The following is a 105,986-nucleotide window of genomic DNA, read 5'->3' on the forward strand; positions in this document are numbered from 1 at the left end:
GTCCCATGCTCTTCTGACTGTGCCAGCCAGGACCCCTTACGTTGTACGCTTTGGTACACGTGCTGCCGAAGCGAGCACTGTACACTTTAAATATGTTACTTTGTCAATGCACTCCAAAAGTTGAAAAATGAAATAAAATACGGTGAAATATCTAAAAAAGAAAGAAACCACCCCAGAATCATTCTCTTCCCTTACACTACTCACCGCTCCTTTCCCAGGAAGAAATCATGGTAGAAGCCACATTCTGTACTTGGACCTCGGCAGAGGACAGCACCAAGGAGTTGTTCAGCTGCTGCCCCCAGGACATGGGTGCTGGAGTGCCAGAATACCTGGGTTCACAAGAAAGGAGTTCATAACCTTTTCCTTTACCTGCTCACTCTCTGATCTTCTCCTCAGAGAAGCTGCTGTGAAACCGGTATGGCTCTTCTACAAATAACTACCACAAAATGGGGAACCTGACCTTGGGCGTGAACACTAAATAGTAAAAGAAAAAAAAAAAAACCAAAACAGAATAGAAAAGAAAACAAAAGGCTAGTACAAGCAATGCACGGATGACAGCAGCCCCCAGCCTCCCTCCTTGGTGCTTCCCAGTCCTACAGCATAGACGTAGGAGCCCAGTCTTCTTTTGTTACTCTTACAACATCCCTTTTTAGGGCTTCAGAGTGAACTACCTACTTAAGATGGTAGTTCCTAAAGGCTCTGTATGGTCTTTTAGTTCTATTTTTCTTCTATCCCAGGAATCTAGTGTGATGCAACCCCTCCTCTAGGATTTGGTCACATCTATACGTAAGTGACAAAATTCCATTTTTCTGCATCCTAACAGATAAGCTCCGTATTACCTAAGCTGACGTGGAGAAGATAAAGTGGGAAAGAGGCCAGTTGTGTGCTCAGTTGTGGTAATCAAGTTAGAATTAAAAAATATAGGGGCGCCTGGGTGGCTCAGCCGGATAAGCATATGTCTTCGGCTCAGGTCACGATCCCGGGGTCCTGGGATCGAGCCCCATGTCTGGTTCCCAGCTCGGCAGGGAGCCTGCTTCTCTCTCTCTCTCCGCTGCTCGTGCTCTCGCTCACTCACTGTCTCTCTCTCAAATAAATAATTTTAAAAAAAAAGAATTAAAAAATACACGCTACAGATGACTTATAATGTATGTCTGTAGAGTTGAGGGGACTGAACTGGCATATTATCTTTCTATTTTCAGCTTATGATCTCTCCTTTTGGCTAGCACAAATGATGTCTACTTGATAGATCTAGGCTGAAAACTTCCATCCTAAATTTCTAGCTTAGCCAGGGCTAGTCAAGACAAGCAATCTGTGGTATCTCTCTCTCCCAACTGCAAATGGAGAAACTGAGGCAAAAGAAACTAAACTAAAAATATGCCCACTTAAATATCCCATAGTTTAGGGGGGCCTGGGTGATGCAGTTGGTTAAGCGTCCGATTCTTTTTGCTCAGGTTGTGATCTCAAGGTCCTGAGATGGAGCCCTGTGTTGGGCTCTGCGCGCTGCACAAGACACTGTTGGGTTTCTCTCTCTCTCCCACTCTGGCCCTCCACACACCCCACCCCTGCACTCTTTCTCTCTCTAAAATAAATACATAAATCTTAAAAAAAAAAAAAAAAGTATATATATATATATATATATATATACACACACACACACACACATAAATAAATAAAAGGGCGCCTGGGTGGCTCAGTCAGTTAAGCACCTGCCTTCGGCTCAGGTCATGATCCCAGGGTGCTGGGATCGAGCTGGCACAGGGCTCCCTGCTCAGCGGGGAGGCTGCTTCTCCTTCTGCCCCTCCCCCTGCTCCTTTTCTCTCTCTCTCACTGTCTCTCAAATAAATAAAAATCTTAAAAATTAAAAAAATATATATATCCCTTAGTTTAGTTGCCACAGTATTCCCCAAAAGGAAGAAACTTACTGCTTTGCCCTCTGCAGAACTGAATGTCAGAAACCTGAGGTCAGAATCTGTCTCCAAGGGCCGCTCCAGATCATAAAGTTCTCCATTCACTTGTGCAGCCACTGCCGTATCTGCCAGTGTTGAACTTGGCGAGGCGAGGCGAGGGGTGAGGATAAAGAAAAAGACATGGTTACAACCCACAGGGGAAGAAACAACTCCAAACTTGAGAATGGGGAAAGGTGTCATCAGAGCAATAAAACCTATCATTTCTTTCCCAGTGGATAATAAGTGAAGGATAGACACTTTGAAACTAATGCAGATAAAAATGAATCCCCAGGAAAAGGCAATCTTGATAGGGATGGAAGAGAAGCAAGCAGAATTTTCATTCCCTGCTCAAGTCCTGCGAAGTACAGAGGAAGAAGGATAATCCTGGCAGGTAAAACGGGTCTGGTACCTGATGCGCTGGGCTAGTTGGTAAGGGGTTGTGTTCCACGCCACAGCATCCACTTTCTGGCCTCCAGGGAGTGATATCTTAATAGTCCGGTGTTCCTCCTGTGCCATACTTGCTAACCTCTTTACTTGAGCAGTCCATAGCTCCTCAAAAAGGCCAAGCCGCTCTGCCAACCAGTGTGGAGGGGTCGGCACAGCTGCCTGGAGGGAGAGAAAGAGGTTAGAAGGTAACAGGGGTCTCATCATTCCTTTCTGGGATTGGGGCTAGTGGGAGGTGAGAATATTGAAGTGATCTTGGTCGTAATCTCTAGTCTGTAAGAGGACGGGGTGGTAACAGGGCTGGAAATCCTATGCTCCCCAGTCTGTGGACCCTAGGGAAAAAATGGCTGCAACGAAGGGCTTACGGTAGCCGGGGCCAGGGACTCACGGCAGGGGTAGGGGGTGTCAGGCTGGGTTGAGAGCCTACATCTTGGACCTCAGCTGGGCTGGGTCCAACGCGGTTCATAACTTTTGGGTACCTCACGCACCGTGTGTAGCCCGCAGGTTTGCAAGCCTGGGAGCAGGAGCCGCAGGCACCTCCGATAAAACCCCATGTTCCTTCAGACCCGTGCCTACATCCTTAAACAAATTACGGTCTTTTCTCCTTCACCGAATTCCTCATTGGCTTCCGCCCCAACAACACCCATGCTTATTGGTTCCTATAGCTGCCACTCTAGTCTGAGACCACCTCCAGGAACTCCGAAGAGGTACGCCCCACACAGCACCAGCAGCGGTGTAGGTGGTTCCGGATGAGCGGAAGACCTAAACTGTTACACACACCCGCAATCCCGAAACCTGAAGTTTCAGCCCGAAGTAGCAATAACATATCCTGAACTGTGAGGACTGGGGCAGGAAAACTCTTGAGTAACGAAAGTGGGAGAAAAACAGACGGGAAGAGTAGCTAGTCGTTTCCTTTTAAACATAGGTTTTCTCTTACATAGTCTTTACTGGCAGGTAGAAAACAGGTATGAACCACGTCTTTGGAACCAGATAGCGTAAATCCTGGATTTCTCTCTCATTCACTCTGTAATTTTAGGTAGATTACTTAATTTCTTCTAAGCTTCAATTTCCTCATCTATAAAATGGGAATAATACTAGTAACACTCCCAATTGTTGAAGTTAATTTCATGTAAATCGTGCGTGGTCCACAGTAACGGGCTACAATAGCGACAAGCTGTTAGAATAAATGAATTTAACAGCGTTGGGACTGGAGCAAAGAATCTGCACAGCGCACTTCATGGAATCTCTTCATAGTCATAGTGCTTAAGGGGGACCTTAGAGGCCTCTTAATCCTACACATGGAAGAATTTAAGGTCAGAGACGGTAAGTGACTTAAGGTCAAACAGTAAGTGCTGATGCTAGATTTTGAATCCAAGTCTTACACTCTCCTATCACACCATGCTTTCTCTAGCAATAGAGTTTACTTCCAATATACTCTCCCATCACTTCAGAAAGAGGTGCCTGACCCTAGAATCTTAGCTGTCTGCTTCCTACACAAGACCTTGCCTCTCATTCCCATCCTAGCACTCCACTTTCTTTATCTCTTCCCTTCCCACTCCCTGCATTATCGAGGACGGAGGACTAGGTATATTTATTTTGCACAGTAAAAACTGAAACATGGTGGGGCGCCTGGGTGGCACAGCGGTTAAGCGTCTGCCTTCGGCTCAGGGCGTGATCCCGGCGTTGTGGGATCGGGCCCCACATCAGGCTCCTCCGCTATGAGCCTGCTTCTTCCTCTCCCACTCCCCCTGCTTGTGTTCCCTCTCTCACTTGCTGTCTCTATCTCTGTCAAATAAATAAAATCTTAAAAAAAATTGAAACATGGTCACATTTGTGATCAAATATGAGGGGAAATGGACTTTGGGGCAACTGTAAGTTTCTCAGTAATTCCCCTTCGTCCCCTCACCTGGGGGTGGGGATGGTTAGAGATGGTTCTCAAGTTTCCAGTGGTAGTGGAATCAAGGGTTGTGGAGGAAGAACTGTCAGGGAGAGCTGTTTAATCTAGGCTTCCAGAGGCCAGAGGTTCTTTCTGGGGCAGGCAGCAGTTGACTTGAGTCACCGGCACCACTCTGGATCTTGGTTCCATCTCCTGACATCCTGAAATACAAAAAGAAATAGACAAGACTGTGGAAGAGGAAAATTACTTGTGTGTGGGAGGGGTGGTCTGGAGCACTGGAAAAAGGCAGACAGGATTTAAAAATGACACTCAGAAAGTGGGACAACAGGCAGAATTTTCCCCATGGCTTTGCACCAAAAGGGATGGGAAGGTTATATTGCAGGTAACAAAATGATAGATTCTCTATAATCATTGAATTAAGAACGTATCAATCACTGTATTGACTTAAAACTTCAAGGGATACATTTACTGACACATACATTCTTTAATCATTCTACCTTGTCCTCTTTTAGGATAGTAAAGGGTTGGTAGAATAAATAGGCTACACTTACGGCAGTTCCCTGCACTCATCCCTCAAACATGTACTGACTTACTGTGTGCAATGCACTGAACTGAGGGCTCATGGGATGCCCATCAGTCAACGACTACATCATCACCTAACTTGTGTTGCAGTGGAGGGAGGAAGGAATGTCAGGAGTTATTCCATTCTTCTTGTAGGAAACAAGCCAGCCAGCAAACAAGGAATAGCAAGCTAGCTAGGGCCAACTGATTTATCACCGGTTCTTTTACAATATCTGATTTGTAACTACCATGTCTCAGCCTCAGGGAATTTTAACCCATTACTCTGTCTGGGAAACCTGTATCCCTAAAACTGCTCTTACCTTCCATTCAGAGTATCACCAAACACCTACTATGTGCCAAGTGCCTCGCCTTCACTATCTTACTTAATTCAAAGAACAACCCTGACAAGTAATAGCTCTTTTTATGCTCCCTTTAAAACATGGAAAACAATACTCAGAAAAGTCAAGCCTTAGCCCATCTGAATCCAAAGCCTGTGTTATGCCATGCCATGCTGCCTTTCAGCAACCAGAATAGTCCTGATGCATCATGTTTCGTAGCAGAGCTCCTTTTTCTCTGCAGGGTACATCACTTGGAGGGCCAAACAGGCCTTTAATATAGAGTGAAAAGAGGGGTCCAATAAAAAGCCAAGAAAGGAAGTGTCTTACCAGATTTTCTCTAACCAAAGTTAAGGAAAAATAAGTGTTCAGGAAATAATGCCACCAGATTTCAGAGACGTCCAAGGAAAAGGCAATCTTCAGTTAAGGGTATCCTAGACCACTGGTCACATTTTAGGAAATTCTCAGCTTTACTCCGCTTTTAGAATAAACATCACAAGTTAGCTAAAACTTTGGTTGAACAGGTATTATTTTTATATTCCTAAACTATATGTAAGAATGCTCTCCACTGAAGGTAACGTACATTTCCACTTGTCATCAGGATCAACATATACCTCCAAATCTCTTAGCTCTTCACAAAAATTTCCCTGCACCAAAGTAAGAAAGATACCAGAGGTAAAAAAGAGAAATTTAAGAGGATAAAATATATAAAGAAAGGTTTATGTCATTGTCACCAAATGCTTTCGAAGCCCAGAGAACTAGCCAAGTGGCTAAAAGTGCAAGTGTGGGGAGGTTAGGTTTATTTAAAAACAAAAAACAAAACAAAACAAACAAAAAAACCCCACAACTCCTTAGTGATGAAGATGTGGGATGGGGCCAAGCTTTAAGATGCCAAGAAACTTTGCTTTAAGTGTAGCCACATTTGATTAAAAAAAAAAAAAAAAGAGGGGTAAGCTTCCTACCAGGGCATAGGGATGAGTTGAAATGTTTTGAAAACAAAGGCTTCGGCTTACCTAGAATCTCTACTATGACTTCCCTTACTCCAAGACACAACTAGTCCAAGTCCGTAGAATAGAAACAGAAACAGCCATCTCCATCCTCTCCCCTCCCCCCGCCCTTTAAATGACCCTGATTTGTCAGGTGAGGCCAAACACAGGAGCCAGTGCAGGAATGTGTCAGCTTAGGTTGATGTTGAAGTAAAAAACAAAGGCAAGAGCAAAGTACTGTGAAAGTCCTAGATACATCTCTTGAAGGCAATGTATGACTAAGGCCCACTACACGATAATCAAGATTTCAAATTAATCCCTCACTAAGCTCTACTGCCCATGGCAATGATCTGGTTATCTAGAAGATACAGGATCTGAAGTGTTGTTTCACCTAAGTGTAAAGGATTCCTGGCCAGGGAAGGAAGAAACAAGGAACTGGACGCTGCTCCTTTCTTTCTACCCATTCCAGCTGAAATATGGCAAGGAAGATATAGAAAGTTTCAAGTTCTCTTAGCTCCTCTTTCCCACAAATTATGCAGCAAAGGATTTGAGTAATTCGCATAAAGGGGACAGTACGGGGATGAGGAAGGAAGTAAAGTTGTTGGAACATCTAACTTGCTATGAACCCAGCTGACCCAGGGCAGACTGGTTTAGCCAGCACCCCTGTGAATCAAAAACCTGTAGCCTGTACTTGTTTTCTCTGTTGGCACTGGTCACTAGCCCCTCCACCCACATCTGTATTTTCAACTTTTGACTCTTGGTACAGTGTGAACAAAGGGAAAGGAGAGAAAGCAAAATAAAATGATCGGGCCATAAGGTAACTGCAGTATCAATTCCTAAATAGGTATCAGCCTTCTTACACCCTTTTCTGTGGACTTGCAACCAAGCATAAAATGCTCCCCCGCCGTTAGTCAGAAGCAATTTGATACTTAATTTTACATTGCACTTGCTCCTTTCCTTTAAAGCATGTGTATTTCTCCTTACTTCTAAAGAGGGAGAACAGATTGTTTTAATACTTAAGAGCTGCTAGCTCACTTGCAGGTGAATCTCTTGGAGCTGTCTATGCAGTCTCAATGAGTTATTACTTGGCAATTGTGAACTGCAGCTGACCAGACTTGTCTATACAGTTACTCATAAGCAAGTATGAGAAACGCCCCAATTCCCCAAAACCCATTTGGATGGTGTTCGTGTTACTGTCTACATACATGAGGAGGGTAACTCATCCCTCTTATACAAGATTGGCTTAAATAAAAACAATTTTAGGGGATGAAGTTATGCATTTTCAACATGCGCAGAAAGACCACTGTGTGAGTCTAAAAGCTGTTGCTTCCTTGGAGATGGAGAAAATCAGTTGGCCAAGTCAAGGTTCCAGGAGGGGACAAGGAAAAGGGTGAGCAAGATTCCAGAAGCAGCCAGTACAATTTTAACACCCTACATAGTGGGTGTGTTCCTAGGCTATTTCTGAAGTGTCCGGTGACACATGCGTGTAGCTTCATGTAATGACAGCTATTTAGAGCCTTCTACCCTGCCAGTGACCCAGGCGGGGGCTAGATCCAGTGACTCTCTCTTTACCCCTTAAAGCCAACATTCCATTTATTAAGCTTCACTGGGGTATGAAAAAGGGATGGGGCAAGAGAAGGGGGTTAAGTGTGGCTTATGTATGACAGGCTGCCAACATGCAGCAAGAAGGGTAGATGGGGTAAAGAACTGACCAGAAGGAACCCTACCAACACCGCCCCTGCCAACTCTATGCTTGCTTAAAATTTTTTTGAGGGGCGGGCAGAAAATCTTAAGTAGGCTCCACGCCCAAAGTGGAGCATAACATCGGGTTTAATCTCACAACCCTGAGATCATGAGACCTGAGCCAAAATCAAGAGTTGGACACTTAACTGAGTCATCCAGGCGGCCGCTCTACGCTTGCTTTAAAAATGCTTCTTCACTTACAATTGTACAACTTTTTGCATACACAAATTATTATCCATACAATATATCTCACTTCATTACCAACCACTCCTTGAGTATCTTCTCTGCACCCCACCCATCATCCCTTTTCAAAACTGAATCACACAAAGGATCAAACAGAAAACCCACAAGGTCATGGAGATCTGAGAGGCTCAGATTGCCTTCAGTGACACTGAATGCTGAAGTCAAAGGGGACACCTGGATCAGATCAGTGTGAGGGGGAAAGTCAACCACACAACAAAGGAAACCATACTTTATTAAACTGGAAAACAAAAACATAATACTGGGGACAAAGATAAAAAAAAAAAAAGGAATGTTTGGAAGAGAGGCAAGTGTAAGTGGTCACAAGGAAGGGACACGACGGGTGGTGTGGTATCTGTGCCTCAGAAATGGGAAGGCGCACACAGTCCCCTCGCTCCCCCTCGCACTTAAACCAAAAGCCAATACAATCAGATCTTCAGAGATCGACCCAGGATTCCTTTCTGCATCCTGTCGTTGGTTTCACCTTCAGCCCTGGACAGTCACGTAGAAGGGTCTCTGCTGGAGAAAATTTACATTTTCCAACCATAGGCCTGTTCCACAAAGCAGCAGTTTCAGCTCCTGGAGAAGTTCCCTCCTAGTTGCGCTCACCACAGAAGTCAGGAGCCCTTGGTCAAAGCCCCAAATCTCAAAGAAAAATGTCAAACCTTCAGAACTAGTTATTTTATTAAATGATATTAATACACATTCAAAAGGATTTCATTGTTGTTGCCTCTAAAGCATGTACTTGTTTGGTTTTCCACACTGAACACGTGAGAATATCATCCAACATATCTAATTTTAATCTTAACAGGCACCCCCGCCCATTCAAAAAAAAGGGGTGGGGAGGAAAAAAAGGGGGAAAAGCAGTAATTTACAGCGGCTTCAAAACAATTAACAGCTGAAGCTTAATTCTGCATGAACCGGTAACTTCAGGACTGATAGTGAATATTTTGCGATTAGGAAGTCAGCAAGTTCACATTATCTAGATAGGTCAGCTGTACCATATATATGACAAACACTGTATTCCCGGGATCGGAAAGGATAAAACTCCCACTCTGATCATTTTACTTTCCCTGGCATCAAGCCAAATTCTATTTATGCTCACCTTTTAAGGAGGGCAGAGGGGAGCAGGGAGAGGGCTCTCATCTAAGCTGACTGAACAGTAAACTCTTATACAATACTTAAGGACTTGATTTCTGATACTATCACTGAGTTTTAAGTGGTACCAGTGTATTCACGACCCCCCCCACACCAATTCTCTGTCTGTGATTTTACAGTGAGCACCAAGGACCTTAGTAACAACTTTGCATATTCTGCTTACATATAAATCATGTCCTTGCAAAGACACACTATATTATGCTTTCTTTAAAAAAATTTTTGTTTATTATATTTTTAAACTCAGGTTGAAATACAAAAGTCAGAGCATGGGCACGGAGTTTTAAATCACAGACACAGAAAGGATAAAACCCCTTTGTTTCATGTTATGAATACCAGAGTTGTCTTCTTTTGTTTCACTATATCACATATATACATTGTCGTCTTCATTTACTGCTGTAGACAGATTTCCTTAAAGTTAACAGCTGACAGTCACATACAAATCCTCACTTCCATCCCAAAACAAACCCAATGAGGATTTTGTAGCTTAAAAAGCAAAACACCCTGCAAAAAAACCCAACCCTTAAAAGTCCATCTTTTAAACTGTACAACAAGGTCTTCCTTTCATGTATTAGTCATCATGCTTTTGAGGACAATTACCCTGCCCCAACATTCAGGAAGCCACTTTCCTGACATCCCCACATTTTCTGATAAAATCAAATGGTCCGAGAGCCTTTTCAAGTAAACACTACTTTTAGCTTAAACAAGAGCAGCAGAAAGAATTCACATTCTTTTATTCTAGAATGAAAAACATCCCACTTAATTTCTGCAAAAAAATGTTTCAGTTTTGAATCAGTTAGAACTCTCCCTCCCCCTCCCCCCACCCCACCCTTCCTCTTGATCACACTTTTCCCTAAACAAATGTCTCAGGACTCAAGGTAACTATATTGTTTCTTTGCTTTGCTACACTATATACCCCATCCCACACACAAGGTCATGGTATCATGCATTTTTGTGGGGAGAGCTACAGGGCAGAGAGGCTGGAGAGGGTCAAAGACAGAAAGAACAGTTGACTTAAGATGAGAAATGCATGAGGAAGATGAAGGGCTTTCAGCCTCCTAACCACAGAACACATGGCGCGCCCAAATAAATAACATGGAATAAATTACACAAAAACTCCCGAACTACGACGCACAACTGGTTTAAGCTGCTCTTTATCTGAAAAGCAAGTTTATTCTGACACAAAGAATCATCTTCTGTCACTATGATGTCCACTCTCCTCCATCTTTAATATTTCACTAGAGGAATCCAAAACAATCCTCATACTTCCTACAGTTAGTTCTGTGCTCACTTGGAAGAAAATATGAAACTTGCTAGAATTCCCTTTAAAAAAAAAAAATTGTTTTACTTATCTAGGTGGAGATTACCAGTGTGTATGCCTTGGGGTAAGACACTAAATAATACAAAATAATAGTAAAGCAATCTTTGCTTTTCAGTGTTCTTAGAAAAAAGTTATAAACACTCAAAGCGTACTGATTGTCTTTTTTCCCAGTACTAGTTGTAGAAATACAAAGAAGCCTTTCAGTTTGGGGAGAAGGAAAGCACACACTTCTCATGTAAAATGACTAAGGGCAGAAACATTCTTTATTTCCTATTGGGAGTGGAAGGTGAGGATAAGGCTTGAGCCTTGAAATGTGACGGGCTGTTAGCTGTAGAATGGGGTAAATTTGGATTTCTCAGGTCCTCTGTGAAGATATGTATAGTGATACCCACTTATCATTAAGACACACCCAAAGACGTGTAAAGCTTTGAAAGATACTACTGAACCTCCTCTTCTGAAATACCAAGAACAGGGGTAAATACAGGACTAGGGCAAGGAGGAAAGAAAGATACAGGCCCATAGTTCCCTTTCCCTAGTAGTTAACCTTTGTTAAAAACCACCAACAAATATCACTTACATTAGGGAGGCACCATGGTAAAAATGTCTACCTTTTACATTAAAAAATTCAGGGATAAAATTTTAGTTTCGCCTTTATACCAGTTGTCAACTGTCATGACTTTCTTTCCAGCCAAAGCAGAAGTGAAAACTGAGGGAGAAAAAGTCAAGAAAGAAAAGCAGGAAGCAAGAGCTTGGTGCAAGACATATCAAACTACCTCCAAGTCTCCCATTCTCATTGATGAGGGAAGGGTAGGTCACATCGCACTGTTAATGGTTCCTTTCTCTAACTCTGTATTGGAGTTACACCTTGTCTTAATCTACAGATTATATCCAGTCCCCTTTCTTTCCTTCCAAGGATAAAGAGGAATAATTTTTACTAGTACAGAAGGAGATCTGTATCTCCTAAAGTTAATGATGGATAGTCCTTAGAAGAGGATTTTATTTTTTTAATTAAGATTTCAGGAGAAAGGTGAAGAACCCAACTTCAATACGTCTTTAAAAACAAAACAAACTTGACAGGTCCACGGTCTCCCACCTATCTTCCCTTGCAACATCTTTTGGCTTGTCAGCAGGGCACAGAGCATACAGGAAAGGGAGCCACGCTGGTCACAGTAGTTACTTAATGGGAGAGAGAAGGGGACAAGAATCCTTCTATTGACTACGTGATAAGCCAAACCCAAAATAACATCCCAACATTGCACATGTCATTCTCTGTACTGATGGAAGTTTTATTTCAAATGTAATAATACTCTTCAATAAATGGGGTAAAATAAAATCTGTTTTCCTCCCCACACCTCAAACCCCCAGCCAAGTGAAGTGGCTTTGGTTGTGTTTCTTTGCCCCCCGCCCCCTTTAAAATACAAGTAGCTTGGGGAAGGTCGGTAAGTGCAGTGGGAGGGAGGACTGGATGGAATAGTGAAATGTAAGCATGTATGACTTTTTAATTTGGAAGGGAGGCCCTTTGTCATTAAAAAAAATAAGTCAAAGGAAGGAAAACAAATAAAAACAACAATAAACCAAACTCCTACTTCCAATGCTCTCTAGACTGTTCAAAATGCTTTTCCCTTGGTTTCCATCAGTACCTGGGAGGGAAGAATGGGCGTTTTGGTGCAAAGAACGGAGGGCCCCTAGCAAAAGGTGGCCTGGGTCTCTTTAGACTGTGGAACGGGTCTCTGCTGAGAAAAGGTTCCCTAGGCCGAAAGTCTGGCCGGGGATTCCGCAAAATCATACCACTCCGGTTGATGGCGTCTCTGTGTGAGGGACCCAAGTGGGGGCCACTGCTGCTGTTGTTGCCTCCCCCACCTCCTCCTCCATGGGCTGGGCCCAGGTGCTCCAGAGAATGGGAGGGTAGGCTGAGGCTCTCTCGTACACGGCTAAGGCCAGGGCCGTTGAGGTCCCGTTGGGTGGGGCCTCCATGGTCCCTGGGTCCTGGGAGCACCCCAAAATGCTCAGCCAGGGTCCCTTGAAGGAGGGAACTATGGTCCTTGGGAAATACTGCCACAGCTCCCGCCACTCCGTGCTCTGCCAGTGGTGGGGCTGGGAAGGGTACAACCCCAGAGTGGTCAACGGGGGGTGGAGGAGGAGGTGGAGTAGAAAAGGGAACACCACTCCCCCCACTGCTGCTATGTTCCCCAGGGGGTGGAGGAGGGGGTGGGGTGGGGAAAGGAACTCCGCTGTGCTCTCCAGGAGGAGGGGGTGGGGCGGCATGGGCCAGGGCCGCCTCCTTTGTGAAGGGGTTCGAAAGATCCACAGAGGGTAGATGAGTGGGTGCATCTCGAGAGAAGATACCACCATGATCCTTAGGAGGGGCAGGTGGGGCAGATGATGGCCCCACTGGCTCTCTCTGGAAAGGTGTCCCATGTTCCAAGGGGGACGGGGGGAGATGATGCTCAAATGTTGAGTTGAAACTGTTGGAACGGAAGCTGCCGACACTTTCCTGAAATTGGGGTGCCCGTTCCTTGTATGGTGCCGCTTTAAAGCCAGTGAGGCCTCCGCTGCCCCCACCCCCAAGGGATGCCAACTCAGAGGCACTTGAGGGGCCATTGTCAAAGGAGCTGCCTGAGGTGCTCAGATCAAACCAACCCACCCTTGAAGCCTCACGCCCGTGTCCTCTATTTCCCTTCCCAGGAACTCGGACGGACTCTACGGTCTGTATTGGCTCCCCTGACATCCTCCTATTGGATGCATTATGATAACCCAAGGTTTCTATAGGGGCCCCCTTCTCTTCGGTGCTATCAGGCAAGTCTAAGCAGGAGGAGGAGACTCGGGTTTCTATGCGGTAGTGCTCTTCTTGCTGCTGCTGGTCAGTGGCTGTCAAGCTGGGCTGGGCGAGGTTTGAGAGACCAACACCATCACTTGAAGTGCCCTTGCTGGGTGCCTGGCCAAAATGCTTATCATCTGAGGGCTTTCGGGAGGCGTTTTTAAGCATATTCTTAAACTCAATCGTCGACGTGGTGGAAATGGTGGGGGCCAGGACTTTCTCCACGCCTGGTGTGGGTGGGTGGCCCGTGGGAGCGGCAAGGGTATTCTGCGGAGAGAAAAGGGAACGATGTGGGACTGGGTGAGGAGGGTCTGGGTACTGCTTCTGTGGCAAACCGAGATGCCCAGTGGTAGACTGAGACAAGCTATTGTGGTTGGAGTCAGGGGTGAAAAATGAATCATTCTTACTCGGTGATGGTGACCGGTCAGACCCCGGTTCATTCCCTCTTATGCTGAAGGCACCAAATAGCCCAGGGGAAGAGGAGAGACGGTCACAATTCTCACTAGAGTCCAGGAGGGCCCTTACAGATGGAGGGAAGGCAGACTTTACCCCAAATTCTTGGGCCCTGTGGCTATAACTGGAGAGGATTGGCTGGTACTCGGCGGTATCAGAAAGCTTGCTTGACTTCAGGATAGACTTGGCTGGCTTCTTCTCTAGGTTCATCATGGCCGAGGGCGGAGGCCCTGAATACTCAAAATCTCGGTAATCCTCATCTTCCTGGAAAGAAGTATCTGGATAGAATTTTTCCTGTGAAGAGTCCATCAGGGAAGATGGTCTCTCCATTCCATCAGAAGGCTGCTTATAGGGTGATTCACTGCCCAGGCCAAAAGGTCGATATGTAGGTACAGAATTGGAGAGTTCCCGGGGGTAGCTTTCCTCTCTCCCAGGGGGTGGTGATCTTGTACTGCTGGGTGTTGAGGAACCAGGGCTAATGATCTTAGAAAGCAGGGACATGGTGTCTACACTGCTGGATGTGGGCTTGTCCATCATCTCATCCTGGGTGGGCGTCCCACTCCTTTCATCCCGCACAGGGGTTCCGTCAATGTTGTCGATTGACGTGCTAGTAGGGCCACGCTGGAAGTCTGAGGGGTGGCTTTCTGCTGGGGCACTGGACCCCAAGCTGCTCAGGATTGGGATGTTTAAGTTTAAGCCACTGAAACCAGGATTACCTTTTAAGAAGTTGTGGATCTTCATTTCCAGGCTTGGAGACGTGGACTCGGACTCCAGCTTTGGCTTGGAGATCTCTGAAGATTGGCACATGGCAACTTCAGTAGGTGGGGCAGCAGGGTTAGTAGTGTGGGTTCCTGTAAACCCAAGAGAGTTGGATGGTAGCTTAAAAGTAGTGCTTGGGAGCCCTGGGCTTTGCCCAATTGAGGCCTTGCTGGCTGATGTTGAAGAGACTTCAGAAGTTGATGAATTAGGAGAATAGCTGAAGCTTTTGGGAATAAAGGACTGCGTATTGGAGGGCAGATTTCTTCCTTTTATGCTAGAGACTGTGGTGTTGGCAGGGGAAGCTGAAGTGCTCTGGGATACAGCTTCACTGGCTGGGACTGGGTTCCCAGTAACACTTTGAAGTAAAGATGACAGGCCTGTAGAAACAGAGATTAGAGGAATTAAAAAGAACAACTGCCTACCTTACAATAAAAACAATGTAGGCTAATCGGATATTCTCATTCATGCCAGTGGGAACCAGATAGACATTAAAATATGAGGCCAAAGGGAACTCAGACCAAACAAGCAATGGCTAAATGTCATAGAAAATATTGGACCTATTTCTCAGTATAAAGAGAGCAAATTACTGAAATGTTTCTAGTACAGTCATCAAACATGTCCAACATGGCATAATAAAAGACAACAGGAAAGGCAAGATTTTAGTGTCAGAATCATTCATAGTTTAAACAAGACAAAGCAGGAAAAGAAAGGAGGCAAAATTATCCTTAAAATAACACTTTGAGCCAGTATTTCTTAACGTTTGATCTGTGGAACTGTTTCTCTAAACGCAAATAGATATTCTGTCCAACCCTTCCTTTCCAGCCTCCACAATTGTTTCTAGTAAGTTAACGTACACTGCTATTCTCAGGAAAGAGAGTGTATGCACATCACTGAAATTTATTTCAACAGGGTCACTTTTTTCAAACGTCTCTTGCTAGGCTTTGGGGAAACAATGCTTTTAGTTATCATTTTTGGTTGTAAAACGTAGCAGTAGGAAACATACAAACACACACCACAAAGAATTACAAAACTAGACCACCTTATAGCTTGGAAAATCCAAGAATTATTCATCTACCCAGGCTGACACTGATGAGATTCAAACCTACTCACTGATAGACAAAACCTCAGAAGCTCTGAGAAAGAATTCTTTGGGGTAAAGGCTGAAGTCCACCAAAGCAAACTGCTCCTGCAGAAAATTTTTTAGAAAAATACTTGACCAAGAGATAAATAGGAAGTTCTATAAATTCAATCATCTTTTAGAAAATTTAACCAATTTCTGGTTATAAATGAAAACTTTTTGTGCATACTTCACCCAAGTTTATAGCTTTTAGTCATACACTAAACCTGTTCTTTCATAATGATATGGGGAAAGAAAACATTATTTCAGAGGATACTTTAATGTTTCTTCAAAATTTCAATTTTAATCCAATATTTACTAAGAGATTTAAGCTCTAAAGAATTCTGAGATCACTCCATCCTTGGAACATTTTTAACTGCCAACTACTTCTATAAAATAAGTGCATGATTTTTGTTACCCACTGTTCACTGAATAATTGAAATATCTTTTATTTCAATTATTCTCCTGAAAAATATACTCGTTTCATTTCCAAAAAGTTCTCTGGCTATGTAACTTACCCACACTAACAGTTTGATTTAATTCTTAGTAGCCACGTTATACCAAAACAAGAAGTCCTCAAGCAGTAGAATGTGATATATGATGTCATATGATTTTTAAAAGATACTTCAGCATATCTTTCAGACATTGTGGGATAAAATCTTGTTAAGATAGACACTACTCAGATTTCTGGTAATAGGTGAGATGGTCTCTTCCCACTAAACCACCAAATATTACTTTTCTTCAATCTTCACAGGTTATACTCTATCGCCCTTTTGCCCACTGAAGTCGTTCTTTTGTACTGAAAACCTGTCACTAATAGTTGTGGGTGACACAATCAGAGATTCTAAGAGATTCCTTCTACAGTCTTTTACAAGTCAAGAATTCGATTTCCCACAAGGAAATGAAAAGTGATGAACTACCCTGTTACTCTACAAAGGTGGTTTTTTGGGGTTTTCAGAAAAACATTGTCAGAACACACTTAGTTCTGCTCAAATTCTGCCTGACAAGAAAGTCCACAAGACACTGGTACAGTAATCTACTGAAAGGAAAAGCTGTAAATATTATTATACCTATCTAAGAGGCCAATAAAAACAAGTGAGTTCAACACTTTTACCGTAACTGTAGGATGGTGACATTAGAGGGCCTAGAAAGGAAAAATCATAACCATGCTGATCCCTCAAGCTAATTATCTCTAAAATTCATACTATTAGATGTGCTGTAGTATATCATGAATCCTTTATTGCTGGTGCCAACATATGGTAGCTGTGGATTACTATTTAATAGCATTTAATTCTGTGTAACAAAACTCTCCTATATCTTATCTAAAGGCAAAGTTCACTATAATCCAGTCCTTGGCTAATCCATTTACAGAATAGTTTAGGAAATAAGAAAATTAATAGATACCTGTTCTGCTCTCTATTCATATAAAGCAGGGCTTCTCAACCTTAGCACACTGACATTCTGGCCTGGACTATTCTTTGTTGTGGCGGCTGTCCTCTGTACTGTAGGATGTTTCACAGCTCTGGCTTCTACCCACTAGATGCAGTAGCACTTGAACCCCCACCCCAGTTGGGACAAACAAAAACGTGTTCAGACATTGCCAAATGTCCCCTTGAAGCTCCCGGCTGAGAACCTCTATAGAGAGTTAAACTGCTATATTGAAGATACTGCTCTAGCCTTCGTAATTCATTGCATAATTATACTTAGGTGCTAAATAAAGATTGTGTTGGTATCTGGAGGGTCTGAGAAGAGAGAGCAGGTAAGCTTTATGAAAAAATGTTAGAAGCAGACAGTTTTAGACACCGAACAGATAATTAGCAAAGCTGAATAGATACGTTCAAATAAGGTAGAGATTATAGGTAGGCGAACACAAAAAATATGTGGTATACCTATAAATAGAGGCCTGTATAAAATATTAGGACATAAAAAAAGAAAATCATGTCTCATAAAGATTTTTTTTTAAAGATTTAATTTATTTGAGAGAGACTGACAGAGAGAAAGAGAGGAAGAGAGAGAGAGAGAGAGAGCATGAGCAGGGGGAGCAGCAGGCAGAGGGAGAGGGAGAAGCAGACTCCCCACTGAGCAGGAAGCCTGATGCGGAACTTGATCCCAGGACCCTGGGATCACAACCTGAGCCAAAGGCAGATGCTTAACTGACTGAGCCACCCAGGCACCCTCAGAAGATTTTTTTTTTAAAGATATATTTATTTGAGAAAGAAAGAGAGAAAAGGGGAGGGGGCAGAGGGAGAGAGAGTCTTAAGCAGACTTTGTGCTAAGTGCAGAGTTCGATGTGGGGCTTGATCTCACAGCCCTGAGATCACGACCTGAGCTGAAACCAAGAGTTGGACGCTTAACAGATTGCACTACCCAGGCGCCCCATCTCATAAGATTTTTGATAGTAGACTGACCTTTCTTACTGTCTTTAGCTTTGGTTAACACTAAAAATGTAAACCTCAATATATACTGTTAAGAGCTGGAATAAATGCAGCCCCCAGGGGCTGGGGGTCATTGTGTAGGTGAAAGAACACTGGACTCCAGTCAAAAAAACTGGCTTTTAGTCTTATTTCATCACTGAATAGATAAATGCGTGACCTTAAGCAGATCACATCACCTCACTAGCCTTAATCTCACCTGAAAAGGAGGGGATTAGACTAGACGGTATTAAGTCTCTTTCAGCTTTGACATTTCGCAATTCTATCAATACCAGCTTGTAGATGATACATATAAAGATGATAAACTGTACTATACATTCCATGACTTTGGATTCCTCAGAAATGGAATCCAGGATTAAGCCAGAGGCAAACACTCACAATTCAGATCCCTCTGGCATGTGTCGGTTTACCTTGCAGTGCTGGGGCTGACTGCGTCTGGGTTTTAGAAAGAGCAGAGAGAATGCTCTCTGGGGTGATCTCCACCTTCGAGAGGATATTTGCCAGAGGATTGTGAGATGTTGTCGGGGCAGGTGCAGGTGTTTTTAGGCCACTGCTGAGGTTGCTGGGACTTGTAGGAGTTCCTGGAGAAGGTCTTGATGCAGGACTGACCCCTGGTGGCAGAAAGATTAACTCAAGAAAATGCGATTCAAAATGACCATTAAATTCATATTTTTCCACTCAAACAGGAATGCTTCTGTGACAGATCCATAAATAAGGCATTTCATGACTTGTACAAAGAAAAATTGAAAATTAGATTAAAATCTGCTCCTGTCGACTTGGAACACCCCTAAAAAGTAAACAAGTATTAAGTTTTTTTCATATGTATTTGTTAGTTTTAAGAGCCGGTAGAGATTTAGGGACCCTATTTCTTTTTTCTCTACCAAATGAAACCTACACCTCAGAGTCCTAGAGGGGCTCAATAAGTATTAATGGCTGATTATGATCAGAGCCATTACAAACGTATAACTCGGCCACTACATAATTCTATGTGATTAATAAGTTATTTGCTTTTGAAATGGCCTTAAAAATGGAGACTGTATAAGCAACTTCCTTTGCATGTTTACATTTAAATTTTTTTTTAAAGTAGGCTTCATACCCAAGATGGGGCTCAAACTCACGACCCCGAGATCAAGCACCCTCCAGGGACTGAGACAGCCAGGCGCCCCTACATCTTTATATTTTAAAACATTGGGTTAATTTTTAATATAGAAAAAAAAGGTATATAAAAAGAAGAGGAAATAATTTTTGAGTGACCAAAAATATGAACAGGCATTTCACAAGGAAAACTAAATGATAAACAAATGAAAAAGTTTTTACCATATCTTAATCAAACAGATGTAAATTAGAACAAATGACTTTTTTTTTTTTTTTTTTTTTTGGAGAGAGAGAGTTGGGGGGCAAAAGGGACAGAGGGAGGTGGGGAGAGAGAATTTTAAGCAGGCTCCACGCCCAGCGGGAAGCCCGACATGGGGCTTGATCTCACAACCCTGAGATCATGGCCTGATCCAAAATCAAGAGTCGGATGCTCAACCGACTGAGCCACCCAGGCGCCTGACTTTTTTTTTTTTTTTTTAAGTAATCTCTACACCCAACATGGGGCTTGAACTCACAACCCTGAGATCAAGAATTGCATGCTGGGATGCCTGGGTGGCTCAGTTGGTTAAGCGTCTGCCTTCAGCTCAGGTCAAGATCCCAGGGTCCTGGGATAATGTCCTGCATCAGAATCCCTGCCCAGTGCGGAACCTGCTTCTTCCTCTGCCTGCCGCTCCCCATTCGTGCTCTCTCTGACAAATAAACAATAAAGTCTTAAAAAAAAGGGGCGCCTGGGTGGCTCAGTCCATTGAGCACCTGCCTTCGGCTTGGGTCATGATCCTGGAGTCCTGGGGTCCTGCATCAGGTTCCCTGCTCAGTGGCGAGTCTGCTTCTCCCTCTCCCTCTGCCCCTGCTCATGTGTTCTCTCTTTCACTCTCTCTCTCCCTCAAATAAATAGTAAAATCTTAAAAAAAAAAAAAAAAAAAAAAAAGTTGCATGATTGGGGCACCTGGCTGGCTGAGTCAGTGGAGCATGGAACTCTTGACCTCAGGGTTGTGGGTGGGAGGCCCATGTTGGGTGCAGAGACTACATGTTTAAAAAAAAAGAGTTGCATGCTCTACTGACTGGGCCAGCCAGGTGTCCCCAAACAAATGACTTTTTAAGACTGAATTTGACAAGGTATTAAAATTAGAAAACAGTGTTGTAGAGGCTGAGGAACAATGGAGACTTTTATGTGCTTGCCACATACGGTAGTACATTTTTGGTCATCGTTTTAGTTTTAGCATGAAAAGACTAAAAACCTACATGTTGATTTTTTTGGTCTTCATCTTTTAGAAAAGTATATTTAAGTTTTTATAAAGAAATAGTTGGGATTTTCTTCAAAACAATCAAGATTGGGTAAGGCACAGCAGAAATAAGACTGGCCATGTGTTTCTACTGCTGAAGAGGAGTGATGAGTACATGGAGGTGCTCTACTTTTGTAGATTTTCATTAAAATTTCCAAGAAGGTAAAAAAAAAGCCCTTATATACTCAATCATTTAGGAAGGGTTATGTATAAAGTTTAACATCAAGGTTGTTCATTATTCTTTATAATAGTGACTGGAAACATACCAGATGCCCAGTAATAAAGGCTTAGATAAATAAATTCATATACAATATACTTCAATTATTGAAAGAAAAATTATTATAAATATTTAATCTACCAAATCATTCTCTCTCTCTCAAATACACACACACACACGTAAGGTTAGACACAAGTGGTGTCCTTTGGGGGGGTAGGAGGACTGCAAATATTTATTTTATTCTCTTATTCTCTAATTTTTCTACAATGACCATGTATTGGTTTTATTTTTTGATTTAAAAAACTACCTTTAATTTTAGGGGAAAAAAAGCAACAAAAAAACAGACTGATGGTTCAATTAGAAAGATGAAAATAAACTTTTTATTCTCTTTATGGGGCTTACTTACCAGTATTTTTCATGACTGATGTTAGGCTGCTAAGGATAGAACTGATCTTTGCCAGATCCACATTAGCCAGGTTTGGCAAAGCCAACGCTGGAGAAGGGGACAGGAGAGAAGTATTCACAGGCTTCGGAAGAGGTGGGGTTGCTGTCATGGTAACAGGCACTGGGGTACATGAAGAGGCCTTTGAGATACTTTCTGTTGGCTTTGCAGATATAGAAGTAGATACAGCTGACTTCTCCACAGGTTTTTCCTTCCTGTCCTCCACTGTTTAAAGAAAAGAGGCAATATTACATTACTGCTTTCCCCACACTCTGCTTCCAGTATGAAACATGTCCTAATATTTCCTGATTTGGGGGCATAAAGCACTACGCTTTAGAGAAAAATCATTCACTACATGATTTTTAAGTAAGTCATACTCTTTTATGCTCCTTCTCACCTTTAATACCTGCTTAAAATAAATTTCCCAAATTCATTTTTTATCTTTTCAAAGCTTTTGCATTTTCTTAGCATTTGTGTATTATTATTATTTTTAAAGATTTTATTTATTTATTCAACAGAGATAGAGATAGCCAGCGAGAGAGGGAACACAAGCATGGGGAGTGGGAGAGGAAGAAGCAGGCTCATAGCGGTGGAGCCTGATGTGGGGCTCGATCCCATAATGCCAGGATCACGTCCTGAGCCGAAGGCAGATGCTTAACCGCTGTGCCACCCAGGCGCCCCAGCATTTGTGTATTAAATTCGTACATTTCTGGGATCATGTTATTATTTGGTACATATTTATGTTCTTTTAGTAGTGATATTTATTGTCATAAATTATCCTGTCCTTTCTTTTCCATTTCTGTGAAAGCTTTCTAAGACATTGAAACTCTGTACATACTTTCTTGTATTTTCTTTTGACTTCCTGAAATTGGCCTAACTGGGGGATACAATTATAGGCACTAACTTGAAACTGCAATAAACTCCTTTTAATACTTTAAAGGCTACGCACTATATGGAGAATGTATTAAATTCAACAGAAGTCCAACTGCCTAAGAAGAATAATTATAAAAGCTGGGGGTGTCACAGAAACAATGCACTGATCCAGGTTAATTTTATTTGTTTGTCTGTGTATGTGTATATGTATGTATGTAATCTCTACACCCAGTATGAGGCACAAACTCCCGACCCTGAGATCGAGAGCGACATGCTCTAACCACTGAGCCAGCCAGGTGCCCCCAGGTTAATTTTGAAAGCATAGTTAGCAAACTATGGCTTTGGAATCTTGAAGGTCAAGAGTGACAGAGGATAAGGAATTCCAGTATAAGTGCCCCTCCCTCTAGAACAGTGCTGTTCAACAGAAATGTAACTCAAGCCACACACACAAATTTAAATTTTCTAGCGGCCACATTAAAAAAAAGTAGAAATGGGGGCGCCTGGGTGGCACAGCGGTTGAGCATCTGCCTTCGGCTCAGGGCGTGATCCCAGCATTGTGGGATCGGGCCCCACATCGGGCTCCTCCGCTATGAGCCTGCTTCTTCCTCTCCCACTCCCCCTGCTTGTGTTCCCTCTCTCGCTGGCTGTCTCTATCTCTGTCGAATAAATAAATAAAATCTTAAAAAAAAAAAAAAAGTAGAAATGGGTAAAATTACGTATTTTATCTCAGTATCTCCCAAATATTTTCATTTCAATACATTAGAAATACAAAAACAATTGAGATATTTACACTTGTTTGGGGTACTAAGTTTCTAGAATCCACTGTGTATTTTTTAATTAGAGCAAATCTCAAGTTGGACAAGTCACATTTCAAACACTCAAGAGTCACATGTAGCTAGTGGCTACCATATTGAATGGACCAGATCTTGAGCAATGATTCTTAGCTTGTGTGGTATACCAAATCCTGAACCAGGATAATGATACCTTGCTGTTCTAATCTTATAAGGATTGAACTATCTTTTAGTACGAGCCTGTGATAGATTGATTGGTAGGAAAGCAAAATAGATAAGGAACAAGTTGCCTATTAATCGCATAAGGACATACCAATGATTTTTGACCCATCATCTTCCACATCTGAAAGTTCCATGTCTTCTACATCACGATTATCTGTCACAGGCTCAGGTGTGGCAGATTTCTCACTCTCCATGGCTGGTGATTGGGATTCCTCACCTCCCATTCCCTGAAAAGGAGACTCAGAACCAGTTGGAGAAGGAGCATCCATGCTTGGGGAAGGGACTGGTGATTCTTCAGGATCAGGAAGGGTTGACTTCAATTGATCCAGCTTTTTCTTTAAATTGTTCACTCGATTAGCGAAGGTTTTATATGCCTAAAAGGGAAAAAGAAGAGTTATTCCTCTGAGAAAAGGACCAAGATGCTACCATTCTGACTTTGACCAGATTCCCTCGTTATTCTTTTTTTTTTTTTTTTAAAGATTTTATTTATTTATTCGACAGAGAGAGACAGCCAGCGAGAGAGGGAACACAAGCAGGGGGAGTGGGAGAGGAAGAAGCAGGCTCACAGCAGAAGAGCCTGACATGGGGCTCGATCCCATAACGCCGGGATCACGCCCTGAGCCGAAGGCAGACGCTTAACCGCTGTGCCACCCAGGCGCCCCCCTCCCTCGTTATTCTTAACTATATCCCTGGTACAAAACAAAACAAAACAAATCATCTGTCAAGCATGGAATAGTTTCCAGTCTCTGCTTTTTGTACTTCCTAAATGAGTATTACCATCCATGCAGTTGCCCAAGTTAGAAACTTAGAGGTTATCTGAACTTAATTCTCCTTCTCTCTCCTCTACTAATCTAAACAACCCAATATTTATTGAGGGCCTAAACGTGCTGGCCAATCTTCTAGGTATTGGAGATATGGCAATGACTCAGAAGACAGACAAAAACCAAATCCATAAATAAAGTACAGCCTAGGAAGTGAAACAGTATGGATTTTTTTAAGAAATAGATTTTTGATTTTAGAATATTTTAGGTATAAAAATCACTGTGAAGATTATACGGAGAGTTCCCAATTATTCCTTTTATTAACCTCTAATCTTAGTATGATACATCTGTCACTATTAATGAACCAATTTTGATAATTATTATTAACTAAAGTCCACATACTTTAGGCAGATTTCCTCAGTTTTTATCTAATGTCCTTCTTCTATTCCAGGATCCTACGTTGGAAACCACAGTACATTTAAGTCATGTCTTCTTAGGCCCCTCTTGTTTGTGAGCTTGTTAGATCTTCCTTGTTTTTGATGACCTTGATGGTACTGGTCAGGTATTTTATAGACTGTCCCTGAAATTTGAGATTTGCCTGATGTTTTCCTCATGATTAGACTGGGGTTATAGGTTTTTGGGAGTAAGACCATAGAGGTAAAGCACTATTGTCATCATGTCATATCAAGGGTACACATAATCAATATGACATGCCATTGTTGATATTAACCTTCATCACTTGGCTTAAGTCCTATTGATCTGATTATCTTAATGCCAATGCCTTAAAACTGTGTGTCTTTTGCTTTTGGTTAAGAGTCTTGGACCAGCAGATTGTGAAATCATTTTGGGTGGTCGAATAAGAAACATTATTTTTAAAAAAGAATGGAACAGGAAAGAATATACTAGAGTTGAGCTTTTACTTCTGGATATACTTGAGTAGCTTGCAGTAGAGCAATGCTCCCACAAGAACAACTAGGAAAGCAAGATATATACACATACATACTGGCACACACACGCACTCATGCACACGTTTCAATGTGCTGTGGAGTGCTGAGGCAACCAAAACTTAAGTGGCAAATCCTACAGCAGGGGGAAACTATGAGGAAAGAAAGCTAAGCTGACATTCTGAAGCTGCCTTTTTTCTCAGGGTTTTGCTGATTTGGGGGAGCCAGGCAAGAATTTGAGAATTCAGGTAAAAGGACAAAGTAGAGGGCCACTACTAAATGTGAAGGAAAAGCAGAGCTTTTTAACAGTCTTGCTGGTCTATAGAGATAAAAATTACGGACACTTGAAAGGCCAAGATTCTGGTGAAAGAGGAAGGACAGAAATGGCTCAACAATATGTTAACTCTTCAAGATATTTCCTGAATTCTGAAGGAGAGGGAATTAAGAAGCCAAGCAGAAAACTTCTGAAAAGAGTAATTTCAACCGTCTCATGTGTTAAGGAGACCAGGATTAGAGTTCAAATAATGCAGTGGAACAGGGGCCCTAGTGATCACCCCACTCAGTGGGAAAACTATGTCCTAGAAGCTGGGAAGAACCAGAAGAAGACAAAGTCATGCCCACACTGCAATTCAGCAGTTCAGTTTCAGATCTGATTACCATGATCAGCTCTCACAACACATGCCTAGCAAGGGAAAGGGTTTATCCTCTCTGGAGGAAGAGAAATCATCCAGAGACTCTATGAACACTTTATTTATTTATTTTTTAAAGATTTTATTTATTTGACAGAGAGACAGCCAGCCAGTGAGAGAGGGAACACAAGGAGGGGGAGTGGGAGAGGGAGAAGCAGGCTCCCAGTGGAGGAGCCTGACGTGGGGCTCAATCCCAGAACGCCGGGATCATGCCCTGAGCCGAAGGCAGACGCTTAACAACTGAGCCACCCAGGTGCCCCTCTACGAACACTTTAATACAAAATGTTAGCGCTCAATATAAAATCAGCCAGCATGCCAAGAGAGAGGACCAAATGACCCAAAAGAAAAAGACATTACAAACAGACCTGTAACAAGTGAAGCCAGTATTGGAATTATCTGACAAAAACAAATAGTTATGTTTCACATGTTCAAGGAAATAGAGAAAAATCCCTTCACAGGGATTTTTAAGATTTTATTAGAGAGAGAGAGAGAGAGAGAGCGAGCACGTGAGCATAGGGGAGGGTTGGAGGGAGAGGGAGAAGCAGGCTCCCCACTGAGCAGAGAGCCCAATGCAGGGCCTGATCCCAGGACCCTGAGATCATGACCTGAGCCGAGGGCAGACGCCACCCAGGTGTCCCTACACACAGGACTGCCCAAGTAAGTGATTATATTGAAGATAAGGGGGATGCGGTTTTACACTGTTAGAAAAAGCAATTACCAACAGGGAAATGGAGAAAACTAGAATGAATCCTGTAGTGCTGGATTAGGACTGTAGAGAACAACGTGATCCCATGGTTTTCAATAGATACAGACAGATACAGAAATTAATATAGATGTGAATGTGTGTGTACATATAGGTTAAGTATGTATATACATACATCTATTTCCTAGTTCTGTACACCGATGTAGTCTGGTAGCTGTGATATCCCAACATCAATGAGTACACCTAATACTCAGATAATTTCTTTTTTTTCTTTAAATATTTTATTTATTTCTTTGTGAGAGAGAGCATCAGAGACAGCACAAGTGGGGAAGAGGCAGAGGGAGAAGCAGACTCCCCACTAAGCAAAGAGCCCAAGTGGGGCTTGATCCCAGGGCCCTGAGATCATGACCTGAGCTGAAGGCAGACGCTTAACTGACTGAGCCACCCAGGTGCCCCACTCAGATGGTTTCTAAATGGTTTTTCACTAAAAGGAACTCAGGCTCCTTGGAAAATGACTGATTCGAGGGCCAGGCAGGAAAATGCAAGATGGGATGGAACACCTTGTTCCAAAAGTACTAAAATGCTCCAAAAATGATGGGGACTTGTAAAAGAACACAGAAAGCAGACTGAAAGGAGATCCCACTTGGCCAAATCTGGGACAATTTGAACATCACAATAATTACTGGTAGCAATTAATTAAAACATAGAATAAGTAAGACTCTATGAGTCCGTATTGATTTAAATAAATGAATAAATTGAAAGTTTGATGATGAGTAAGTTATTTACATAGTTTCAAAATACCTCCCCACAAAACACTTACTAATTACTCTATTACTTTCCTAGGGTTGTGGTAATAAAGTACCACAACTTGGGAGGGTTAAAACAACAGAAATTTATTATCTCCTAATTCTGGTGGCCACAAGTCAACAGGGCTATCCTTCTTTGCCTTTTCCTTGCTTCTGGTGGTAGCCATCAACCCTTTGTGTTCCTTGGCTTGTAGCCACATAACTAAAATTGCTTTGGTTGTCACATGATATTCTCCCTGTGTGTCTGTATCCAAATTTCCTTCTTCTTATAAGGACATGAGTTATATTGCATTAAGGCTTACCCTAATGACCTCAGCTTAACTTGATTACATCTGCAAAGACCCTATTTCCAGGTAAGGTCACATTCATGTGTGCTAGGAATTGGGACTTTAACATCTTTTTGGGATACACAATTCAATCCATAGCAATTACCAAGTGCAAATTTCTGAATGGACAAGCCTGGAAGATACTACATTAATAAGATACCAAAAGGAATAAAACAGGTAGTGGAAGACAGCAAACTTGTGTGATAACTGAAAAAATGGAAAGAGAAGAACACAATCACTTCTATGATATTCCTACGAAAGATGCACAACCTAAATCTGATCATAAAAAACATCACGTAAATCCAAACTGGGGGACACTGTACAAAATACTTTGACTTATAATCTTCAAACATATTTAGAACATGAAAGTCAAGGAAAAGACCGAGGAATTGTTTTAGATGAAAGGAAAATAAAGAGAAATGCAATAAATGCAACCTGTTACTGTGGAAAGAATCTTCTGCTATAAAAACTGGTCAATCTGAATAAGGTTTAAGTATTAATTAATAATAGTATGTCAATGTATGAATTAATTCCTGATTAAATGGCTATACTTAACGGTTGTGAAGGAGAATATAACAGTCTGGTAGGAAAACACACATGAAAATATTTGGGGGTGATGAGGCATCACCAACTTATTTTCAAATGACTCAGGAAAAAAATGTCTTCATAATGTACTTAAGGTGTTTAAGTTCAAGAACATTTCAAAAATCAAAAACAATGAAAAGTTGAAAGACAGGAAAAAATGAAGAAAAAAGATCAATAGAATTTTACCAGAAAATCAAATTCTTTCTAAAAAGAAATCAGGGAAGGGGAGGAAAAAAAAAATCAAATGGTGATTCTAGAACTGAAAAATAGGGCAACTAAAATTAATTGATGGGCTTAACAACAGGTAAGGTTCAGCAAAAGAGAGAATTAATGAATTAGAAGACTGGTTAATAGAAAACATCTAGAAGGAAGCACTAAGAGAAAAAGGATGGAAAATACAGGAAGGAACATAAAAAGACACTTGGAACTCAGTGATGAGATCTAGTTATACATATTAATAGAGTTCCAGGAGGAGAGAAAAGAGAATGGAATAGAAATAATACGAGAATTTGCCGAAATTTGTGAAAAACATCAAGTAATTTGTTATGGGGCGTGACCCTCCAGAGTCATAGGTCCAAGTCCTAACCTTATACACCTCGGAATGTGACAAATTTTTACAGAGGTAATCAAGTTAAAATGAGGTCGTCAGGGTGGGCCTTGAGCCAAAATGAATGGTATCCTTAGAGAAAGGGGAAATCTGGACACAGACACACACTGAGAAAAGACAATGTGAAGAGATACTGGGAGAAAATGGCCACCCACGAGTCAAACTATGAAGCCAGGAACAGAACCTTCCCTCACGATCTTCAGAAAGAAGCAACCATGTTGGGGTGCCTGGGTGGCTCAGTCAGTTGAGTGTCTGACTTCAGCCAGGTGGAATCTGCTCGTCCCTCCCCCTCTTCCTCTGTCCCGCCCCCCACTCGTGCATGTTCTCTCTCTCTCAAATAAATAAATAAATAAACAAACAAACAAACAAACAAACACTTCTGGCCTCTAGAATTATGAGACAGACAACAAATTAATGTTTAAACCACCCAACCTGAGATACCTTGTTACAGCAGCCCCAATAAACTAATACATCGATTCAAAAAGTTCTACAAACCCCAAACCAGATACGAAGAAGACCATGTTAGACACATCGCTGCATAACTACCGTAAACCAAAGACTTCTACAGAAGCACACTGGGCTCAGCAGAAGAATATTTGAACTTGAAGACCGGTAAGTATAAATTAGCCAAAAATGAGTCCAGAAGGAAAAAAGAATGAATAAAACAGCAGAAATCTAATCCCACATGGGATATGTAATTACAATCCTCAGGAGAGAGAGAATGGCAGAGAAGAAATATTTTAAAAGATAATGTCAAGTAGTTTCCAAAATTAATGAAAGATACCAAACCAGAGATCCAAAATACTCAGTGAACCCCCAAGTAGGATAACTACAAAGAATATATCTACGCACAGTTGATTTCTCATTACAAGGGAAGCAAGACAGATTAACATTTTTAGGTAATAAAAGAAAAAAATTTTTTTCAGATTTTTAAAATTTATTTGACAGAGAGAGAGAGAGCAGACAAGCAGGAGAAGAGGGGGAGTGGCAGGCAGAGGGAAAGGGAGAAGCAGTCTTCCTGCTACAGGGAGTCTGATGCAGGACTCAATTCCAAGATCCTGGGATCACAACCTGGACAGAAGGCAGACGCTTAACCGATGGAGCCACCCATGTGCCCACTGTCTCCCTGCTTCTAACTCTCCTATTCTCCATCCAGTTCTCCTGATTCTAAAATGCAAATCTGATCACATTAGCAAAATTAAAATCCTACAACTGCTTCCCACTGCTTTCACGGTAAAATTCCAAGACCAATTCTAGCGAACACACACCTTTCAGAACCTTGTTCCTAAGTAACTCTCCAGTTCTATTTATCACCTTCTGCACACATGCCCAGCTATGAGAAACTACTGTCAGGTCCACCAGTTTTGCCATACTCTTATGTTTGCATGCTTTCAACTATGCTCTTCAGAGATTATGGGCTTTTCATTTAGCTAATAATTACTGCAATTTCAGAGTTTAGCTCCTTTGAGAAGTTTTTCTCCATATCTTCCATCCCCACTCCCAAATTAACTAAAGCACTATTCAATCTATTCACATAGCATCCTACAGTTACCTCTATCATAGCATTTATCACACAGAACTGCAATTATGTGTACTCAACAAATGCTTGCTGAATCAATGTCTCCCAGCCATTTGTTGAAGATCCTCTAGAGTAGACTAACTGATTTCCTAAATAAGAGATCATAGGATTCGAAAATTACTAGATGGTCTTTTGGGTCAAAATGGTGAACTGACCACTCCCATTCACTGTTTCTCCGTCCTGGGACTCCTATAAAATGAATAGTTAAAAAACAACAACAAACAAACAAAGGTATAAACAAATAACCAGAAGCATACCTGGGAAAAACATTTATACAAATTTTAGAAGACAGAGGATAGAAGAGTAATAAAGAAGAGATGAGGCAGGGGAGAGAAAAATGAGGTTAGGAGTGTGCAGAAAGGGAGCAACATCTGGGAAAGGAGCCGATCTGACTTGCAGAATCCCTGAGCAGCTTTCATCTAGGGCATGAGGACTACAGAAGGCTGGAGTGAGTAGTGGGGTTGAAATCAGATAATTAAGTAAAAGCGTGACTACCAAACAATAGGACCTCGCTTGCAATCTCCACACTTGGCAGCCAAAGCACTATGACCTGGGCAAAAAATGTGATGTCTATAAAAAGTTAAAATAATCTGGCAAGAAGACTCCAGCCTTCTGACATTTAGCCCTCCTGCTGCCCTGAATAATAGCCAGTTCCTCACCTACACAGACTAGTTAAACCCAAGAGTAAATAATCCCTACCTATGTACTGGGAGCTTCTCGATTTTTTCATACCTCATTCTTTAGTATGAATGGACAGAGATATTATCTGATTTTTGATGAAAGCCAGAATCATAAAAGAGAAAGATCGAGATAACTAGAGGGAGAAAAAAACTTCAAGATCTTTCAAAAAGCAGAACAAAAAGATCAAGGTTGAGAAAACATGAGAACACAGAAGAGAAAGAAATTAATCCACAATCGAAGAACACCAAACTTTAGACTGAAAGAGCCCTGCAAGTAACCCATAATGAATGAAAAACAAAACCTCATATGTAGATACATCATTGTAAAAATTCCAGGACACTATGGATAGAATCCCTAAAAGCTCCCAGCAGAAAAAAAAGTCACCTACAAATAATCTTGCAAAGACTTCACATCAGTAACACTAAAGACAATGGCGTAATGCCTTTTAAGCTGTGAGGAAAAATGATTTTCAACCAGCCAAACTACCAAAGCAAATGTGAAAACAGAATAAAGACATTTTGAGATCTAAGGACTCAGAAAATTAACCTCTCATAAGCCCCCCCTTTTTGGAAATTAACTGAGGATGTGCTCCACCAAAACAAGAGAGAAACCAAAAAAAGAAGACACAGAATCTGTAAAATAGAGTGTTCAACTCAGAATATCAGTATAAAGTAGTTCTAGAATGAGATCTAGACACTTAAAACTAGCGCAGGAAATTGAAAGTTTACTAGGGAGGTTTCTGGGGAAAACGTGAATTCAGAATATGCCATGTGATAGAGAATTTAGAAAGTGAAAAAAAGGCTATGAGAAAGCAAACAATGCAAAAAAATTCTAGGAAAAAAACCAAAAACTCTCTAATCTAACCACACCTAGCATAAGACCATACGGTGAACAATGTGAACACAGCTGTACTATAAGCTTTGTTTATTAATTTTCAGCCTTTAGAGCAAGGAAGTAACATTTAATTATGATTACAGAGTAGAATGTAAACATTATCAACCATGACAATGTGGAAAGTAAAGTAGTTTACTGAAGTTGGGGGACTGAAGGGATAAATGAAAACTAATGGTAAATGAGAGAGGGACGTTTATAACCTCATTTTACACAGTGAAGGGTCTAGACTTAATGGTCAAAAATATCAAATATAGTACTACCATGTACAAAGATGATCAATAGATTCAAAATAATTATATAATGCTGTTGGGAGAAGGAGGAAGGCAGTGGAATATAAGTTAAATCCTCATCTGTCATACCCAGAAATTAATAGATATTTCTTAAATAGGTAAATCAAGAAAGAATAATATAGGCATATTATTCAGAAATATGAAGGCAAAAGCCCCCAAATTAGAGCTAACTGTGTTAAAAGGGATCGCTTCTAGGAAGTGGGACTGGTGGGATCTACTCTACCATCTGCTTTTACGACCATACACAGCAATTAAAGCTATAAAAAAATTTTTCAAAAAAAACCCCCAAAAATCAGGGCGCCTGGGCAGCTCAGTCAGTTAAGCATCCTGCTTAAGATTTTCTCTCTCTCTCTCTCTCTCTCTCTCAATCCCCCTCTGCCCCTCCCTCCCACTCTCTTCTCTATAAACAAACAAACAATAAAAAATTAAGTATAAAACAAGGCCACTAGTAACAATTTTAGTAACAGAATGTTTCCATCCAGTTTTCTGGTAAAACAATAAAGTATATATACTTCTGCCCAATTTTTATGTCCTGTTAACAGTAACTAGGTACACTCCCTTTGAAATGCTAAGACATAAGACTTAATGGACATAAAGACATAAAGCTTAATGGTCAGGGTATCTGTGAGCTTTAGTGTCAAAAAGAGCCACGTCTTAATTTAGACTCCTCCACTTGCTGGCTCTATTACCTTTTACAAGGCTACTGACCTTCTTCAAAAGTAATTTCTTCATCCATGCACTAGAGGTAATAATGTTTACCTTCACAGAGTTAGATAACTCATATAAACAGTCACTGATTTATAGTAGTAAGCGATCAATATAAGATAGCTTTAATTATTACTTACATTGGCCACCACTTTTACTTCTTTGTACTGTGCTTCATAGAAAATTCCAGCATTTTCCAGTGCTTCTGTTAGTGAGGGCCCATTTTTCACCTGCTTATCTAATCCATTCACAAATTCCTCGAGCTTGGAACTTGCTTCTTCAAATTCTTTGGAGAACTTCTTTCCACCTGTCTTATCTGAAATAACAGAGAAGTATTGACTTCAGGATAAAAAAGAAAATGTAAAAAATTTAATCTTTTGAAGAAAACCCCTTTTACATAATGTGTAAACCTGCTCTTGCTGCCTTAGTCTCAGTTTCCCCTTAGAGGAACTTCTCCAAATCATAAAACCCACAAAAGTGATTAAAACAATTCGCTGGAATCTGCTAGAGTGCAGCCAAGAGTGTCACCATGAAGGCACCTATAATTACGGCAAAGAAAAGCAAGTTCAACTAAAAGAAATTCTGCTGATGGCTTTTCTTCATGAACTGGATGCTGAGCTGCTAATCAGGAGAAACAGGATGAGGCTCAATTCTGTTCACTTAGATTCACTACAGAATGTGAGAAAACAGAGGTTTGGAAAAGTAAAGACAAAGGGACCTCTGTGTGTATCACATTAAAAATTCTTTCCTATCTGAAGAAGACCCCCGATAAGAGTACAAACCATGAATTGTTTTTTCAACACCGGTGATATTACAAACTGTCACTTACTCTTTTTTTTTTTTTTAATATTTTATTTATTTATTTGACAGAGAGAGACAGCCAGCGAGAGAGGGAACACAAGCAGGGGGAGTGGAAGAGGAAGAAGCAGGCTCCCAGTGGAGAAGCCCGATGTGGGGCTCGATCCCAAAACACCGGGACCACGCCCTGAGCCGAAGGCAGACGCCCAATGACTGCGCCACCCAGGCGCCCCTGTCACTTACTCTTCTAAGTATACACCTTTCCCAGTGACTACTGGAATATGGCTTCAGATATGGGTACAAGTTTTGGCTTTGCTTTGTATCAGCTGTGTAACTTGCTTAGTAAGCTACTCACCTCCTTATGAAGCCTCGTATTTCTCATGTACAAAATGGAGGTTTTTAATATGCTTCTGGGTTGTTGCGAGGATTAAATTAGGTAACAATGGTTAAATTTAAAGTACAGTGTAAGACCAAAACAGGTGCCCAAATGAACAGCTGACAGCCATTTATTCATCACTTCAAAAATATTTATCAAATGCCTATTATGTAGCAGGCATTGCTCTAGGCGCTAGGATACAGCAATAAAATAAGGATAATATCTACCTTCATGAGATTTACATTCTAATAATTTATTAACACACTTATTATTTTTAACTTATAATCTAAGGAAAAGAAAGCAACTACTAGATTTCATGGGGCATTACGGTGACCTTATTAAAGAACATACCCAAACCACATTACCACACATATGAAATACATCTGTCTATATGTAACTCAATATATCAAGAAAGCACTAGAAATGAGGAAAAGGACAGAATTTATTTTAATTACTTTTTTAGATAATTTTATTTTTTTAGATTTTTTTCCTCCTGCTTTATTGAGATACGGTCAACATATAACACTGTGTAAGCTGAAGGTGTGCATTGTGAAAGACGAGAATTTACTTATAAAATTTATATGCATGAAATCAGCACTTGGAAGACCACAAGTGCCACAACTGCTCTCTAGAACCTAAGATTCTCTTTATGGGAGAAGCTAATCTGATGACTTAAAAATGACAGATCTGGGAAGAAAATCTGAGTTATTCTATTTAAAAAGAAGTATTACCTTTCAAACATTTGAGAGTTTCTGTGCTGCACACATCCACCCTCATGGTTGACAGCTGCTTCTCCTTCAGTTCTATCTGATCTTCTGAGCGCTTGTACAGCAACAGCTCTTCAATGAGGGCCTGGGACTGAACACATACCAGAGTCATATTTCATTTATGGAGTCATTCACTTATTCTACCTTCCCCCGTTAACATAAAACATGTCTAAAATCTAATAAAACCATGAGGAGAGAAACCCTTTGCATTTCCTCATAATCACTCTCAATTTTCATGCCAAAACCATGTTTTTAGTTACATACTTTAAAATCCCCTTTCCTTAGTTATTCAAAGCTAACTGAACATACAAGGTTAAGACTAAGACAAAGGTCCACCTATTCTTTAATTTTTAATTAGATAAATATAGTCTTATTAAGTTTAAGCAAATTCTAATTTAGTAGAGCTTCAGAGAAGGATGAACCCCTTGTTGGGGGGGGTTCGATACAGAACCTGGCTGGTAATAGATATTCTGGAAGAAGTTAATTCTTCTATTAGGGGAACATATAAAACTCCAAGTAGTCTGAGCCCAATCTGGATTCTTCCAGAACAGCTTAAACTTGTTTAAAATATAACTGAGGTACAACTGAATAAAAATAAATCTTACTGGACTATACGGGGAACTGTAACAAAAGGGGTGAATAAAGCTTTAGCATGTTAAACGTATTCTATAACTTACTCGAAATTCTGCAACTATCTTAGACTTGAGAGCAGCTTTTGGATTTGTGGATGCTGTTGAATTAAACAGAAGTTCATTAAGAATACAGACACAAAAAGTCAACGAATATTCAGGTCATTTTTCAGCTTTATAGTTAAGGGTGTACACTTTGAACATATGTCAAATATGCACATATAAATAATAATAAAATTCCTACAATAAATATTCCTAGAATATGAAATTTAAACATTCCCAAGTATGGCCAACGTAAAAATATACTATATAGATAGGTCTAACCTACTTACCTCCAACAGACCCTTTAAGTCATTAAGTCCTAGAATTATTGATTTGGAGATACTGAGATACATGGAGTACCTTTTTTCCCAGTCTGAGTTTAAGAGGATCTCAATGCCTCAAATAAAGAGTGTTCAGGAGCAGGACATCCAATTACTCCTGAGCACTGGCTGAAGAAAATTACTTATAAACATCAACTCTATTCCTATGATTTAGCTTTGGATTTCTTTTTCTGCTGACTCAATTCACAGCAAAAACAGGCAGGGAAAGTTCTAAGTACATTACCACTGTGGTTCAACTTTGGCTGAAATGATGACTCTTGCTGTTCCTAAGCATGCAACTTATGATCAAAAGGATGTCAGAGGACTTCCTTAATCATGATGAGTATCATATGCTTGCTGGAGTAAAACCATCCCACGTGTCTTGTTTTACCTCCCAATTCTCACTGTCTTCTACCTTGTTCCCTCCACACCTTCAAGTCTTTCTCAATATTCCTCAGTTTGGCCCACAGCAGTCTATCACATGCAGTATTCCACTCCCTTGATCTCATGCTGGGTAAACATGATAAACATAAAAGGAGCTCCCATTAGAGAATGAGCTTCTGGCCAGGATTGGAGGCCCATGTCTAATCTGGTAGAATGCATCCCCAAATCTGAAGGATTTCATGGCTCCCAAAGAAATGCTTCTTAATGCCTAGTCTCCTCTTCAGCTCTGTTGTTTAATGTCAGCTGCCTCTAACTTCTTATAACTCTCAACCTAAGAGTTAGCCTGAGCACTAGCAAGCGTTTTTTTCTTCTTTCACTCCCCCAACTACTCTTGAATCTTCACTCATTAAAACCCTTTTTCTGCATTTCCTTTGTTTAAAAGTAGGGTTTGTTTTTGTTTTTGTTTTTTTTTAAAGAAGTAACTCCATGATGGCTTGTTTAGTATAAGTCACTGGGTCACTCTCCCAGGCCTGGAAAACACGGGCTTCCCCATGGTTTATGCCAGGTACGATGTCAAATGGTCTACATTTTCTTCTGCTCCAAAAAGAGGAGGTAATTTTATATTAGTTGAGATTTTGTTCCTTACTTTGTGATTTCTTCCACTGCTTATTCGGTTGTTTGTTCAGATTTTCTTTCAGCTGCTTCTGAGTTTTGAAAGTGGTACCTGGAAAACATTTCAGTTTTTGCAATCTGGCATTATGGGAAGCTGTTCTGTCTGTCCACTTCAGTGTCAAAGTTGTAGCATTGAAAAAAGGCAATCCGAGACTGTGTGTTGTTTCTTTCTTTCTTTTTCTTTCATTTTTATAAAAAAACAGAAATATCCACCAATCTAAGAAGCTGTCAAATAAACATGATTTATTTCTATAATCAATAAAATTACTGATTTTGAGAAGAACAGGGCAGGAAGCTTAAAAATACCAGTTAACACATTTGAAAATGAAGAATTTAACAGCTTCTTAGAAGATGTTATTTTTAAAGCAAATTTCTAGTCAAATAATGGTCATGGTATCAGATATCACCACCAACTTTTATTTAATGATTCAATTACATGCATCTAATACATACAAAATAAATAACATTTTAAAAACAGGTACAAAACTTACTGCAAATCTAAACCAAAACAAAGACTAAAGAATGCCAATATATGCTTAATATCAAATAATTCAGTGGAAACTGAAACCCCATTAAAAAATTCTCCAACAGTAAGAGGACAGGGCAGTAACTATTAAACACACAAAAAATTGAACAGTTTAAAACACTCAAAGTAAAACAAATGCAGGAAAATGACCAGATAGTCATCAGCACTTAATATGCTTGACTTTCTCTAGTCAGTACAAACAAAATCCAACCCTCTTCAAACCAATTCTATTTAAATTTTAATTCAAACAGATTCTTTAAGTATTTAATTTTAAATAAATAGGACCCAATCCAGAACTTTGTTTTTCATTATTAGGCAATAGGCAACAGATTTATTAGGCAACAGATCTATAAAATATCTATATTTTATTAGGCAACAGATCTATCAAATATCTATAATTTTAAAGACTCAAGGACTCAATTTTTTCTTTGAGGAGAGAAAATACACTTACTCAAAGCTTCTCTCAATGCCACAATCATTTCTTCTGGGTACACATTTCTATCTTCCCAGATTTTGAAGATTCGTTCTATAGACTTAGAGACAGATGGATCCCTGAGGATAAAGAAAAAGGTGACACAGACATATAAAAATGTTAATTTATATCTTAAACTAGAAATCTGAAAATAAAGTTGTCAACAAAATTATTTTCCAAATGTCTTCTGATGTTCAAGACATTTTTTTCTAGTGTCTAGTAGGACTAAAATCTTAAAATTTTTAAAGATTTTACTTATTTATTTGACAGAAGGCAGGAAAGAGAGTGAGAGAAAGCACAAGTATGGGGAGCAGCAGAGGCAGAGGGAGAAGCGGGCTCCCCGCTGAGCAGGGAGCCTGACCCAGGGCTCAATCCCAGGATTTTAACTTTTCTAAATTGAAGTACAGTTTACACACTTTATTATTATTTTTAACTGAAGTATAGTTAACACATTAAAATTTCTTAGATGTTTCAAAATGTCAATTTATGGCTGGTTTGTTTGAATCGGGATCCAAAGAAGGCCAACACATTGCATTTGGTTATGTCTCTCTCTCTCTTTTTTTAAAAGATTTTATTTATTTATTTGACAGAGAGAGAGAGACAGCCAGTGAGAGAGGGAACACAAGGAGGGGGAGTGGGAGAGGAAGAAGCAGGCTCCCAGCGGAGGAGCCTGATGTGGGGATCCATCCCAGAATGCTGGGATCACGCCCTGAGCCAAAGGCAGACGCTTAACGACTGCGCCACCCAGGCACCCCTGGTTATGTCTCTTAAATCTCTTTTAATCTAGAGCAATTAGATTAAATTGTTCTCAGTATTTTTCCCATGCCCTCATTGATGTTGCAGTCCAGGGGTTGGCTGTCCAGCAGAACATTCCACATTCTCTAGCTTTACTTATTTGCTTCCATTTTAACTTGTTACACTAATGCCTAAATCTCCTCTAGACGAAAATTAGTTGGATTTATACATGTTCAAATTTTGGGGAGCAAATATTGAATAAACAATACTATATACTTCATACTGCATCCCATCAGGACATACATAATCGCTGGATATCTCATCTTTAATAACACTAAGCCTGATCAATGCAATAAGGCAGTATTTTCTCTTGTGAACTGTGCTTATGTACTCACTAGCATTTTAGTGTTTATCTAAGGATTAAGTTATAAGTTTTATATATAAAATATTATTTTGCCAACATTACAAATCTTTTCCCACTTTGCACTTTAAAACATATAATTTTAAAATGTAGCCTTGTTAAAATAAAATTGCTCTTCTCTACTGCCACTTTTTAAGTATAGGAAGCCTACCAGAGACTTAAAATAACTTATTTTCTTTTTATCTCTGTTTTACTGATTAATGTTAAAAAAAAAAAACATTCATTTGCGGGGCGCGTGGGTGGCTCAGTCGTTAAGCATCTGCCTTCGGCTCAGGGCGTGATCCCAGAGTCCTGGGATCAAGCCCCCTATCGGGCTCCTCCACTGGGAGCATCTTCTTCCTCTCCTGCTCCCCTGCTTGTGTTCCCTCTCTTGCTGGCTCTCTGTCAAATAAATAAATAAAATCTTTAAAAAAAAATTCAGTTGCATAATTCATTTAATATCTACTGGGTACAGAATGTAAAATCAAGTGCTAATCTAAACAGACTTCCTATTAATTGTTCCAATATTATACCTTCTCTTTTCCTTACTGATTTACTGCTTCCACTAGCATATATTCAATTATTAGTATTTTTCTAGACTGTGAATTCTTTTTTTTTTTTTTTTTAAGATTTTATTTATTTATTCGACAGAGATAGAGATAGCCAGCGAGAGAGGGAACACAAGCAGGGGGAGTGGGAGAGGAAGAAGCAGGCTCATAGCGGAAGAGCCTGATGTGGGGCTCGATCCCATAACGCCGGGATCACGCCCTGAGCCGAAGGCAAACGCTTAACCGCTGTCCCACCCAGGCGCCCCTAGACTGTGAATTCTGTTCTGTTAATCCATTCTTACATTATACAGCTGACCCTTGAACAATGTAGGGGGTGGTTAGGGGCGTCGACCCCAATCCCCCGCAGCTGACAATCCACGCGTAACTTCTGACTCCCCAAAAACTTAACTACTAAGAGCCTACTGTTGACTTACCAAAACATAAAGAGTTGATTAACATGTATTCTGTATATGTATTATATACTGTATTCTTACAATAAAGTAAGCTAGAAAAAATATAATAATCATAATGAAAATACATTTATAGTACTGTACTAATTGAAAAAAAATCCAGGTATAAGTGGACTCAAGCAGTTCAAACCCATGTTGTTCAAGGGTCAACTGCACTGTATTATCTTCAAAACTATAGCTTATCTTCCCTCATTACAACTGCATTTCAAAACATTTCTTATATTCTCACTTGCTTATTTTTCCAGAGTAAACTTAATGTTAAGTTCCAAAAGAGAGGAAATTTTGGTATTTTTAATTTGAATTATATTAGGCTGACATATGAATTTGGAGAAAGTATTACCTATTAACATTGATGTGTGGTATTAATACATTATTGTTCATTGCAGCAAAACATTAATATTTATGAATTTATATTCAACATTCCCAAATACAATTTCTTCATAAAGGTTTCAACATAATTCCTGTTAAGGCTATTCCTAGATATTTCATTTATTTTATTACCAGTATGACTCACCATCCCTCGTACTGCTAATTTCTCACACTAAAACTGATTCAGAAGTTTGTTGATGGTAAATTATCTCAGCTTTTGTTTCTCTGGAAATATCTTTATATGGTTTGAATTTTTTTTTTTTTTAAAGATTTTATTTATTTATTCGACAGAGATAGAGACAGCCAGCGAGAGAGGGAACACAAGCAGGGGGAGTGGGAGAGGAAGAAGCAGGCTTCCAGCGGAGGAGCCTGATGTGGGGCTCGATCCCATAACGCCGGGATCACACCCTGAGCTGAAGGCAGACGCTTAACCGCTGTGCCACCCAGGCACTCCAATGAATTTTTTTTTTTTTTTTAAGATTTTATTTGTCAGGAGAGAGAGGGAGAACAAGCAGGGGGAGTGGCAGGCAGAGGGAGAAGCAGGCTCCCCGCTGAGCAAGAAGCCCGACGCAGGACTGGATCCCAGGACCCTGGGGTCATGACCTGAGCCGAAGGCAGACACTTAACTGACTGAGCCACCCAGGTGCCCCTTGAATGGTTCTCAAAAAGTAGTTCTGCTTTGTATGCAAATCTGTATCGACAATATTGACAGCTATTTTCTATAAATGCTATGAAATACTTTCCATAACTGCCGTCTGGCTTCCATAGCTGCTATGGAGAAGTGTGTTGTCAATCTAATCATAGTCTTCTGTATGTGATCTGTCTTTCTGTCTTTTCTCTTTGGCATTGTTTTTTGTTTATTTTTTATTGTGGTAGAATAAAACTTGCCATTTTAACCATTTCTAAAATGTACAACTCAGTGGCATTAATTACATTTACAATGTTATGCAACCACCACCACTATTTCCACAATTTTTCATTATCCTAAACAGAAACTCTGTACCCATTAAATAATTAACTGCCCAGTACTGCCTCCCCCAGCTCCTGACAACTTTTCACCTACTTTCTGTCTCTATGGATATACACATTTACATACAACGTTTACACTGCTGGACAATCTCTACAACTCTCTTCACCTTGCAAAACTCAAACTCTATACCCACTGAACATTATCTCCCCTTTCCCCCCACAATCACCAGTACTTTCTGTCTATAAATTTGATTACCGTAGTTCGTCTAAGTGGAATCACAGAACACTTGTACTTTGTGACTAGCTTATTTCACTTTGCATAATGTGTTCAAGGTTCATCCATGTTGTAGCATATGCCAGAATTCTTTCCTTTTTAAAGTTAAATGATATTCCATTTTATGTATACCACATTTTGTATATCCATTCCTCTGGAAATTGGTACTTGGTTTGCTTCTACCTTTCGGCTCTTGTGAATAATGCCATTTTGAACACTGGTATACAAATACTTGTTTGAGTCCCTGCATTCATTTCTGGGGAGTATATACCCAGAAGTAGAACTGCTAGATCATACAGAAATTCTATGTTTTTGAGGAACCATTCAACTGTTTTCCGTAGCTGTTGCACCATTTTACATTTCTACCAGAAACAGAAGTTTCCCCCCAATCCTGACACTTGTTATTTTCTGGTTTGGTTTGGTTTTGTAATTTCATTACAATGACGAGGTGTGAATTTCTTTTTTAATTATCCTGTTCAGTGTATGTTGTGGTTGCTGTAACTGTAGATTCATGTTTTTCATCACTTTCAGAGAGTTCTCAGCTATTACCTCCTCAGAAGAACTCAAATGTTCTCTCCTCCTGGAAGCTAATTTGGTGTTAATTAGGCCTCTCATTCCAATCATTTTTCCACTTCCGTCTAATTGCTGCATTCTAATTTCTTCAGAACAAATTTCTAGCTTAATCTTTTTTCTTTCTATAATTCCTGTTGGTTCTTTATAATCTGTCCAAATATCTCATCCATTGGTTCATTTCAATCTTTAACATTTCTTACATAGTTGTTTTATATATTCTGTCTGATAATCCTATTATCTAAAGCTCATTGTTGAGGGGGGATCTAAATACGCTAATTCTCCTTCATGGTGGTTTGTTTTCCAAAGTGTTTGGTGATTTTTGGATTGTAAGCATGTATTTGTCTGATCTTAATCTATGGGATTCCTGGTGGTCTAGATAAGAAACGTATTCCTCGAGAGAAAATTTATATCATAAACCAGGGGGTGCTTATGACTCAAAACCACTTTGCCCCTTTTCTCCAGAGTCCCAGTCTAACTGCCAGACCGCATGGGAGCACTGACGTAGGCATACTGGTTAACGTCAGCTCTGATTTTCTAATATGCCCATTGTTGCTGGTGCAGTTTACATTCTGTCAAGAATGTAATTGTTTTATTAAAAAAAAAAAAAGACCTTTTGGGGCGCCTAGGTGGCTCAGTCAGTTAACCATCTAACTTTGTTCAGGTCATGACCTCAGGGTCCTGGGATCAAGCCCTGCGTTGGGCTCCCTGCTGAGAGTGGAGTCTGCTTCTCCTTCTCCCTCTGCCCTAACCCCCTCCTCCTCCCTGCTTGTGCTCTCTCATCACACACTCTCTCAAATAAATAAATACAATCTGGAAAAAAAAAACACAAAAAAACTGGAACTGATGATCGGCCATCTGGCCAGTAGTCAAATCAAAATATCTATAACTGTCTTTCTAACTAGACTACAGAGCTTCTTCAGAGCAGAGATAACTTATTTATTGTTGTTTCTCTGGCAACATAAGGTGCTCACTAAATAGTAACTGAATAACCGTTGGATTTTGTTATTGTCAAACCGAACTATTCACTATGAGGTCCTCAAGTAAAATATGCTAGAAAAACAGCAACTGCTAAGAAAACATATAATTAAGACTAGGGTATAATATAGTAAAAGTAGCCCTAGATGGAGAAACTAGAGGTTTTAGTTCTGTTTTAGTAAGAAGTCTTTTGGGGGCTAGGTTTCTTCATTTGTTTTTGTGTGGTTTTTTTAAAGATTCTATTTTTTAAGTAATCTCTATACTCAACATGGGGCTCAAACTCAACCCCGAGATCAAGAGTCACATGCTCTACCAACTGAGCCAGCCCGGCGCCCCTAGCTTTCTTCATTTGTAAAAATGATTTTACTAGATAATTTGTTAGCTCTAAAATTCTTAGCTAGATTTGTTCCTTATTTATATAAACACAGAACTCTCAAACTTCTACAATTCAACCATCTCTCATATTTAGGAATTCTCTGAAAATAAAACCAAAATAAAATCCAGAATAGCAGTTTTACTCACCGTGTTCTTCTAGGTCTCTATTTTAGCCATTACTGATCACAATATCAATTTCTATAAAACGTACAATTATTACCACATGTAACATAAAAAATTAATTATAAACTTTGTTGACTTATAAGTAACAAACAACTGGCTGACCTTGTAGAAGTGTTAAGATATTCAACAGATGCTTCCTTTGCTAGCACCCCCCACCTGCCTTTAAAACAGCAAGGTATTAACAAATTATTTCAAAGAGTAAAGCTAATGAAGAGTACAGGAGGAGGTGCCCAAGTACCACAGTTAAACAAGCTAAACAGCATAATCTTGTTCCTTACTCAGGGGAGTATCTTTTCTTTTCCAAGCTCTTATTTCTGGGATGTCACGTGCTATGTCTTATAGGTAATATTCTTAGTAAACATTTGCTAACTAACTGAATGGAAGACTAAGTAATAGGTCAACTTAAGGAAATAGTCAACATTTAAAAAACCTTGGAGCTCAAAAATTAGATTTTCTCTAAAAACTTGCTATTCTGTGTCTCCTAAGTGATCCCCATTCATACAACTTTTCTATTTTGTCTATAACAAATATCTTCCCTAGTGTGTTACTTGTCTTTATTTTTATGATGTCTTCTATAATGCAGAAGTCTAACTTTTTTTAAGATTATATTTATTTATTTGACAGAGAGAGAGAGTACAAGTAGGCAGAGAGGCAGACAGAGGGAGAAGGAGAAGCAGGCTCTCCACCAAGCAGAGAGCCTGACTTGGGGATTGATCCCAGGACCCTGGGATAATGACTCGAGCTGAAAGCAGACGCTCAACCGACTGAGCTATGTAGGTGCCCCCAGAAGTCTAATTTTGATGTCATTAAATTCTTAAGTACTTTTCTTTGTTTCTCTGTAAGAGCTTTTTTTTTTTTTTTTTTTTTTTTTAAGAGAGGGAAGGCAGGGGGGCCGCCTGGGTAGCTCAGTCATTGGGCGTCTGACTTCGGCTCAGGTCATGATCCCAGGGTCGTAGGATCAAGCCCCGCATCGGGCTCCCTGCTCCGCTGGGAGCCTGCTTCTTCCTCTCCCACTCCCCCTGCTTGTGTTCCCTCTCTCGCTGGCTGTCTCTGTCAAATAAATAAAATCTTAAAAAAAAAAAAAAAAAAGAGAGGGAAGGCAGGGAGGGGCAGACGGAGAGGGAGAAAAGTAATCTTAAGCTGGCTCCACACTCAGCGTGGAGCCTGACTTGGGGCTTCATCTCACAACTGTGAGACCATGACCTGAGCCGAAATCAAGAGTTGGACGCTCAACCACCTGAGCCACCCAGGTGCCCTCTACAAGAGCTTTTAACCTTCAGAGTCATAAAAACATATTTCTTTCTAACATTTTAAAAGTTTTATTTTATACGCTAAGGTAATTCACTTGGAATATATTTGTGTATATGGTTTAGAAAAACATTTAACAATTAATTGTATTTTTTCTGGATGGAAAGCGTATGTCTCAGACTCACTTACTGAAGAGTTCCTCTTTCCTTCAATGATTTGCAGTGCAACTTCTACCATTTACAAAGGTCATATATATACATATATATGCTTGTGTTCCCTCTCTCGCTGGCTGTCTCTGTCATATATATATATATATATACATATATATATATATATATGTATATATATATATATATTTCTGGGCTTTCTCTGTTCCTTTAATCTGTCTTTATACTGATATCACATTCTTTTATAATTATAATAGCCAAATAATAAATCTTGATATTTCATAGGTTAAGTCCTACTTGCCATTTATCAAGTCTTATCAACAGTCAACAATGTCTACTCCTAGACATTGGAATTTTATTTTTTTTTATTTTTTTTTTAGATTTTACTTATTTATTCGACAGAGAGAGAGAGAGAGCAGGGGGAGAAGCAGAGGGAGAGAGAGAAGCAGGCTCCTGGCTGAGCAGAGAGCCAGACGTGGGGCTCAATCCCAGGACCCCGGGACCACGACCTGAGCCGAAGGCAGACACTTAACCAACTTAGCCACTCAGGCATCTCCTATGTGAATTTTAGAATCAGTATAACAAGTTTCTTAAAATGTCTTATTGGGATTTTTATTAAAGTGTACTGTATTTACATGCTGATATCATCTTTTTATAACAGTTTGTAATTTTCTCCAGAAAGGTCTTAACATGCTTTTATTCTAGATACTTTACATAGCTTTTGTTGTTACTATTAACAACATCTGTTTTTCTATTTTATATATATATATATATATTTTAAAGATTTTATTTATTTATTTGACAGAGATAGAGACAGCCAGCGAGAGAGGGAACACAAGCAGGGGGAGTGGGAGAGAAAGAAGCAGGCTCATAGCGGAGGAGCCTGACGTGGGGCTCGATCCCATAACGCCGGGATCACGCCCTGAGCCGAAGGCAGACGCCCAACCGCTGTGCCACCCAGGCGCCCCTTCTATTATATTTTTTGACTAGTTGTTTCTGATGTATTGAAATGCTATTGATTCCGAGATGTTGATTTGTACCCAGGAACCCTGCTAAATTCTTTTTAGTCTGTGAATTCTCTTGGATTTCCTATGAAGATGACTGCAAAGTCTCCATATATCTTTTTACCCTTGTATGATCCTATTGATTACATTCTATAGTTCTTATAAATTCTATAGAAATTACAAATTAGAATTTACAAATTAAGTATAATGCAAATACCATTCATACTGACATTAAAGGGATAAAGGATATTTTGTAGAAATATATTACAATGTGAGCATGATAATGTATATGTTGTTTTAAATTTATCAACTCTATAATATCCTTACTATTCAATTATTTCACCATTTTTCTCCATTTAAACTACTGAAAATATTTTCCATAGTGTATAGTGAAATCATTACTGCCTTCACTGGATACAAACAATTATGTATATATTAAAGCCATCTTTAATCTGTTCTCATTAGCTTCCCATAAAATAGTATCACCTCATGCCAAAATGCAATCACACAACCCCCCCAAAAACAAAGAAAAAAAATGCAATGACAAACACATTAACACAGCCACTGAAAATGAGTTGCAGAACTGTTAATATAAGATAATCATACAGATGATACTAAATAGTATACTAGATAATTGAATTTTAAATTATAAAATAGAATTTAAAATTTTATTTCTCATAAACGAAGATCCTTTAAACTACACCCATGGACCCACCTAGGAAAATCTGGGGCCTGTATAAAGACACGCTGCTTTTCAGCACTCCACAGTATCTCCATCCCATCCAATCATCAGTCATCCATTGTACAGGCATTTACCAATCACCTAGGAAGTGCCTGGCATTATGCTGAGAGCAGAAGCTCAAAGTCAGGGGGGGCAGAAACTGGTGATAAAAAGCACTTCTATCAATTACAAAGTAGTGTGTTAGGTGCCAGTATAGAAGAAGAGACAAGGTATACCTTAATGCAGACTGAAACAAAGATGTCAGGAAGGGAAAATGTCTTGATACAGAATCTCAAAGAAGGGATGGAGGAAGCAGTATCTTACAGAGCTTATCACCTAAGTGGGAATACTACACTGCTCTATGGTTTATTATACAACTTGCACTTTAAGGCTGCCAATTCAATTTTCAAAAGGAACCAACTTCTTCTATTCACTGAAAATTGCAATTTAAAATTCAGGTTTAGTCTAAGTAAGTCTTTTTTGTGCTCAATTTCAATCTTTTAAAGTGGTGTAGGCCCTTGGGTGACTCAGTCAGTCAAGCGTCTGACCTGATTTCAGCTTCAGGTCATGATCTCAGCGTCATGAGATCAAGCCCCGTGTCAGGCTCTGCGCTCAGCACAGAGTCTGCCTGTTCTTCTTCCTCCGCTCCTCCCCCGGCCCCCCGCTTGCATTCTCTCTCTCAAATAAATAAAATCTTAAAAAAAATAAAAAAGGTTACATTTTGAGATTATGAAATGAACATGACAGAAAACCTGCTTAAAACATACATATATAAAATTATTCAACATACAATTAAAAAAGTGAATACCCATGTAATCACAAGAAATAAAATACTGCCAGCTCCCCAGAGGACTCAAGTGGACCCTTTCAAAAGCACCGTCCATGTGAACTACCTAACATGGTGGACTTTTGTGGTAATTGTTTTCTTACTTTTCTTTATGGTTCTAACACGTAGGTCCTATTTAAATTAATAATAGTTTTTTTGCCAAACTTGAATTTTATATAAAGGAATCATATCATATATGCATAAGTATTCCTTTGTACTTGCAATCAATATTTTGTGAGATTTATCTATGCTGTTGCATGTAACTGAAATTCATTAATATTCTTTGCTGTCTGGTTATTCCAATATGCCACAACACATTCATTTTACTGCAGAAAAACATCTGGATTGTTTCCAAATTTTTATTACCAAGAACAATGTTGCTATAAAAATTCTCTGCCATTGATTGCGCTGTATCTATGCAAGTTTCTCAGGAGTAAAAGCCTTGGGGTGAAATCCAAAGATCATAGTGTGTACATAACAAACTTTTCAAAAAGAAGGTTGTTTTATACCAAGCAACCCTTAAACCAACAGTATACGAGAGCTTCCACTGTGCCACAGTCCTGCTAATGTTGGTATTGGTGGACTTTAAAATGTATTCCCTATCTGGTAAGTATGCGTGCTGGTTATTAATTTATTGCCTCTCAGCTCTAAACCCACCCTTCTTTGTGGTACAAGAGCCAGACTGCAAACTCTATTTCCCTTATGCTCAGCGTTAGTCTCTGCCAATAGAGGTCCCTAGAGCCACACTGACAGGCTCAAAGAAGCAGTTGGGATTCTTTTGGTGTTCTGTTCTCAAATGGCTCAGCAGCATATAGGCTTCCTGGCAGGGTTTGAGCACAGAGAGTGCTGTTCTTGCCATCAGTGATGAGGGCTCCCCAGCCAGTCTCTGCCGCTACGATGGCAGGTAGCACATTCTTGCAGCAATCCACTCNTTCCTCAGGACAGGAGGGCTCTCTCTTCACTTTTCCCTCAAGTCCAGAGGTAGTAGCTGCTTTCAGCACATATTATCCCATTATACCTTAGAGTTCTCTTATTCCTTCTAGTAGTAGTTAACTACATTTTACCTACTTAACAATTCTTTACATTAGATTTTCCTATTTAAATTACGGGTGTGTGGGTTTCCCTCTCCCGACTGGAACTTGACTCACCCCGTATGTAATGATACACATATCTCAGCAGTTCTAAGACTATATCATGTGATATCACAACAAACTGAATGCAGAAGCAGAGAACAGAATTTAACTGTACACTGTAAAATTAGATCTCTACTGCACCACTGTACCAGATATTAAAGAGATCGGCAAAAAAAATGAGTTCTCATTAAAAATTCTTTTAAAAATGTATTTATTTATTTGAGAGAGAGAACACAAGCAGAAGGGGCAGAGGGAGAGGGACAGAATCTCAAGCAGACTCTGTGCTATGTGTGGAGACTGATGCAGGGCATGACCATGAGATCACCCCCTGAGCCAAAACCAACAGTCTGACGCTTAACTGACTGTGCCACCCAGGCGCCCCTCATTAAAATTTTTTTTTAAATTTTGTTGTTGTTGTTTTTTGAGAGGTGGAGGAGGGGCAGAGGGAGAGGAGAGAGAGAATCTTAAGCTCCACGTCCAGCACGGAGCCCGTCTTGGGGCATGATCTCACAACCCCGAGATCATGGCCTGAACTAAAATCAAGAGTCAGACGCTTAACCGAATGAGCCACCCAGGTGCCCCAATTATTTGTTTATTGCTTTAAAGGTGATTAATATTTAAACAATTTGTTTAAATTCTAATATGGTAAGTGCCAGGTAAAACCTTCTACTTTTTTTGTCTTTTTTTGTTGTTATTTTGTTATTTGTGTATTCTGGATATGAACCCTTTGTTGACTGCACCGCAGATATTTTCTCCCACTCTGTGGCTTGTCTTTTCACTCTTTATGGTATCTTTCAATGAACAGAAGGTCTTTTTAAAGTAGTCGAATTTATCGATCTTTTGGGGTAAGGTCATGATATTCTCCTTCAAAAAGATTTACAGTTCTTTTTTTTTAAGTTCCTTTTTTTTTTTTTAAAGTACACTCCAAGCCCAGTGTGGAGCCCAACACAGGAATTGAACTCATGACCCTGAGAACAAGACCTGAGCCAAGATCAAGAGTTGAATTTTAACTAAGCCACACAGAGGCCTCTGGTTCTTTTGTATTTAACATGCAACTAATTTTTGTGTATGGTATGAATGAGATCTAATTATATAAATATATATATATACACATATATATATATATACACATACATATATATACATATATATGAGATCTAATTTTATATACATATATATAAATATATACATATAAATAACCAACTGCCTGAGCAATAATTATAAGAAAAAAGTTCCTTTTCCACTACCCGTAGTTTCATAGACGGATCTAGTATACACATACATTGGTCTGTGTCTAGACTTTGTATTATATTCTACCAGTTTCTTTGGCCATCTTGGGCTAATACCATACTGCTTTATTTATTACAGCTTTATAATAAGGCTTAAAATCTGGTAGAGCCAGTCCTTCCACCTTGTTATTCTTCAACAGTTTCTGGCTTTCTCTTTCTGGCGGAGGGGAAGGAGAACTCTCTGCACTTCCACATAAAATTCAGAGCCAATCTGCAAAAAGGGGGGAGGGTACCTTTACTGAGATCTTAATTAAGACTGCACTGAATTGGGGCACCAGGCTGGCTCAGTCTGTGGAGCATGTGACTCCTGACCTCAGGGCTGTGAGTTTGAGACCCATGCTGGGTACAGACAGAACTTAAAAAGTAAAATCTTAAAAAAAAAAACAAAAAACCCAAAAACAAGATTGCACTGGATTTATAAATCAATTTGGGAAGAATCGACATTGTTAAATACTGAGTCTTCCCTATCCACAAATGCCTATTTAGGTTTTCTACAATGTTTCTCAATTATGTTTTATAATCTTCTCCATAGAGGTCTTACACTAATCCTTTTAAAGATTTTTTTTACACACAGTCGATCCTCATTAATCTCAATCCTGGATTCCCTATTTGCAAATTCACCTACTTGCTAAAATTTATTTGTAACCCCAAAAGCAATGTTTTGCTTTTTCAGTCATTCCTAGACACATACAGAATGGTGAAAACTTCAAGTTGGCTGATGGCATGTTCTCAGATGAGGTCAAACAAGGTGACGCTCTGCCATCTTGTTTCAGCTATCATACTAAAAAAACAAGGATCCTTTTGATCGTCTATTTCGTGCCATATTTCTTTGCATTGTTGTGCTTCTGAGTGATGATTTTGCTGTTTAAAATGGCCCTCAAGCATAGCGCTGAAGTTCTTCTGTCTAGAGTTCCTAAGCACAAGAAGGCTGTGATGTGCCTTACACAGAAAACCCATGTATTAAACTTTGTTCAAGCATTATATAGGGCTGTTAGCCATGAATTCAATGTTAATGAATCAAAATATATTAATAAATATATGTTAAATAAGGTATCTGTACACAGAAACCTACATTAAATAAGGTTATGTATTGATCAGTTGACAAAAATGTTGTGACCAGGGAGCTTGCAGGAACTTAACCCTGTATTTGCCCTAGGAGCAATGATTCAGTATTCACTAATTCACTGTTCATGGCAACTTCATGGAACATAACTACTATGAATAATAAGAATCAACTAGATCTCTCCCCCACCTCCCCAGTATAAAGAATTAAAAATTTTTTTTAATGTTCTTACTTTGTTTCTGGTATACAGATAAAATAATTAATTTTATTATTATTGATTTGGGTCTAACAACCATGCTAATCATATCATCTGCAATTAATGACAATTTTGTTTTTTTCTCTCCCAATCCTTTCATTCATACACTTTTGCTTCCTCCCTCTCTCCCTTCTGGCTAGGAACTCCATGACGAAGTTGGACAGAAATGCTGACACTGGGCATTACCCTTGTTTTGTTCCTCATCTACAGCATGTTTGCTATAGGTTTTTCTTTTTGGAAGATACAGGTTACTGGATTGGAGAGATTCCTTTCTATTCCTGGTTTGTTTTATATTGAATGGATTTTTTACTTACTTTTTCTGCACCTTTTAAGATCATCATACAATTTTTCTCTTTTTATTCTTAAGCGTAGTGAATTGGATGAATTTATTCTCCATATTAAGCCATGTGTCCATTCCATGGATAAACCCCACATAGTTAGGATGTACTATACTCTTTATGTTCCACTAGACTCAGGTTGTTCAGGAATAAGATCAGTTTGTCATCTTCTTTCCTCATATTTCCCAGTTAAACTCTGGCATCGAGGTTATGCTAGTGCCATTAAGGTAAGCTGAAGAGCATTCTTTCTCTGTTCTCTCAACAACTGTGAGTAAGACTGGAATTATTTCTTCCTTCAGTATCTGCTGAACTTGCTGGTGAAGCACCTAGGTCAAGGATTTTTTTCTTCTCATTAAACTTTGTTTTAATGGGTCTCAAAATTCTGTGACAGATTTTTGGTCAGGTTGCTTCCACTGGAAAGTACTGATTTTGAAAACTAGTAACTTAAAACTGCCACACAGAAAAGAAATGGTCTACAAAATATTCTCCCTTCATTCTGAAGGTTTTATGATGCGCTGTTACATTAAGCAGCCTTTTTTCGTTTGTCCTGCAGCTTTTATTATCATATAAGCAATAACTTTAATTTAATAGATTTTATTTTTTACAGGCATTAACCAATCTTTTATTTAAAAAAATTTTTTTTTAAGATTTCATCCATTTATTCGACAGGGAGAAAGAGAGAGCACACAAGTAGGCAGAGCAGCAGGCAGAGCGGCAGGCAGAGGGAGAGGGAGACGCAGGATCCCTGCTGAGCAGAGAGCCTGATGTGGGGCTCAGTCCCAGAACCCCAGGATCATGACCTGAGCTGAAAGCAGACACTTAACTGACTGAGCTACCCAGGTACCCCCTGGTCTTTTATTATTAAACTTATAGCCAACTGAGACAAAGAGTTTTGAGACAGTTTTCCTACCCCTGATTAAGAACAGAGTGGCAAAGGGGCGCTGGGGTGGCTCAGGTCATGATCCCAGGATCGGGCCCCTGCACTGGGCTCCCTGCTTAGTGGGGAGTCTGCTTCTCTCTCTCCTTATGCCCCTCCCCCTGTTCGTGCTCTCTCCCTTTTTCAAATAAATAAAATCTTTATTTTTAAAAAAGATTTTATTTATTTATTTGATAGCGAGCACAAGCAGGGGGAGCAGGAGAGGGAGAATGGAGAAGCAGGCTCCCCACTGAGCAAGGAGCCTGACGCAGGGCTCGATCCCAGGACCCTGGGATCATGACCTGAGCCGAAGGCAGACGCTTAACCAACTGAGGCTCCCAGGTGCCCCTAAATAAAATCTTAAAACAAAACAGGGTGGCAGGTATTAGGGATAAAATTCATTTAGCCTCCTGAGCTTTCTAGACAGAGCAGATTGGTGATCCTGCCCCTTCCAACAGCCTTCTTGTCCACTCCTTTGGTGACACCCATAGCAATGGTCTACCTCATACCACAAATAGCAAAACAGTAACAAAAAATATCTCAGAAGAGGATAGTCAGAGAAGCTCTCGACATACTGGGCTTGCCAAAAATAGTATTAACAATTTCAAGAGTTTGGGGTCATCTTCCAGCTTCTTACCAGGATGGTAATTAATCTTGTCCTCCAGCTCAGCAAACTTATAAGCATGTGAGCTGTGTGACAATCCAGCACCGATGCATAACCAGCCCTGATTTGGCCCAGACAGCTCAGGATAACCACTTGAGCCATGATAAACATCTCTGACAGGCACATCCTTGACACTGAAGCCCACACTGTTCCCAGGAAGAGCTTCACTCAAAATTTCACGATGCATTTCAAAAGACTTTACTTCAGCTGTAACACTGATCAGAGCAAAGGTGACCACTATGTTGGGTTTGAGAATACTAGTATCTAGTTGGCCAACTGGGACAGTATCAGTACCACCAATTTTGTAGTCATCTTAAGAGTGGCAGACGCAAGGGCCTGTCAGCTGGACAAGTTCCTTGAGAGAAGGCAATCCACAGCTTCAAGAAGCATGGTTCCACTGGCATGGCCATCCTCCCGGGGGACTTTCTATCCCTTGAACCAAGGTGTATTAGTACGTGGGTCCAGCATGTTGTCACTATTCCAACCAGAAACTGGTACAAATGCTACTGTGTCAGGTGGGAGCCAATTTTCTTAATGTAGGTGCTGACTTTCTTAATGGTTTCCTTATATCTCTTCTGGCTGTGCTGTGGCTTTATAGAATCCATCTTATTAACACCAACAAATAGTCATTTCATACCCAGTGTGTAAGCCAAAAGGGCAAGCTCATGAGTCTGCCGATTCTTGGAGTGACCTTCTTCAAATTCACCAAACACCAACAGTAATAATCAGGATAGCACAGTCAGCCTGAGATGTACCTGTAATCATGTTTTTGATAAAGTCTGTGTCCTGGGGCATCACTGAGGGTCACATAATACTTGCTGCTCTTTAATTTCGACCGGGAGGTATCAATGGTGATACCATGCTCACATTCAGTTTTCAGTTTATCCAAGACCCAGGCATACCTGAAGGAGCCTATTCCCATCTCAGCAGCCACCTTCTCAAATTTTTTGATCCCATCACATTTGTGATCAAACGGCCAGTAGTGGTGGACTTGTTTTCCAATGACAACAATGTGGATATAAATCTTTTCCTTTACCATTCTGTCATGGCTTTAGCAGTGGTTTTCACGACACTTGTGTTCTGGTGGCAAACCCACTGCAAAACCAGGGGAAGTTCTTATGGGAAGATTTCTGAGGACTGGCTGAATTTATTCAATGGTTATAGGATTATAAGGTCCTCAGTTTTTTATCTGAGCCATTTAGTTACTTGTATTTTTGAGGAACTTTACCATTTTGTCTATATCTTCAAATTTATTGGAATAAAGCTGTTGATATTGGTAACACATCTACCTTCTACATTTCTTTTTTTTTTTTAAGATTTTATTTATTTATTTATTTGACAGAGAGACAGCCAGCGAGAGAGGGAACACAAGCAGGGGGAGTGGGAGAGGAAGAAGCAGGCTCTTAGCACAGGAGCCTGATGTGGGGCTCGATCCCGTAACACCAGGATCACGCCCTGAGCTGAAGGCAGACGCTTAACGACTGAGCCACCCAGGCGCCCCTACTTTCTACATTTCTAATACAGTTTATTTATGCCTTCTTTTTTCTAGGTCAATCTCATCTAAAGTTTATCAATTTTATTATTTCCTCAAAAACAACAACAACAAGAAAAAAAAAACAACAAAAAATGTTTCCTCTGTTGAACCCTTCTATTGTATGTTTGTTCGGTCTTGTTACGTTTTCCCCCCCAATTTTCTTTTTACCATGGTAAAAATTAACATATAAAATTTATCATTTTAACCATTTTTTAAGTGAAAAGTTCAGTAGGATTAAGTATATCCTTTCATCAGTGTGCCCGGCTGGCTCAGTCGGTTAAGTGTCCTGGGATGGAGCCTGCGTCAGGCCCCCTGCTGAGCAGGGAGCCTGCTTCTCCCTCTCCGGCTCCCCCTGCTTGTGTGCGCGCTTTCTGTCAAATAAATAAATAAAATCTTTAAAAAAAAAAAAGTATATTCATATCATTGTGCAACCATTGGCACCATCCATCTCCAGGCCTCTTTTCATCTTGCAAAACTGAAACTCTATAGCTATTGAACTTCCCATTTCCCCTCCCTCCAGTCCCTGGCAACTCACATTCTGCTTCCTTTACAAATTCGACTATTCTAAGTGCCCCACTTTGTGTTTGCCTTTTTTAAATTTCTTGAGTGGCTGCTCTCATTATATATCTTTTCTTCCTTCCTTCGGCTTATTTTGTTCTTCTTTTGTGAACTTCTTGAGATAGATACTTAGAGCTCATTAATTTTTGACGTCTCTTGTGTTCCAGGTACTTTTATAAGTGCTTTCCATACATTAGCTTGTGAGGATTACCTCACAACAATCCTAAGATACAAGCTGTACTATTCTTCTCATTTATAGGTGAGAGAACTGGAGCACAGAAAAATTAAATAATTAGTTTAACAGGTGGTTAACAAGGATTTGAACCTAGGCAGCCTGATTCCAAAAACTTGGATTCTTAACTTCTAAGTTTCACTGCTTCTCAAGAAAGGAAAAATATTCCAGGAAGAAAAATTCACAAGCGCTTGTATTAAGACACATCATATGAGTGTTTGGCTAGAGCAATGGCTCATTACTGGAACCTGGGAGAGCTAAGGACAAGGGTGGGAAGTTGACATCTGACTGTGAAGGGCATTAAGTGCCTTCCCAAGGAGCTTAGATAATGCGACTGCACAGTAAAAAAACCCAATGATGGCTACTGGCACGATCTCATTCTTTTTTATTTTTTTAAATGTTCAATCTCCTATCTTAAAGTAGCTTTGTATCATCTACTTTATTATCAGTATCCTTATTTGTAAAATGAGGATAATACTCTTTGCCCCAATTCTATTATATAGTTGGTTTGACAGTCAAAAAAGAAAATAACAAACATGGAAAGGAATTCGTTATATAGTAATATAAAAATACTTTTTAAAGAATGATCAGAGCAGTGATTTGGTAACATTAATTTGTTAATAATAATTGTAGGAGCGATTGTCATTATCAACTTCATCATCACAGCAGCAGCTAACATTTATTAGGTGTTTATTATATGCCACTCACTATTCTAAGCACTCACTCTATATCATAGTATTTACTCATTTAGTAGTTCCCAGACTCTGTAGGGTGGATACTATTATTGGCAGATTTATACAGATTAAAAAAAACCAGGCTTATATCAGATAAGTAGTATAAAATATATAAATATATTTTTATATATTTCATATAAAATATATATTTGATATAAAAATATATCAAATAGAGATAATAATGGGAATTTAAAGACAGAAAAGGAGGAAGGAACAGGAAAACAATAAGTCTCTGGTAAGTGACTAAGAAATGAGGGGCCGGGGCACCTGGGTGGCTCAGTTGTTAAGTATCTGCCTTCGGCTCAGGTCATGATCCCAGGGTCCTGGGATCGAGCCCCGCGTTGGGCTCCCTGCTCAGCGGGAAGCCTGCTTCTCCCTCTCCCCCTCCCCCTGCTTGTGTTCCCTCTTCTTGCTGTGTCTCTCTCTGTCAAATAAATAAAATCTTAAAAAAAAAAAAAAAATGAGGGAGCGCCTGGGTGCCTCAGTAGGTTAAGTGTCTGCCTTTAGCTCAGGTCATGATCCCTGGGTCCTGGGGTCGAGCCCCATGTCAGGCTCTCTGCTCAGTGGGGAGTCAGCTTCTCTCTGGGGTGCCTGGGTGGCTCAGTGGGTTAAGCGTCTGCCTTTGGCTCAGGTCATGATCCCTGGGTCCTGGGATCGAGCCCTGCATTGGGAATCCCTGCTCAGTGGGAAGACTGCTTCTCCTTCTCCCTCTTCCTTTGTGTGCTCTGTCTCTCAAATAAATAAATAAAATCTTAAAAAAAAAAAAAAAAAAGAAATGAAGGGACAAGAATTTAAAATTACTAAGGGGCCATTATAAGATGAAAAACTAAGACTGTATTGTCAAATAGAAATAACAGGAGACTAAGAGTCAGAAACATCTCAATTCTATTCTCACCTCTTTACTAAACTGACATTTTACTTTGGGTAACTTCTTAACTGCTCTGGGCTTCAGTTTTCTCATTTTGTAAAAAGAAATAATAAAATTCAATTTGCTTACCTGCAAAGTTGGTTACTGAGTTTCAAATACCATTTGTATAATAATTTTCAATTTATAACCTATTTTCACACAAGCTGTGGGAGCAGGGCTTTATACAAATGTAAGGTGTATTATTGTTTTAGATGTTCTGAGTATCATCATATAATAATGAGGCAATAATTCACAAAAAGAAGTCAGGTGAAACTTTTAGTCAGGTGAAACCAAGTAACTCCTTAAAGTGATTAAAGGAATAAAAGGCATGCCCTAATGCAGAAGTCTCTAACAGGTTACCTACAGTTCAAATTTAGTCAAGAGATGTGTTTTGTTTGGCTAGCAGTAACCTTTTTTAAAAATGTGATTTAGCTTCACACATTTAAAAACTGGGAGACTTCATATAAAAATCCAGATTTTGACCTAGCTTAAAAAGTGAGGTCTTGGGGCACCTGTATGGCTCAATCAGTTAAACGTCTTCAGCTTCGGTCATGATCTCAGGGTCCTATAGCTCCGCATCGGGCTCCCTGCTCAGTGCGGAGACTGCTTCTCCGTCTCCCTCTCAGCCCCTTCCCCTGCTCGTGCTCTTTCTCTCAAATAAATAAATAAAATCTTAAAAAAAAAAAAAAAAGGTGAAAAAGTCCTTGGAAGGTCTGGCAGCACGTGTTAACACTGGACTTCTATTGCTTTATGGCCATAGGCTAGGGCTGAGTAGCTGCTGCTGCTTTTAGATGGGTTTTCTTCACATTCAACCCACCTCACTCAATGTGACCTGCCTGGAACATCTAGTCATTTGCCCCTCCTGAATTAAACGGATTTAAAAAACAGCTATAAATTAAGAGAAAAGAATTCACAGAAGGGTAGAAATTAATCTAAAGTATGTTTGTGAATAGAAATTTAAAAGAGGGTACTAGTGGTTGGGATGGGGATGATTATGGAATACTGAAGTTCATGCCTTACGATCCCCTCATTTATCATATACTGTATAATTAATTTGTTTATAACCAAGAATATATAATTTCACTGATACAGTCTTCTGCTTCTATTAGAGTTTAAAAATCTACAATAACTGATAGGGGAAATCTAGCCTTACTATTCTTTGAAACAACTGTCTTATATGTTTTATCCTTCCACGTTAAACCCTAGTGAGATTTTGACTGGGATTACAATGAATTTATAGATTACATAATGGGAATCCTATTTTTAACAATACCAAATCTTTCTCTTCAAAATGGTAATGTATCTTTTCATTTATCCAAATCTTTACTACCCTTTAGTAAAGTCTAAAAAAGTTTTCTTTATAAAAGCCTTAACATACTTCTTAATACATTTACTCTTGAGTGGGATCTCTTTTATTCTGGGGGGCAGTACTTTTTGTTGCAAAAGGAATCTTTTCTCCTAATTACATTTTTTAATTGGTTATGGCTAGCACTTGAACTTGAATCCAACTATTTAAATGACCTCTCCTATTAGTTGACTTTATGTGAGCCAGCGGTCAGCAAACTATGAACCTCAGGCCAGCTGCCTATTGTTGTAAATGAAGTCTTATTGGAACACAGCCACACCCATTTGTTTACCTGCTATCTATAGCTGCTTTCATGCCAGAATAGCAGAACTGAGTGATGGCAACCGAGAACCTATGGCCTACAGAGCCTAAAATACTTGCTATCTGGCCTTTTACAGAAAAAGGTTGCCCATCCCTGATGTAGGTAATCCCATTATCTGCAAATAATGACAATCCTGTCCCTTCTAAAAGTACTCTTTTTATTTATTTAGAAATGAATGGGATCTCCAGCATAATGGCAAATACGAATGATGTCAGAAGACACCCCTGTATTGGAATGCTTTTATTGTTTCACTGTTAAGTCTTACGTTTACTACAGGTTTCTGAAGACACCCTCATTGAGTTAAGAACATCTCCAGCACTGGGGCACCTCAGTTGCCTGAGCATCTGCCTTTGGCTCACGTCATGACCCCAGGGTCCTGGGATTGAGACCTTAGTCTAGTCAGGCTCCCTGCTCAGCAGGCAGTCTGCTTGTCCCCCTTCCTCTACCTCCCCCCTGCTCATTCTCTCTCTCAAAATAAATGAAATCTTTGGGGGGAAAAAAAAGGCACATTTCCAGCACTTGAATTTTAATTTAAAGGTCTGAACTTGGGGTGCATGGTGGCTCAGTTGGTTAAGTATCTGACTTCAGCTCAGGTAATGGTCTCAGGGTCCTGGGAGGTAGCCCTGTGTCTGGCTTCACACTCAGCAAGGAGTCTCTCTGTTCGTCGTTCTCCCTCTGCCCCTCCCCATCTCAAATAAATAAATAAATAAAATCTTAAAAAAATAATAAAAAAATAAAGGACTGATCTTTATTCTGAGATTATGTCCTTCCACCTTTTTCTGTGAAATTAGTTACAGTAATACAAAGCAGTTGTTTTAAAAAGTATCTTTGCCTAGTAAAATAAAAGCTGACAACCCTATATTAACCCATGATCTAGGTCACAAAATCTAAGTCTAGGAAATGCTAGGTAAGTTATAAAAAGACTACAGTGATATTTACAGTAGAAACTCTAAGTGGAGACCATCCAGCATACTGCTTTTCTTACTCTAAATTACACTGAATTTATATATGTAAAGAAACAACACAGACTAAGGTTAAGTGGCAAAGAACATGGGCTTTTGGGGTCTAGACAGGCTTGGGTGGGAATTCTGTCCCTCCCTGCCTTCTCCCCAACCCTCCCAGCTATGAGAACTTAGGCAAGCTACTGAATCTCTCTAAACCAGTTACCTCCTCCTTAAATGGGGACAACAGGAGTAGCCACGTTAAAAAGTTGCTCTCAGAATTCAGTGACTTAAAACACATAGTATCTGGTCAACTGCAAGTGTTCAATAAACGCCAGGTGTTACCATTATTATTTTATGTACTTCTTTTTTTTCTTTTTAAGATTTTATCTTTAAATAATCTCTACACCCAATGTGGGGCTTGAACTCACAACTCTGAGATCAAGAGTCCCATGTTCTACCGACTGAGCCAACTGGGAGCCCCTATTTTATGTTCTTCTTACATCATGTATAAATCTTCTAGCAAGCACTTTCACGTACTACCAAAATAAACACCTCAAGTTAATAATCAAAAGGAAAGAAAAGGACCATTCAATTTTGAATGGGTTAATACTAACAAATGGATCGACAATGTGCAATGTTCCCATATTTATGTAAGTACATAATATGCTAATCAATATATAATTTGAGGAAATACTTAGCAATTTTGATTGTTCTACACAATCATTTATCCTCCAATTTTGTGTATATGTCTCTTGCACCAAATAAACAACTTGCAAATATGGATGAAACACAAGGAAGACACTATTAAAACAGAGTAAAAATAACATCAAATTAAGTATTCCAGCACTTTGGGAAATGCTGGGTACAATTTCATTAAGGATGGAATAAATCAATACGAAATTCAGAATAAAAATTCCCATTTCTCTTTAATTACACAGATATTATAGAGGGGGCAAGATTTAAAGAAGACTGAAAGAAGAAAGGATATGTATTAAAAAATATATATGAAAACAGAGAAAGGAATAGGAAAGACATTCCAAGCAAGGAGTGTGTATGAGCAGGAGATATATATGGTCAAGGTAGGAGACAAGAGGCAGAAAGGGTAAATAACAAACAAGCTTTCAAAAAGAGAAGAGAATAAATATTTTTTTAAAAAATATTTTATTTATTCATTTGACAGAGAAAGAGTGAGCACACAAGCAGGGGGAGCGGGAGGCAGAGGGAGAAGGAGAAACAGACTCCCTGCTGAGCTGGGAGCCCGACGTGGGGCTGGACTCCAGGACCCTGGGATCATGACCTGAGCAGAAGGCAGACACCCAACTGACTGAGCCACCCAGGCGCCCCAATAAATAAAATCTAAAAAAAAAAAAAAGAGAGAGAGAGGGGCACCTGGGTGGCTCAGTCGTTAAGTATCTGCCTTCAGCCCAGATCATGATCCCAGTGTCCTGGGATTGGAGTCCTGCATTGGGCTCCCTGCTCAGCAGGGAGCCTGCTTCTCCCTCTCCCACTCCCCCTGCTTGTGTTCCCTCTCTCTCTGTCTCTCTCTCTGACAAATAAATAAAACTTAAAAAAAAAAAAAAAGAGAGAGAGAGAGAAAGAATTTTTAAAAGAAAAATATGTGTACTAGTGGGAAAGTTACATGAACAATTTGGGCAAAATATCCTTGGATCTTCAAGCATGTACAACTATTAACAGTTCTTACTAACGGGTAAAAAGGAAAACTAAAGTTCTTAATTTTCGGAGCTCAGACCCCCCAGAGCAGTAAGAATGTACTTACTTCACTAGAGCGGCTGCTTCAGGAAGGACATCAGCAAATGATTCACGGAAAATGATTGCATTTTTCCTTTTGCAGTTCTGTATGACATCATTGGCGAGGTAAAAGAGATTCAAACGGTGGGGATAGGCAGCTAGAGATGACAAAGGACAATAAATAAAACCAAATGAGTCTAATTATACTTTGTTCAACTTACTCCAAATACAGTGTTCTCAAGCTAGGTAACCACTATTACGTGAATGGAGAATAAACAGACAAATGATCTAGTCTCTCACTACCTTGATCTTAAATTCAGTGACCTCCAGGAACCATGCCTCTGCACATTTTAGAATCCCCTTTTCTGGGGGATTTTACAGCCTCCCATTCCCCTTATATTTGTCACTTTTATCAAGATTTCAGTTCTATATTTTTCCTAACTTTATAGTCACTTTAAGTACTCAATTTTTTCTCTTCAATTCCAGTCTTTGATCTATTATTTAAACCACTTTTTTTTTTTTTTTTTTTTTTTTGGAGAGAGAGAGTGTGTGTGCCTGCAAGCAGAGGGACAGAGAATCCTACGCAGGGTCCATGCCCAGCGCACAGCCCAATTCAGGTCTCAATCTCACAACCCCAAGATCATGACCTGAGCCAATATCAAGAGTCGGACACTTTACCCACTGAGCCACCCACGTGCCCCTTGAACCACTCTTTCATTAAAACCTTCATTTTCTTTTCCTCCTCTCCCCCCACCCCCCGAGTTAGCCTTTCTATCACATGCATTCAACAAAATCCTAAATCTAGATCGACCTAACTGAATGCCTTTATTGCACCTTTATTTCTGCTCCTGGGTTCTGCTGAAGAAAAATCATACCACCAGGATCGAAACCATATAAATCTAGTCTCCTTCAGCTGGGCCCTCAACATTACAATGCTACAGTCCTTCCACATGCTCTTCATTATCATCAGAAATCATGAGATGGAAATCCTGTTCTCTCAAAAAAATGTAACCATATTTAAACCCAACCAAATCAACTTACCTGAGGAGTTAAACCCGAGTTCTCACTGTCTCCACTTTAACTCCTATTAACGCCATAACTATAGGAGCTACTTTTGTTTTACTGTACTTAAAATATGCAATCTACTATGCTCAAGAGTTTTATATAAATTATACCATCTCATTTATGTTGCCATCACTCCACTCAAACAGCAATTACCAATAAATTCCAACTTATTAAACCTGAGGAAAATTTTTAAAATGTTATTTCTTTGTAGCTTCTGGCACACAGAATGATCTGTTATGGTAATACTTCTTTGGTTTCTGTCATAAGCACTTTCCTGGTTTTCATACCTCTCTGATTCCTTCTCCATATATACATGGGTGGGCACGTGTAGACAGGCAGCTCCACGTGTGACTGTCCTCCTTTAAATGTTGAAGCTCCCCAGGGTTCTCTCCTGAGCATTCTTCTCCATTTACCCATGGCATCATGTTATAAGATTTCAGGTTTTAAGTTTGTTTGTTCCATTCCTGACTCTGTCCCTTATCAGCTTTGGGGTTTTATACACTACTTAACTCTTCTTTATGACACTTTCTTTTTCTTTGTAAAATGACAACCTCACAGGGTTGTTACAAGAATTAAATGAAACAATGTATATAAAGCATTTAGGACAGTGCTTAGCACACAGAAAATGAAATGCTATCAGCATAACCATTCACCTCCATGGCTTTAACTCCCACCACCTATGCACCAATGACTCCCATGTCTATAGATACCAAGCTTGGCTTTCCCTTTATCAGTCAATGCACACATCCATACACAAGTCTCAGAGGCACCTTGAGCTTGATTTTTCAGTATTAATAATCGTCCTCCTCTTCCATCTGTTACTCCTGCTGTATTTAGCCAGAATTTTAGCAATCTTTTTTTTTTTTAAGATTTATTTGTTTGTTTGACAGAGAGAAAGACAGCCAGCGAGAGAGGGAACACAGCCCTGGAGTGGGAGAGGAAGAAGCAGGCTCCCAGCAGAGGAGCCTGATGCGGGGCTTGATCCCAGAACACCAGGATCATGCCTGAGCCAAAGGCAGACACTTAACGACTGAGCCACCCAGGCGCCCCAGCAATCTTTTTTTGACTCTTCCTCCTCCCTACCTGACCCTCACCACATCTGATAAATCTCCAAGTCCAGACAATTTTGTCTCCAATACTATCTGTAAAATTTATCTCCTCTTTTCCTTCTGTTTCTACTATTGCTCTTTGCTGGGTTCGTCACCTTTGACCTGGACTACTATACTGCAGTACCCTCCCACTGATTATCTTGCCTCTAGACTTAAGTCTCTTCAAATTTACTCTCTAAATTGCTAAATTCACTTTTTTTTTTTTTAAAGATTTTATTTATTTATTTGACAGGATAGAGACAGTCAGCGAGAGAGGGAACACAAGCAGGGGGAGTGGGAGAGGAAGAAGCAGGCTCACAGAGGAGGAGCCTGATGTGGGGCTCGATCCGACAACGCCGGGATCACGCCCTGAGCCGAAGGCAGACGCTCAACCGCTGTGCCACCCAGGCGCCCCTAAATTCACTTCTAATATGCAAACATTATCCAATTTGTTTCTCATATCGAATCCATCAATGATTTCCAAATGCTTACTAGAAAACTCCTGAACACCTTAGTCTTCATTTATGATCTGGATCTTACCTTCTCTTTCAATCTCATCTCTTCCCTTTCAAAGTTCTATCTTTAATGAAATACTCACAGTTCCCAGAAACTTTGCACATGCACTCTCTCCTTCTCTCTCAGAATTTTCCTTTTCTAAGATATCCCATTCTGAATATCTTGTGTTTCCTACTCATCCATAGAAGTCCAAAATTTTAAACTTAATTCATGTCAGATTTTGCCCTCATCTTATCACTACTTCTTCCCCAAACAAACCACCCCCAAGTATTTTAATGCAACTTCTTCCCAATGCAAACCCTACACTCTACAGTCAAATCACTATAGAAAGTCAGGAGGAAATGAGAAAAATTGGCTGATATAGTCTAAGACGATGCCTAAAGGCAGTGGGATTTGAGAAGACCCATCTCGAATGCTTTTCCAAACCCTCTGCAACCTAGTTCTTGCTTACTTGTTTAGCCTCAACTCAGCCACTCTCCCTTAAAGCTGCAGTTTAGTGAACTATACTTTGTTTTCAAAGCCAAGCCCCACCTCCTTCCTGTGTCTTGCCACCCATTTCAAAAGGCTAATTCTTTTTCTTCCTTCAACTCTCAGCTTACACATCTCATCTTCCATGAAGCTTCCCCTGACTGTAAGACAAGGCCTTTAGCGCATCCTGAAGGTACATGAGTCATACACTTATCACACGGTAGTGTACTTGTATGCATCTTCCACTAGAGTATAAGCTCCCTAAAGGCTGGAATTCTGTCTTGTTTACGGCTATGACCTCAATGACTAACTGAGTATCTGGCAGGTGCTCAAATAATATTAGTTAAATGTCTGATGAAGAAGTTGAATTTTTGTAGACAGGAAGAAAGGGGAAGAGCACTCCAGGAAGAACAAGTCATGAGTACAGGTGCTGAAAACGACTGGGCAATGAGTGTCTTTTGTTTTGCAGAAAGGGAAAATTTAGGCTAGATTTTAAACTTATTTAATAACACTTATAGCATTTTCTATATGCTAGACACTGCTTTAAAGATACAAATATTAACTGATATCCTTACAACAACCCTGTGAGGTGGATACTGTTATCTCCATTTAAGAGATGGAATGATGTGAATTGTCACATCTAGTAGGTTCTGAAACTGGAATTTAAATATAGACAGTTTGGCTTGAAGTCTACATTCTTAATTACTACCTACTTCTACTTGTGTCTGACCAGGAAGGTTTGGCTGGAAGAGCAGTGGGAGAATAGGCAAAGATACAAATTCTGATGGTTATTAAATATTGAGCCAAGAAAGCCTTTATTCTGTGGCTCACAAGAAACCATGAAAAGTTTTTATATAGAAGGGTGTTTTAGAAAAAGCTGCAGATAATTTTGTTAGAAATAATAAAAAGAGCTAATAACACTGTAAGGAAGCAACCAGACAAATCTATAAGGTGAGATATTCTGCAGGGCAACTGGCCCAGTCTCATCAACAAATCAGTGGCATAAAATGTAATGGAGAGATTAAGGGACTCAAGGGACAGAGTAATCTTTTTTTTTTTTTTAAAAGATTTTATTTATTTGACAGAAAGAGAGCATGAATGGGGGAAGGGGGAGAGAGGGAGGGAGAAGCAGGCTCCCTGCTGACCAAGGAGCCCGATGCAGGACTCGATCCCAGGACCCTGGGATCATGATCTGAGCTGAAGGCAGACGCTTAACCGACTGAGCCACCCAGGTGTCCCAGGACAAAGTAATCTGATGTAATTACTCTGTGTCCCTAAATTGCACATAGGTTTTGACCAACCACCTATAAATGACATTCCTGAATCAACGAAAGAAATCTGAATATGGTCTGGGATTAGATAAAATGAAAATTTACTGAAATGGAAATAAAAAACCATCAACTGAAAAAAATAGTAATTAGAGAGAGATTTCATGTTAGAAAAAAAAAATTTGTGGGGCGCCTGGGTGGCACAGTGGTTAAGCGTCTGCCTTCAGCTCAGGGAGTGATCCCGGCGATCTGGGATCGAGCCCCACATCAGGCTCTTCTGCTATGAGCCTGCTTCTTCCTCTCCCACTCCCCCTGCTTGTGTTCCCTCTCTCGCTGGCTGTCTCTATCTCTGTCGAATAAATAAATAAAATCTTTAAAAAAAAAATTTGTGAAAGAGATCAGAAAGGATATGGAATTAATAGTATTGATCTCTATTTTCCTTTTGCTTACCTGTATTCTAATTTTCTACAATACATATTTGCTGCTTCCATAATAACAGGCTATAAGGAAATATAAGCATTTTGGCCCCGAAAGTTGAACTAGTTGTCTTGAAGTGATCGGCATTTCAGCCCAGACCTCTCCTTCGAACTGTAGACTCAAATATCCAACTACTTCCCCAACACCTCTTCACGCATGTCTAATACACAGCTCAGACTCAACACGTGACCTTCTGATCTCTTCCTCCAAACTGTCTCCTCCTATAGTCTTCACCTCAGTAAATGGCATTTCTTCTGGTGGCTTTTTTCAGCCAAAAATCTTGAGTCATCCTTGACTACTCTTTCTCTTTCATACTCCACATCCAAATTCACAACGCAGATCTCATTAATGCTACTTTCAAAATACATACAAACTTAGGAAATTACAAATGTAGAAAGGGAGAAGATTAGAATAAACCCTGTTGTGCTGGATTGTAACTGGAAGTCTTGGTGTAAACCTCATAGGTATATATAGAAATATAAGGGGAATGAATGTGTGTATATGTGTAAATACAACTATTTCCTAATCTCCATTGAAAGGCCTAGAAGTAATAGTATGCCAGTATCTAATATCTAGATCCTGGTTTCAAAGAAAAACCAGGGCTTCTTGGAGAAATAGCTGATTCTAGGCCAGGAAAGAAAGTACAAGAGCTTGGAACATCTTGCACCAGAAAGTAAAAAAGTGCTCAAAGAATGATGTCAAAGGCACTACCTTCTAGGGGTTCCCACTGGCCAGATCTATGGAATGGACAAGTGTCAAAATCAGTAATAGTAAATGATTATAAGCACTGAATAAAATAGCAATCCATGAATACATACTGATGTAAATAAATAAACCAACCGGTGAAGGGGGAAGCTCTGCTTTATAATCAATCAAATGCCAACTAATAAATATATAAGGAATAGTGGCATTTAAAAAAATAGTGTTTGGCAACCATCACAATAAGAACTGACTCAAGCAACAATAATCAAAAGATCCCAAAGCTAGCAAGAGAAAGTTTAATGCAGAACCAGAAATTTATAAAGTCTCAAACTACTTCCCCACAAAACACTCACTTAGTTTACAGTAGAGAAACCTTACAGGCAAAACCCATCTAAACCAAGTGATAAAGTTAACATCACTATTATGGGGCATATCGACATTATGTTCCTCCAAATATAATGAGTTAAGAACACAGCATCATTTCTGCAGTATGTTTGTCCAAAACTGCATAACCTGAATCTAACAATAAGGAAAAATCAAATACAAATTTATGGATAGTTTGTAAGGTACTGGTCCATATCCTTCAAAAATGGCAAGGTCATGAAAGATAAAGAAAGACTGTTCAGACTGAAGAAAAATAAGACATGACAACTAACTGCAACACATGACCCTGGACCTTTAAAGACCATTGTGGGATAAATGGCAAAATTCAACCACAGCGCTTGGGTGGCTCAGTCAGTTCAGCATTTGACTCCTGGTTTTGGCTCAGGTCAGATCCTGAGATCAAGTGCTCTATGGGGCTCTGCACTCAGCACAGAATCTGCTTGAGATTCTCTCTCTGCCCTTCTCCTGGCTGATGCATCCTCGCATGCGCACCGTGTGTGCTCGCTCGCTCTCTCATCAACACATACATACATAAAATCTTAGAACATTTATGTGTGTGTGTGTATGTATATATATATAAAAGTCAGGAAGAGAGCTCTCACCAGAAATGGAAACTTGATCTTGAGCTTTCCACATCTCACCTCAGAAATGTGAGAAAATACACTTCTCTTGTTTAAGCCACACAATTTGTGGTATTTTGTTACGACAGCCCAAGGTTGTTAACGCAACTACAGGAGAACAGCTTTTTTATTTTAGGAAATGGACAATGAAGTATTAAATAGGGAGGGCATCATGTCTGCATCATACTCTCAAATAGTTCAGGAAGAAAAAATGTGTGTGCATGGTGAGAGCAATAAGAGAGCAAACAGAGATAAAACGTTAATTACTAGGGAATCTGGGTGAAAGGTACACAGGAGGTCTTTGCAATACATCACAACTTCAAATTTGAAATGATTTAAAACTAGCAAATTAAAAAAGCTGGGACTCTAACTACTACTTACCATTGTGCTGGTCGAAGTCATAATCATCTTTTGCTTGAATTATTGTAGTAGCCTCCTAACTGGTCTCCCTGCTTCTACCTTTGCCTCACTTTCGTCTAACCTCAACTCAGAAGAGTGATCCTTTTAAAATCCTTTTAAAATATAAATATAAAATATAAATCTTATATTTTTATATTTATATAAATCTTATAAATTTTATATTTTATGTAAAATATAAATCTAATCATATTACTCCACTATTTAAATCCCTCCAATAATGGTTTCCCCCTCCTTAAAGATCAAAGTCCTTACAATTGCTTATAAGTCCTAAACAATCTGGCCCCACATCATCTCTGATCCTCTGTCCTGACCACCATTCATTCTATTTCAGCCATTCTAGCCACCTTACTGAAGAAAGACCTACAACACACCTGGCATACTCAGGGTCACACCCGCCTCAGGGTCCCTTAAGCTGCCTGCTCCCCCTGCTTGGAACATTCTTTTCCCATAAAATCTCATGGTTTACTCTCTCATTGCCTTTATTTTTAATTAATTTATTTTTTTGTTATTTATTTATTTGAGAGAGAGAGAGCACAGCACAAGCAAGGGGAGCGGGAGGCAGAGGGAGAAGCAGACTCCACTGAGCAGGGAGCCTGATGTGGGGCTCAATCCCAGGACCCCAGGATTATGACACGAGCCGAAGGCAGATGCTCAACCGACTGAGCCACCCAGGTGCCCTCTCATTGCCTTTAAATCTTTGCCCAACGTCACTTTCTCAGTGACTTCTTGGACTTCTCTGAACAGGAAAAACTGTAACATCAAACACCAACCCGCCTATCACCCCTCCTTTATTTTCCCCCTACCACATAATTTCCCAATATACTATACAATTTAAATTTTTTTTTTGTCTGTCTCCCCCCATGAGAATATAAGCCTCCTGAAAGCAAGGATTTTTGCCTATTATTGAATTCTCAGGATCTAGGATTATGTCTAACACATAGTAGGCTTTCGGTAACTATCTCCTGAATGAATAAATTAGAAAGAAAGATAACAAAATACAAGGAAAAGAAAAGGAATGAAAAACGAGTAGTCTTCTACTCAGTTGGGTTCATAATCCCAGAGGGCAGCTGGCTTACGTGTAACTATGAAGGATAGGCTTCATTTAAGGTACAGTTAGGTATTCCAGGGGTTGTTGCAGAAGATCATTTAGATAGAAAATCAGTGTTCTCACAACAGCAATTCCTCAACAATCTACAAACTAAGAATTCAACCCTCTTTTTATCATTATGAAGAAGGGGAAAGAGACTGACAATAGGAAAAGACGGGCCAGGGCAGCTGGGTGACTCAGCTGGTGAAGCATCTGACTTTGGCTGGGGTCATGATCTCAGAATCCTGGGACCTAGCCCTGTGGCGGGCTCCACCTTAGGTGGGAGTCTGCGTATTCCCATCCCTCTCCCTCTGCCCCTCTCCCTGCTCTTGTGGGCTGTCTAATAAATAAATAAAATCTTTAAAAAAAAGTAAAAGATGGGCCACTGATTTCAAATAAATAGTAATAAGTAAATTATTCAAAATAAACCCGCTAACCTGGTGGCAAAAGGGTTAGATGATTTTTTTTTTTAAGATTCATTTATTTTAGAGAGAGAGAGCATAAGCAGAGGGACAGAGGGAATCTCAAGCAGACTTTATGCTGAGCACAGAGTCCGATATGGGGCTTGATCCCACCACCCCGAGATCATGACCTGAGCCAAAATCCAGAGTTGGGATGCTTAACCAACTATGCCACCCAGGCACCCCAGAAGGGTTAGATGTTTTTAACTTGAGTTAATATTAATATTTGATGTCTGCCTTGCCTTGTTCCAAAAATGGGTGAAGGCAACAGATATAAAAAAGAAACTGTTTTCCTGAGTGGTCTTTCCATTAGAGAGAATAAGCATTATGGTATAATGGAAAAGGCACAAGCATGAGTCAGAAGACCTGGACTGTAACCCTTGAAAAGGATTAATTTTCATTAGCTTTCGAATGACTTCATTTGTAAAACAAGGATGTTGAAAGGAAAAACAGGGGCACAAGCTCCACACTGGGTTGTAGAGCTTCCTCAAAAAAAGGAAAGAAATAAAAATATTTTTTAAATAAGTCAAGAAATACCGATCTAAAAAAAAACTCAGGGGCACCTGGGTGGTTCAGTCAGTTAAGCATCTGTTTTCGTCTCAGGTCATGATCTCAGGGCCCTGGGATCAACCCGCATCAGGCTCCCTGCTCAGCGGGGAGCCTACTCCTTCTCCCTCTCCCTCTGCCTCCTACCCCTTGCTTGTGCTCACTCTGTCAAATAAATAAAAAAAATCTTTAAAAAACCCCAAAACTTAAAAGTTAAATATTTAAGGGCAAAGACAATTACATTTCAAAACTGGAGACCACAGATAAATACTGACAAAGGACTGGAAGAAATGATGAGATTATCTTTACAAAGATGAAGAAAAACAAAAGAACTGACAAGTTTTATCTCCCTAAATTTGCTGGTGTCCCAAGCATCAAAACACTCAACTGATTTAATTTCTGAATGACTCGTTCTATGGAATTATATACAACCAATTACAGTATTCATCATATATATATTTCTGCTCAAGGTGTTTACAAAAAAAACCAAAAAAAACCCCATGAATATTGTAATTAGTGAACAATTTTAAGGCTAATCTTCTCTCTTAAGTACTGATTTTAGAACCTGCGTCCTGAGTAAAATGATTTCAATGTACACTGAAAGAGCCACACCTAAACTAAAAATTTCAAAGTAGTCTCTTAATATTCACAAGGTATCAACTCAGAAGTTCTGTAAGCAATTTGCCACTCAGGATATTTGTTAAATATCATTATACACAATTATCTAGAAATCTACTAAATCAAACCTTCCCTAATTCTAGACAGAAAACTGTTCAGGGCTACCAGTGATCTGTAAACAGCCAAAAGAAAATTAAAATCTAAATGTACACCAATAGTGGAACTGGTTTATTAAATTCACAAAATTAATGTAATCATTAATCAAATATGAAGACCATACAGAAAACCGTAAAATGGTTTATATACTGAAAGTGAAGAAAACAAAGAAGGTTCATTGACCTTGACTCCTAACTTCCCCTTATTTTCTACATCTAACTCCTGTCAATCCTTTCTCTTTTTTACTGTATTTTACTGAATTTCAGATACCATTGTTTATAACATGCACCAAATCACCAAAAAACTTACAAAGTACTGGGGCATCTGAGCGGCTCAGTCGATTAAGGCATCTGCCTTCAGTTCAGGTCATGATCCCTGGGTCCTGGGATTGAGCCCTGCACTGGGAATTCCTGCTCGGCTGGGAGTCTGCTTCTCCTTCCCCCTCTCCCTCTGTGTGCTCTCTCTCTCTCTCAAATAAATAAATAAAATCTTTTAAAAAAAAATAAAAGAAACTTACAAAGTACTAACCATTAACTGAATGAAACCATCGACTGTGAAATACACACTGATTTCAAACTTGTTAAAACATGAAGAAACAATGTGCATCTTAAAATTTATGGAATACATGATTTGTAATTCATTCTCTCCCTGCCCACTCCTTTTGCCACTGTCTCACTTCTCTCACTTCAGTTTTTCATCATCAGTGTTTCCTTTTTTTTTTTTTTTTAATTTATTTACTCGACAGAGATAGAGACAGCCAGCAAGAGAGGGAACACAAGCAGGGGGAGTGGGAGAGGAAGAAGCAGGCTCATAGCAGAGGAGCCTGATGTGGGGCTCGATCCCATAACACCAGGATCACGCCCTGAGCCGAAGGCAGACGCTTAACCACTGTGCCACCCAGGCGCCCCCATCATCAGTGTTTCCTAATAATGATCCCTGCCTCTAGTTTCACCACCCTTCAATGCATTCTCCAGACTGCTGGGAGTTCATCTCACGGATATGCTTGCCCCCATGTACAAAACCATGTATAAAAATACTCTCTGCAGTACTAATACCAACAAAAGCCTGGAAATATCCTGAAAGTCCATTACAGGAGATTGGCTAAATCCGACTGAATAGCACATAACTATTAAACACAAGGACATTCAATAGCTCATTTAGAACCTTCTCCAAGATATAAAGTAAAAAGCACAACGGTGTAGTATGTCACTAAGGTACACAAAAAGTACAAACAAGCATATATTTTATATTCATAGAGAATACCTCTGAGAAGATAACAACAAACTGTTAATAGTTAATGCCTCGACAGAAAGACATCAAGAGACCAAGAGGGACAGGGGCAGTTACGATAAAGGAATTAATTTTTTACTGTATACTTTTTGGAATTTGATTTGGGGATGTATTTATTTACTTATTTAAAACAATATATTAAAAATTAAAAAGAAAATTCCACTCTGCTGCTACACCTTATGCCCTTCCTTAATACTGCTAAAACACATTGCGCACAGATGTTGACTTGGAGCTGAAAATATCCATTAAAAACGTCTCTGCACCAGACCATGAGCTCCTTGAGCACAGTGGCTCTGTATCTCAATGCCAATCAGCTATTTAGCAGGTATAGAATACCTTCTATTGGATAAACAAATACTAACCAAGGCCTCCCTCTAAAATCACCCCCATCCAGGCCTCACCTTCTCCCATTGCTCCAAACTACCTGCTTCTCTTTTCCTATCAATTAACCTCAAATGTTCTGGGGTCCCGACACCAAAGAATGACCTAAGATGTGAAGGAGAAGGAATTTCTTATTCCCGTCCCTTGTTAACCAAGTCCATCTTCTGTAAGTCTATTATTACAGAGTCTTAAACAATCTGCCCCATGGCTCTTTTATAACATTTACTCTTTCAAAGTTTGACCTAATTTCACCATTATGAAAATGCTGATGGGAAGAGGAAAATCAAATAAATAACCTAATCTGTCCCACCTTAGGTGCTAAGAAAAGTCCTGTCTCAAATTCACATATCAGAATTCTCATTCCTTTCAGAGGATGGTATTGTAGAAAGAAAACAGAAATTGGACCCAGACAGACATTAATTCAAATTCTACCTCAGTAACTAACGGGGTCATGACCTTGACTAAAATTATAGGTCTCTGAGCCTTAATTTCCATATCTTAAAATGAACATAACAGGGGCGCCTGGATGGCTCAGTCAGTTAAACATCTGACTTGGGGATCGAGCCCCACATCCAGCTCCTCGTACTCTTTCTTTCTCTCTCAAATAAATAAAATCTTAAAAAAAAAGAAAAGAACAGTTCAAAAGACTTTTGGAAGGAATAAATAATATATGTGAACTATCTGTTTGTAGCACATACTACTATTACAGAGCAGGTCAAATACTTAACTAAGAGTAGTTGTTTTCTCCCAGTTTTCTTTCTTTCTAAGCTGGTATATGTCAGGTAAGTACAGGAAAAAATGCCATCTAATTAAACTAAATTAAGATATGTATGACAATAGTTTCTTATTTTTAACTCTGGCCTCTGAAAATGGAAAGAAAAAGACTTTATGGTTTTTACCTCCTCCAATCCTAGGACCCCCTTGCTCTGTTCTGGCTCCTAACAACATCTAGGAGGCTCATGAAACATCCAGGCTGCCAAAAAATCAGAGGCCCGGTCACCTGCGAACTCTCATCTTCAAAGAAGTCTTAGAGCTTCAAGTTAATTGTTTTCTTCTCAGCTGACCTCAGAAATGTTTGGTTTGTTTGCAGTAACACTAAGTATAGAGATTTATATGAGTTAATTGCTTATACCTAGTAACTATGCAGAATAATAACTATGCACATATCATTTAACCAGCAAAATGTTTGAAAAAGTTTATTATAACCCAAACACTACTCACACGTGATTCAATGTTGGTTAATCACATAGCTGAGCTGTTTGCTCATGGATTTAAGAAATTGTTGGGGAGGGGAGGGAGCACCTGGGTGGCACAGTTGTTTGAGGATTGGCTCAAGTTGTGATCTCAGGGTCATGGGATTGAGCCCTGCATAGGATTCCACACTAAGCACGGAGTCTTCTTGGGATTCTCTCTCTCTCTGCCCCTCCCTCCCAACATGCACGCTCTCTCTCTCTCTCTCTCTCTCACAAAATAAGAAATTACATCTTTAAAAAATTGTTCTGCTCAGTCCAAAGAACATTCAACTCTTGATCTCCAGATCATGAGTTCGAGCCCCATGTTAGGTATACATTATTTTAAAATAAATAAATAAAACTTTTAAAAAAATGTTCATATTATTCCTTCCATCTAAAATGACCTTGGGGGGGGGGGTGTCTGGGTGGCTTGGGTCATGATTTCAGGGTCCTGGGGATCAAGCCCCACATCAGGCTCCCTGATTAGTGGGGAGTCTGCTTCTCCCTCTCCCTCTGCCCCCGACTCATGCTGGCTCTCTCTCTCAAATAAATAAAATCTTAAGGAAAATAAAGGAATACATTGGATAAACAAAATGTGATATATATATATATATATATATGATATAATGTGTTGGGACACCTGGGTGGCTCTGTCAGTTAAGTGTCTGCCTTCAACTTAGGTCATGGTCCCAGGGTCCTGGGATCAAGTCCTACATCAGGCTCCTTGCTCAGCACAGAGCCTGCTTCTCCCTCTCCCTCTACCTAATCCTCCCCTTGCTTGTGCTCGCTCACTCTGTCTCCCTGTGTCAAATAAATAAATGAAATATTAAAAAAAAAAAAGCTCAAGAATACCTTTAAAAAAAAGACATTAGGCAAAAAATAAAGACTCCAGTTAATAATTATGTATCAATATTAGTTCATAGTTGTAACAAAGGCACCATACTATTGTAAGATGTTAAAAAGAGCAGAAACTGGGTGCTACAACCTTTGTAACTTTTCTGTAAATCTCAAGATATTCTAAAATAAAAAGTTTATTGGGGTGCCTGGGTGCCTGGGTCAGTTAAGCATTCCTTTTTTTTTTTAAAGGATTTTATTATTGGGGCGCCTGGGTGGCTCAGTCGTTAAGTGTCTGCCTTCGGCTCAGGTCATGATCCCAGTGTCCTGGGATTGAGTCCTGCATTGGGCTCCCTGCTCAGCGGGAAGCCTGCTTCTCCCTCTCCCACTCCCCCTGCTTGTGTTCTCTCTCTCGCTGCCTCTCTCTCTGTCAAATAAATAAATAAAATCTTAAAAAAAAAAAAAAGGATTTTAGTATTTGTTAGAGAGAGAGGGAGAACGCGCACAAGCAGGGGGAGCGGCAGGCAGATGAGAAGCAAGCTCCTGACGTGGGACTAGATCCCAGGACCCTTGGATCATGACCTGAGCCAAAGGCAGACACTTAGACAACTGAGCCACCCAGGTGTCCCCTAAGCATCTGACTCTTGATTTCAGCTCTGGTCATGATCTCAGGGTTGAGGGATCGAACCCTACACTGGGCTCTACACTGGGCTCCACAATCAGCATGGAGTCTGCCTGAGATTCTCTCCCTTTCCCTCTGCCCCTCCCCCTGCTTAAATGTGCACGCTCTTTCAAATAAATAAAACCTTTTTAAAAAATAAAATTAGGGGCGCCTGGGTGGCACAGTCATTAAGCGTCTGCCTTGGGCTCAGGGCGTGATCCCGGCGTTCCAGGATCGAGCCCCACATCAGGCTCCTCCACTAGGAGCCTGCTTCTTCCTCTCCCACTCCTCCTGCTTGTGTTCCCTCTCTCGCTGGCTGTCTCTCTCTAATAAATAAATAAATAAATAAATCTTTTAAAAAATTAAATTAAATTAAAAGTTTATTTTATTTTAAAAAACTGTATTTGTTGCAATTTCTGCAGGATTTAGTTGTTTTTTTTAGTGGAAGGATCCTGAAAAATCTAATGTCATATCACCAGAAACAGAAGTCCTTCTATTTCCACTTCTGCCCAATATAATCATGCTCCTTCCCAGAACCATGCTCCACCGAAATTCCTCTGACAAACTTTCTTTCCTTAGTTTCTGAAAAATCACTTTGTTCTGATCCTCTCATCTACTTAGGACACCTTTTCTTCTGTTAACCTCTGAAACTGGTGTTTCCCAAAATTCTTTCCTTGGCCCTATTCTCTTCTCACTGTTCTTTGAAGTGTTCATCCATTAACACTACCAATATATTTACAATTCTCAAGTCTATACCTCTAGTTCAAAGCTCCCTCCCAAATACAATATAGTGGTAATGAACATCTTTCTTAAGTGAGTCCGAGGCAGTTTCAAAGCCCAGCCCTATTTCCAACTGCATGACCCTTTCCAAACACTGCTTTCCTCATATACAACAGGATAACAATAGTACCTACCCATTCAAAGATTGTTGTCAAGATTACATAATACACGTAAAATTCCTAGGACAGCGTCAAGTCCATAACTGTCAATAAACATTAGCTAATATCAGGATTATAAGTACCATCTATAGGGCTAATTATCTACCAAACAACTCTTCTCAAATGCTCTCCAGACTCTCCAACTCCATATGTTCAAGTTCTTATCTCTTTTGTTATCTATCTCTTCCTCCCAAATTCCCTGCCACCCAAGACAGAATCCATAGACTCTATCTTCCAAGCTTTCCTCTTATTCCCAACATGCAACTGGTCATCCAGTTCTATCAAATTCCACATTTTAAATACCTCTTAAATCTTTTCTGCCTTCCCCACTACCACTATACTAATTCAAATCTTGGTCATTTGTTGCATTATTATAATGGCCTCCTTCCATATCTCCCAAATACAATATTTTTAGTAACTATAATCTCAGTTTCAGGTATTACAGCTTACAGTGGTATTTTAAATACCAAAATACAACATTTTGGTCGGCATTATACAAAAGCAGCTCCACTTGTCTTCCTTGGTTATCTTTAGCTCTTCCTCACCTACTTACCCATCTCCACCCATCTCACTTTCACCACAAACTCCTTACCCTATTTATACTACCCAGCTCAAGAAACTCCCCTGACTCAATCCTCTCCAAACCCCACTTACAGGGTGCGTCTACACCTGAGGGCAAGAACCGAAAGGATCTCTCCTTGAGGAAAAAAAGGTTTTAGACCTCCACTAGGGCAATCTTTCCCAAGTTGGCCAAGAAAAAAATCAAAACTTCAGCAATTTTGAGCTACTGAACAGAGGCAGATGGTTCTCAAAGCACTAGTCAGGGGAGTTAAATCTGGCAAATAGATACTTGAGTCCAACCCAACCAGCTTTATTACACAGGGCAATCATAAGTGTGTCTCAGGGAAAAAGACCAAAGTCAAAGGAAGCAGCAAAGCCAGGAGTAGCTAATGATTTACATTAGAAGATTATCTATATTTAATATTGTATAAATTAATATTTTTTAGTTTCAGTGATAATTTTTGAAATATGAACTATATTAAATTCCCTGCTTCACTAATTTGATTTCAATTTTTGAATTTTAAAAGCTTTAATAGGGGTACCTGGGTGGCTCAGTCAGTTAGGTGTCTACCTTCGGCTCAGGTCATGATCCTGCAGCCCCGGAATCAAGCCCTCTGTTTGGTTCCCTGCTCAGCAGNNAGGAAGTCTGCTTCTCCCTCTCCCTCTCACCCAACTCATGTTCTCTCGCTCACTGTCTCTCAAGTAAATAAATAAAATCTTTTAAAAAATCAATAAATAAAAATAAAAAATAAAACCTTTAATAAAACTCAGAATTATATTAATACCAGTATCACAAAAAAAACTTTTGGTCCAGTGTTACAATCACTATCTAATTTAGCTTTTGCATATATTTGTACTTTTTTTTCAACATACTTTTTCCCCTTTATGTTGTAAAAATTAAGCCCTTTATTCCTTCTCTTTGTCTTTTCCATCCTAACTTGTTGTCACTCCCAGCTTCTGATTCTTTCACACCTTTGTTTATATTTGGGATGCCTTCTTTCACCTGCTTTAAACCTTTTCTGAACACCTGTTGGGGTGTCTGGGTGGCTTTGTCAGTTAAGCCTCTGACTCCTGGTTTCGGCTCAGGTCATGATCTCAGGATCCTGGGATCCAGCCCCACGTGGGGCTTCATGATCAGCAGAGAGTCTGCTTCTCTGCCTCTTTCTCCCTTTCCCTCTCCCTCTGTCCCTCCCCCTGTTCACACACACTCTCTCTCAAATAAATAAATCTTAAAAAAGAAAAAAAAAAATCACCTGTATCCTCCATGATGCCTTTCTTACTATACACAAATATAAATGGGTTCTGTTCTTTAATTGGAGGTTTCCTTCAAAAACTTCCTTAACAAAGCTTCCCAAAGGGTGTTTCATGGAACACTACTCATGAGATGGTTAGAAAAGAAAGCGATTCCATGGTTAAGTAAGTTTGGAAAATGCTGAATATCTTATCCCCCATGCCTCTCGGAAATTCATGAAGCACTTTATCAACCACACTAAAGTGCAACAGCACGAAACAAGGTGTAACACTAATTTGGTAGTCCCTAAACTTTGACACTGACATCTAGACATCACTTTTCGGGAAATGCTATAGTTTGTACAAAGTACAAAGTCATACTGTTATTTTCGTTCATTGCCATGTTTTATTTTCTCTGTATCTTATCCAAATCTGTTTATACATATGAACTACACATGGCAATCTGAGAAACCTAACAGGACAGAAATGAACTCTTTTTTTTTTTTTAAAGATTTTATTTATTTATTTGACAGAGAGAGACACAGCCAGCGAGAGAGGGAACACAGGCTGGGGGAGTGGAAGAGGAAGAAGCAGGCTCCCAGAAGAGCCTGATGTGGGGCTCGATCCCAGAATGCCGGGATCACGCCCTGAGCTGAAGGCAGACGCTTAAAAACTAAGCCACCCAAGTGCCCCCAGAAATGAACTCTTAACTTAGCTGATATTAGCCACAGTATATATGTAGAAGGATGCCCTATAAATGGATTTGAAAAACTTCATTTTTCTATTATCAGATTTTTTTTATTTTATTTTTTAAAGATTTTATTTATTTATTCGACAGAGATAGAGACAGACAGCGAGAGAGGGAACACAAGCAGGGGAGTGGGAGAGGAAGAAGCAGGCTCATAGCGGAAGAGACTGATGTGGGGCTCGATCCCATAACGCCGGGATCATGCCCTGAGCCGAAGGCAGACGCTTAACCGCTGTGCCACCCAGGCGCCCCTCTATTATCAGATTTTAAAAGTTTTAGAAAATGAAGTCCATCTTCCAAAATGTTGTCTTGATATGAAATTTTCTTTTTAAAAAAATCTTTAACTTAAATTTTAAAAATTTAAATAAAATATGATTGATATTTGGTCTTTATTACTCCAACTTCAATTTTTAGAAACCCCGTGTTTTCGGGGCGCCTGGGTGGCTCAGTCATTAAGCGTCTGCCTTCGGCTCAGGTCAAGATCCCAGGGTGCTGGGATCAAGTCCCACATCGGGCTCCTTGCTCAGTGGGGAGTCTACTTCTCCCTCTCCCATTCCCCCTGCTTGTGTTCCTTCTCTCGCTGTCTCTCTCTGTCAAATAAAATCTTTAGAAAAAACAAAAAACCCAAGTTTTCAACAGGTTCTTTTTTTATTAAGTAATCTCTGTGCCCAATGTGGGTCTCAAATTCACAACCCTGAAATCGAGAGTCACATGCTCTACCAACTGAGCCAGCCACGTGCCCTACCAACAGGTTATTTATTTTTTTAAGATCCAGCAATACTAAAGATATTGCTGTCCCTTTGAAATCTCTTCCTTGAGGGCGCGTGGGTGGCTCAGTCAGTTAAGCATCTGCTCAGGTCATGATTCCAGGGTCTTGGGATCCGCCCCACATCAGGATCCCTGTTCAGTGGGAGCCTGCTTCTGCCTCTCCCTCTGCCACTCTCCCTGCTTATGCTCTCTCTGTTAAATAAATAAAATCTTAAAAAAAAAAAAAGGGAAGAACAGCTGCTCGAAATAATCAAAATAGGTAAAGTTTCTGAATTACGTATTCTTTGGATACTCAGTAGTATTAATAAGAAAGGACTAAAAAATTCACATTCATTCCTTTGGATTATTAACCTTAAAATTTCACCTACAGTATGTAGGATTAACTGGAAGAAATTAAAGCTTAAGTAAAGCTTGCATGAAACATAGTATAAAAAGTGTTACATAGCATAACTGCATTTAAAAATGACAACAGGGGCGCCTGGGTGGCAACAGTCAGTTAATTGTCCAACTCCGTTTCCACTCAGGTCATGATCTCAGGGTTGTGAGATCGAGCCCCACATGGGACTCCCACTCAGCACAGAGTCTGCTTAAGATTCTGTCTCTCTCTGCCCCTCGCCCTCTCCACGCTTGCGCATGCTCTCTCTCTAAAATAAATAAATATGTCTTTAAAAAATAATAAAAATAAAAATGACAATACGGGTGCCTGGGTGGCACAGTCTGTTAAGCTTCAGACTCTTAGTTTCGGCTCAGGTCATGATCTCAGGGCCATGAAATCAAGCCCTGTGTGGGGCTCTGCATTCAATGCAGAGTCTGCTTGAGTTTCTCTCCCTCTCTCTCTCTGTCCCTCCTTCCCCCCCCACCCCCGGCTCTCTCTCTCTTAAATAAATAATAACTCTTTAAAAAAAAATAGAAATGACAATAGTGGGGGGAAGCCTGGCTGGCTCAGTCAGTGGAGTGTGTGACTCTTGATCTTCGGGTTCTAAATCTGAGCCTCATGTTGGTGTAGAGATTACTTAAACATAAGAAGAAAAAAATCTTTAAAAAAATTTTAAAATGACAATAGTAGGAGCTAATTAGATGGTGGCATAGTAGGAGGACCCTAGGCTTGTCTTGTCCCTCAAATACAACTAGATAACTATCAAATATGACAACAGTTCCCATTTGTTGAGCTTCCTAAATGTCAGGCAGTCTGCAAAGTACTTTATATGAATTCTCTTAAAAAAAAAAAAAAAGATGTTACTTGTTTCAAAGAGAGAGCTAGTGATGGTGGGCAAATGGGGGGAGGGTCAAAGGGAGAGAATCTCAAGCGGACTGCACATGGGGCTCAACCCCACCACCCTGAGGTCATGACCTGAGCTAAAATCAAGAGTCTGCCACTTAACCAACTGCCCCTGAATTATCTTTTTTAATACCACCAACAATCATATAAGGTGAGCTATATTATTATTATCCGCCATTTAAAGGCTTTTTTTTTTTTTTTTTTTTTTTGAGAGGGAGAGAGGGGTGAGAAGGCCAGAGGGAGAGAGAGAATCCCAAGCAGGCTCCGCGTTCAGTGTAGGGCTGGCTCTCACAACCCTGAGATCATAACCTGAGCTGAACACTTAACCAACTGGGTCACCCAGGAACACCCCCCCCCCCATTTAAAGGCTTTAAGAAGTAACAACTGCAAGGCCTATTTGAGTCCAAAACTCATGTTCTTTGCCAATTAACCACTACATAATGCTCCTATATATAAATCTAACAAAACTGTGTATAAACTGTATAGCAGCAATTCTCCAAAGTCCGGTCTGGGGTCAGATTTAAGGAAGATTCATTAATTAAGGACCTTCTACGTCCCAACCCTCTTCAAGGTGCTGAGGATGTAGTGGTAGCCAAAACCAATTTCCTGCTGTCAAGGACTTACATTCTGGTTGGCGGGGGGGGGGGGGGAGGCAGCGGGGAGGACAACACATGCCTCTCAATAAGTAGTATTGTATACAATAATGAAAAAAACTGTGAACAAAATTTAAAAGGTAACGTAATAAGAGAGTGACTGACGGCGATATGGGGGTAGGCTCTTGGCTAGGGTGAAGGATCAACCTCTAAGGAGAAGACATTTGAGCTAAGACCTGAAAGACAAGAACATCAAGGCAAATTTTTCATATAAAGTGGTAATTTATAAAATCGTAGTGATAATATAAATGGTAGTGTATTTTTATATCCTTATTTGGCAAAATAAAAAGTTGGCAAATTTATGATCTCTCAAGTTAAGATAATGATAATAATTAAATGATTGATAAAGCCTGGAAGTCAACGAGCAATATGCAGTATTCAGGTAAGAGACAATGGATATGTACACTGCAGAAACCTGATTAAGGTCATTCCATATTATAAAGCAGTGGTTCTCAAACCTTTCAGTTTCAGGAACCCTTTATACTCTTAAAAATTATTGAAGACATCAAACTGGTTTTATGTGGTTAAATCTACATTATCTACTACATCAGAAATTAAAACTAAGCATTCTAAAAATCCACTAATTCACTAAAAGCAACAATAAAACCATTACAGTTAATGTTATATACAATTTTTATTAAAAATAACTACATTTTTGGGGTGCCTAGCTGGCTCAGTCACTTAAGCGTCTGACTCTTAGTTTCAGCTCAGGTTATGATCTCTGGGTCATGATCTCATGGGTCATGAGATCGAGCCACGTCAGCATGGAGTCTGCTTCAAGATTCTCTCCTCTGCCCCTCCCCCCACTCACTTGGACGCACATGTGCGCAAGGGCCCCTCTCTCTCAAATAAAAATATTTTTTTAGGGGCGCCTGAGTGGCGCAGTCGTTAAGCATCTGCCTTCGGCTCAGGGCATGATCCCAGGATCCTGGGATCGAGCCCCACATCGGGCTCCTCCAGTAGGAGCCTGCTTCTGCCTCTCCACTCCCCCCGCTTGTGTTTCCTCTCTCGCTGTCTCTGTCAAATAAATAAATAAAGTCTTTTAAAATATATATATATTTCTTTAAAAAACCCTACATTTTGTAAAACAAAATTTAGTGAGGTGAGTAGCATTGTTTTACATTTTTGAAAATCTAATGTCTAGTTTAATAGAAAACAACTAGGATCTCATATCTACTTCTATATTCGATTTATTGCTATATAAGAATTAATAAGTTGTTTTCAACTTCACAGTTCTGTGAAATCATCAAAATATGCCGGTATATGAACTCACAGAAACAGTAGAATGGTGGGTGCCAGAGGCTAGACAGTGGAGGAAATGGGGAGATGCTGGTCAAAGTGTACAAACTTCCAATTATAAGATGAGTAAGATTCTGGGGATCTAACGTACAGCATTAATCTATAGTTAACAATACTTGAAAGATGCTAAGAGAGTAAATCTTAGATGTTCTCACAACAACAACAAAAAAGGTGGGGTACCTACGCAGCTCAGTTGGTTAAGCAACTGACTGACTGATTCTTGATCTCTGCTCAGGTCTTGATCTTAGGGTACTGAGTTCAAGCCCTAAATTGGGCTCCACACTGGGTATGAGCCTACTTAAATTCTCTCCCTCTCCCACTGCTCCTCTCCACACTCGTCTGTGTGCACGCGCATGCTCTCTCTCTCTAAAATAAATACATAAAATCTTAAAAAAAAATAAAAAATAAAAAAACAACAAAAAGGTAATTATATGAGGTGACAGAAATGTTAACTAACCTTATTGTGGTAATTATTTTGCAATATATACATGTACCAAGTCATCACATTATACACCTCAAACTTACACAATGTTATATGTCAAATATATCTCAATAAAGCTGGAAAAAATGAGCACAAGGCTGTTTGGAAACCATTTACTATATATACCATACTGCCTATGGAACACTAAAATACCAATAAACTTGGGAAGAAGTGGGAAGCAGTCTAGCACAATGGTGGAGTATAGACTCTGGAGCCAAGACTGCTTAGATTTGGGAGCGCCTAGGTGGCACAATCAGTTAAGTGTCCAACTCTTGGTTTCAGCTCAGGTCGTGATCCCAGGGTCATGAGATCGAGCCCCAGGATGGGCTCCGCACTCAACAAGGAACCTGCTTAGGTTTCTCTCTCCCTCTGCTCCTCCCTCCCCCACCCCACCTCATGCTCACTCACACTCTCTCAAAAAAATTTTAAAAATCTTAAAAAAAAAAAAAAGATTTGGTGGTGCCTGGGTAGCTCAGTAGGTTAAGCATCCAACTCTTGATTTTGGCTTAGGTCACGATCTCAGGGTTGTGAGATCGAGCCCTGTGTTGCGCTCTGTGCTGGGCATAGAGCCTGCTTAAGATTCTCTCCCTCTGCCCCTACCCACTCATTTAAAAAAAAAAAAAAAGGATGCCTGGGTGGCTCAGTCAGTTAAGTGTCTGCCTTCAGCTCAGGTCATGATCCCAGGGTCCTGGGATAATGTCCCGTATCAGGCTCCTCGCTCAGCAGGGAGCCTACATCTCCCTCTGCCTGCCCCCCCCCACAAATAAATAAAAGAAATAAAATCTTAAAAAAAAAAAAAGAAAGACTGCTTAGATTTGAATCCTGGCTCTACTGTTTACTACCCCTGTACCTTCAACTTATTTTCCCTGAGACTTCAAGTACTTCACTTTTTATCATTTGTTTTATTTTGTCTGTCACCAGTGTGACAGGTCTTGATCTGTCATTAATACACTTACTCAGTAATAAAAATTATATACAGTACTTACCTCATGAGCTGTTATATTAAATGACATCACATAAGAATTTGGTATATGTTAGCTATTTTTTTTTTAAGATTTTTTATTTGAGAGAGGGAGAGAGCATGAGCAGGGGTGGGGGGAGAGGGAGAGGGAGAAGCAGACTCCCCACTAAGCAGGGAGCTCGACACAGGGTTAGATCCCAGGACCCTGGGATCATGACCTGAGCTGAAGGCAGACGACGCCTAACAGGCTGAGCCACCCAGGTACCCTATTTATTTATTTTTTTAAAGATTTTATTTTGGGGGTGCCTGGGTGGCGCAGTTGTTAAGCGTCTGCCTTCGGCTCAGGGCGTGATCCTGGCATTCCGGGATCGAGCCCCACATCGGGCTCCACTGCTGGAAGCCTGCTTCTTCTTCTCCCACTCCCCCTGCTTGTGTTCCCTCTCTCGCTGGCTGTCTCTCTCTGTCAAATAAGTAAATAAAATCTTCGGAAAAAAAAAAGATTTTTTTTTCTTTATTTATTTGAGAGAGAGAGAGCACACGAGCAGGTTGAGGGGCAGAGGGAGAAGCAGACTCCCTGCCAAGCAGGGAGCCTGATGCAGGGCTCTATCCTGGGAGTCTGGGATCATGACCTGAGCTGAAGGCAGACACTCAACCGACTAAGCCACCCAGGCGCCCTTGGTTTCCTTTTCCTATGCAATAAATGTTCTGACAATTTCCTCAAATAATCAATTAACTTCCCTCAATTTATAAAATTTTAAAGTAGTGATAACTCATATCTTGCAGCATTGATGTCAAGATTATAGGTAATATATGTATACCTATGACACCTTCACCCCAACCAAAAAGTGATACCCTCTTCTAAACTGTTACAGCATATAGGGGGTGGCTGGGTAGCTCAGCCCATTAAGTGTCTGCCTCTCTCTCTCTTTCAAATTAAAAAAACAAAAACCTTAAACTGTACAGCATATAAAAACCTCATACAATACTACTTTCCAGAACCAGTTATTTTTGTCCAATTCCTAAGTTACTAAGAGTTAAGTTCCTTATAATTCCAGTACAGAGTTTTACACAGAGTAAGCACTCAATATTTCTAATTTCATTTTCTAAATTCTCTCTCTTTGGACATAGGAACACACTATAAATTTTAATAATTTGAGTAATAGTGACTGCCTCCTGGACACAGAGAGCATCATTTTAAAATAACACACTATGCTACAGTTTTAAAATTATCCTGATGGTAAAGGAAACACAAAAACAGTACAGGATCCAGTCTAGTCTTTTTAAAATAAAAAATGGTGGGTGCCTGGCTGGCTCAGTCAGAGAAGCATGTTACTCTTGATCCTGGAATCATGAGCTTGAGCCCCACGTTGGGTGTAGAGATTACATAAATACATAAACTTCAATAGACAAATAAATAAACAATTCTTTTACAAATGTTAAGCTGTAATTCCTAACATTAAAAGATCTTTTCCGGGGCACCTGAGTGGCTCAGTCGGCTAGGCATCTGCCTTCGGCTAAGGTCATGATCCCAGGGTCCTGGGATTGAGCCCCATGTCAGGCTCCCTGCTCAGTGGGGAGCCTGCTTCTCCCCCCCCTCTGTCTCCCGGCTCGTGGTCTCACTCCCTATCTCAAATAAATAAATAAAATCTTTAAATAAATAAATAAATAAATAATCTTTCCCCCTGTAACAGTACAACTTTTACTAAAGGGTAATAAAGAAACACACTCTCTCTGCTAGTGGGTACCAAAAACCATAGAGTGAAAGTAAGTGAAACTAACCACTAGAGGGTGAAGTGGAAGGAAGAAGAGGAAGAAAAGATAAAGGCCACAAACAAAATAAACCCAGCATACCGAACTCTTCATTTCTTTCATCAAAGAGACTCTATTTCAATGTTTGTAAGAAAAGAATAAAAATTAGTTTTTTTTAACCGTCTTATCTTAGAAAAACTTCACTGTTCCAAAGCACAGATGGAATTGTTGCCTTTTTCCAAAAAGAGTAACTAGGTTCTATTACTTTCTCCACAAGATGTGCATTTCTCCAATGTTCTATAATTAAAATCTGTGGGGGCAGTGGGATCTGAAAACACTACAAAACACCAACTACTTTTTGTTTCCTTGACAAACAGATGAGAAACTCAGTCTAGCTGGTTTGTACAACACTATTAAGTTCTGGAGTAATTCTTACTAGGGTCTCTGAGCTCCTTCTACACCTTAAAAAACCTTTTGTATCCTTACTTCTCAGTTAGTTGAAATTTTAAAACAAATATCAAAACTGAGTGACAAAAACTTAGAAGAAAAGGAGTTTGGATGTTATCTATTATGTATTAGTTTATGAAAAGCAAGAAGCCAGATCACTAAAAATAAAATCAGTTACCCTCTACTCCCTAAGAAATTGTACACATACAGGGGCACCTTGGGTGGCTCATTTGGTTAAGTGTCTTACTTTAGCTCAGGTCAGGATCACGGGGTTCTGGGATCCAGCCACAGGTAGGCACACCCACTCCCTGCTCAGCAGGGAGTCCGCCTGTCCCTCTCCAACATCCCCTGCCCCTCCCCCGCTCATGCTTGCTCAAGAGCTCGCAATCAATTAATCTCTCTCTCTCTCTCTCTCTCAAATAAAAAATAAATAAAATCCTGGGGTGTCTGGGTAGCTTAATTGGTTAAGCAGCTGCCTTCAGCTCAGGTCATGATCCCGGGGTCCTGGGATCCAGCCCTGCCTGAGGACCCTTGCTCAGCTGGGAGTCTGCTTCTCCCTCTCCCGCTGCCCCTCCCCCTGCTCATGCTCTCTCTTGCTCACTCTCTCAAATAAAGAAATAAAACCTTTAAATAAATAAATAAATAAAATCTTAAAAAAAATTATACACATATATACACTCACCCCTTCTCTGCAGACAAACCTATAATTTTGGTGTGACCTATCTGATCAAATTTTAATCAGTATTTTTCCACTGCCAATGAAATTTTACTTTCCATACCAAAGAACCATTCGAAGTTTGTCAATATTGTTTCACACTTTAAGTTATAGGAATATTTACTTGCTACGTAATTTAACATTTAGCTTACTATGGAATGTATAACAAAATTATGTCATATATAATGCTTCAAATCCACCTAGGGCCATGTTTATACTATCACCCTTCTGCATTTGAGAGACAACACAGCTAAAAGAAGAACCTAATGACTGATTGTAAAGTCTCATAATCCAAGTAAAATAACTCGTTTAGTATATACCATCACAGTAATTATATGTCATAATTAGGTAGTTCATGTTTTAAAACACTGTCAGGAAACATGGAAAATATTATCTACATCTCTATGAATTTAGGCCAATGGCATGAAAAAAAAAATGACCTAAGCATCCACAGGGGAAGGAGAGAACCATTAGGCAATAATTTTATAGTTGGTATTTATGATACTACTGCCTAACTAATCCAGAAATGCCCTTTAGTCTAAACCAAGAGAGTAGAAACATTCAAGAGCTCAAAATAGATTTATTACTTCTTTGGGGATCTGAAATAAAGTTTACCTTGACCCTCAAAAAGAACCTAAGCCAAGAACACATTAGACCAAATAAGCAGAAAGAAGTATCTAAAACACTGAACGCCCCAGAGCCTTCGGTCTGGCCCTCTTCTCTATCTACACTTACTACTCTTACTATCCGTACTTCTCCATCTATGCTTAACTCCCACCTAGATCTCTCTCTTCCAGCCCTGTGACTCCAAAGACAATCCACACACGAAACAGACATCCTGTGGGGACTGTTGCACAATTCTGTGAATGTACTAGAACAACTGAACTGCAGTTTAAATGAATGAATTTTCTATTTGTGAATTATATCTCAATAAAGATTTTTTTTAAAAAGATTTTATTTTTTTATTTGACAGAGAGAGCACAGGCAGGGGGAGTGGCAGGCAGAGGGAGAGGGAGAAGCAGGCTCCCTGCAGAGCAGGGGGAGCCTGATGCAGGGCTGGATCCCAGCACCCTGGAATCATGACCCAAGTTGAAGACAGTCACTCAACCAAGGCACTCTCAATAAAGATATATTAAAATATGGACTACACAAACCTAACATTCAAAACTAAAATTCTGATCTTCCTCCCGAAATCTGCTCCACTTATACCCTTCCCCATATTAATATACATCAACTCTTTCTAGTCAGGCAAAAAAACCAGAGTCATTCTTGATTACATCCCTCTCTCTCTTAACCCATGTTTAATCCACCTAGAAATCCAGTTAGTTCTACATGCAAAATAGATCCAGAATTAAATTACTTATCACTTCCACAGGCCACAACCTGGTGCAAACCACCACCATCTTACCCCAGGATTACTACAACAGCCACCTAACTGGTACCCCTGTTTCTACAGCAACCAGAATGACCTTTTTTTAAGGTTTTTATTTATTTATTTGGAGAGAGAGAGAGAGCACAAGCAGGGTGAGCAGCAGGCAGAGGGAGAAGCAGTCTCCCCACTGAGCAAGGAGCCCGATGCAGGACTTGATCCCAGGACCCTAAGATCATGAGCTGAACCGAAGGCAGATGCTTAACCTACTAAGCAACCCGGGCACCCCGCAGAATGACCTTTTAAAAACATAAATCATGGGGTGCCTGCCTGGCTCAGTCCATAGGGCATGTGACCCTTGATCTCAGAGTCATGAGTTCAAGCCCCACACTGGGCCTAGAGCTTACTTTAAAAAAAAAAAAATCAGCTCAGGTCATTCCTCTGCTCAAATAGCTCCCCATCTCATTCAGAATGAAAGCCAAAGTCCTTACAATACCTATCACAGATTGTGATATGCCCCTCCTACCACCATCACCCACCATAATCTCTAAATTCGTCTGCTAAACCTCATTGTAACTACTCCTTTCCAGTCACAAAAGCTTTCTTGCTCTTCCTTAAACTCCCCAGGCACACACTAACCTCAGGACCTTTGTATTTTTCTGTCCTCTTTGTGTTGGAACATTCTCTCCTCACACTCTCATTATCTATATTGCAATACCTCATCTCCCTGCTCAAATGTCACCTTCCGAGTAAGGCCTTCTCTTACCACCTAATTTAAAACTGCAAACCCCTATACTCTTGTGTTTCCCTTCCCCACTTTATATTTCTCTACAGCACTTCTAATATTTTTACCTTCTAATATATTTAATATTTTACTTATTTTGTTTGTTGTCACCCCTTACTGGAGTATAAACTCTGAGAGGGCAAAAATTTTTCTCCATTTTGTTCATGTGCTGTATCCCCAGCGCTTGGTACATTAGGTATTCAACAAATACTTGTTAAAAGAGCTGAATGTAGGGGCGCCTGGGTGGCACAGCGGTTAAGCGTCTGCCTTTGGCTCAGGGCGTGATCCTGGCATTATGGGATCGAGCCCCACATCAGGCTCTTCCGCTATGAGCCTGCTTCTTCCTCTCCCACTCCCCCTGCTTGTGTTCCCTCTCTTGCTGGCTGTCTCTATCTCTGTCAAATAAATAAATAAATAAAATCTTTAAAAAAACAAACAAAACCAAAAACAGACAACAACAAAAATGATCTCATACCTAGTGTGTGTTGGGGGGGTTGGGGACAGGGGGATGGGTGCTCAGCCACTTGAAGGAGATGCTACTTTCTTTCTAAAGAGTAATTTGTCACTATGTACTCTCTCTGTCAAATAAATAAATAAAATCTTAAAAAAAAAAAAAAAAAGAGCTGAATGTAAACTAGGGACTTACAGGCAAAAACCATCTTCATACTCAAAGTTAGAATCTGTATCTAGTCCACCTGTTATCACTCCTTTGCATACATATGATACGTAATCAAAATGCTTTATGCCTATGGCAGTATTGTTATATATTCTACATGTCTAGCCTACATATCTGCGACAAAGATGGATTACAAAGAAAATAAACAATTAATTGCACCAGCTGTTTTTAGGCATTTGTGTTTTTTGTTTTTAGGCTTTTGGATCACATCACAGATACTTAGAACTAATACCCTGGTATAATTAGGTAGGAAACCTAATTTGCTAAGTATCTGGCACTTGAGATACTACTTTTATTGCTGGAGGTCTACATCTGTGGTTGACCTCTGTTGTATTTACTTATTTATTTATTTATTTTAAAGAGTTTATTTATTTGATCAACAGAGAGAGCACAAGCAGGGGGAGTGGCCGGCAGAGGGACAAGCAGGCTCCCTGCTGAGCAAGGAGCCCGATGCAGGGCTTGATCCCAGGACCCTTACCTGAGCTGAAGGCAGACGCTCAACCGACTGAGTCACCCAGGTACCCCTCTTTTTAAAGATTTTATTTATTTATTGAGAGACAGAGAGAGAAAGAGCATGAGTATAAGCAGGGGGAGGGGCAGAGGAAGAGGGAAAAGGAGGAGCAGACTCCCTGCTTAGCAAGAAGCCCCATGCAGGGCTCAACCCCAGGACCCCCAAGATCATGACCTAAGCCTAAAGCAGACACTTAACCAACCTCTATTGTTTTAAAAAACAATAATAAAAAGTTAAAATCTTTGCCAAAAAAAAGTAAACAGTTAAAGGAATAACTACAATTCAGAAGCCAAAGCTGCAGAAATGGTTCCAGACCCTCGGATTTGTGGAATATCAAATATAAGATAGCAGACTGCACTCCCCACTGACCAGTATTGCATCCCAAACTTTCTGTAAAGAAAAGCCTTTCCACAGGGCACCTGGCTGGCTCAGCCAGTACAGCATGAGACTCTTGATCTTGGGGTTGTGAGTTCAACCCCACACTGGGCATAGAGATTACTTTAAAAAAAAAAAAAAAAAGGCGGGACACCTGGGTGGCTCAGTTGGTTAAAGGTCTACCTTCAGCTCAGGTCATGATCCCAGAATCCTGGGATTGGGTCCTGGGATTGAGTCCCGCGTCCGGCTCCTTGCTTGGCAAGGAGCCTGCTTCTCCCTCTGCCTGCTGTTCCCCCCGCTTGTGCACGCTCTCTCTCTGACAAGTAAATAAATAAAATCTTAAAAAAGAAAAAAAGAAAACCCTTTTATTATTTAATCCAAATGCACTTCACATTTAGAGATTTTTATCTACTAGTTGGCTTTCATAGCTAACATGTCTTGAAGCAAAACCATAAATGTCTATCAGAACTCAAAATCCACACGAGATAATCAATTTTGCCACAGAAAGCAAAAAACAAAACCACCCACAAAGATTTAAAATTTCAACATGTGGTTAATCTATATAGCCTAATCTTGAATAAATAAGCAAGTAATGAAAGGTTTTCTGCATGGTAGAGAAAATTTTATGAATCAGAAAGGCTGTACAGTATAGTGGCTAAGAGTGTACACCCTAAATCCAGAATGTCTGGATTGAATCCTGGCTCCACCACTTAATAGCTCTGTAACCATTAGCAAGTTACTCAATCTTTTAGTGTCTCTGTTTTCTTATCTGTAAAATGCGGATCATAACAATACCTACTTCAAAGAGCTATGAGGACTGAACGAACTATTATGTGTAAAATACTTGGAAAGGTACCTAGCACATAGTAAGCACTTGATAAAAGTTAGCTATAAAATTATCACCATCTTCATGGTCCATCTAAGGATCGCTGAGTACCAAACTGAGAAACCACTGCCATAAATCAAAAACGATAACTGCACTTTGCAAATTCTCTGCAATAAAAAGAGAATTTTTTTGCTAGTCCATGTTTCTATAATAGTTTCTCTTGTAGAAAAAAAAATACCAGAGTTCCTTCTAATGAGGTGGAGGGGGAACAAGTAAGGGGAGGTAGAAGAAAAAAAGATTGGCCATTAAGGTGATAACTACTGAAGTGGGTTAATCAGTAGAAGGTCGGGGGTCGGGGTGTAAATATTTAGTTTGTATCAAAAATAGCTGAAGGGACGTCTTTACAGATTTTCTGCTCTACAAAAGATTCTAATTTCCTATATACCGCTTCTCTTCAAAAACTCACTTAAATTTTCACACCACGTTCTAAAACAGACTAACCCATTCAATGGTTAGAAACAAGACCACATGGGACATCTGGGTGGCTCAGTTGGTTGAACGTCTGCCTTTGGCTCGGGTCATGATCCCAGGGCTCTAGGATCCAGTGCTGCTGCATCAGGCGCCTGGCTCTGTGGGGAGCCTGCTTTTCCCTCAGTCCGCCACTCCCACTGTTTGCGTGCGCGCCCGAGCACTCTCTCTCTGACAAATAAATACAGAGAATCTTTAAAAAAGAAACAAGACAACATGGAAATATCATGAATGCAGTAATTTCCATTTTGTCCTACCAGTTCTTCACAGCACTTGCTAATTCATTACAGTCTGGTCCAATCCATCTGCCTCTAACTGGGAATTTCCAGCACTATACCCCAAAAAGAGCTCTGCTGTAATTATTCTGGATACTCAGGATTTTAAGATTAAAGACAATCTTTATTTGCATCATCACTGTCATCATAAGAAATAATTTGAATGTTTTGTATATGCTAAGACCTATGCTAAAATACATGTTATCTTCTTAAACCTAGAGAGCAATTTTATGAGGTAATTATTACCTCTACTTCCAGATCAGAAATGGGGGCTCACAACTTAAGTGTAGAGTCACCCAAGTATTAAATGATGGAATTAAGGTCTGAATCTAGGACTAATTCTAAAGTCTGCATTTTTCTACTTTTCTACATTGATTACTATTTTACATTAAAAATGGGACAAATGAAGTAAAGAAATGAAAATCTGGTTAACTGAACATCAAGTCCAAAAAGATCCATATCTTACAAACAAACAAAAAACAAAAAGAGCCATATCTTGAACTTGCTGACAACCATACCTATCATTTCTTTCACTAATTATAAACATTTCTTTCTGATAAACAGAAATTAAAACAATTCAAATTCTTGATTAATACACAAAATTATGTTGGCAAATATTTACTGACTGCTTACTTTGTGCCAAACACTGTTCTAGTTGCTTGAGGATACAGCAGCAAAGAAGACCTAGCTCTGTCATCTGGTGGGAGAAGATAAACAATAAGCAAGTAAACAAATAAGCAAGAAAATTTCATATACTGAAAATAATGTGAAGTGACAGAAGGCAACTGAAGTGCCCACCTGGAATAAGGTCAAATAAGGGAAGGCCTTTCTGAAGAGGTAATACAGGAGCTTGAATCTAAATGATAAGGAAACGGAACTGGAAGAAGCCTGAGAGGTAGTAGGCAAAGCAGATGGTGTAGGAACTCGTAGATCATAGTAAAAGAAGTTTAGATCTTAACCTGTTGCAATGGGATATCAATGGAGGATTCTGAAACACAGTAATGACATCTGTTTATGCTATAGAAAGATCACTTTTAAAAATGATGGCAATGAATGTTTCAGGACAAATTAAAAGAAGCCTGAATAAAATCAGTTAGAACCCAACCATGGAGTTATCTTCCAGAAGCCTATTTACTTTCTCTAAATTATTTCCTTTAAAATGAACAAAAGCCTCTCATTACAACATTATGAAATAAAGAGTCAAATGAAAATCTCTTTGGAAGACCTAACACACTTAAACTCACATTGAGGTCTAAACACAAATTACTAAATGAGGGATGCCAGAATTAAAAAAAAGAAGCACAACTGACATCAGGAAAACAGACAAAGGCTGGGAATGCCAGAGACACCGATTTCACAAACTTGCCTAAAGCTGATTTAGAAACCCAACTCAAATAATCCCAACTGCAAAGAAATACGAAATTAAATGAGGCCTAATGCATAAACTATTTTCACTGCGCCCTTCATTACTCTCCTGAAAATTTCTCTCAAAGGCTTTATTTACGTTGATGCAGATGACGTTCATTAAAAGTAAACACAAAAGGACTACGAATAACCCTTAACCCTTTTAGAAAGTTCCATTCCACTAGGAAAAAAGGAATCAAGTTTTTAGAAAGCCAAAAGCATTTAACTATATAAACTACATATAATGCACTTCAAATGAAGTATTATTTTACTAGAGCAATCACTTTTTCACTCAAGATATCAACAAGGGAAATAAGCTCCCGCAAAATATCAATAATAGTGGCAGAAAACTTCTGGCTCCAGTATATCTCATTCCTGCTAACTAGAAAAAAAAAATTCTAATTGTCATTTGAAATCCCACAAGGCAGGGTTGGGGACCAACTTAGTCTTGCAAATGATGTAACCATACAATTAAAGCACCAGAGCTCAAAGGTAGGAAATGTTAAATACTTGTATAATTTTGTACAAACGTTTTAAGACAAGAAAAGAGAGAATGTTCTCAGACTTACATGAGCATTTGCTACCACGATGTTATCATTGGTACATTTGGGTGTACCAAGTACATTAAAGAATAATTTCTTTCTTTTAATCTTGAAAACATTACTACAAAGTTAAACGTGGTCATTGTCATCTGATATGGTGGAGTTAAATCCTAACTCCACCCTTTTTCTGTGTAATCTTAAGCAATTAACATGTTTGGGCCTTCGTTTCCCCACCTGTAAATCAATGATTTGAAATATCGACTTCTTGGCGTTATTTTAAAGTATAATGAGATGGATATATCGTAAACGGAAATAAAGGGTTGGGCACATAGCAGATACTTAATATGTGAGTCTCTGATGATGACCGTTATCATAGTTTATATTGCATGTTCTAATTTTACTTCTTGAAAAGAAAGTAACTTTGATCTATTGGTAAATATAGGTAATCTTGTCTTGGTTCTACAATCTTTTCAGTATGTATTACTCAAAGTGCCACAAAACATCCCTACCAACAATAACTTTATATACACAAATAGTCTGAAGATTGGGGCCTATGATTTTCTAAGTTTTATCCATCTGTTCCCTCAAAAGTAAACACAAATCAAAACACTATAGGGGCAATGGCAGAAGTGGAATAAGAAGAGTAACTGGATGATGGGTCTCACTGGTGGTGACATGCCACAGACAAGAAGCAACAAAAGACCTAAAAGTCAAATAGATATATATGGATTTAGGGTTAGCCCTCTCTTCTCAGCAGGAAGCAACAATGACTTCCCCACACTTCCTGACAGTTTAATATACCTCTTTTCTGTAGTTAAGAAGCGAAATGGAAAAAAAAATTCCCGATGGAGACAAAAAAAAAAAAAAAAAAAGCAGTCACTGGGGAAAGTACTATATATTCAAATAGCCCATTTCCCGATTTCCTGTTTTACCTATGAAGCCAAACTTACTTCTTTAAAAAGGTATTTCGAGTGACTGAAAAGTAGCCGGACAAGTTTTACATTTTAAGGTATTCATGATGATACTGACTGCAGTTATTTTCGGTCAGTATCAAGAAGCCCGTATTTTATTGCAGCAGACACAGGTACAGGGAAACCTCCCAGGTGGTCGCTTCAGCTCTACGTGGAGCTCCTGTTAACTTCGTAACATTCACCCAAGTAAGGCCCTTCTTATAACACATCACGAGTTTTAGCTCAGCGTAAAATAGAGTGGTCCAACATATTCCAACGAAGTGGATTTGCTACTGCTTAAACCATAGCTTGTCTAGCATCAAGAAAACCAGAAATCATTAGCACGTCAAGGCCTATAAGAAATAAACGGACGCGATAATTTCCGCGAAGGTTCAGTAAAGACAACAGCACCTTACAAGGCTCTGAAATAACACCTAAATCTTTAATGATCTGGGCCCAACGGCCCAAGGTCACACACACACATAGGTCTCTAAGTAGCTAATAAAAATCCAAGAAATGACGAGCCTCCTGCAGTTCAGGACAACTGTGGCTAGGAATGGAGTCTGGGTTTGGGAACACTCGCGTCAAAGCTTTAATGTGAACAACGCCAACCGAATGCAGTGGCTCCGTGGGAAAAACCCAGGCGTTTCGGGAAGGATTTCCTTCCATTTCCCCAGTCTTCCCTTCCCTAGTCACCCCCAACACTCACATCTCCGGAGCCACTTCATCCAATGGTAGACGATAGTAGTGTGGTGTTTCTTGTTCTCTATACACCAAGACGACAAGCCTTGAATAGATTCCATGGTGTTAGTTACCGACTGGAATTTTCGATCCAACGAGGACTCCAAAGCCCCTGCCGAAGAGGCCGACGAGGAGGAGGCCTTACTGCTGCCTCCGCCGCCGCCGGCCGCCATCTTCCCGGTTTGCACAAGCGCTGCTGCTCCTCTGGCGGCCGCGGCGGCGGCGGCGGCGGCGGGAGCGGGAGCGGGCACAACAATCACTGCGAGTGCGTGAAAGCCGTAGGTGGGGAGGGAGGCCAGGGGGTGGGGATGGTGCACGCGCTAGGCTCTTCTAGAGGTAGGACGGGAGGACCAGCTGCTGGGCACGCTGGTGGCTCCTACACGCTGTAAGGAAGGGCTGCGGGTATCGAAGGTTTATCAGAATTGTTCAAGGGGTTGTGTTTAAACCAGTCAATAATCACGGAAGAATTGCGCAGAAAACAGATCCTGCGAAGCCTTTCAAAACGCCTGGCCCCGAAACTAATGGTTTTACACTCTTCAGCTCTCGAAGCTAAGGCTCTTCCCCACTCCTATCGCCACGCTCCTGTAAGGGTGGGCGTTAATATCTTAAATTTAATACTACCCGATTGCCCCTTCAGTTGCAGAAATCTTTCTCCTTTAGATCCTCTAGCACAGAAAAGGCCCAAGGCTACCTAGTCAAGATTTTTTTTGCAACGCAATAGCAGCAAAGGGACAGCAACAGTATCGCGCACGCGCTGCTTAGCCCCGCCTCCCCGCTTCCTTCTCAACCTAGAAAGCAGAGAGAGGCGTGATGGCGGGGCAGTCTGACCAATCAAAGGACTAGAACGAGAAGCGCGCGCAGAAGGCCGCAAGCCCCAAGGGCCAAGGAGGCCCTAAGATTATTTGTGCGCTTGCGCAGCAGATCAGCGTGTAGCGGGCTAGGAGGAAAAACCAGAAGGGAGGGTGAGGGAGTTGGTAAAACTAAGGAGAGGTTGGGGGAGGGGCTTCACCGCTCCGCCCCGCCCTTTACTTTCTAGCGAGGTCTCCCTCTTGGGGCTGTCCAGCTCACACAACAGGCCGGGTAATTCCCACCGCTCAGAGGTCACTGTTACTCTCTGACAGCTGCTGCCGCCGCCGCCGCCGCTAACTCCTCGGGGCACCGACGCGCGACAAAGTAGCTGGCAGCCATCTTGCAGCGCCTCAAAAGATGCGCATGCGCCAGCTCTAGCGAGCCATTCACTACGCAGACTCCCAGATCAAACAATATTTTACACTCCCCTTGGACGATACCATTCACAGCCAGTGGGCTGTTCGGATTATAGGAAGAGGAAGTAAATGAAGTGAAACGAAAATTTCCTAGTAAAATTTTCGAAACGATGAAAGAATAAAAGGCAAGATGTGATCTCACTTTTGCCGGTTATAGTAACAGTCTCACAATTACATAATGCATTATAGTTTACAAGAGCCCTAGCTGTTTATTATATTGATTAGCTCAACCTAGATTAACCAGTCCATCGTATCTGCCTGTGTAAAGCCTCTGGGCAGATTTGGAGGCTCCTGTGTTCCACTGAGCACAAGCAATTATTGTATTTTAAGTCTTTTACCTCCCCCCAATGGACTTATCGTTTCTTGAGGCAAGGAATCTGTTTTGTGAAGTTCATCTCTAGTATTCATTCATTCATTCATTCATTCATTCAACAAAAAGTTGTTGAACGTTTTGTGCCAAGTACAGTTCTAGATACCGGGAAGTATAACAGCAAAACAAACAAAAATCTCCTACCTGTGGGGCTTAGTAGCAGGAGACCATAAACAAATATGTGTCATGGAGTAATAAGTTCTATGAAAAAGTATGAAGCAGTGTAAGGAAGAGAGAGGATATTGTGTATGAGATCCTACATGGGAAGGGAAATGGTTTGGTGATCCAGGAAGGGTTCTGGAAGGGAGTGACACTTATCTGAACGCTGAGAATAAGGTAACCAAGCAGGTATGGGGAACGGGAAGAAGAACATGCTGGCAGAAGGAACAGCCAAGTGGGAAGGACATGAAACTATGTCTTCGCATATTCGAGGAAGAAAAAGGAGGCTGGTGTGGCTGAAGAAGAGTAAGAGAGGGTACAAGTAGCAGAACATGAGGTCTGAGGTGAAGGGAGAGAGTTCATGTAAGACCTTGTAGGCCACTGTAAGGATTTTGGCTTTTAACTTTGGGATAGGGAGCCCCTTTAAGCAGAGGAGTTTTAAGTAGAGAAGTTGCATCCCATGTAACTTTTTAACTGGTTGCTATGTTGAAAATAGACCAGTCAAGGAGGCTATTGGAATAATCCAGACAAGGAAATGATGGCTTGTACAAGAGTGGTAGCAAAAAGATAATGAGAAGTGGTGTCAGATCCTGGATATACTTTGAAGGTAGAGTCAAAAGAATTGCTCATGCAGTTAATGTGGGTCTGAGAAAAACAAATGAGTCAAGTATGACACAGGGGTTTGTGACCTGAGCAACTAGAACGGTGTTTCTCCATCTGTTTTTTATTGTTGCCCCTAAAGATCCTTTTTTAAAATCATTCGGGAGCGCCTGGGTTGCTCAGTCGGTTAAGTGTCTGCCTTCAGCTCAGGTCATGATTCCGGGGTCCTGGGACTGAGCTCCACATGGGGCTCCCCGTTTAGCAGGGAGCCTGCTTCTCCCTCTCTCTCACCCTACTTGTGCTCTCTCGTGCCCGCTCTCTCTCAAATAAATAAAATCTTAAAAAAAAAAAAAAAAGAAAGAAAAACTAAAGCCAGAAATTGGCCACTGCACTTTAATAAATAAATAAATAAATAAAATAATTCAAAATTGTGGTGTGCCTGGGTGCCTCAGTCGATTGGGTGTCTGCCTTCAGCTCAAGTCATGGTCCCAGGATCCTGGGATTGTGCTCCTTGCTCAGTGGAGAGCCTGCTTCTCCCTCTCCCTCTGCCTACTGTTCCCCCTGCTTGTGCTCTCTCTCTGTCAAATAAATGGATAAAATCTTTAAAAAAAAATAAACCATTCAAAATTGTTTATATTCCCAGCAAAAGTAAAAGAATTTAAAAAATTCAGTTTCGGGGCACCTGGGTGGCACAGCGGTTAAGCATCTGCCTTTGGCTCAGGGCGTGATCCTGGCGTTATGGGATCGAGCCCCACATCAGGCTCCTCCGCTATGAGCCTGCTTCTTCCTCTCCCACTCCCCCTGCTTGTGTTCCCTCTCTCGCTGGCTGTCTCTATCTCTGTCGAATAAATAAATAAAATCTTTAAAAAAAATAAATAAAAATTAAAAACTCAGTTTCTTCAAAAATTTTAGTGAATTTTCAATTTTTATTTGACATGAGAAAATTGCTAGGTAGTCATTCAAATATTGACATTTTTTCCTTCTCAGCATTTGACAGAGTTGTTGATGAACTGCATAACAGAAGTAGAATTAAATAATAAAATACAAACTATTTTTATTTGCTCCTCAAAGCCCAAGTCATATGCAAAAACACTCAGAATCAAACATGATATTCACAAGGTACTACATGACAGCCAAAAAGTCAGGTATAGGCCACTTCCTGTGTTCAGAATTTCAAAATTGAAGGAAACTGCTCTAGTCACAGCCTCAAAGTTTTGTAGCATTGACCTTGCATACATTTTTCATATCTTCCCTAAATCAATGTCATTGTGGCTTATGACATATTCAAAAATAAAGAGATATTAAATAAGGAACAAGATTGTGTTGGGTAGGGGGTGCCTTGGTGGCTCAATTGGTTAAGTGCCTGCCTTCAGCTCAGGTCATGATCTCAGGGTCCTGGGATAGAGCCCTAACACAGTCCCAGGCTCAGTGCAGAGTCTGTTTGTCCCTCTCCCTCTCCCTCTGCCCCCCCCCATCCTGTGTTCCACGCATAGGCTCTTTTTCTCTCTTTCTAAAGTAAATAAAATCTTTGAAGAAAAAAAATATTGTATTTGGTATATTTGAGTTTTGAGGGTTACAAACCAGCATTAGTATCTAAGACTTCATCAGCTAAGAGCCAAATTTTTCCCTTTTTGGGGGTGACATTGCCCCCATTGAAAATGCATGAAATAGAAGTTTTCTCAGATGGCCCAGGGGAAGACGGAGGAGCAGTCCTGTGAGAAACTAACAGGAGTCATGATTTCAGTTATGGACAGCTTGAATTTGAGATATCAGATATATAAATGGCACTAGAGGAGTTTACGAGAAAGATCTAGGTAGGAAACATCAATTTAAGAATTGTCAGTATTGGGGGGGTGCCTGGGTGGCTCAGTCAGTTAAGCATCTGACTCTTGATTTTGGCTCAGGTCGTGATCTCGGGGTCCCAGGATCAAGCCCCACATTGGGTTCCATGCTCCATGGGGAGTCTGTTTGAGATTCTCTCTCTCTCCCTCTGCCCCTCCTCCTGCTCGCTCCCACTCTCTCTTCTCAAATAAATAAAAATAGATCTTAAAAAAAAAAAAAAAAGAATCGTCGGTATTGGAGCTTCCGGGTTGGTGAACTCATGGAGATTTGGAGAGAGGCACCCAGAAAGGGCATGGAAGCTGTGTGTGCTTCCCCATACGTGGCCCTGTGTATCTCCTCATCTGGCTGTTCCTGAATTGTATCTTTCTAAATGGTGACCTAGCATGTTACCCAGAGAACTTTCCAAAGTGGTATCAAAAACCCATCCAATATCTGAAGAAGAGTGGAGGACACGGTGTCCAACAGAGTCCAGGCTGGGTTCATTACATGATTCATGAGCCAGAACCACGTATTCTTTTCTTTAGATGACCTCTTCCAACAGATCAACAAAAATGAAGTATATCTGGTGATCATCAATTAAATCTTTTTCAAATTTAACATATATGTGTATAAAGTGAATGTAAAACGTTCATCTGTACCTGTGCAAATGTAAAAAATGTACCAATCGTTCATCCGTACCTGAACATGAGCTATATTCTTCACAGTAACAGAGCTCAGTTAAATGCACCAAGTAGGTTACTGTAAGGTGTTGAAGATAAAATTTTTGGGACACGTGGGTGGCTTAGCTGGTTAAGCGGCTGCCTTTGGTTCAGATCACAATCCAAGGTCCTTGGATCGAGTCCTGCATTGGGCTCCTTGCTCAGCGTGGAGCCTGCTTCTCCCTCTGCCTGCCAACCCCCTGTTTGTGCTCACTCTCTCTCTCTCTGATCAAAAAATAAAATAAATTTAAAAATAAGATAAAATTCTTTCTAGTCAGTTTTCTCTTAATATAAGTGCTTGTTTGACCTTGTCTGTTACTTTTGTTAAAGTCTGTATGTTTCATTAAAAAAAAAAGTCAGCACTTAGGGGTGCCTGACTGGCTGGAAGAGCATGCAACTCTTGATCTCAGGGTTGTGAGTTCAAGCTTCCTGTTGGGTATACAGATTACTAAAAAAAATAAATAAACTTTTAAAGAATTGTCAGTATTAGGCATGCCTCGGTGGCTCAGTTGGTTAAACGTCTGCCATCGGCTCAGGTGGTGATCCCAGGGTCCTGGTATTGAGTCCATAATCGGGCTCCTTGCTCAGCAGAGAGCTCACTTCTCCCTGCCTTCCACTCCCCCTGCTTGTGCTCTCTCTGACAAAAAAATAAATAAAATCTTAAAAAAAAAAAAAGTAATGAAAACTTTTCAAGAAGGAAGGACCAATCAATTATGTCAGATGTTGCTGTGTAGTTTGTGTGAGGACTGAGATAACCGCTGATTTGGCAACATGGTGACCATTAGTGGTCTTGACAAGGACTGTTTCCTGGAAGTGAGTGATTGGAGAGGGTTCTAGAGAGAATGGGAGAAGTGGAGATATCTTAAGACAACTCTTTCAAGAAATAAAATGAGGGGTGCCTGGCTCACTCACTTGGTGAATGTGTGACTCTTGATCTCAGGGTTATGAGTTCAACCCCCACATTGGGTATGGAGTCTACTTAAAATAAACTGAAAAAAAAGGAAGGGAGGTAGAGAAGAAGGAAGGAAGGAAGGGAAGGAAGGGAGAAGGAAGGAAGGAAGGAAGGAAGGAAGGAAGGAAGGAAGGAAGGAAGGAAGGAAGGGGAGAAATGGAACTGAAGCTGGAGAGAAATGTGAAATCAAGGAATCAGTTCTTTTTCTAAGATGGGAAATAATTGTAGCTGATGCAGATGAAAATTTGGGGGTTAAATATTGATACAGGATAGAGATGGGACAATTGCTGGATTGATTTCCTTGAATAGATGGGAGAGGATAGGATCGAGCGATAGGTCCACAGTTCCTTTTTTAAAATAGGGAAGTAGGTAATGTAGGCAAGAGATTCAGGTAAATTGGTAGATTTGTTGGTGAGAATGTGCAGAAATTCTCTTCAGCTGCTCCTTTTCTCGTTGAAATAGGTGGGCACTGTAGTTGGTGCTGAGGAAACACCCACTTAAAAGGCACTAATAATCTACTAATTGCCAATTCCAGTGTGTTATTTACAGGCTTTAGCTTCCATTTTTCTGTTAGATAGCGTAATGGCTAAGAGCAAGACCTCTAGAACCAGACTGCTGAAATTCAGGCTATGCCACTTACCAGCAGCAATTTTAGGTAAATGTCTTAACCTCCGTGGTTCTACAATTATTAAATGAGTTAATGAATGCAGTGCTTAGAGTACCTGAGTGCCTGAGTCAGAAAAGGTTTGATGATGATGTCAGCTATTATTACACTTAAACTTTTCTTAAAACTTATTTTCTTTTGCTTCTGTTAAATGTACAATCCTTAATCAGACTGTACTAAATTAATGGCTTTGGGGCAGCTGGGTGGCTCAGTTGTTAAGCGTCTGCCTTCGGCTCAGGGTTGATCCCAGGGTCCTAGGATTGAGCCCTGCATCGGGCTCCCCGCTCCGCTGGAAGCCTGCTTCTTCCTCTTCCACTCTCCCTGCTTGTGTTCCCTCTCTCGCTGGCTGTGTCTCTGTCAAATAAATAAATAAAATAATTAATTAATTAATTAATGGCTTTCTCTGCCCATTGCTAGTTTTCTCACCCTATTTGCCAGAGTTCCATTTTTAGCCCTTTTGCCATTTTTCTCCTTATCCTTTCCTAAAGATTAAATTTCATCACCTGCATTTGGACATATTCAAGTTGGATATTCTAGTTATCTTTGTTTCCACCTCTTCCATCTAGTTATCAAATCCTATAGACCTTTACCTAGAAATCTCTTGAATGAATTCCCTTTCCATTCCCTTTGGCCTTTAACCTACTTATGGTTATCATTACCATTCTGATAATATCAGCAGCATCACAATCAGCTTCTCAGTCTCTCTTCAACTTACAGACCATTACCAGATGAACATCTTAGTTCCCCTCCACTCAAAACAAAACAGTGTTCCTGGGGCCCCTGGGTGGCTCAGTCGTTAAGCGGCTGTCTTTTTGGCTCAGGTCATGATCCCAGGGTCCTGGGATCCAGCCCTGATTTGGGCTCCCTGCTCAGTGGGGAGTCTGCATCTCCCTCTCCCTCTGCCTGCTGCTTCACCTACTTGTGCTCAAATAAAAATCTTAAAAAAAAAAAATGTTCTTTTTTACCTATTAATTAAAAGCCCTGGTGTTTAAGACTCTCCACAATGATTTCAATCTAACTTCCCAGTATAATCTCAAATGCCTCCCCTCCATGGTTCCTTGGGCTCCAAACTGTTCTTTTCCTTAAACATATCCTGTCATTTTCTATTTGTAATTAATTCTGTTCTGCCTAAAACATCCTCTTCTGTTATCAAAATTCTATCCATCTTTCAAGAGCTATCTTAAATTGCCTCTTTTGTGCAATAACATTTTCTGCCCTGAGTGAAATTATTTGTATTTTCTTACCTCCAGGAACATTGCATTGAATAACATGTGAAAGCACCTTGAAAATTGTAAAATGCTCAAGTGTTAGTTATTACTGAATTGTCATATTAAAAAATAATTATTGGGTACCTCTATTCCAAAGATATTGACATTTTCAAGATAATTCTGGAAATTCATCAAGCTACGCTACATACAGGGAGGAGAAAATAGTCCAGTTACTTTGTATTCACTTTTAAATTAAGAAAGCTACTTTCTATCTTGATATCTCACTTAATTCTCTATCATAAATTCCAAATGACTTTAAAAATTCTTACCCAGAATTATGGAGGATAAATAACTGACATTAACATATCTGACATAATACACATAATTTCAAAGATTATAAAAGGAATTGCTAAAGTTCACAATGCATTTTAAGTGAGAACAGCAACCCAAGATAGGAACTCCTCTGGGAATAACATTCACTTGAAAGAACACAGCTGTCCCTACCACCTTATTTCGCAAATGAAGCAGCATATGTAGGGGCTAAGAGTTTGGGCTCTAGTCAAACAAACCTGGGTTCAAACTAAGCTCCATTACTTACTAGCCATAACCTTGGGTCAAATTACTTACCCGAAGCCTCGAATTCCTCATCTCTAAAATCTACTTCTCTCTTAAATTTGTTCTGATAAAGGAGGCAATGTTTATGGAACACAATGCTCGACACAGTGTAGGGTCAAGAACATTTAAAGACAACAAAAAACAACGGGAGGCATCGGGAGATGAAAGACTTGCTCAAGGCACGGTCAAGTCTCTCTATACTAACAATGTGTATTATAGTATAAATACTCCTTTTTAGGCCTTATGCAAACAATACATTTTTGAAGTTGTATATAAATTATTTACACACGTTATTGTGACAAACCCTTTAATAAAAGCAAAAGCACTTATTTCTATGATAATGAATGTTTCCCCTGGATTTGCTTAAATCAAGAAATATCAAAAACAAGTTCAATTCTCTGGCTCCCATCTCACAGATACAGAGATGATTACTAGCAAGGACCCAGTTCATTGCTGAGGCCTGGTGAGCTTTTCAGATTTCATCCTGCTCCAGGAGTAATTAGTTAACCTCACCTATCTGGGTTATAGTTTACTTATCTCTAAAAAGAGGTTATACTAGTTTTTCCTTAAGGCCTTTAGCAGTCCCTGTCTCCTTCCACCTCTTTTATCCTAAAGCTCTCTCATACTGTTTTAAAATTAGAACTCTAACTAGGACCTGAAACACATAAAACTTAAAAAAATTTTATAATAAAGAATGTTTTAACTTCTGATCAAGTACCCATTTTCCAAGACTTCTTGGTAAACTCCAACTGGAGGAAGTTATGGGAGTTCTAACAGCTCCTGTGTTCAATCCATTCCCAGTATGTCCTCAACAGGCAACATGAAATGAAAGTGTAGGTATGGTAAGAATTTTAGACTTCAATGGATACTTATGCTGACCTAAATACTCCTAAAATCAAACCAGAGACATTACATTCTTAAACAGAACTACATGTAGTCAGATTCTTTGGAAATGAAAAAAGTAACTACACATTGTCTTTTAGAAAAAGATTTTCGTTTTTTTTTTTTTTAATTAGTAAAGA

General features: G+C 40.0%; 2 protein-coding genes across 9 annotated transcripts in view; both read right to left on the reverse strand.

Moving 5' to 3' along the window:
- The window catches only part of TARS2 (threonyl-tRNA synthetase 2, mitochondrial), a 13,915-nt gene extending 10,886 nt beyond the window's left edge, over positions 1–3,029 (reverse strand). For 2 of the 3 annotated variants that reach the window (XR_005834002.1, XM_008695710.2), the window contains exons 1-4: positions 2,879–3,029; positions 2,356–2,552; positions 1,923–2,046; positions 205–329 (exon numbers count right to left, since the gene is read on the reverse strand). Coding sequence is in view for 2 of the 3 variants with exons in the window: in XM_008695710.2 (XP_008693932.1) it covers positions 205–329; positions 1,923–2,046; positions 2,356–2,552; positions 2,879–2,944 (512 nt within the window). In the remaining variant the exon portion in view is untranslated. Of the gene's footprint in view, positions 1–204; positions 330–1,922; positions 2,047–2,355; positions 2,553–2,878 lie in introns of those variants that run through there. The other variant, XM_008695711.2, reaches the window with a different exon arrangement.
- Positions 3,030–8,820: 5,791 nt separating this feature from the next.
- On the reverse strand, positions 8,821–97,826 carry RPRD2 (regulation of nuclear pre-mRNA domain containing 2). 6 transcript variants are annotated; one of them, XM_040626800.1, is made up of 12 exons: positions 96,560–97,825; positions 61,536–61,665; positions 37,666–37,766; positions 36,663–36,740; positions 35,319–35,371; positions 34,606–34,732; positions 32,841–33,016; positions 23,222–23,504; positions 21,209–21,469; positions 18,618–18,818; positions 14,616–15,035; positions 13,508–13,713 (listed from the first exon to the last, which is right to left on the reverse strand). In XM_040626800.1, exons 1-12 carry the CDS (start codon positions 96,762–96,764, stop codon positions 13,625–13,627), a joined length of 2,124 nt encoding a protein of 707 aa, XP_040482734.1. In that variant the 5' UTR covers positions 96,765–97,825; the 3' UTR covers positions 13,508–13,624. The 6 variants fall into 6 exon arrangements, with proteins under 6 accessions (XP_008693935.2, XP_008693934.2, XP_040482734.1 ...); XM_040626798.1 differs by having other exon boundaries at positions 13,854–15,035; XM_008695713.2 differs by having other exon boundaries at positions 8,821–15,035; positions 96,560–97,826.
- Between the last annotated feature and the right edge of the window lie 8,160 nt (positions 97,827–105,986).

This window comes from Ursus maritimus, unplaced genomic scaffold (genome assembly GCF_017311325.1).
Source record: "Ursus maritimus isolate PB19 unplaced genomic scaffold, ASM1731132v1 scaffold_12, whole genome shotgun sequence".
In the NCBI taxonomy this organism is placed as follows: Eukaryota; Metazoa; Chordata; class Mammalia; order Carnivora; family Ursidae; genus Ursus; species Ursus maritimus.

Bases quoted from the DNA above. Each gene is read 5' to 3' on its own strand.
- RPRD2 (XM_008695713.2), bottom strand. From the start codon at position 96,764: ATGGCGGCCGGCGGCGGCGGAGGCAGCAGTAAGGCCTCCTCCTCGTCG. The intron at 37,767-61,535 runs GTAAGTACATTC...CTTTATCCTCAG, and splicing joins GAAGCAGCCGCTCTAGTGAA to GGATCCATCTGTCTCTAAGT. The intron at 36,741-37,665 runs GTAAGTGTATTT...AATGTTTTCCAG, and splicing joins GGCATTGAGAGAAGCTTTGA to GTACCACTTTCAAAACTCAG.